We start from the raw sequence: 101,743 nt of genomic DNA on the forward strand, positions 1-101,743 counted from the left end.
CAAGATAAGAACCAGCTGATATTCGGGTCGTTGATGCTCAAGAACGTTTTTATCACAGAACGATGTGATAATCATCTCTTGTTCACGACAAGAGATGATTGATATGTTTCTGGTTTGAGTTGTTTCCGTTGCATTTGGCTTTTTTACAAGACCTGTTCTGCTTTGCAGATCCAGTAAAAGCTTCTTCTGAAGCACTGCAGCTGTTACATGCTGTGCCATGGGGGAAACTGCTCAGATAAAGATAGGGGCTCCGTGCTAAAGCAATGCAGGAATGTCTGCAAAGAGGCCACACAGAGGGTAGAGGACACTAATAACGCTTCTGTGTTATCACGGTTGGACGACTGCAATGCTCTTTTTACCAGTCTGAATAGATAATCAGTTTCACGCCTATTCCGAACCCAGTAGCAAAACTGCCTACTAAATCGTCTAGTCCTAGTGGTACCTAGTAGTTAATGTTCTCTGCTGCAGGCCATGCTTCTCATTATTCCTCTCACCAAACACTCTACAGCTCGGTGCCTTTTATCCCAATCCCTGAATCTTCTGGCCCTTTCTTGTATTTTGCTTCAACTCACAGGGACAGGGCCTTTCAGTCTGTGACCTCTAACCTGTGGAACAGTTTGCTCCTGCAGATAGCTTTGCTGACTCTCTGGACATCTTTAAAGGGCATCAATTATGCAAAATTCACTTTTTACAGGTTTTTATTCTTCCATTTGGGTTTTTACTGCCTCTAAAAACAACCCAATTGCTTTAAAAAAACAAAACACCGAGTTGTTCTTTGGCAATACATTAATGTTTTTTTGGTGTCAAAAACCTTTTGATTGTTACGTCACATTACGCACTGCAGCGTTACCTAGCAACCCAGCACATTTGGTCAGCTTGTTTTCCCACTGCATGCGGGAAAGCAAACAAAAATAACTGCTGAGGTTTTTTACGGTTTATTCATTTTGTCATTGAATGATAAACATAATGAGTCCACAGACTTCTCACTTTATTTTTATTCAGTATATTTAAGCAAGCTGCCTATTTCCTTTGCAGAGTATTTGCAACTATGAGGAAAAAATATTCCTTTTCACAGTAGTAATAAAGAAGAGAATGAAACCTAGTAGCAATGACAGATCAAAAGTGTCTTCTCTACGATGCCAGAGTTACGATTCTCAATAAATCAAGTGATCAAAGAAAAACAAATTCTGTTGAAGCCAAACTATCAATTTATTTCCCAGAAACAAGTCCCTATGCAGGTGTCAGGTTTAAACCGCTGAGCTGTTGATTTGGTTGGAAAACTTGCCAGGTTGGTTTCTGTGAATGTGACAAGCGGCGTCACATTCCATGTTTGATCAAAGCAAACATCGGCTGCCATTTTTCCATTTACAAACTTGCGCAAGTTTCCATGTTCAACTTTGTGACTGGATTACAATGCCTGCAAGGTGTGAAATTTATTAGTGGAAAAATAACTTAGTGGTTAGTAAACATGGCATCTAATAAAACAAGAAGGTTACGTTCACACTGCAGCCTGAAGTGACCCTAATCCGATTTTTTTATTAAACATATAAATACTTGTTTTGCCGTGGTCGTTCACATTTCCAAATAAATACGACTTGTATGACATCTCCAGTGTGAACTGCAAATGACCTAAAAGTGTCCCGCATGCGCAGTAGAGGGCGCACTTAGAGCGCGTGCTCAGTTTTTTGCCAACCGCCATAAAGAAGAAGAAGAAGAAGAAGTGCTCAGTGTTTGCAGAAGTAAAAACTGCAAACACATGGATGCTAACAGCGGAGCATATCTTATGATTTTAAAGTTGTTGTCCGACCGGAACCAGCACATTAATAGCTTAATCCTCGTTATTATTGTCCGCCATGGTTGTTGTTTTTCTTCCTGCTTGCGCATATCAAGACGCAGAATAGTGACGTTTGTCGAGTATCGATGACGTTCAGGTCGGATGTCATCCTACATCCTTAAGAAAATGAAAAAATATGGTGTTTTATAAGATAATTTATCTTATAAAACACCATATTTTCTTTAAGATACAGCTAGCATAGCCTGACATGAATGCTAGGCTAGTTAGCATAGCCACGAATGGCCGCGGATAAACGGTTTCTAAGTTTTTTCTCTATTAGCAAATTTAGCAGGACATACCTGAATGAGTGATTGACAGCGTTAAGCTCCGCCTCCTGGCTCTGATTGACTGTTTGTGCAGTTTGTACTGGGAGTAGGCAGAGCAGCTGGATTATTTCAGATTATGTCTCATTTTTACAGTGGCGTATTACAGAAAATAAAGGTTGAAATAATAAAAAACTTAGTAGTAAATTTCCACTCAGATTTTAAGATTAATCTTAGAAATTTTCTAAAAAAAAAATAAAAATGTTGACTTTTAAGACAAAGAAATGTAAATAAACTTCCATGAGTATTTCTGAGTTGTATCTCAAAATTTGAGGATTTTGGCAGAATTTATTTTTTAATCTATGATGGCCCTGTTACGCCTCCTACAGATTATACTGACATGACAATGAAATATGTTTAAAATATGTTACTGAGTGCTGCTTTAATTACTGGTTTGACCAATTAGCTGTTTGTCAAAAATAAAGTGAGTTTAAAGTAACATTTATTATTATATTGTCATTTCACTAAAGCAAACAGTTTTAAAGATAAGATTCTGTCTTCAATAGTACCGTGCAGGACATCTGGACTGCTCTCTTGTTCTGGCCTCTAATTCATAAGACATTTCCAGTGACACTTGCAGAGACTGAAGATGCATAAGTTCACTGAGTTTGGGCACAAAACACACAAAGGAAGAGAAGGGAAGTCTGGAGCCATGTGGTGCAGAATGATGCTACCAGAGGATTTCTCAGGTGGACACTGATGAGACACTGGTGAGTCTTGTGGCACAGGAACAAATCTGGATGGAACCAGCTCCCAAAAACCATCTAGGACAAGAGCCACAAGTGGTTGGGACTCCATCTGGCGTAGTTTTTCTCCTGATACCAGAATGTTGGGATCTGGAAGTGATCCTACAAACATCAGTGACAAAATCATAATAATCATAATAAGTTTTGACAAAGGAAACGTAGGTACAAAAAAAATAAACCAAACGTTATGCCTGTGTAAGCTCTGTAAAGTGTGGAGTGCAGGTATCTTTTCCCATAGATTTGGGCTTCCTCACCACGTCGCTGACAGGTTCAGGATGTACGGAGGTGAATGGAAAACAGCAGGTTTGGTGCTTAAGGAACACAATATTCGGCGCCACTATGAAACTCAGCATGGCGAAAAATACAAGCACTTTCACTGAGAACTGAGAAGCGAGTCTGAGGAAACAGCAATCTGTTTTCACCCGGAGTCGAGACGCCAGTGATGCTGCGGTGAAACGCAGTGATGCTGCATTTTAGTATTTAGCGAACCCGAGCCAGAGTTCTCAGTTTTTGGCTCACAGTCAGAGCTTCTGATGTCCCTGTTGATATGCAGCTTGAAATCTTGGCTTTGCAGTGTGATGTGGAATTGAAGGACAAATTTGCATCAGTTGGCTTGGACACATTTTACAAGTGTCTCCTACCAGGATGTCCTACATTGACAGCACTGGCTGCAAAAATGTCCATGTTTGGGACAACTTGCCTTTGTGAGCAAATTTTCTCACTAATGAATATAAATAAAACAAAGCTGCGCTCAAAGCTCACACATAAGCACTTTAATGAGACTCTGAAACTGGCTGCTGCTCAGGACATGATGCCTGATGTTGATGTTCTTATCCAGGCTAAAAGATGCCAAGTTTCAGGAGCAAAATCTGAGTAAAACTAAATCCTATGGAAAATTACTGACATTGCTGCACTATTAAAAAACACAGCTTTGAATATTTGCTGAATTCATTCTGTTAAAGTTAGTGCTAGTCAGTAACAGATTTACAACTCATTTACTCATTTTGTTGAGTAAAATATTTCTCATGCATGCTATATATGTTATGTATGTAAGTTTTTCTATATGTTTACATTTTATGCATCAAAAAGAAAATCTACTTAATCAATTGTCTGTTTAAAACAGCTGCCACTTAAAATTTAAATGTGTGAAGTCAAATAATTTGTTCAAATTGGTTCCCAGATGTGGAAAATTTATTTTAAATCATTTCTTATTTTGTATCTGTTTAATGTATTCTGTCAATGTTTTATGTTCCAAAAACTGTGAATAAATGTTTTGCAACATTGTGCAATCACTGTGATCAGTTCTTATGCACAATGCACTTAAATAAATGTTTAACTGAGTAAAAGTGATGTTGAAATTGCACATTCTTAAAAACTCTGAGGTTATTCATAATATAGTTTGTAAAAGTGAAATTCGTTCAATATAAAAATCAACAAGTCCACTTTTATCTTAGTTCTATTTAACCCCTGACTTAAAGCATGAGAAAACAGGTCCACATTTGATAACTGTCCAGTCTATTAATATAGGAGAAGATGCATTTTAATGTCTGAGCCTGACAATATTTGCTTCCCCTGTCTATTGTCCTGTTGATATGAAACTTATACCAGCAGCTCATAGAACAAGTGTGATTATGTAGAAAAGGTTATTTCACTCTTAACTCTTTATCTCTACAAGATAAGAGGGAGATGATTTTTTTTGGCAAAGCAAATTATTATCTTGCCGATATATACATGTCCTGTCTACTTCCCACAAATATAATCTTATTGATATAAAACTCATACCAGTAGTTTGTAGAATAGGTGTGATTATGCAGAAAGGCTTACTATTTGTCTGAGTTAGCAGGGATGCTTATTTTGGCACAGCTAATTATTAGCCTGCCGATATTTGCAAGCCCTGTTTTTCAGCTCGAAATGCATCAACACAGAAATGAAAGTCATACCAGTAACTTAGTGGTAACAGGACAGTAATCTTGTATATTTAAAGTAGTTTATTGCCTCGTGGTAAATGCACCATAATGGTGCGTTCACACCAAACACACTATTATTGACGCGTCCAACGGAAAACAGAAGCCAGAGCTGATGCGTCTGACGAGCCTCCACATAGACTTTGACTGTAAACCAGACGCGCCTGACGCTCAAAACGTGTTTGGTGTGAACGCACCTTTAGACCTTGACATTACCAGAACACAAAACTACTCCTAACCTCAGTCTAAACTTAATCTACACATTAACCCAGATACTAAATATAATGCTTCACAGCATTAGAATCAGGCTTCAGTAACATAAATAAGTGAACAATAGAGACTATATAGACACCCTTATGTCAAAACTTAATCGATGGAGTGAACTTAGTCATTTATTTATTTATCTATACTCTATATCTTCAAAACCTTCTTTTTATTTTCTTTTTGTATTTGGTTGCTTTTTTTCTTATAACTCCTACCTGAGCTCCTCCCTGCTCTGCTGCCTGATCTGCTTCACTCTTCTTGCTCTCCTGTTTTATCCTAACTTTTCTGATTGCCTTCTTCTCTCTTTTTAGCTCCTCCATCCACTTTTCTAACTCACCCATTCCTCCACTACTCATCTTTTATTGATTTGATTTTTGTTTTCTGTCATACTTCATCCTATAACTCAGTCAGTTATTTTTTTGAGTGTTTAATTGGCCCTGAAAGTTATATTTTTCTATCAATTTATTTAAATTCTTTACTGAGTTAGGGTTTTGTTTCTCCATAAACTTCCAGTCCTCACACTGGAGTTTATCTTTCGGTGTTAATTTGCTATTCCCTTTTCCCATTTTGAGCAATTTAGTCAATTTCGTTCCAGTCTTAAAAACACACAGGGTGGACTCTAAAAGACTGGATAAATTCTTAGCAGGACGGTGATCAATCCCCTGTTGTGGTAATTCTTCCCTCTTCAACCTTTTCAGGTGGGAAATTCTTGCCTACATGCATCCACAAGAGGTTCACCGTTTGCACTCCTGCCGTTTGGTATGAGGACAAATACCTAGTGGTATTTAAATTCCTCCAAGTATTCTCACACTCACACACACACTTGGTATTACGGGTTTTTCAGTTTACGCGGACTCCGCCGTCCTTCTGTTAACTATCAGTGCCTAGGATTCATGGGGTTTTACACCCCAAAGACCCTCAATCGTTCGCTCACTTTTTAATTTAAATGCTACTCACTTGTCCCCCCTTCACGGACGTCCCGTCGGCAGCTGGTTTCCAGCAGGCGGGTCGGAGACACAGTCCTGGAAAAGATGTGAGACTCCTAGGGGCCTGCCGTGGCCACGGTCTTCTGATGTCCGTCTCTCCCGCTGGAAACCGCAGGCGTATCGGACTCCGGCTTCGAAGGAGCAATTTATCCATCCATCCATCTTCTTCCGCTTATCCGGGGTCGGGTCGCGGGGGTAGCAGCTTCAGAAGGGAGGCCCAGACTTCCCTCTCCCCGGCCACTTCTTCCAGCTCTTCCGGGGGAATCCCGAGGCGTTCCCAGGCCAGCTGAGAGACATAGTCCCTCCAGCGTGTCCTGGGTCTTCCCCGGGGCCTCCTCCCGGTGGGACGTGCCCGGAGCACCTCACCAGGGAGGCGTCCAGGAGGCATCCTGACCAGATGCCCGAGCCTCAACTGGCTCCTCTGGATGTGAAGGAGCAGCGGCTCTACTCTGAGTCCCTCCCGGATGACTGAGCTTCTCACCCTGTCTCTAAGGGAGAGCCCAGCCACCCTATGGAGAAAACCCATTTCGGCCGCTTGTATCCGCGATCTCGTTCTTTCGGTCATGACCCAAAGCTCATGACCATAGATGAGGGTGGGAACGTAGATCGACCGGTAAATCGAGAGCTTCGCTTTTTGGCTCAGCTCTCTCTTCACCACGACGGACCGGTACAGCGCCCGCTTGACGGCAGACGCTGCGCCAATCCGCCTGTCGATCTCCCGCTCCTTTCTTCCCCCATTCGTGAACAAGATGCCGAGATACTAGAACTCCTCCCGGAAACGAGCCCGACTTACTGCCGGCAATGCGGACCAGACTCTGACACCGGTCATACAGGGACCTGACATCCCGTATCAAAGGGCCCGGTACCCCATACTCCCGGAGAACCCCCCACAGGGCTCCCCAAGGGACACGGTCGAACGCCTTCTCCAAGTCCACAAAACACATGTAGACTGGTTGGGCGATCTCCCGTGCACCCTCCAGGACCCTGCAGGGTGTAGAGCTGGTCCAGTGTTCCACGACCAGGAAGAAAACCACACTGCTCTTCCTGAATCTTCTCGACAATCCGACGGATAGTTTCCAGCAGGCGGGTCGGAGACACAGTCCTGGAAAAGATGTGAGACTCCTAGGGGCCTGCGGTGGTCACGTTCTTCTGATGTCCGTCCCTCCCGCTGGAAACCGCAAATTTCTGCCTCTGCTCTCAAGCTTCATCTGAATCTTACCCTGCTTTTCTGGTCGTTATTTAGACATTTTATTTCGAAATTAAAATATCCAGGGTGGCACCCAATATCTTAAAGTCCCTGATTGATACATTTTGATAAATGTTCTCCCAATTGTCTTTAATATATTTGATTTCTCTTCTTTAGGTTCTTCTTCTGGGGTCTGATTCTCTGCTTTCTCCATCTTTTGTTCATCTTGTGGCTCAGCCTTTGAATTTTCTTTCTCGCTTTTAATTCTCTCCATCTTTAATTTCAATCCAACAATTTCTTCATTCAACTCTTTGTTTGTCTTGCCAAGCCAGTCCAATTGCGCCGATGCTTCTTTCTTTGAATCCTTCAATTTTTTCTGCATTGCAGCTTTTCGCTGTTCAAGTTCCATATTATATCTTGACAGGCCATCTTTCTCCAATTGAAGTTTTGTAATAATCGCTTTAGCCTTCTGTGATTTAATATTTAAAGTCCTAATTTGCTGTTTCAAGCAATCATTTTCATTGGCCAGCACTTCATTTTCTGTTTGCCAGTTGTTGTCATTTTTTCTGGCATTAAGTTTCTCAATTTTCAGCCTCAAATTTTGAATCATTTGCTGAAGCTGCTTATTGTCTTCTGTCACCTTACAGAATTCGCTGCTCTTCTCCATAATTTCCTTGTTCTCCAGCAATAAATTCTTTCCTGCCATTGTTCCTTTCTGTTAGAGATTGAAGACTGCAAATGAATTTCTCTGTGGAATCTGGGAATACAAAGACAGGCGGCTGTGATGTCACAGACAGGATGAGTGACATCACAGCTTGACATCAAAGCCACAAGAAGTCTGTTGGGTGAGGGGGAGGGAGAGGGGGCGGATGTTGTTTTTTAAACTTTATTCGCAGACACACTGTATAACGACAGAGTTATACCTCATTTGTTCTGCCTCAAGAAAAAACAAATACAGATAAACATATTCAAGATAAAGAAAAAGCTAAGGGTTCATTTAAAGCAATACAGATTTCAATTGTTTAATAGCTATTTTCTGTCAGAGTCTCTGATAGTCTGGATATAAAACTTAACTTCATTGTAAAATGCAGCAAGGCATGGCTTCCCCTACCTGGAACAATGAATATGATATTTAGCTAGTGACAATAAAGGATTTATGAGAAACTCTGAACTGTTGAGCTTTTAGTGAGGCCAAGTAAGACATCTTCCCATAACAGCATAAATTGTGCTTCTGCGTTGTTGTGGATAAAGTCACACAGATTCTGACAAAAAGCATCAACAAAGGGACAGCGCCATCTTGGCGTGCGCCAGCATGGAGGTGGACCGTGAGGTTCTGCTGAGCCACGACGCCGGGATTCCTTCCAGCCCGATCTGAAAAATTCAAACCGACAACAAAAATCAACCCTGGGTTGTTATTCTGCTGTGTACCGAATTAATTTGATCGTTATTGGCTTTTGCTCAATTGAATTTCTTACGTATACATTGCAAATTGTATTGTTATTATAGTTGATCATATTGTTTTTCATGTCTCCTTATTTGTTTTGTTCTTCCTATAACTGATGGAGAAATAAATATATTATTTAAAATGCATAAAAGTATTGTTTACGTCATTTAATTAGCTCTACATCCTAAAGAAAATGAAAAAATGTGGTGTTTTATAAGATAATTTAGCTTTTACGCTTCCTGTAATGCCGAAAGTAATAGTAAATAATAAAAGTATTCTGATTTAGTAATGTAATTATATTAGTTGTGTTACCACCTCCACGCTACTAGAGGCAGTAGCAGGCCCGAAAAGATACGACTAAATAAATATAATATAATATAGGAAATAGCGCCCCCTTCACTTCCGGAGTGCAATGGTCCCATTTCCAAATAAGGTATGAGGCTGACAGTGGTCCGTCCCTGCCTCTTTCTGTTTGCTGCAGGAGGTCCTTCTCTTCAGATTCACGTCTCATTTGAAAATGGATTAAGTGGATATGCACCTACACCGTTAAGCAATTGCATACAGAGACTGCAGGGCAATAGCAGATCTACTAGAGCAGCTTCAGACGGAAATTGTAAGGTCCCCTTTCGAAGAACCGCTGTTGCTCAAAGTGCTCTCCTGTCCTTGAGAGGATTTGTAGTTTTAACTCACTTCCTGTTGATTTAAAGTCTGTAACCAGTTTTAGTACGTTCAAGAAACAAACAACTCTGGTTATGTCAAAAACAGAACTGTACCCATTTTTGATGTTTCACTGTTTGTGGATGTCGTCAACGTTATGCTGTGCTATTTTAAATGATTATCATTTTAACTTTTAGAAGTACTTTTTAAAAGCCCATCTAGGGACAAGTGCTGCGAATTAGCACTATGACGCAAACATGGGACTGCTGTTTTGTTCAGTTTGTCTATGTCGATGTGTGTCTGTCCCTGCCAAATAAACTAAAAATAAATAAATAAAAAGATCAGATGTTAAATTTATAACCACATTTCCTGGGTTCCTGCTCCGGGTCATATTTGAAAAAATCCGACCTGTGTTGTTCAGACTGTCATGAAAAGATCAGATTCAGGTCGAATAAAGGCAAAGAAAAAATGGAACTGAGTCACTTCAGGCTCCAATGTGAACGTAACTCAAGAGTTGTTTAATGTAATCAATTTTTCAAAATTTTATTTTATTTTTTTAGCGAAGGAGCATTTATTGGGTTTTCATACATTGTTGCTGTGGCCTTGTTCAATAAACATCGGTGATCTAAATCATTTAAAACTTGGTAAAATCTGAGCAAAACAACATTACATATGTCGTTGTAATGTAAACAATTTTATCCTGATACATTTTTCAGCCATATAATCCGGGCCTACAGCAGAATAATGAGAATGTTTCTTTTCTGTTTGGATTATTGGAATGGTGTTTCTATAGCTGTGTTTAACCCTTTCATGCATAGTGGTCACTACAGTGGACAGCTATCTAAAAGCCATTTTCTTGTGCTTCCTGTGGATTTTTATGTTATAAATGCACACAGACCACTGAAGTGGACACTAATGCATCATAAAATATACCATCAACTACTGGCCATCAGCTGCAAATGCAAGAAATTATTTTTGTTAAATCCAATATGGCCGACAGACAAAAAAGCATGAGAACTGACCCGGTCCCTCCTTCTACTGTAGACGACTCTTGCAAGTAAAAAATATATTGTGACATCAGAGAACCCCTAAGGAACAATACTACTGATGTATTTTTCAAATAACAACTTTGTATTTGGACAAAATTACAATTGATGACATAAAAAAAATATTTTTACAAAAAAAATTTCCTACCTTTTTTATGCCTTAAGAAAAAAATTTGAAAAATGGAAAAAAAATTCGGACACAAAGGATCATAATTCATGCATGAAAGGATTAAATACCTGCTAGTTTTTGTTTTACCCGTAAAAGAAAACATGGTTTTAAATTACCTTGTATGAACGGTGTAAATAAACTTGCCCTGCTTGGGAACGTAGCTGCATTATACACATTATCTCCAGAGTAAACAATTTAAGACTTATGTGTAAACACAATAATACCAGTGTAATTGCTGTGTAAAAGTGCATAACAGTGTTAGTTTGGAGTTTTTCTAATGCAAAAAGCTCCTTGTTGGAGGTAAGATAATGACTATGAACTCTACAAACCCCATATTAAGAATGTGAAACCTCCTAACTATCCCACGAAGAAATTTTCCATACGCCCTGCCAGGTTTTAGCTATTTATAAAAGACGCAGATCCATTTTTTGTGTAAACCTGAATGTGTTGTTTACCAAAAGTAAAAAATAGAAGCAATTAGTGATCCAGTCGAGCGCCTAAACAGAAGGGAGTTAATGCTCAGCTCGCCTGCAGACAAGATAAAAACTATTAGCACAATTAAATCCTCATAACCGTCTAAGTTTCCTTCTGCAGTGGGAATGTCAGACAGTCGTGTAAACAAGTTGGAGCGTTGAGCCGACAACAAAGCTGATGGAAAGAATGCAGGCTATGCTCAAACATGCAGGCGCTCATATTTAACAGCAGAAGAAGAAAAACAGTTTGTTCCCATGAGCTGACAGCTGTAGACGCCACCTGTCATCTCAGTTCTCAGAAAACAGATTATTAAAATGCTTTAGCTTAAAGCAGAACCAGTTTATGTTCCACTCACTATAGAGTAAGGGTGTTCAAAGAGCGGCCCGTGGGCCGTTTGTGGTCCCTGGGTTGATTTTGAATGGCCGTTGATCGCAATTCAAGAAGTTTGGCCCGGCGGTGGTTTTTGTAACTTCCTTAAGATGAGTACAACACAAACGTTTAACTCAATTTTACTTTTATCTCATAATACGTCATGCCACAAACATGAAGCGAGTTTTTACTCAAAATCACACTTTGGTGGGCACGCCGTGGTGGCGTAGCGGTTAGCGCGACCCGTATTTGGAGGCCTTGAGTCCTCGACGCGGCTGTCGCAAGTTCAACTCCCGGACCCGACGACATTTGCCGCATGTCTTCCCCGTTTCCTGTCAGCCTACTTTCGTAAAAGGGACACTAGCGCCCACAAAAGACCCCCTGGAGGGGTACAAAAAAAAAAAAATCACACTTTGGCACACCCATCCATGAAATTTGGCTAAAGACAGCAAAGGTTTGTAAAATAAAACTGCAAACAAAAACCTAAAAACATTTTAAAGACTCAAAAAATAGAAAATAATAAGCGCAAGGAGTTACATGATTAAACCAGGGGCGTCAAACGCATTTTTATTTTGGCCAAATCAAAAATCTGATTGTTCTCAAATGTATTGATAAAACCCATTAATCTCCTAAAATATCAATAGCTGTTTGTTTCAGCCTTCATTAAGTGTTAAATATTTTATTTGAACATCTTTTCACACTGATTGGTCCATCCAAGATTTTCACAGACTTTGTGGTGCTAATTTAGAAAAATGTGTAAAATATAAGATGTTAAATGTGACTTTTTATTAATTGCCATATTGTTCACAAACTATAGCTCATCATCGAGTTAAGGCCGAGGCAGCTTAGACCAAATGTTTTTGGCCAATTTGGAAAAAAAATTGCAGTAAAGATAAAAAATATGTTGATTTTGTGTGAGTTTTGCAGATTAGTTGTAAACCTGGATGGACTTATTGATGTTATTTTGAGTCTAGAGGGCCACATGAAAAGCTACGGTGGGCCAGATTTGGCCCCCGGGCCTTCAGTTTGACACATCTGGACTAAATGGCAAAGCAAAGCAAATATTACATTTTATTTATTGTTGTCCAGGTAAAAAAAAGAAATAATTCACCAAGATATTTCAGCGTTTTCTAATTGGAGAAAAACATACAATTTTGGCCCCTGAATCCTTTCAACTTGAGGAATATGCTCAAAGCATCACAACTTACAAATCAAATTATCTTTGAAAGTGACAAAAACTTTGATAAACAAACCAAGAAAGTCATTATTTTCACAACTTTCACAAGTTTATTGCAGTTGCAAAGCAGATAAATAACAATGTACAACATCAAAAATAAAAAAAGGAGAAAGGACAATTTTAGCTAATAAATTTTAGCTAATTTTACAAACATAAAAGTGATAATAGGCAGTTAAAATCTCTCAACATGTTTAATTAAATATGACTTTACGGCTGCAGGTTGACTCACCGTATCTGGATGTGGTTAGTTGTGTTTAACTCTGTGGTTTTACCCAAAGATCAAATCAAAATCGCCTCAGGATGTTTGTTTTACATGGCAGCAAATTGAGTGATAACAGCCAGAACACTGACTGAAAGATGTACTTCTCTTTCATGATACATGAACGGCTGAAACATAAAAGTGTCTTCAGTTAAAGGTGTTTGAAACACGTCAGCAAGCGTATTTCGTTTTCATCATGTGACAAAGACGTGTTGACAGTAAACAGCTTCTTCAAATTAGTGAAGGTGAAAGTCAGAACATTTTGAGTTAATTTTTAAGGAAAGGATTCGTTCTGTGTACAGCAAAACATCTGATTGGATTTCTGGCAAATTACTGGGCTCAAAAAACAAAATGCAACATTTGGCTGAGTTACATCTGCTGCAGATAAACTGAGCCACTAATATGTGGCTGGATGTCAAATTATTCTCCTTAAAGCTGCAGTACATACATTTTATTTTAGTAAAAGTTTTTAAAATATTTGTTAAAACTGTCAACTTGTCGTAACAGTTTGTTATGAGACAGATAAACTGTGAAAAGATCTGCTACTACTGCCGAAATTCATCGCTCCTGACCAAAAACAACCAATCAGAACCAGGAGGCGGGTCTTAGAGCTGTCAATCAACCACATGTAGTCTCTACTAAATGTTAAAGTTCCAGAAAAACTGTTCATCCGCCATCATTGGTGCTCCTGCTAACTAGCCTTAGCATTCAGAGCAGGCTATGCTAGCTGCAGCATAGTAGAGAGCAAGGTAAAGATGAGCAGCGCCACATGGAGGGTGATTGACAGCGCTAACACCCGCCTCCTAGCTCTGATTCTAGTTTGCACAGGGAAAAGGCAGAAGAGCTACATTTTTTCACAGATTTTGTCTCATTATCAAGATGTAGTGATAGCTTCAACAAATATGCAAAAAAATATTGTAAAAGTAATCATTTTTACTTTTAAGAAAGTAAAAAAAGTTGCATTTTTTATTGTTATTTTTAAAAAAATTCCAGAGAGTACCAGAACTCTCTGAAGGGGCCAAACCACAGACGTCTAATACTCACCACTCCAGCCTTTCAGAGCTGATATAAACACTAAAAAACTGACTGCATCTTTCCATAAATGTAAAAACTCCTAATCTTTCAAAGCTCTGAAGCACAAACACATTGTGGCAACACAGGAACACACATGGAAATACATACAGTAGTGCCCGCACTAAGGCGCTTTGGTCTGATCAGTCAGGACTCTGCTTGGACTCGGTCTGCCACAGACGACAGCGTGGAAAGGCACAGAGGAGACAGGCAGGAGAAAAACAAACGGCCATGCGGGGCTGGTAATGTGTCGATGTGCGCATCACTTCCTCAGAAGTTAAAGTCGTAGCTAAACGTCCCCTTTGGAGTGTTTGTCAGCCGTCAGCCTCTCTCGCTCTCGGTGCCGCTGAATGGCTCGCCAGATCCGGCACAGCACTCCACCGCTGGGCGGGAGGAAAGCAACAGTTCAAAACAGAAATACAACTAAAACTGTTTTACTTAAGGTCCCTTAAAATACTATTCTCACATTTTGTCAAGCTTCAAACTCAAACTTCTGTGTGTTTTACTGGGATTTTATGTGATAGACCATCATAAAGTTGGAAGTGGAGGGAAAGATTTTAAACTTTGTTTCCCACCTGTTTTAACCGTACAAGTGTTTCTGTTGAGAATCTGTTTTATTTAGATAAAACAAAGTATTTCTAAACTGAGAGAACTTAAAAAAACATTATCTGACCCAATCTCTAAGGTGAATGTTAGGCTTTAAAGGTGACCCGTTATACTGCCTTGAAGAAATTAGGATAGGTGTATAGGTTAAACAAAACATGTTCATTACAATTATTTTCCACAGTTATTCTTACATAATGAGATTTTAATCTGATCTTTTCAGAATGAGATGTTTTAGGGCACTTTAAATGTAAATAAGCTGCTGAACCGCAGCTCAACATTTACACTCACATGTGAAAATGTCTGCAAAAAGATGCACAATTATGCAACTGCTTTACATCTTTGAAAAGCCAAAGTGTAGCCTCCTGCACAACCAGCATCAAAGTAGCAAGTGTTTTCTGGATGGTAAGTCAACAACGAAACACTTTTCTTTTCCAGCAGCCATTGCACAGCTGTTTTTGTTTTTTTCTTAACATCCTGTATGAATGTGTGTACTATATTTTTTATATTCATTTAAAAATACTTATTTACTATTATCTATTTAATTGTTTGCACTGCCGTTGAGAGTTGCTATCTTTTTAAATTTTGTTGTGCTTTTTTGCACAGTGACAGTCAAAGAATTTTGGAGCTCAGCTTGTGTTGCTAGGTAACAGGGCTGGGCTTCGCTGCGGTTGCTAGGTAACGGTGCGGTGCCTGTAGAAAGTGACTAAACCATCAGGAGGTTTTTGAAATGGCTCTTCTTCTAAACACCAAAAAACTTTAATGCCAAAAACTGCCGGGGTGATTTTTTTTTTTTTTTTTTAAGTTGTTGGTTAAAAACCCAAATGAAAATATAAAAACGTTCTAAATGTGAATTTTGCATAATAAGTCATCTTTAACACAGAAAAAAAAAACACAAGAAATTTTTTTTAGCTTTTGCTAAACTGCTGAATGCTATTGAAGATATAAAAAAAAAATAAAAGATTTGTGAATACCGTAGACGAAGAGAGCGGAGGTCATCTTTGCTGACCTCTCTCAGAATGTCAGACAGTGTGTACTCCTCCATCACAAACTGCAACACAAGTTCACCATCAGACTCTGCAGTAACGGCGCAGGAAAAAGCCCAAATACTCCTGCTGGTCTTCTACCTTGTCGATGGTGTCTGGGTCCGCCCCCTGCTCTTTCAGCCAATCAGTGAGCTGCTTGTCCGGCTCGTGGTCTGCTGGGCCATGAAGGATGGAGGGAGGCGAAACGTCTGAAACATGAAGCACAAACAGTAAACAGAAACTTTACTTTCTTCTTAATTTATCTTTAAATCTTTAATTTCTGTTTTTTTTTTATTTGCTAAAAGCAGAGGCGTCAAACTCATTTTCATTTTGGGCCATATCAGAAACCTGAATGCTCTTAAAGGGCCAGTTGTGCCAGAATATATTGATAAAACCAATTAAACTGTTAAAATATCAATAGTTAGATCCTCTTAGCAATTAGCACTTGGGAATTTTTACGATATTTGAGCTAATATATAGCGCAAATACAGCGACATTATCGCTCGCTGTATAAATTACAGATTATACCATCAGAAGGCCGAGGCAGAAGTCACATAAACTCAATGTTTTTGACCAATTTTGAGAAAATTTGCAGTAAAAAACAGAAGATTAGTTTTTTTGTGTGAATATTGCAGATTTGTGGAAAAACTGGAAGGACTTATTGATGTAATGGAGTCTAGAGGGCCACATAAAAATCTCACATATATCTCTTAAATTGTGCAACTTGGATCAAATCCCTGCAGCGTGTCCTGATAGTTAGTTGGAGTTTTGCCCGTTTCCTCCTGACAGAACTGGTGGAACAGAAACAGGTTTACAAGCTCGACTTGCTCACACACCCTTTCAGCTCGGCCCACGTTTCCTGCAGGACTGAGCTCGACGGCCTAACCATAAACCATTTTGTAACTAATTTCTTGTCGCTCAGGGGCATTGTCTTTTTGAAAGATCAATTTGTTCCCAAACTTTAAATCAATTGGTGTTACTTAATTGTTTTAATATATTTCTGTTCTCCAAATCCTCCTGCAGGGCCCACACAACACAGTTTTAACATTTTGAATGTAACAACAAGTTACATGTTTTGTTGTTTTTTTTAAACAAGAAATGTTTAACAAAAAAATTAGAAAGATCATTTAATCCATTTCGCAAAGCTTCTTCTGATTGGTTTATTGGTCCCAGCATTTCTTCTCCAGGAAGTGCATTCTGAAGTGAATACAGAGACTAAGGGCGTTTTAGTTTGTTTGCTTAGAAAATTCGGTTCGTTTGTAGAGGTGTGAATGTGGAATCGAACTCTAATGCAGACCAAAAGAGTGAACTCTGGTCCATCTCGGTCCCAGTTCGGTTGATGTGAACTCTGGTGTGGTTTGAATGCATATGTGAACGCCAAGTGGACCAGAAACCGCTCCAAAAGCAGGAAGTGCAAGGTTTCCCACAGTGTATTATAAGCCTGGGGGGCCACCAGACTTTACTTGTGCCACCACCAGGCTTAGCCTTATTTATTTGTTTTTTTAATCATTGCCTTTTTTAGGACTTTATAGTTGGTGTTTAGGTATTAATCTTCCAGTCTTCCAATAATGCGTAACTATCAAGTGATATTTTCAAATTTCCTGTCAACTTTACACATTTTTTAACTCAAAAACATGGATGAATGACTGTCCTAGCGCCCCGATCACCCTGCTTAGCAAGTTTTCTGGGGGAAACCCTGAAGTGGACTGAAGCGCAGGGCATTCTGGGTACATACAACCAAAATAAACGTGCATATCTATTTCCAGCTGGAGAAATGGCTCATGGTCTTTTGCCAAAAACAAAAGAGAACCGCTAAAATCTGACGCTACGCCATTTTTGTTTACATTTTGGACGAAGGAAGTTGTGCTCAGTCTCTTCTTTGGAGGTTTTTCTGTTTCTTCCTTCAGTGGTTCTTGTTGCAGCGCCCCCACCAGGCGAAGACGGGAACAGCTTTTTCAAAGCGTTTAGTTTGACAGAATGCAGTCTGTAAGCTGAAAATGTAATAAATGTTGCAATTTTGGTCCCAAATCAAACCGAGGACTATCAAGTGAGGAAACCCTCTAAAACCCAAAAAACCCAACCATGTCAGAATTACTAATAAACCTTTAGATGTTCTGTTGTCTCAATATCTTTGTTAGCATAAAATGCTATGATAAGTTATGCTATGCTAAACGTGTCTATGTTTCTATAAAGGTGTACAAGATTAGATTTTTGGCAGGTGCAAAGAGGATAATTTGGTTAGGAATTTATTGTACTTTTATGTCACCACAAGGATGTGTTCAGGCCAACGGAAAGCAGCCGTTAACTCGTCATGTGCAAACACAGGATGTAAAAACAATAAATATGAAGGGAAGACCTATCCGTGCCACTAAACGTGAGTCAGTGTTTTCACCTGGAGGTCTGTGCCTGACTCGGATCAGCTCCAAGTCATGAGTCCTCTGCTGGAGCGTGGCCTTCAGGACATGCTGGTACTCCCTCTCCTTCTGCAGCAGCTCCTCCAGCAACCTGCAGCCACACCGAGCCCACGTGTCACCAGAACACCACGCGTGTAACCAGAGAGAGGCAGAGGACCCAAACATTTTAGTCAAGTTAGAGTAGAAAGAGTAGCACTACTTTAACATATAGTAAAAAGTACTGAGAAACTGATCAAATTATCATTTAATATTTAAAAATTACATCATCAGATTGACCAAAATATAAAGTTAAGTGGAGATTTTGGTATTTTAACAACTAAAATGACAATAAATCATACAAGTAACAAAAGAAAAGCAAAATCTGGCAAAAGAAAACTTTTCCAAATATATTTTTTTCAATAAAAAAAACTTAAGAAACTTTAACAAAAACTGCAGATGTGTGTCTGTGGCTGGTGAATTTTTGTTTTTCCTTCAGTAGGAAGAAAATCCAGAAATTTTACTCAAGTAGGAGAAGAGATATTTGTCTTCCTCTTTATGGAGGAAGACAAAGTTGTGCCAAGAGCTCCAACAATAATTTGAAGGAGACGATGATAAAAATGCAAACTATTCCACTTTGGGTCGCCTCCACTAAACCGAATAATAGGTGAAAAATCAGAAGTTGCCTTTGTTTTATTTATTTTCCACAAACTTTGTTCACATATCATGATGTATTAGCGATTTTGTTTTATTTTCCAGGGAATACGGGACGGAACGAACTTCTAAGTTTCCTTTTACCGAAACAAAAGACGGCTTGTGTGAAACAACTTGTCAGTACAGGTTTGTATCATCAGGAAACATTGTTACATTAAACACACCATTACATTTATCATCTTCCTTCATAAAATATTTCCTTCAAAACCAAAACAAGCCCGCTTCCTGAAAGAAAGAAAAAAAAAATCAACACCAGGTGCATTTTTATTTCATCCATGTCATGGAGTAGATTTTTAAACAACCTGAAACCAAAAACTGACACAAACATCTGAGTGAAAAAAGCAGAAATACATGTTTTACGTCAAATACATCAATATTTTTCTACTTCAGGATGCAAATGCAATCCTCTGTATCCAAAAAAGACACGACCTACAAACTGTTTTATTAAAAATGAATCACTTCTCTCAGGTTAACCACACAATGTTTTATATTTCAGCTAAGTTTTAATTTGCCTTAAAGTGTTTCCAACATGAAAACATTGCTATGAACTGTCATCCAGCAAATACAAACCATATAATTAACTCCTAACTGCTAAGATGTGGCTGTTTGGTGTTTTGCAGTCTGCGGCTGCAGTAGCAAGACAAATATTGCACAACCAAGTGAGCTTTTTCTTTCCATTCAGGCATTTATTTAAAATTTAGTTTGAATTGTTTGAATCTGAATGAAGGACATGGGAGTTTCATGCTTCAAAGAGTTAATTTTGAGACTTTGAGACGATTGTGATGGAAATTTTACATCTACATGAATGAATGGGTTAGGAAGGCCAGCTTGGTAACTCACACTTAACATTAAATATTAAATGACTTTAGATAACAAAAAAAAGTTTTATTTCTTGTTAATTCCCTAATCAGGCTACAAAAATATTTATTCTGAAGGGAAAAAATCCAAGGTATTGAATATTTTAGGCTTTAGTAATCATGAATTTCAAACAAATACAATATAAAGTCTACAGAAAAGCAGTACAAATTTAAGGCATAACTAAAATTAATTTGATACATTGAAAATACATTTAAAGTTTGGAAGACCCCAACAAACGGTTCAGTGTATCTTTCATCTTCAACTGTTTCTAAATGTCCCGAAGGGAAAAGTTTCTGCTTCTCTCCATCAGCTTCATGCCAGTCAGTACAGGACGAAGATTTTTAGTTTTTCTTTCCACCTCATGCTGCTGAAGTGTTAATTATAGCTTCTGCACATCCTGATGAAATCAAAACTGTCCTGTTTCATTACAAACAAAGTTGTCATAATGTTAAAAGATACAATCTTTGTTGCAAATGAGGATACGAGTTGTTTTTGCCCTTCTTCCAAATACCAAGACACATTGTTACACTCAATTTCAGGGTTTTAATGTCTCAAGACGTAATTGAAAACATGTCTAAAAAGTTTTTCCCATTCTCTAACATACCTAAACACTCATGAATCTTGTTTGAGAAACTGGAAAAGACCAATATTTGTGTATGTCCTGGTGCATGAAATGATGCAGTAGGAGGAGGAGGATGTGTTTTAACCAAAAATTTACTAGACACAGACGCATATCTGCACTGTAAATCATGCAAATGGAAATTATTTATCAAGCGATTAATCAATTTATCGCTTATTGTGACAGGCCTACACAAACACTGAATTTACAGTAAACAATTTAGCAAGTTTAATAACTTTTGTTTGTAAAATTTGGGAAGAAAAATGTGAAAAACATGCAATTTATCACCGCAAAGTCAAATCAAATGACGCTCTTGGGAACCCCCTCGTTGTGTCGGGTCGGTAAACAGCTGCTTAGCTCGCACATGCCTTGGGCCGGCTCTGTGCGTCACACTGCATCTCATGACTGCATCATTCGTACATTCATGAGATGCTTTTGGGCGTGTTTGTTACCTACGCTTGACATTCACATTCTGTGTTAGATAAGCATTTTTCTCATATTTCTGCTTTGAGATTATCTGTAGAAGTTTCCGTTAAAAGTTTCGACAGACGTTTTGCCATTTCCACCTCATTGCGAAACCTGGAGCTCGTGCTTTCTGTGCGTACCTGTTGGTCTCCTGCTTGAGCCGCCCCAGCTGGGCGCCGAGAGGAACATGCGAGCGCTGATGCTCCTCGGTGTGGCTGGAGTTCACCGTACTGGTGCTGCTGAGGACGGGGTCCGGCGTGGTTCCAGGCTCGTCCGAGGTTGGAGCCAAAACGGGACTGAACACGGCTTCCTCTTCATCCACCTCGTCGTCCTTCTCTGCCCCCTCACACTCCGAGGCTGGTCCAAAGTGGGTCTGCAGCTCTGGAGGCCAAAACCAGCCATTTGGAGTCAAACGTTACACCATAAAACCGACGTATTTATCCACATTTTACTGGCAACATCAATCAATCCTAGAAGAATACACAACTTGTTCGGTAGGCTGAGTAAATGTTTCAGAGTGTTTCACATTTCCATCACTCAGAAGGTTTGTTTATTTTAAAACGACTTAAGTTAATGAGAACTGCATGGTGAATTTGACGTTATCCCTCATTGCTCTATTAATCCCCAAAGAACGACAGGAATGAAAATAAGAGCAACGTTTAAATTTAAAAAGATACAACCCAACCCCACAGACATTGTGTCTGAACCCAATGTAAACTTTATATACTATTTAAATATTGTCTTTGCACTGGCTTAGTGATGTAACCTCCCTGGTTTTTAGCTTTTGTTTAACATTTTAGCTTCATGTTGTTGCTTTTTGTAACTGCCTGTTGAGTCAAGTGCAAAACTTTGGGATGTGTGATTGAGAGGAGCGAAGTCAAGTGTGAATTAGTTTTCTTTCCTTCCTTCCTTTCTTTCTATACAACCTCAGTCAACATCAAGTTTTAATCTAAGAGATTTTGGATGATAAAAAAAAATATTTTTTTCAACAGACAATTTCTGAACTGCATTGTCGGGTTTGGCTATTAGCTTGAAATGCTGCTAAACTTGGATATCAAACACATTTGCTGCTAGCATTAGTAGCTGCTAGCTTGCTATACTGCTAAAGTTGGATATTAGCCAGGTTAGCCGTTAGCCTGAGTAGCTGTCAGCTTAAGCTGTTAACATTATTGTAAATAACTAACATTTTACAATGTTTAACTGGAAAACAATTTTCTCTCTCATTGACTCTCATTCTGGATCACTGATTCTCATACTGGGGGTGAAGCTTCCTCCTGGGAAATATGAATTGTTGCATAAATCTATACGGCCAATGTGCAAAACATTCATTGCATGTAAAGTTCATGTCTGATGATGCATACCAATAAACTTAATCAGCCAAATATGACATGCTAACAATAATTTCAGTCATTTTCATTGCTAATGAAGCAATTAAAAAGTCAACTGTAAGTTGTAAAACTTTCTTGAGATCATAATTTTGGTCTTTTAAACCACTGCTGATGGGTCCCTTGGGATGTTTTGCTACTACAAGCAACAGCAGGTGTAGTTCTGGTCCCGTACTTTTCTAGTTTAAATGTTCTAACCCTACTGTTAGCTTGACTCTTCAATGACAATTTCCCTCATTACTCTCCAAACACACTGCAGGTAAAATACTCACATTTCACTTCTACAGACAAGAATATAACATGATTTAGTGCAATACTGGGGAGGAAATATCTAGATTTCATCATTAGAAAGCTGCAGGAGTTTTAACTTCTCCCACCTGGAATGAGGATGGTGATGGCGGCCTGTACGGCTCTGCGGATGATGTTATCCATGGCAAACATCCAGTGAGGTTTGATGTGATGATTTCGCAGAACCTTGTTCACCTGGGAGAATCAGACACTTTCAAAATACTGCAAAATATAAACATGTCACATGTCTGCAATCTTGAATAAACCAAGAAATTCCAGATTTAGCAAGTCTTAGCAAACATTGCATCTAGCTATCACACCCATCCCTCTTATTGCCCCTCACATGTTTTTAAAAATGCAATATTAAGCTTTTTTTTCCTATCATCTCAGGATGTTTCATGCTAATCCCAGAGATTGCGCTGGTTCTGACCGAGTCCTGAAAGCCAAAAAGCACCAGCTGGATCTGGTTGATGGAGTTAGAGTCGAAGTCCAGATCCAGTTTGAGTTTGGAGATGGTGGCCGCCATGACGCGTCTTTCCGGAGAGTGAATAAAGTCCCGCAGGATGCAGATGATCTGCTTGATGTGCTCCATAGAGAGCAGCAGCTCCTCGCTGCCCTGGAATCACAAGTTTACGTCAACAAACGAAATGCAGTAAAATACATTACTTACTGACTAACAAACATCACTGTAAAGCCTGAATTTCATGCAATTAAACGGGTTGGATGGCAGTACTCTTAAAAAAGAACTGTGGCACCCCCTAGTGGTTATTTAAGAAAGCACCATCTTTTTCCCCCCATGTTACTAAATATAAAACATGTTTTGTTTGTCAGAAAATTCTTTCTGTTGGTCAACACAGAGGTGGAATTTTTCTCAGAATTCTCAGAATTTTGACCTTTTTTTTTTTTGACATTTTTTCCCCAGAATTCTGATTTTTGTTTTTCTTTGAATTTTCACTTTCTTAACCAGAATTGATCCTCCCCCCAGAATTCAAACTATTAATCTTAGAAGTCGGAATAATTCTAGTAAATTCTGAGGAAAAAAAGTCCAAATTTGGAGGGAAAAAAATGTCTGAATTTTGAGAAAAAAATGTCCTTGTTGTGGCACTAATACTCTTCCGTTGTAAACTGCTGTCATTTGTTTGATAAAATATTATTTAAGCATACAACTGTTATTTTCCAGGTTCCTCTGGGCCACGTAAAGCTTTACGGTGGTCAGTATTTGGCCCGCGGGCCTTGCGTTGGCTTCATGTTTCATCCCCACACTGACCTGGATGTGGTTCTCCTTCAGGTTGGAGATGACCTTCTCCTGGTCGTCATTCAGGACCTTGTAGAGGATAGCTCGCCTCTCGCTGTCCTTCTTCAGGAGGAAGAGGCCGCTGTCCCTGTCCTCCGGTGAGGGCGGGACGCTGCGGTCCTCTGAGACTGAACTCTCGTCTGGGACACTGCAAGACAAGATGATTTACAACAGCCTCGGTTTCAGTTTACTTGCAGATGCAATCCTCTCCTGGCTACTGTGTGTGCCCAGGGAAGTGCAGGGAAGCATGAGTCAGCGCGGCTGGACGCAACCCCACGGCGCTGTGGACGACACACGATGTGTGTGTACACAGCCGCCAGCTGAGGATCACAAAATAATCAAGCTTCGTTATACTGACGTTGTAAAAGGCAGCAGAGCACAAAGACTCCACCTGGCCTTGAAACATGAGCACAATTATTTACTGAATGGAGGAGCTGGAGGATTCCTGTGAGGATCAGGCTTTAATTCTTTATTTTTATAAATTTAAGAAAAGTCCAGACATTGGTAGTTCTGTTGAAATATGAATTTGTAATAGCTAATCAGCTGAATGATGATGCAACAATTATTTTGACTTTCTTTTTCATTTTACTCAAATTTTAAACCTTTTTTTTTCCCCCGTTCGCGTACCGTTTTGACTCCAACTGTGTTTCTTTAAGTAAACGCAAAATATATACTGTGACGGCTGTCATTGTCAGGCCCAAAAAATGACAAAAAGCAGCCAAAGACTACAGATAATAATAATAATAATAAAACAAAAAAATAATAATAAATTAAACTTCCAAAAATTTGAACAAGTTTTGGTCACTTTTAAAGTTTACATAAAGGTCTACCTCAGGTATTCTGGTATCTAATGCATCTTTGTGATGTAACCTGAGTCTGTCCTCACCTTAGGTAGTTGGAGCTGGAGGTTTTGAGGTTTTCAGAGCCAGAGGTTCTCTTCCTCTGGAAGAAAACGTCATGTTTGGAGTCGCAGTCTGGACTCACTGAGCCGTGTTCGCTGCTGCTGCTGCCGGCAGCTTCGCCCTGCTGCTGCGCTGGAATGGAAACGCTGTGGATGTAGTCTGAAAACACAAACATGCAGGAGAGACATGTTAGCATAAAAAATAAAGGTATAGAAATGTAGCAAATGTTTCTGACGCAACTGAACTGCCCAACATTAATGTGGTTGAGGTTGCAGCTGATCGCGGTGTTTATCTGTCTCCCACCTGATGGCTTGAAGGCTATTTTGCTTTTTTTGCCCTTCGTGGTTTGCCTGAGGAAAATGTCCCTGAGCAGATCTGCAGCGATGGGTCTCTTATTAGGATCGGGCTCAAAGCAGCGCAGGATGAAGGACTTTGCTTCTAGAGATAGAGATTCAGGAATCTCTGGGTGGATTTTAAACATTCCCACCTGCAACAGAAAGTTAGTTTTTAAACATTTTCATTAACAGGGAGTGGAAGCATCTCAAAGACGGTGACTCTACACAGCTACCTTAAACATGGCTGCCTGTGGCTCTCCGAGCTCGTGAAACGGAGGTTTCCCAGTGGCCATTTCTATGATGGTGCATCCCAGAGACCAGATGTCAGCCGGGGCGCCGTAGCCTCGAGGGCCCTTATCAATGATCTCTGGAGCCATGTACTGCAGAGTACCTACAACAAACCAAACTCATTTATAAAAAAACGGCTATTTCCGTATTGTAGGAGATTGATGTTATTAGGACAGTTTAGGTTTAATTCTGGTCTAAATCTGAATTTCTTTGTTTGTGGTTAATGCAGTTGGTGAACAAACAAACACCAGATGAGATAATTAGCATAAAAAGACGGCCATTTTTCCTCCTTGATTCTTCCCTGCATCCCAAAGTTCAGAGCGCGTTTACAGGAACAGCCATAAAAAAGAGCCGCGGGAGACGAGCAGCAGAAACAGATAAGCAGACCAACAGACCTGCTAATGAAAGGTAAACACCCTTCTGCCTCTGCTTGATTAGCTAATCTAATTACACACCTCTGTGGCTGCAGGAGGAGGCCAGATGGCCAATGAATGTGTATGTCCACACACGCTCGCATGCTTGAGTGTTTCCATAGAGGCTGATAGAGGCTCTTGACATTTGGAGGGTCATTTGATATTTACTCTCATAGCATGAGACAGCAGCATTTCAATGACTCAATTTATTTATTGCAGACTGAATTGCTGTCTGTGTAGCCCAACGTATAAGTTTTTGAGTCAATTTGTTGGTTTAAATTAAGAATGTAATATATTTTCACATATTTATTTTAACAGTAAAGTAAAATTGGTTGTAGTTCTGTTATTTTTATGCTTTCTTTGTTAAAGAAAACATCTTGTATCTAAATAATATTTTTGTAACACTGCAAAAACACAAAATTTTACCAAGTATTTTTATCTAATTTCTAGCACAAATATCTTAGTACACTTGAATAAGACAAAACTAACTTACAAGTAACTTTTCACGAGAGAATTTGAATCAATAATTCCTTAATATTGAATTAAAAAGTATTAGTTCCCCTACCAGATAAAAACATGTTATAAATGAAATAATCTGCCAGTGGAACCAGTAATTTTTAAAACAATATTAAGAAATTTTTTACTTAAATATCAGGATCCTATATTTTAGTGTATTAAGATATTTGCACTATAAACTAAACCAAAAATTAAGATTTTGTGTTTTTGCAGTGCAGCTTAAACTTTCCCAGGATCTTTTTACCAGCATTGACCCAATTTATTATGTTTATAATAATAAACATTATAAACATTTTGTTTTTTATATTTTTTTAAATATAAAAAACCAGATTAAATGTAGGTTTAGGTTTTATTATTTACATATGTTAGTCTTTTTTACAGATGCTATATTTCATGTTTAAGAGTGGCGTCAGTGATGTTAGCTGTAGGAGGTTTATTATCTTAAAAAGTTAGCAGATCAACAATATTTCACCTAAAATAAATTAACTTATAATACAAACTCTTGTGTTTACTGGTTTCTAGTTTTCTATCCTCTGTCTTATTTCTGTTATAACAGGAGGAGTTGCAGGCTACCTGTAAACGTTTCTGTGCAGGGATTTACTCCAGCCAGGCGTTTCGAGGTTCCAAAGTCAGAGATCTTCAAGACGCCGCTGTAGGTATTTACCAACACGTTGTCTCCCTGTAAAAGATAAAATATAGGTTACTTACCATTTTTACTTACCTTAAAATAAATATTTTACTTACCTTAAAATAAATCAGGGAACTCTTTAATTAATTGTTCTCAAAACTTTAATATCAAATTTAAACCAGAATAACTTTAGTTATTAAATATGTAGGGTAATTCCCACATCCCTCAGACAGATAGAAGTATTTAACAAGAGCTTCTTAAAAATTTGGCAAACCTAAATCAGAAGCTACGTTTCCATTCACCATATAATTCTGCAATTTGACATTTTGAAAAAAAAATGTGCTTAATGGAAATATAACAATTAAAAAAGCTGATTTCTTCTTATTACACACAAACAAACTTATTCATGTGTGATTTTAATTGTGTTTCTCTAATGGAAACACTGCAATTATAAAATTGTGGTTTTTTTTACATTAGTGGAATACAGACAAAGTTTTGCTCAGATTTGTACTGGAAACACAGCTGGATCATTAACCTGCCACTGTATAAAATCAGTTCGTATTTCCCTTTCTCTCTGCTGATGAGCTGAAGCTAACCCATATTTATCACCGTTTTGTATTTGACTACTGGTACCTTTATATCTCTGTGGACAATCTGGTTCTCATGCAGGTACCGCAGCCCCTCCAGGATCTGTCTGGTGTAGAAAATGATCGTTGCTTCTTTCAAAGGTCCCCATTTTGACCTCAGCAAAGCAGACAAGCTTCCTGGAAAATAAAAACAAGTAATGTCCAACAAACTGAAAGCTTAAAGGGGTCGCCTTGTTTCATAAGAATCGATCTAACAGTGTTTGTCCTTCAAGGTGAGGCAACAGATTCTCTACGGTGCAGATTTGTACCTCCAGGCACCTGTTCCATGAAGATCTTGATGTATCTGTTCTCAGAAACCGAGCCCAAATACTGAACGATGTTCCTGTGCTTCAGGTACTTGTGAAGGGCAATTTCTTCATGAAGTGGCTGCGAGTATCTGAATCACAGAAAGGGAAGAAGAGAAAAAGACTAAATGCATTTTGATTTTTAATTTAATATTAAAATGTATATCCATCCATCCATTTTCTAAACCCTTGTCCCTACTGGGGCGCTAAATGTAGGAAGAAAGTCGCTGAGTTGGCAACAGTGGGGCGACTATTGTTGACTGCAAACATTCTGATGAGGGCTGTGGTTGGTCATTAGACCTTTGCAGAGGCAGATAAAATCGTCAGATAAGATCAGCTTCACATGTAAATATCAGTCGACCTCCAAAAATTAAGGAAGTCGGCGCCAGTAAATCAGTGCATTCCTAATATTTTGCATTTATTATTACGAAAGAAGATTAGAGCCACTGCAAAAAAGAAAATAAAATCTGGCTTTAATCTCAGAATACTGACTTTAATCTTCCGAGATTAAAACAACTTTTTATTATGAAGCACAAATATGAAAATTTGAGGTGATATCGATATCCGATTTTAATACTACTGTTATGGCCGATAACCGATATTTACCAACATTATATAAAGCTCTGGAAAAAATTAAGAGACTATTTAAAATGATCAGGTTCTCTGATTTTACTCTTCATAGGTTTATGTTTGAGTAAAATGAACATTGTTCTTTTATTCTGTGAATACTGACATGTCTCTGAAGTTACAAGCAAATATTTAGTATTTATTTGCAGAAATGGTCAAAATAATGAAAAATGATCAAAATAAACAAGTTCATATTTATTTAGAAACAACAATACTAATGTTTTAATTCAGGAAGAGTTCAGAAATCAATATTAGGTGGAATAACCAGGATGTTTCAATGGCGTTCGGTGCAGTGAGCTGTATATACACATTTATCTACCTTTTAGACACATTGGGAAAGAAAACAACCAGAAACAAAATACAATAACATGAAAACAAATTTTGTTTAATATTGGCCGATACCGATGTTAGTGCATCATTACTTTTTATGTCAGATTTATTTTGCATTTTTAGCTTTATTGATAATAGTTACATTTAAAAGATTCAGTTTTTAAAAATTGGGCCGGTATCCTACCTGCTGTCTCTTTCAGGGATCTCTTTAATAGCGATCCGGACCTGGTTGCTCAGGTCCCTCCCAGCATACACCACTCCATAAGTGCCCCGGCCCAGCACCACCCTGTCTCCGTTCTCGTCCGTGTCATATTCATACTGAAACACAGACATAAACACAAGCAGCTTGCACCAGCAGAACATTGTTTTATAACAGTTATGAAGCCACAGACTGACCTCCAGCGTGTCTCCATCCCCCTCTCCTTCCAGCTCCACAGCGTTTCCTGTACCATCAGAGATCATCTCTTTCACCAGGGAGCAGAACCTGATCCACCCCCACATGAACCCACATTAAAACTGTTATTTTTGGGTTTTAGACTCTAGTTTAAAATGAAAATACTGTGCAGAACACTGAAGTCATCTCTCATTCCTTTATTTTCATGCTTTCAGGCTGCCAGGTTTTCATGCAAGTCTTCATATATTTCGACTGGAAGGGCTTCAGAAGTTTGTCACTTTTATAACAATATTCACATTTCTTTTGCTGTATAAATAAGAAAAAAGAGCTAAATAAATAACAAACTGATGCTTAAAGAGATATGGGGTAAAATATTGGCATCCATCAGGTTTTTTTTTGTTTTCTCCTGGATTTTTCAAGTTTCTTTTGGGTTTCTGCAGGTTTCTCAAACTTAAATTTAAGACTTTTAAGACCAGTATAAAATGAATTTACGACCTGCATCACAACAGAAAATCGCAAATAAATAAATCGAAGTGAGCCAATGGCGAGGATGAACATCATCTGGCAAACTGCTGATAAATTTGAACTTACTCATGATGGACATAAAAAAGCTAGCTAGTTTCACCTTTTCTAGCTAGCTAGTTAGCTAGCAGCGAGCGAGCAGTAGTTGCAACTTCAGGTAGTCACAGAAGACGGTACCATAAAGCCTTGCAAAGAATAAAAATAAAACTACATAGAATATGAAATGAAATAGCACTAGCAAGCTTTATCCTTACTAGATAGCTCATTAGGTAGCAGCGAGCTAGCGGTAGCCACAATTGTCTTGAGTCACAAAAGACAGTAGAATAAGGAAAAAATAAAAACTACATAAAATGTTAGATTAAATTGTATTATCACAACTATATTTAAAACCTGGGATTCATGTATTTAAGGCCAACTTGTTGTTTTTCCAAGTAATTTAAGACATTTTAAGGCCTTAAGTTTTACATACATGAATTTAAGATTATTTTTTTAAAGATTTGCAGACACATTGTTCTTAGAGAAATTACTTTAACCGCTCTGGAGTGTTTTTGGGGCCTCAAACCTGAATTGACAAAAGATCTGAAATAAAATTTGTGCAGTGTGAAAATTGTTTTTTTTTAAACTATTGGACAAGAATACAAAAAGTCCGGCTAAGATTTTAGGTAGTGGTTTAAAAGGTTTGCAAAGCTTGCATATGCTCTGCAAGCAGAAACACCTACACAGACACATCTAGAGGTGTGTGTCCTCACCGACCGCACTGCTCCTCGGTGGAGAAATAGATCTGGAAGTCGTCAGAGTTGTCATGGACGTAAAGGAAGCAGCAGCGCTCGTCAAATTTGCTAATACTGCAAACGGAGCGAACAGAAAATGTAATTTAAGCATCAGTTGAAAAATACAAGAAAAACAAGGATAATGTGGGAAAAAAACAGATGGGGGAGGGTATTAAATTCTTAATTCATGTCAGATCAGATTTTTGTAAAACGTGCAGCAGCAAAGAGAAAGAATTCACCTGGTTAAGTTACCATTAACAATCATGAGTCACATTTTCTCTGTTACTTCACTCCGAGTTCATCTATAGGTGTGTTAGCATCATCTCAGGTTGCACTGCTTATGTAGCTGTTGTTTTAAAAATGCAGGAGGGGATTGTAAGGTGGTTAGGTCACATGGCAGGATGCCCAAACTTGTAATTAAACCTGCACTTCCAGGTGGCAAAATCAGCATTCAGTTCACACGTTGGAAATTATTCACACATTTCCAGGATGCAGGTGTCAAAACTAAGAGGCTGCTTTTCTCTTGTAAAGGGAATCTATAATAATAAATGTTATTTTTGGAGTTTCACTGTAAAATTAAAACAACCACACTCATCACGTTCATGAATTAACTCGACCTGAGCTGTTTGTACGTACCTAATGCCTTTAATGGACGTTGCAGTGAAGTTCCACTCATGGATTCCCTTCTGTGGAGTTTAAAACACATAATTTGTAATTCATGCTGAAATCCAAAATAATTGAAACTGAAATAAACACATACTGAAACCAAGGTGTATGATAATGTAGCAAAAAACAAAAATTTTTACCAAGTGATGAATCTCTAAGTAATAATTTAAAATATGTATAATTCTTACGCTTTCAACAGGAGAGACATGCCAGATGGAAACATGCTTCTCTTCAGCTTCATTGTTTATGGACACATAGGAAGGCTGGTAAACTTTAGTTGGCTCCAAAATCAAAACCTACAAAATAACAAAACACACAAAAATATTAGGATTTATTATGTTATTTTATATGACACGCTAAGAAAATTTTTACATTAAATTACAATAAAGTCAAAATACTATGAGACTAAAGTCATATTTGTACGACCATTATTGTAAAATTATAACTTTATTCCCAAAATTAGTATGACTACATACAATACAAATGTATTGTAGTATTGCAAGTATAAAGTTGAATGAGAATAAAGTTTAAAAATGTGAGAATAAAGACAAAATAATCAGAGAATACAGTCAATATTACAAAAATGAACTTGTACAAGAATAAAGTCATAATATTAAAATATTATGACTTTATTCTCTTCTAATATTGACTTTATTCTAGCAACATTATAATTTTATTCTTCTAATATTAAGACTTTATTCTTGTACAAGTTTATTCTCGTAATTTTATTTTTACATTTTTTTTCTCAGTATTGCAATAATACTTCATCGTAATTTTAAACATCTGTTGCTACACAGTTAGGTCGAGTAGGGATTACAATAATAATAATCAATTTTATTTATATATTTAGACCTTAAAATCTAAAACTTAAATATCAAAACGTGTGTATTTTAAGTTTATGTATTAGTTGTTTGTACAGGAAACCGCAGTCTCTTGGTGGTTCCCTGAGTTGCCTCCACGATGATGTCCATCCAGAAGTCAAGTCTTTCTCTTTGGGGCGAATGCTCCACCGCCTGCTTTTTAAACCTCTGGATCAGCTGCAGGTTCTGCACCACTGACCGCAAATACCTGAAAGGAAACAATTAAACAAATCAAAAATTAATGAGGCCAGTGAGCATCAGTAATCTCCTCTGAATGCATGCCATTATCCTCAAAATGTTGGTTATAGAATATCTAATGGCGAGTTACAGTAAAAGTAAAATGCAGCGTATATTGGGAATGATTTTCTTGAGTTGGACTATTCTGTTATTTCTCGATAACCAAGTGGGTTTTATCTCAGCCTCGGGAGAAAACAAACTGATTTTGTAGTTTTGGTAAAACCAAACTACTGTTACTGCAAAAAAATGCATAAATATTGTTTGGTCTTCCATTAACACAAGCGCCTTTAAGTCATATACACTTTTATTAGTAAATAATGTGAAAAATGCCGAATATAAAGACTACTTAGATTAATAATAATAATAAAGATCTCCAAATAGTGTAGAAGCTAGAAGCTCCTTTCAGTGGAAACTCCATAGCCTATACAATATGTTTTACAAAAACAAAATAATTTGATATCCTACAACTATAACAGTGTATTAGGGCCACTGTACACAGCAAAAAAAAGGGAAAAATATCTGAGCTTGAAAAGTCAAAAATTTGATTTTTTTTTTTTTTTAGATAAATCTCAGAAATTTTCTAGAAAAAAACTTGGAAATTTGTGAGTTTCAAAGGTTTATCATTTTTGACTTCTGAAAATGTTCTGTGTTTCAAAAGGGAAACATTTTCTAATTCAGAAATGTCCATGTTTTTTCTTAGAGATTTCTGAGATTAATTTTAAAGTTTCTGAGTTTCTTCTCTCAAAATTTCAACTTTTGGAGCCCAGAAATGTCCCTGTTTTTTGTTTTTTTTAAATTTCAGAGATTAATCTTAAAATGTCCATGTTTTTTGGCAGAAATCTTTTCCTGCTGTTTTTTCTATCTACAATGGCCCTAAAACACAGTCAACACTGTTTCATTTGCTACTTTCAGAATTGATTTACTACGTGCATAACAAATGTAGTAACTGCTATGCAACTGTTAAAGTTATTTAACTACACCACTTCTGAGTTTTTAGCTTTTAAAAGGCACCTTTTCCGAAGTTTGTAGAGGATCCACAAATTTTTTTTCCAAAAACTCCCTTTTTTTAGCTTAGAAAAAACTTTGATACTGTTAGCATTTTCCTAACTATTTTCCTCCTCACTAAACTTGCGATCAGAAATGTCTGTATGCAAGGAAACTCTGACTATAGAAAATGGAAACTAGATGAACTGTTTCTACTGTAATGTGAGGCTCTACCATAGCGGTGGCTTCAGTTTGAACAGCTTCTCAGCCGCTTGAGTAGCTTTGGGAATATCGCTAGCTAGCATGCTAACGGTGAAGAACTGGCCCACGTCCCAGTAGTTGTTCATTTTCTCCAGGGAACCTTTTCGCCCCAGCAGGCTGTTTAATCTCACACCTAAAAACAAAAATAAACAGTTAATAAAACCACTAATCTGCTGAGAAGAAGACACAACTTTGTGTTTGATTTAGCCCAAATTATCTCCTGCAAAATGTTTTTATGCTGACCACTTTCACCCTGACAGCTCTATTTATGAAACACAAGAAAATCAAAACAAATGACACTTCAACAAAAGAAAACATCAAGTAAGATTTCTACATTAATACATTAAGATTGAGTTATATATGAATCTCTAAAAGAGAAATTTGTGCTTCACCTAACTTTGGGTAAGCAGTTTGTTATACAATTAAAATTTATGAATTTGCCCTTATGTAGAAATGGTATAAGAAGAATATTTTTAATTATATCTTTTATTGCTTTAGAGAAAATGACAAATTCAAATACACAAATTTGAAAGCTATTAAAGCCAAACCAGTTGTAAAATATATTTATCATTTCAAATGGTAAAATAACATATTTCAATAGAAGGAACATGAATACATTTAAATTGTCCTTGTTCTTTATATTTATGACTAATTGTGGAGATAGTCCGTAAGTTATTTTTACTCTAATAATGTAATTTAATTGTAAAAACTGAAAGACAATTGTTCTGCTTATTTTATTTTTTATCTTGGTTACCTATTTGGAGCAGTTGACTACTTTAAAATATGACAGATTATGACTAAAATAACTCTGCGACTTTCTGTTGGTAAATAACATTCATGACATTTACATTCACCACATTTCTGTACAGCAAACTAAAATCAGATAATTGTAAAATTACTAAAAATCCTCTTATTGTCAAGTTAGTGACCGTCTTTTGCATCCAAAAACATAAAGAGTCTAACAAACCATTTTAAACACAGCTGAACATTCACACAAATAAAAAACTGCCATCAAAGACAAACAGCTTTCAAAATAAACTTGTATGCTTAAAATCAACAGATTCTGTGACTCTAGGAAATAAATTAAATGGATTTCATGTCACCTATTTTTCTCAGTTCAATGGAGCTCTCAAACTGCTGGCCAGCGACGATGAGGAGGACAGCCAGGTTGATGCCAGAGTAGAGAGTGGGCTGCAGTTCAAAGCCCTTTCTGTACCTGAAGACGAAGCAAAACAAAACATATAAATTGATTCTATGAAGAAATGAGAACCATTTTCAAAATGAGTCTTTTCTCACCACTGTATGGCATTATCTCTGTTTACAGTGTCTTTGCAGTCCGAGTCGAGAAAAATGTCCTTGTAGATCCGACCACAGAGGCAGAACATGTCCGGGGCGGGATGTTCGCTCGTCTGCAGCACCTGGAGCATCACTCTGAGAGCCTGCTCCCGGTCTCTAGGACTGTTCCTCCTGCAAACATTCACACTTTTAAATATAAAAGCCTGACCTGTCAGGTGAGATTCCTGAAAGTTATGGTTACTTTAAAAAAAATCTTAATGTAACATACTCCAAATTAGTCATTGGTTTGTAAGTAGAAGAATATTGTGGAAGGTTAATAGATGGATCACTTGTTGGAGTGACGTTATAAATAATGGGATTAAAAAAAAAACTATTTGAAAATCTCTAAGTTTAAAAAACAATATATCCTTTACTGGAAATTTACCAGTGTCATCAGCAAAGTGGCAAATGGAAGCAAATAGGAAGACATGACAATAACCATTAATAATAGAATAAAAATTAGTCAGAATTATGAGATTAAAGTCAAAATTCTGAGAAAATGTCAAATTCTGAGATTAAAGAAAGAATGCTAAAAACAATTTCACAATTCTGGGATTAAAGTCAGAATTCTGAGAGAAAAAAACACAATTCTGAGATTAAAGTAAAAAATTCTCATTAAAAAAAAAGTTAGCTTTTTTATGAGGCACTAGTCCTCTTCTGTATTTTTAAGAACTGCAAAATAAGTCCAAACTTCTCCAGATTTTATAGAAAGCTTGAATTTTCTGCATCTTAGTCTGGTCTTTAATGCTCCAACAAGTCACAAGAAACCAAACTAAAACAGCCGTACTGCTTACAAAGAACACTAAATTTATTTTTAGTAAAGTTTTAACTATTTCGTCACAAAGGAAAAGCATAACATGGGTATTATTTACCTATTGAGAGCAAAGGCGTAGTGGAACTGGATCATCGGTTGGGTTGCCAGATCACAAGTAGGCAGCGTCTCTAGAGTCTCCACAAGCTTAACCATAGCATCATAATCCTGTTTATCAGTTCAAGACAAACATAACCAGGTGAAAAATAAATTTTAAAAAAACTTTTAAAAAACAAATACGACACAACCATTTATTTTCATTGAGGATTAAAAATAATTTCGCGTATTGTCATTTGAGTACCTGTATGTCTCTGTAGGAAAACAGCAGGTTCATGACGATGTCCTGCGTTAGGACCTCGGTGTTGTCCATCCTGAGTTTGATTCGGGCCAGCTCCTTGGCCAGCTCCTCTCCCTGATACTTCTCCCTGGCTTTCCGGATGTCATTCAGCAAGGTGTCCTTAAAAGATGCGCTGAAAAAAATATATGAATGGGTTGAAATTGGAGCGAAAGAAAATCCTGTAAAGTTAAAAATGGCGGATAAATATCACTTCAATTGAAATGGGAAGCAAAAACTTTAACTGTTATAACAGTGGACCGTGGCCTATTCCCGGTTCAGTATTTGTGGATTTTGCTGTAGAAGGTAACTATTTGTGGAAAATCCGCCTCTTTAATTTAGTTTTCGTCGAGCATATCTAAAACATTCGAAAGAAAAAGCAGATTGGAAAGCTGACGTAACTAGCTACAATGCTACTTGACACGCTATTGGCTAGCGTTTGCAAAGCAGCCAATCCAGGAGCGCCGTCTCTTTTAGCTCGGTGCAGATTGGCTGAACTCCGAAGAGTGGCGGATAAGAAAGACGTCGATGTTAGCTTAGACTCTGCGGTAGTGCTAAGACGGTTTACACGATACATATTCACGTATATTTGGTGTTTGAACTATTAAAATGGACCGTTTTTAGAGTATGTCTAACGTATTCATGGAGTTTAGCTGCTTGTGGGCATTTCTGGCTGTTAACTCATGCGAATACAGGTGCTTTCTTGTTTGAAATAAAAATGTCTGCTCAGACAAGAACACAGACATTCCCTAAAGGCACCAGTAGGTGGCAATAAAATCAAAGTTAAACATGTAAACAAAAACACACCCATTACTACCAGAGGGAGTGATTCTCAACAATGATGATTTGTTTTGTTTACATAATCATTATCTTTTTCAGAACATTACCAAAGTTTAGCTGCAGAAAGGCCAAAAAACAGCTATTTTTCTGGTGTTTACCACATAATCAATACACAAAGTGCAAAAATGAACAAAAGTTTAAAGGCATATTTCAGATTTTTTGGGAAGTAGGATTTATTTGAAAGTTATAATGTGTTACTTTTACCTACTGTAGAAAACTGTCTTAGCACATTAGAATAACAAGGTTGTTCCCACAGGCTAAAGTACAGATGCCAAACTCGAGGCCTGTGGGCCAAATCCGGCACGCCATAACGATTTATGTGGCCCTCTGCCATACACATTGAACTTTAAGATAACAGTTGTGCACTTAAATATTATTTTACCAGTCAAATCAATTCAGTTTTCATTTGTGTAGAACCAGATTACACCAAAATGAAAAGATGTTAAATGTTATTGCTACATTTTAAGAAGTACTCATTAAAAGTAGAGAAAACGATAACATTTACCAGATTGTTTACGAGTAATTTTATCAGTAGATTCTGCCACAACCAACCTTTTCAGGACATTCATAATCTTAATGGGGCAAAAAATAAAAATGAGTTTGACACCAGTGGGCTAAAGCTAACGGCTAGTTAGCATCATTGGTTACCTTTATTGCAGCGGCACACAAAAGAAATTCATGCCGTTTAACTTTTCCTGATGCAATATCAATAAAAATGCCTAAGTTGGGCTTTTTGTGATTAAATATTGTTTTGAAAGAAACTGTTATGTGTTCTTTTAAAGTTAATTGCTTTTAGGATAATATGTGTTCAGTTTTTTGACTGAAATATTAGTTCTTCCTCGGCAAAAGAAATCAAGCTGAGTCCAACTGGTTTGAGAAGATTTGTGAACATCAATTTCAAATGCGCCACACAGTTAGTTTATAGCATCAATATTGTAAATTCTGGTCTCTGTTACCATTTTATTTGTGCAAAATCACTGTATAAATATATCTTTTGAGTGTAGTTGTTCATTATAATTGGAGGAGAGAAGTGTTTTTGTTCCTGTCTCACCATGATGTCACATGGATGTCCTTCAGGAGGCTGGTGAAGCGGTCTGTCAAGGGGACGCACAGCGGCCCCAACAAGTTGTCCCAGCTGGGCTGCATGTACTCGCTAGCCCTGCGCTGTGCATCGCTCTCACAGCACATATACTCATGGTTAGGAGTCACAATGTATGGAATGAAGTAGTAATTACCGCTGGAAGCCTGGAGGATGAGAGGGGGTGATGTTTAAAAGATAACGAGGAAATCACAGACTAAGTAGTAGCTTTCAAAAACCTGCAAATGCAGATGTAATAGAGTTACAGTGCAGGTAAACACACAGAGGGCAGGTGTGAAGGGACTCCCAGGTGGAGGAACAAAAGACGGAAAGAAGATTAGAAGGTAATTAATGACGGGATCAGAGAAACATCATGATATCATCAGCAGGTTGGCACAAGAAGGCTCTGAAAAAGCCAAACAAACCCTCATTTTAATTAGCACCACGCTAAAGCAGGGGTGTTCAAACTTTTGGACACTGAAGAATACTGAAAAATTAAGAATTTTTAGTATTCTTAATTATAATTGCAAAAACTATTTACATTTTTTATTTTTTATCTGCCAAAAAAACAACAAACTAAACAGAGTATTCCTAGTCAGTTTTCTGCAGACGAGTAAATTAGTAAATTATTTAAAACACAAAAACGTTTTTAAAATCTGCAGGTTTTGGCATATAAAGAAAAGAGATAAACCTTTCATCTTTTTCAGATTCTTTGTCTTTTTTAACAACAAGAACAGGATGTAGCTCACTCTTGCTTTATTTAAACAAATTTATATAAATTTATTCAATTAAACTAAAAGTAAAAACCTGGATGAATACTTCGTGCTGCACCTCACCTGGCACCAGTGAAAATTTCACCCCAACATTGTTTTTAAATGTGGATCTTCATCAGCTGCCTGAACTGGGAACCCAAATTTATCCTGGACATTTCTGAACGTATGTAACAGCTGATATTTAAACACACGGTCACATTGCTACATGTGAGGACATGGAGCCATAAATCATCACATGTAGCACACTATTGGCTAAGAAAAGAACAAGTTCCAACATGCTAACAACGTTCCACACAGGAACGGACAGTCGGCTGATAAAGCCCCTTTTAGATCAGAGTTCCTCAATAAACATGCAAAAGCGTTATGGGGGTTAGAACCACAAGATGCTTCACAGAAACACAAAACATCACAGGAAAAGAAAACATAAAAGGAGAATAAAACTGATTAAAAGCCACTCTGAGCAAATCGATCTTTAGATGCTTCTTAAAAGAATGAACAGAGTCACGACAGCGCCAGGATGGAGGTAACGTATCGCTCTAAAGGGTTGGTAACAGGCTTTAAAAGAAAGGACTAAAAAAATGTTAAATGGTAGCCAATGTAAAGAAATTAAAACTGGAGTGATATGATGTTTGTTTCTTACTAATTATGAACTGCATGGAGACTGTTAAGATCTTTCTTTTACGACCATAAACAGGATGTTGCAATAATCAATAAGAGAAGAAATAAAAGCAAGAATTATCATCTCTAGTTCAACTTTAGACACCAAAATTTGAAATATTTCTTAGCTGAAAGAAGCAGTTTTGAGGGAATCGCACCAAGAAATTGTTTGATCTGAGCTATTTGATCCAAAAAATTTTACCATTACCATACCATGACTGACAGTTTTTCTTGGAGGACACTTTTAGATATTCAGATATTCGTCGAGGCCTTCATTTGTTAGTACTTGCTGTTTTGAGGAACTCTCTGCATGCTTTGCTGCAGGCAGGGTACCTACTTTATTTCTCAGTCCAGAGCCTCGGTACTCTGGAGGGAGCTGAGTCCAATAAGGGAAGCCTAATGCTGGAGAACGACTGGCCTACTCCATACAAGCAGAGAAACACAGTACAATAAACACCAACGTCTGGGAAAACCTGCTGCTAACAAGCTGTCAGGACTCTGTTTGGCTGAATGTAGTGAGAAAGAGAGGCGCAGTTCCACGAAAGAAAAGCAAGTGGACATGCATTCCTGAATGCATTTCAGCACCAGAGGACTGACTGCACATGTCATGGATGCTTTTCCTGGAAACACTGTGTGCACATAAATCACACAAACATGCAGAAACTTACTGTGTTTTTCTGTGCAACCATGTCCTGCGAAGAAACACAAGAAAGAGCGAGTGTATTTCAGAGCATGGGAGGTTCTAAGGAGACCAGGCTGTGCAGCACACACAGATCTGGAAATAACTTCCTGGATCACTTTGTTCTGAGGCGGTGTGATGGAATGGCATTCATGCACTCTGGTTACACTGAGGAGCGTTCACGCGTACCTTCAGCGACTGGGCCGTGTCCGGGTCGGTGTCATGGTACAGGATGACGTTGTTGGCCATGTCGAAGCTTTCCCTCACACCCAGGTGGTAAAACAGCGATGGCTGCCGAAACACGTCGCTCATGTCAACGACGGCGATATCTGGAACGAGCCGGCAGCAGGTGATTACAAGAAGAAATCTAATTTCCTTTTAGCAACTCAACAACCTGCGACCACCATAGTTGAGTCAAAGAAAGGGTCTGAGTAAGATCCCAGATAAAATTCATAATTTGAGCATTTTTATACTTCCATTTGGGCGCTTTTTAGGACCACACTGCCTTTTTTGGCAATAAGTGAATGTTTTTTGGTGTCTGGAAAATTAGTTGTTTCAAAAACCAAAATCTGCCGGCGACGTTACCTAGCAACCCTAGCCAAGCCAAGCCCATTATCTAGCAACCCCAGCTGAGCTTACAGAACATTTGATTAGCTGGTTTTACCGCTTTATTAACTGTACACTGCAAAAACACAAAATCTTACCAAGTAGTTTTAGTCTAGTTTCTTGTGCAAATGTCTTTGTAAACTTAAAATAAGACAAAACTAACTTACAAGTAACTTTTCAGCAGGATTTAGGAGTTTATTTTAAGTCTATAATTCCTTAATATTGACGACAACATACTAGTTCCATTGGCATATTATTTTACTTTTAGGAAGAAATTTTTCCCATGTTATGAGTGAAATAATCTGCCAATGAAACAAGTAGTTTTTCATTAATATTAAGGAATTATTGAGTTCAAACAAGCACCCAAATCTTGCTGAAAAGTTACTTATAACTTAGTTCTGTATAATTTCAAGTGTACTGAGATTTTTTTTTTTTATCACCCTGCAAGGGGTCTTTTTGTGGGCTCTAGTGTCCCTTTTTCAAAGTAGGCTGACAGGAAAGGAGGAAGGAGAGGGGGGAAGACATGTGGTAAATGTCGTCGGGTCCGGGAGTCGAACCCGCGACAGCCGCGTCGAGGCTACGTTTGCCTGAATGTGGGTCGCGCTAACCCCTCTGCCACCACGGCACGCCCCCGTACTGAGATATTTTCACTGGAATTTGTACCAAAAATACTTGGCAACATGTGTCTTTTGCAGTGTACAACTGCTGCTGGAAAAGGTAAATGTTTTGCTGTTGGCTTTCCATCCAGTGAGCATCTTTGTTGGCTGTGCAGGAGGCTCCACTTCTGCCTTTCAAAGATATATGTAGAACGGCTCATTCTTTTTCTTGCTGAGCTAGCATGACATTCAACATTTAACAGGTCAGTCTGAGTGTTTTTACATTCTCTGATTGTTACATGGTCTCAGTAGAATTTGTCCTTAAAACGTCTTAAATTAATGTCTCCAAAATTAAGGCCTTAAAATGTCTTGGATTTGTTATAAAAAACCAAGTTGGACTTAAATACGTTATTCATAGATCTTAAATTTTGTAGTAGGACTATTTAACTTTGTGTATTATATGTGTTATGTTTTTATCGCAGAACTTTTCTGTCAGACATCTACGTTGACGGTTGAGACTACCGCTAACTCACTGCTAACATATTCTTGCTGTCTGGCTAGTTAACTAGCTAGCCTTTTTGCATCTATCATGGGTAAATTGATCGCCAGTTGGCTGGTAAAAGTTCTATACATCTTCTGTGGAGATACAAGTCTTAAATTTCATTCATGATGGTCTTTAACAGGTCTTAAAAAGTCTTAAATTTCAGTTGGCGTAACCTGCAGAAACCTTGTTATAACCGGAATGATTCACAGCTGTCATAAATGTTTTTCTTGAATAATATTTCTTACTGTAGAATGATTAAATTTAATTAGTTTGGAAACTCTCATATTCTATTCCTTAAAGTATTTCCTTCTTTGGCAGTGTGTTAGCTAGAAAAACTACTAAAACTCTTTTTTTTATAGAAGTAGTCATACAGGTGAAGAGCAAGAGTACCAGGCTGCTAATTTCCCACTTAAATTGTACTAAAGCACCAATGGAAACTGCTTTTTCTGGTGACTTTATCAACAGCCGTGGGAACTCTTGGTTTTCTATGTCTGTAAAAACAAGCAGCTTCTATTTTTTAGTGAAGAAATGAGCAGATTCCTTCCTGGAGCAGGTGGTTCCAGATTCCAGGAAATCATGTAAATGAATCAAAAACTATGTCAGCATGAGTGAAGAGAACAAGAACAAACATGCAGACATGCTTTCATGTACAGGCAAAATTAATAAGAACAGTCTGCCAACGACTTCCCCACTTAAAATTACGCATAAAGCTTTCATTAAAAGCATATATCATACATTATTTGTGATTTTATTAATCAATAAAAACATATTTATTGACACTGCAAGAAACAAATCTTTGTTGCAATAGCTGTCCAGCTGATATTTATATTTGGAGATTATCTCTGAGTTTTTAACGTTGCCTTTATCTTTAGCTCTCTGCACAGATTCTCTGTCTGTAATATAAATGTTGCTCCTGGATTGGCTGATTTGAAAACGCCACCCAATAGCGTGTCAACTAACATTTACTTTCCAATATTTTAGATATTTTCTATGATGAAATCTGCTCATTTTTGGCAAACAATTCCAAGAAAATTCCACAGAAAAATCTGCGAATGAACTGTGAATATGTGATGGACCACCTGAAATATTTTTAATTAAAAAAATAAGGGGGCCTTTTTAACATCCTTCCTTGTTCTGCTTCGCTCCCTTACAGTTTTCCTTCTCTTCATCAAAGAAGATACTGTATCTTTGGCTGAAGACTCATAATTAAACACTGAATTCAGCCAAGATCCACAGATTTACTGCAGGATAAACTTTTCCTGGCTTTCTGTCGCTGCTTACTAAGAAACTCAGCAGAAGCATTGTTGAGGTGGTTAATCATGTCTACGTTAACGTGCTCTGACAAGTCAGAATCTACCCTGGGGGAAGACTCATCTTTTCCCTTGCTTGTCTCCCTTAAAGGCGATCTATTATGAAAAATTCACATTTTGCACGTGTTTGTACTTCCATTTGCGACTCAGTTGCTTCTGGAAACAGCACAAAAAGTTTAAAAAATTATTTTTAACTTACTGTGAAGACTTCTTTTTTCACTACGAGTTAATGCTTTATGGTGTCTGGAAAATGAGCCGTTTCAAAAGAATCCCAATTATAAAGTCACATTTGACAGGCACTGTCCAGTTACCTAGCAACCCCAGCAAAGCTCAGCCCGTTACCTAGCAACCAAAGTTGAGCTCCAGAATGTTTGGTCAGCTGGTTTTACTGCTGTTTTTTCTGTACCTTGGCTGCTGGAAAAGACAAAATGTTTGGTTGTCGAGCCAAACAACATTCTGGTTGTTTGTGCAGAAGGCTCTACTTCTGCTTGTCAAAGAGGTAAGGTTATATAATTGTGTATCTGTTTGCAGCCATTTTAATGTGCAGATGTAAACAAAAGACTAAAATCTCACTGTCTAAGAATAATCTTTGTGCAAAAACTATATTTTGTATAAATTATAGACCAATCCTAGCCTGTTCAAGGAAGCACAATAGGTCACCTTTAAATCGCCACATGATACTGATTAATTTTTTTAGCTTATCCCATGGAGATTTATCATCTTACTATCAGTTCTAGGAGCCTGTGCAACTAAACCTTGTATCTGTGGCCATGCTGTCTGCAGCAGAGGTGTGGACAGTATCACTGGGTATAAATAGCTGCCAATTAGGAGCAGCTCTGATTTCACTGCGTAGATCTTTGAAGACAGAATGGGGAATCATGTAAATTTAAGTGAAGAGTTAATTCTGTTTACATAAGGGTTGCAGGATTAATAGCACCATTGGGAGATGAGAATATAATGCAAAGGGAACAAAGCATTGAGAGGACAGAGGTTATTTGGTGTTATAGAACCAAATAACACAAAATCTTACCAAGTATTTCTGATCTAGTTTCTAATGCAAATGTCTTATTACACTTAAAATAAGACAAAAACTTATAAACAACTTTTCAGCAAAATATGAGCTTGTTTAAGTCAATAATTCCTTAATATTTATGAAAAACTACTAGTTCCACTGTCAGATTATTCATAGCGAATGGGAGAAATGTCTTGTTATAACTGAAATAATCTGCCAGTGGAACAAGATTTTCATCAATATTGAGGAATTATTGACTTTACTTTGCATATTTTGCTACAAATGATCAAACGCTCACTATGCTTTTGTATTTTAGGCAATAAAATGTTAATTTTCTAATTTTTTTAAAAACAAAACAAATTCTATGTTTATTTACATTTTTATGTATTTTTAGCATTGTATAAAATATGTTTCAGTGGTTAAGTGAAAATCTGCAGAATTCTGCAATTTTTTATCTAATTACTGAATTAATTGTCGAATTATTAATAAAACAATTTATTACTAAGACAATGTTAGTTGCAGCCCTATGGATGGATGAATAAATGAATGGATGGCTAAGTTGCTGGATGGAGGAACTGATCGATGGACGGGTGGAAGAAAACAGAACATTTTCTCCATTCTTCTTTTTCTTCTCATGAACATAAATAAATTTCCAGAACTCCAGGGTGTGTAGAACCTAGAGTTCTGCTCATTTCTGGGGTCTTGAATAAAGTTTTCATCAGAAAGAACAAATTCTCATGAAAAAACAGAAATTTTAAGGTAAATCGTAGTTTGTTTTTTTAAGTAAAAACATGGAATTTTCTGGGCTTTAAAAGTCAAAAATGTGCTAGAAAAAACTCAAAATTCTTTTAATTCATCTCAGAAAAGTTCTAAGAAAAAGGAGAAAAACATTTTTTTAAATTAAGAAACCCTTCATTTCTGAGTTTGAACATGTGCTAGAGAAAACTAAGGAATTTTGATATTAATCTAAAAAAAATTCTAATAAAAACAAGAAAATCTCTGAGTTCCAAAAGTCCAAAACTTACTACAATATACATATATATATATATATATATATATATATATATATATATATATATATATATATATATATATATATATATTATTATTATTATTATTATTATTATTATTATTATTATTATTCTCAGAAATGTTCTACAAACATTAGGGGCATTTCTAAGCTTGGAGAGTCAAAAATTTGCCAGAAAAAAAAAGTAATTTCGAGTTTTGAAATTCAGCAATCGCCAAGTTTTTCCCCCAAAATTTCTGGTGGTTTCGCCCCCCGAAGAAAGTAAAACGTTGTTTTAAAATAGAAAAATAGACGCACTGACGGATTACACTTTCGATTTGCAGCTGTGAACCCAGATCGGTTCCGACCAGAGGAACCCACCTGCGTCGTAGAAGCTGTCCAGCACCGCCGTCTCTCCAAAATCCAGCCGTCCGAAGGTGACGGTGGTGAGCAGGGCGCTCTCCGCGTCGCAGGCTCTCTGCAGGCACTGCAGCGCCCCGGACTCCGGGCTGCTGGCCATCACCGCCTTCAGCCCGTCGTTCAGGACGTAAACAACCCGCAGGGAGCGCTGCTTGGCCGGCGGGCTGGGGCTGAACACCTCGCCGCGCTCGGACGCGCACACCCCGGCTGCGTGTTCCCCCGCCATGTCGGCGACCTGCGCGCTCTGACCCTGATCCATGGCGAAGAGAATCCGCTGTTTAGCTCCTTCCCTGTCTGCCCGTCCCGTCCTCTGCCGGCTCACCAGCGCAGCACCTGTCCTGGCCGCAGAGGAGCGTGTCTGGGGTTGTCCTCCTGCATCTCCACCTCATTAACTCACACCGATTATTTCGCACCAGGACGCCCGCTTTTCCAGCCGACTGGATCCGACCAGATGAGGAAACGCAGAAGGGGGGGAGTCTCATGAATTCATGAAGTTTAATTGTTACTCTGAGGGGTGCAGGTCTGTCTGGTTTAAAGTTTCCAGAGTGGGAGGCGGCTGACTGAGCCTGCTGGCCAACTCTGAAACGTTATCGCTGCTATGCTGTCTAAATATATAACTCCGTCCTTCTGGACTAAACACAGACAGGGGCGCTTCTTGCATGAACATGGTCCGGGGTAAGCGCATCCTTCTGCCACCAACCACACATCAACTCCTTCCAACAAGGTTATTACACAAAAATAAGAAGAGTAACTTATCTGAAAAAAGAGAACCAACCAAAGTAATAAAATAATCCTGATCCCACCTACACTGTATTTTGTGAGTTTGTCTCAACTTCACCAAAGAAAAAATAGGAACCTTATCTCATACACTGCAAAACCGAATCTTAAGTATTTTAGTCTCGTTTCTAGTATCTTATTACACTTGAATTAAAACAAACCCAATTTACAAGTAACTTTACAGTAAGATACAAGAGCTTGTTTTATGTAAATAATTCCTTAATATTGATGACAAAGTTTCAGTTCCATTGGCAGATTATTTCACTAATAACATGGGGAAATTGTATGTTATAAGTTCATTTATCTGTCAGTGGAACCATGGCTTTTTCATCAATATTATGGAATTATTTACTGAAGATTAGCTTCTATATCTTGCGGAAAAGTTATTTGTAAGTTAGTTTGATCTTATTTTAAGTGTACTAAGATTTTTGCAGTAGAAACCAGGCAAAGAATACTAGGATTTGGTGTTTTTGCAGTGTAATTATGGAATTATGAAATAAGATTCTATAATATCAAGGTCTTTTCTTGTGATTACAAGATCCGGATCGTATTATTCCGAGATCTTTTCTTGAAATTATGAGAAAAGATCTCGTTATTCTGAGATTTCTTCTCATAATTATGAGATTTCTTCTTGTATTTAGTAGATCCGGATGTACAAACCGTAACTCTGTCACAGGGTGCTTGGAAGCGCTGACTGGCCAGCTGATTAACTTCCTCATTACTGTTTGGCAAATTACTACATTTTGACCCAAGAGGGGTTTGTAAGTTTTGTAACTTTTTCTGCTAAAGATGATCACATAATACATTGCATTTTAAAATTTTTCACATTAAAAGCACAACCAGCAATGTATTTTATTTGGATTTCATGTTATATGCACTACTTTGTGGTGCTGTATGTGAAGTGGATTATTGTTCAGCTACGTAGGTGTATCTGAATAAAGGGGATTTGCACTTTTAGGTTTTTTTTAATTGTAAAAAGGAATGTAAAACATTTTGTTCTCAAATAAAAATGCAGCATAAAGTATCACAGTTGTAAAGTGGAAGCAAATGACAACATTTCGGCTTTTTTTTGTTGCTGCAATTGCAGTTGAAAATCTTCGTTAGGGATGAAATGTTCACATACGGATACAGTTTGAAGGCTAGGAATACTTTTTCTAAATATTTCAACCATTACAAATATTTTCTGGGTTACTGAATACTTGACAAATGAACTTTAATCAGCTTTTTTCCACGTAAAATAATGCTGCTGTTGCTAAAATCCAACTGTGGTTTTTAGCAACAGTTGTTACAGCAACTTCTTCTTTTGTTCACGGAAACATTTCATTACTTATTAACTCTCTGTGTTTCTCTAAGTAAACCCACACTAATTCATTACAGAAGACACACACATACAGTACATAATAGCCTCTTTATTACACTGAAATATAAAAGTAAATATATATATATTCATTTATCACCATCTTGGAGAGAAAGGACCAAGTCAAGAAAACAACTTGTAGCCTCAGTTGTAGCAGTTTTCTCTTTGTCATATGAAAAGACAGAAAAGAGAAGAAATAAAAAGACTTATAATTTGAAACAGGAAGGCCACAGTGACGGGTTGTCATAGATTTTGTACACACGTAAGGAAGGGAGGCAAAACAGCTGCACATGCTGTAATACAAAAAACCACACATAAGCACACACTTGACCTTCATGAGGACCTGGAACCTTCTAGATTCACTTAACCCTGTTAATATTCACTGAAAAGGAACGGTTTCTGTTTGTTCATGCACTTTCAGTTATTTCATGTTTACACAAAGAAATTGTTTATATTATCTTAAATGTGCTTCTAAAAGTTTTCATAAAAAATATTTCCCATATTCACATAATGTGATTATTGATAAATGATACGGTATTTTATTGGTGATTTTTGTTTTGATCCACTCCTGTTTGAACAGGAACTTACTAGTTGACCCCCTCTTTCAAACAGCTCGTTTTCCAGACACCAAAACACATCAACTTGTCACCAAAAGGTATCTAGGTAGCATTCTTAAGAGGTTTGGCTATTTTTTAGAAACAATTGAGACCCAAATGGAACAAAGATGCACAACATGTGAATTTTGCATAAAAGGTCTCCTTAACATTTCAGCTAAAATCTAAAGCTAGTTATCTGAAACCTGGATGCAGTGGATCCAACTGGTCAAGAACCACCAACACACTGGAATGGATACACACCCTAACAAAATGTATTCAAAATACATGGACTATGCTGGTTCAACAACTTCAAATAACTACCAATTCTGCCAAAAAAGAAGAAAAAAGAAAAACGGGATTCTATGTATATATTTTGACCTATTTGTATGCTTTTGACCCTGTGTGGATTAGAAGAAGAGACAACATATAACTGCTTTTTTGTTTCAAGACAAGGCTGCTTGGTCTGCTGTCTTTTCATAACCTCTAAATTTCAGGCAGTATTGCATTCAGACTGCTAACCTGATGCAGAAGAAAAATGTCCTTTTAGCATAATGAATGTCCAGGATGAATATTTGTTCTAACAATCAACCAGACTGCATAAAGGGTGATTAAACATAAAGCAAAAGTTCACAAAATATCACAGTAAGGCAAAAAGTAAACTAAAGTATTGTACGAACTGATGTCTTCTTTACTCAGTAACTTTTAGAGGAATTTAATGTGCTTTGGTGTGTGTTTTTAATTGTTATAAATCATAGCCTACTTTATAGGCTCATAAAAAAAATCTAAAACATTAATTCTGTATCCTGTTAATGTTAATAGATTTTGAATGCTTAGAAAAGGACATTGTGCTGTCATTGGTCCCTCTTTCATGCAGATTTAAACAATAAAAAGTAAACAAACTTACTTATGGCACAAAAAGTTAATCTTATGGTTTAAACTAGTTTAAGTGCTCAGAATTTTATTTTTGATTAATTGGAAATATAGGTTCTAAAAATGTCCCCATTTTGAACCTCACTACCTCAGGTCCTCACATCGTATGAAAACAAACATACAAACACACACACACATACACACAGGCACACCCGTACACACAGACAGGAGGTGAAGGCCGCAAAGTGGACGCAGAACTGCACAGAGGTCTTCTGGTCAGACCAGGCTACAGAGGTTGAAGTTTCCTTCACTCTGGGAAACTTAAAACAGTACCAGGCAGCCGCGGCTCCAGGAGCGTCCTTGTACCGGTGGCACAGCGAAGATAGCAGTAAACCAAACAGAGAAGCCTCTTTAACAGAAGGTAAAAAAGAAAGAAGTAAACGCAGGATGAGGCGGCTCAGAGGGGAGGAAATGTGGCTGAATCCGTGGTGCTGAACCGTCGGTGATGGTGGCGATCATTTGGCACAAACTTAGTTTTGGCAGAAGTGTCAAAACCAACAGTGATAAAGTTAATCTTTTCTTTTTTTTTTATGTGGCCTCAGATGCGATGAGAAAGTGATTCTTCAGTCCTCATTTGGACAGGCTCTTCTTTATGTGCTCTACTTCCACCTGTGAAATAAAGCCAGGATACTAGTTAATACTGCACATTGTTCGCAAAATTTAAAGGTTGGACACTGACGCAGTTCTTGGAAAAAGTTTCACAACTCTTTAACTTATTCCCTTGGTAAAACTACAAGCAATCCATTATTGTGAAGTAGAACGAAACCAAAAATTTCCTTCTATTGTGCACTTCATTGAAATGTCGGAAAAAGCAAAACTTCCTTTCAATTCATGAGAAAAGTAATACACATTAGAAAAATGTTTTTTTTTACAGATAAAGGAAATATTAACACTTAAAGGAAAGAACCGTTTCACATGTGTAAAACAAAACTTAAAGAGAGAAAAAGTCTTATACAACAGGATTTCCTTTATAGGGATCTATAGTTACAATTATAGACATTTTTAAAAAAACACACATTTTATTTGTAAAACCAACACAGTAAAAATACTGTAACCTTTTCAAGTTTTCATTAATGTAAATAAAATGTTATTACATGGATGTTGCCATATTGTTTACGCTACAATGCATTCTGGGAAGATGACATATGCAAGGTGCTAGTGCTAGTTATCTCCATCCAGCCAAAAAAACCCCAAAATAAACAGATACATTAAAATTTTATAAATAAATTTATAAAAATAAAATAAAACAAACTGAAGAGTTTGCTATACTTCAAATAAAAAAAATCGTACCAAGTATTTTTGGTCCAGTTTCTAGTGCAAATATCTTGGTAAGCTTAAAATAAGAGAAAATTAGCAGATTATATTTCCTTAATATTGATGAAAAAGTGTAGTTCTACTGCCAAATTATTTCAAATATAATTTGGAACTAGTACTTCTTTCATCAATAGTAAAGAATTGACCGGTATATCTTGCTTAAAAGTTACTTGTAAGTACATTTAAACTAAGACAAAACTAAGACATTTGCACCAGAAACTAGACAAAAATACTTTGTAAAAATTTGTGTTTTCGCGATGTAGAATGAGATGAGACCCAAACTGAGTCTTGTGGCCTGCAAGAAAAATGCTATAGTGGGAAGCTAACACCCTGATGGACAGATGCTGTGTTCATGTTAAAAAGGTCCAGTCAAAGTCCAAACCTAAACACAGGCCTCACTTTTCAGATCTTTATTTCTAAAAAACATTTAAATCTGTGCTTAATTAATTCTCTTCATAATTATGCTCAACTTTGTGTTGATACTTTGAAATGTGAAAAAGTTCAAAAGGTATGAACTCTGAATACATATTAGGTCAAGTTAAAAATTCTGATTCACTGTCTCACCTGTAAACTAACACGTATCTTCTTCTCCTCATCCAAAGCGTTGGCTAGCTGCTTCATTTCCTGCCTGAAACGCATCACAGTAACAGTTTGATTTGCTTCACTTCCATGACAGAAAAACAGACAAACAGAGGCCCAACAGGCAGCCTCACCTGTGCTGGTGCTTCAGCATCTCTATGGAGGCTCTCAAGTCTCTCAGTTGGTTCCTGAGTTCCTCCAGTGTCGGCGGCGTCGGCGTGAGCGGCGACTGCCGGAGCTCCGGGGACGGGGTCAGACCCGAGGAGGAGGACGGGGACATGGAGCGGTGGCAGGAGTTAGGCGGGGGCAGGATGGAGGGTTTGGGCAGCGGGGCTTTAACGTCATGTACCTGTGAAAAAAAAAGAAAAAAGATTATTTAAATATTTTAGCATCCCTTGATAGAAGAGAACTACGGTGGCCCTGAAGTAGAAACCACTTCAACAAATCACTAAACACAAATTCAAAAACACAAAAACCTTAACTAAGCACTAAGCATTAATTAAGCAAAACTACTAATTAAGAAAATACATGAACAAAGCAAAACTAGAAATTAAGAAAACATAATGGTGTTAACTAACTAAAAAACACATAATTAACATTAAACTAAGAAAACACAACAACATAACTAAGCAAAGCTGCAAATTTAGAAAATAACACAGCATTAATAAAGCACTACTAAAAATAAAGAAAACACAACATTAACTAAGCACACTGCAAAAACACAAAGTCTTACCAAGTGATTCTGGTCTAGTTTCTAGTGTAAATATCTCAGTGTACTTGAAATTACTCAAAACTAACTTCAAAGTAACTTTTCGGAAAAATATATGAGTTTATTTTAGATCAATAATTTCTTAACATTGATGAAAAATAACTAGTTTTATTAGCAGATTATAACAAGGGAAAAATGTCTTGTTACAGGTGAAATAATCTGCCAGTGGAACTAGTTATTTTTCATTAATATTAAGTAATTAATATGAATGAAAACAAGCTCCTATATCTTGCTGAGAAGTTACTTGGAAGTTAATTTATTTCTTATTTCAGGTATAGTAAGACATCTACACTAGAAACCAGACCAGAACTTACTTGGTAAGATTTTGTGTTTTTTCAGTGCACAACTACAAATTGAGGAAACACAACATTAGTTGTGTTATAATGTAGCACAACAAACATTTTTTTTAATATGCTTTTCAATTTGTAGTTGTGTTTAGTAATTTGTTGGTATTTGCACTTCAGGGCGTCTCTAGAGACTATTACTGGAGGAAAATATAAACTTTTGAAAGGAAAATTTATGGTTTGGCGCCATCTGCTGGTCAAGTGAAGAACAAAAATAAAACCAAGAGGAGGCGCAGTGGTCTTACTGGGATGACTGGGATTCCTTTTTTGACAGGGATGGACTCCTGGTCGTCTTTCCTTCTGTCCTTCCTGTCCTCCACTGTGGGAGACTCCAGCTCTATGCTGGACAGAGACGACTGCCAAAGAAAATAACAGCAGCTGAAAATCTACAGAAACAATCAATAATCCAACAAAAACACATAATCTTACCAAACCTTTTAATCCAGTCTATTTAGAATATCATGACACCTGAAATAAGACAAAATTAACTTACAGGTAACTTTTCAGCAGCCTAGAGGAGCTTATTTAAAATCAATTATTCTTTAACAATCAAAGTACTAGTTTCACTGAGATTATTTCACTTATAAAAACATTTTACCATATTACAGGTATTATGACTTTAATCACATATTATTTAGACTTTATTCTCTTATTTCAACTTTATTCTAATATTACTTTGATATACCAGTTTATACTTGTAATAATATGACTTTATTCTCATATTATTATGATTTCATTCTGATATTATTTTGACTTTATCCTCATAATATTTTGAATTTATTGTCAAACCAGTCTACTTTTGTAATATCATGACTTTATCCTTGAAGTGTAATTTATTTTATCAATTTATTTTTCTTTTTTCTGTTGCATAGTGCTACTCATGAGTCAAATTCTTTGTTTCTCTGTCACCTCTGGTCTAAACTGGAGCTGAATTCTGATTTATTGCCGATAAATGTAGTGACAGAGGTAACTGGAAATAGCTGTTGTGTGTTTTAGTTTCGGAGACGCGCTTCATGCCTGTGCAGGTTGTCTAACAGAAACCTCAGGCTGCGGTTTTATGACTGGGGCAGGAGGTTTCCTCCACACTCACAGGTGTGATGATCTGGGAACGAGGCCGGCGGTCTGTGACTCTCGGCCGCGACGCCGTCGGGTGGCTCAGCTTCTCTGTCGAGGAGACGACCGCGTCCAGGTCAAGATCTGAACACAGAAACACACATTCGGGGTCAGGGGTCAACTTAGTTCATTAGCTAGTTAGTTATCAATTTATTTCAAGTCATATAATGGAAGAAAATGATGCATACTGTAGCCCTTAGTAGGTAAAACAGGAGTAAAAAACAAAAAACATACGTATATAGGCAAATGTATGCAGTGATATACACATACAGTAAGAGAAAGATATTGTCTTAGTCAACAAATTCATGTTTTGTATAATAAAATTGTGTTTAGACATAAACAAGAATTGACTTTATTTACTCCAACTCACTTCTCATATCTATAAATTGTGTGGTAATCACTAAGTTGAGATTTAGCTAATTGAGTTTTTCATGATGCGTTTTCTTGTTAAAACTGCAGTATGTAAATTTTATTTTATTTTTTAAATATCTATTTTACACATTTGTTAAAAAAGCCATCAAATTGTGACAGTTTGTGAAAAGATTTCCTCCATCGCTCTCCTGAGCTGCTACTGACGTCTGAAGAAATTAACAAATCAGAGCCAGGAGGAGGATCTTAGCGCTGTTAATCACCCTCATGTACACGCTGCTAAATGTGCTAATGGCCGAGAAATGACTTACACTTACAGGAAAACCGTTTATACACCATCATCGGTGGCCATGCTAACTAGCATTAGCATTCAGGACAGGCTATGTTTGCTGCAGCGTAGCAGAGAATGAGGGGGGATGAGGAAAGTGATTGACTCTCCTGGCAGTGGAACTAGTATTTTGGTTCTGATTGGTTGTTTCTAATTTACACTGGGAGAAGGCAAAGAAGCTTGATTTTTTTTTTTTACAGATTATCTATCTCATAGTTTACTGTCACAACATGGTGACAGTTTTAACAAATATGTAAAAAAAATATTTGTAAAGTTACAAACTGAAGCTTTAATGCCACTTATGTCACTCATAACATCATCAAATTAATATTTTAAATTCTTATTTGATGTATATATTACACGGCTTCCCAAAGTGCATTATAAGCCTGGCGGGCCACCAGGCTTTACTTGTGCTCCCATCAGGCTTAGCATAGTTTGTTTATTTTAGTTTTTTTAAATTATTACCTTTTAATTTATAGTTATACTTTACAGTTGGTGTTTAGGTATTAATCTTCCAGTCTTCCAATAATGCATAACTATCAAGTGATATTTTTCAAATTTACTGTCAAAAACACGACGGTCCGCTGGATGAATGACCCAACCACGGGCTTAGCAAGTTTTCTGGGGAAACCCTGAATTATTTCTAATTTATGCATCATATGTGTTTGTATATTTTTTAATTATTAATAAAATTATATTTGGTAATTCTATTAAGATATTGTTGCAAAAGCTAATCATAATTAATTTGAGTTGTGTATATTTTTGCATTATTGTGCAAACTCTTGGTCAAATGTCCCGTTTTCTGCACTAAAAGACAAAATTTTGGTAAAATTCAGTTCAGGCAGAGGTGAGAGAGACGGAGTGAGTCGTCCATGGTCCAGCCAGTCAGACTCACCGGTGGCCTGTGACCTGTCAGGGGCAGAATCTGGTGTTGAAGCCCCGCCCTCAGACTTGGGGCTTTCACACCTGAGCAGGTAAACCAAACGACAGCATTAGGCTCAAGAAGGTCAGGGGTCATTTCTGGTTCTGTTGGTTCTGTGTGTGTGTACTGACGCTAATGTAGGCGGCCTCTCTGGACGCCGTGGGGGATGGGAGGAAGAGGAAGAGCTTGACTTTGGGGGGAGGGGTTTCTTGGGAAGGTGAGCTGGGAGGGAGGGCTTAACAATTTCTCCAACCTTCATCTCTTCACCTAAACACACGAGAAATTATACAGGCTAAAGATAAGCAATCGCCATCAACTGAAGAGAATGTAAATACTGGAACTTGACCTTTCAAAGTTGACCTTTGAAGGTGAATTAAAAAAAAGTGAAAAGGTAAAAAAGATGCCAGAAGCTGCAGGAGTAAAACAGCAACAGAAAACAGCTCACTGCAAAAACACAAAAAGTATTTTCAGTCAAATTTCTACTGCAAACATGTTGATACACTTGAAATAGGACAAAATTAACTGATAAGTAATTTTTCAGCCAGATATAGGAGCTTGTTTTAAGTAATTCCTTAATATTCGTGGCAGATTATTTCACTTAAAACATGGGAGAAATGTCATGTTATAAGTGAAATAATCTGAGAATGGAACAAGAACTCTTTCATCAATTTTAACTAATTATTGACTTAAAACAAGCTTTTAAATCTTGCTGAAACGTTATTTGTAAGTTAGTTTTGTCATATCAAGAGTAGAAAAATATTTGCAGTAGAAACAAGAACACAAACTAGCAGTTTGTGTTCTTGCAGTGAGGATTAAGAAAAGGGAACAAGGTGGGAGCAGCAGATGTTCTGAGATGTTATCAGTCCAAACACAAACCAAGATATCCGTTCTAATACAGCTTAGTTAGCCGATCCCAGACGTGGATCTTTAATCAGATTTCTCATACAAGTTTTTGCAGATTGCGCCAACTCAAATTAAATACTTTTAAAGACATTTTAAGACCATGTTGAATGAAATCTAATGTGTATCACAGCAGAAATGTACAAAATAAACAGATAAAATCCCTGTAGTGTCTCACTTTTTTCACATAAAAAATTTAGCATCATTATAAACCAGGAAAGACACAGAAAAGCTACCTACCCAGCTAGTTATTATGTTTTTGTTTTAGCTAGCTAGCTTTCTTTTTCTCTTTAGCAAACTTGCTTTTTTTAGCTAGCTGGGTAGCTTCCGTTTCCACTGCAGTAACCAGATTCAACTGTTCCTGCTAACATAGCTGCTAATATACTTTTGGTAGCTAGCAAGAATACATTAGCAGCTAGTTAGCAGTAGCCTTAACCGCCTTGAGTTACAGAAAAAAATGAAGAAACATTTGCCAGACAGAAAAGTTCCAGAAGAAAAAAAGACTAGGTAGAATATATGAGATTAAATAGGCCTGCCACCACAAACTCTAAGACCTACTGAAGGCCAACTTACCATTTTTAATTGAATTTAAGATATTTTAAGATCTTAATTTTAGATTCAAGAATTTAAGACTTTTTAAGGATGAGCAGACATTTTGAATTCATGGTTATAGAAAAGTAGGACCCTCCAGAGTTTCACATTTATAAAACCCAGTAGAATGAGGAAGAAAGGGTAATAATTTCCAGCATACATGAGATTATTTTATGGACTAAATTCCATTAGGATTTCCAAAATGCTAATTTCTATCCTCTATCCTATTTAAATACAGAAATTGCTAATCTGATTACCTTCTCGTTGCTGTGCTCCATGACCATCCAATCATCAAAAAGAAAAACTGACTTAATTTTCACACCTAACCCTAACCCTACTTTAGTAAATGTAACCACAGTGCTTCAAATACATTTTCCCCTGTTATGATTCTCTTTTACAGTAATTCAACCACAGTACTTCCCACTGGTGCTACATCTGACACAATCTGTGGAATGTCTTATGCTTAATTTACCTGTAGGATGTTTCTGCATCAGTTTCAGCTGTGGAGGAGGAAATACCGCAAGTTTCTGATGCATGAGGCGATGCATTTGGAAGGGATTTCTGTGCAGAACGAGGTGTACTCGGCGCTAAGAGTGAACATCTTGTTCAATAATCTAGCCTGGCACATTACTTCATCAGGCTAGTTCAGTAAGTGCTGTCAGAAGGAGTAGGAACAAATGAAATCCAATAACATCTGGATTCTTAGCCTGTTCTTTTTTAAGTGGTAAAATTTGATTATATCCACCATAAACAGCTGCTTTTATTTTATTTCCTCTCCTCCTTCCTGCCTGCTTACTAAAAACACTGCAGTTCTAACTTTGAAAACCTGAAAGCTTTATTTATCGCTGCAGATGCAGCCTGAAAAAAACCCACAACTTTCTCTAGTATCCTAGCAACCAGAGCTGCTGAACTTTGGCGCAATATGGAGATGTGTGCGCTTTTCCTCAGCTTGGAGCCTTAGTGATATACAATGATTACTATGTGAAAGTTGTGTCAGAAATAACCAAGAGTTCACTTCCATGATTTTGATTCTGCAAGACATAACATTCTTAAAAACATTTAATTCAGTTTTTGTCTTTATAAAGATATATTTTTATCATTTCTACCAGTGAGAAAGTGACTCCGAGTTGCACTGCGAAGGGAAAGCTGCTGTATTCTTGGTGTGTTTAACATCAGACTTTCTTGTTTCATTTTTAGAAGATTTATTAAAACACAATGTTAATAGTTCCCTGACAATCTTTAACGGTTTATCTTTGGACTTTGACTGCTTCCTCTTTCTGTTCAGTGCTTCTATTTGAGCACGATAGCGTAAAGTGAAGTGTTGTTTTTTTTTTTTTTTAAATAACCATACAACTGTTTTTAATCTATATTTCTATATTTATTAACTTATGGTTTTGCTTTATTTATTTTTTAATTTGTCTTGAAGATGAAAATCAAATAAAAGTGACTGCTTTGTTTTCTTTTCAAGGTCTTTTCCAAGTTTTTGTTAAATTTAACAGTTTAAAGACCTTTAAAGACCTTCAAGGCTGTTGTAAGTTATTCATAAACATTAGCTTTAATTGCTGTAATAACTTTACTTAAATAATAGCTTATGCAAGTTAAATATAAATTTGTCAGCTTAATCTGAGGTTTCCAGCTTCAAAGTGTGACACAATAACCTAACAGTCTAACTGTTAATGTTGAAACCTCCGTTTTTAAGGAAGTGTTTGTTAAATGTACACTTTGCTATGAAGAAGCAAGTAACAAATAATCTAACAAGAATATTTGAATTTTATTTGCCTAATCATACAGTTAACCAGTTTAAAAAGTAGTTTTGTTTCGCAGTTTGGCAAGAAAAGCTGAAGTTAATGATTACTTAATTTGTGGGATTTGTAGTTTTGCCAAATTACAAATCATAAAAGCAAACAAATTATTATTTCAGATTATTTCATTTACAGCAACATAAACTCTTAACAAGTATTTTTGTTTAATTTATAGAGAAAATATCTTAATAAACTTGAAATAAGACAAAAATAATCCATAAGTAACTTTTCTGCAAGCTATAAGAACTTATTTTAAGTTATAATTCCTTAATATTGAGTGAAAACATACTAGTTTCACTACTAGATTATTTAATCAATTATAACTTAAAACAAGCTCTTATATCTTGCAGAAAAGTTACTTGTGAGTTATTTTTGTTTCGTTTCAACTTTACTAAGATTTTTGCCAAAACTATTCGGTAAAATTTCTGTCTTTTGCAGTGTGAATGTAATTTAAGAAATTGTTGGTGCATTTAAGAATTTTGCAGAATTATTCTTCGTGGCAGCAACATTGTGGTGAAAAGTGGAAGCATCTGTCTTGCACCAGCAGTAATGACGGTACCAGAGTTCGACAAGCATCAAACCACAGAGCCTGCAGCTTCCTGTTGAGCGCAGACAGATGCTGATTAGTTTTCTCAATCAGAGCTCTGTCACTCTGCACCAGGATGGAGGAAACAAGCTGGAAGGGAAGTTTTATCGGGTAAATTTGTCTCAGCTTGATTTGAAAGAGGTCAGTAGGAAGTTTGAGAGAGCAGTAGGAAGCTGCAGTGAAAGCGGGCCGGCGTGGGTCAAAGCGGACCAGGTTTTACCTCGGTCCGGGTCTCTTTGAGGCAGATGCTCAGGCCGCTCAGGAGGAACCTTCTTCGCTTCTGATTTTTTCTCTACAGGTTAAAGTTTACAGTTTTGACTTCAACCAAACTATAGACAGATAAAAGCAAAACTGAGATATTAACCTGTGGCGTGTTTGGCTGATGGAGCGCTGGGCGGCGGCGGTTTCTTTGGTCTCTGCAGACACAGATTTAAAGTGGGTAAGTTTAGAGATAAGCATTTTTGCTGCTTTGTTTTTGAAATAAATGTCAGAATCACCTCTTTCTCAACTTCAAGCAGTTTGACGAAGTTATCTGGGAAAACACCTTGCCTTCCACCGATCTCTCCCATCCACCAACCTGCATCGGCACATTCCTGTAAAAGAAAATATTATTATTATTATTATTGACAACCCGGAGGGGCATTTATCGTATCGTTTACCGTGAAACTTCTTGCCATGATAAGAATTCAGATTTATCATTGTCAAGATGAATTCCAATTAACAATGTTTGAAAAATCCCAAAACTATCCTTATCGTTTTCTCCAATGTTTGTTCAATGAAAGCATTAATAAATACCAATACATTTGAAAATATGATTGAATACAGTTACTGTGTGCAGTACAATGATGCAAATCACACTTTTCAATGACACTGCACTGAAAAAACACAAAATTTTACCAAGTATTTTTGGTGTAACTTCTAGTGCAAATATCTTAGTACACTTGAAATAAGATAAAAGTAACTTACAAGTAACTTTTCAGCAAGACATAGGCTATTTTAAGTCAGTATTTTTTTTATATTGATACAAAAAAGGACTTGTTCAACTGGCAAATTGTTTCACTTATTATATGGGAAAACTGTTTTGTTATAAGTGAAATAAGCTGCCAGTGGAACTAGTATTTGTTCATCAATATTAAGGAATTGTTGACTTAAAACAAGCTCCTATATTGCTGAAAAGTTACATAGAAGTTACTTTTGTTTTATTTAAGTGTACTTTGATATTTGCAACGGAAACTACACCAAAAATACCTTGTAATATTTTCTGTTTTTGCAGTGTAGTGTCTTAAAGAAGCATATTACAATTGGGAATGTTTTTCAAGAGCAGTATTTGTGTTTGTGGGGCCATAATTGTTGTGGCACTTATATTGTAACAAAAGTCCATATCGCCCAATCCTACCTCCAACTGTGAACACAAAAGCTGCCCTCACCTTTGTGATAATATTGATGATGTCCCCGTCTTTCAGCGTCAGCTCGTCTTCATTTTGTGCTTCATATGGGAAAAGGACCTTACATTGCTCCCGCACTGGCAGCCAATGAAAACAAGCATAAATAAATCAATAGTTAGTAAATAATAAATCCTCTGGAATCATGTTAGAAAGTTGCACATCCTGAAAGATTCACTCGTCTTTTCCAGCGCCCTTTGTACTGTGGTAACACCAGAAGAGCAAATGTGCTGGAACTACACCTGGGTTGCTAGGCGATGGGCAGAGTTCCGTTGGGGTTGCTAGGTAACAGTCAGTGCCTGCTGGTTTGCAACATTGCATTCCGGATTATTCCTTACACCAAAAAACATTTACTTACTGCCAAAAAACTGATTGTTGGCTCTTGTGCTTGTGCTGTTTTAGAAGCAGCTGAGACTCAAATGGAAATACAAAATGTTCAAAATATAAATTTTGCGCACTACTTCCCCTTTAATAGTTCACTCAAATAATTTCCATGAGACATTTCTATAGCTAGATTTGATGTGACTGTATTCAGCTCCCTGGTTTCGGAAAATATTAATACTCTGTTCCTGTTTTTCTTTTCTTATACAATGCTTTGCTATCCACATTAAAAATCTAGAATGCCGGTCCTTTCCACAAGCAAAACACCAACGTTAGAAATGATGACGATAAGACACAATAGTCTATTAGAATGAAAGGAAACCTGCACTACAAATAAAGGAAGCGATAAGGAACTGTATTAAAAGTTAAAAGGATTTGATATGAGCCAAGTTTGAGAAATTTAGGAGAATAATTTCTTGTAACAGGAAGTTCTCACCTTTAGCTTTGCCGTCAGGTTCGGTCTTCATGGTTTCAGCTGCTACACTCACTCCTTTCCCTTCGTTGACCTGAGGAACAGAAAGAGTTCTGTGTTATGTCTGTTAGTTTCCAACAAACACAAACACAACAGGCTGAAGTGGTTTGAGACTTCCTGTGCTTGTTGCAGTACCCAGTCTGCAGAATGTGTTGTTAGTGTTGTGTTGCGCAAACAAGGCATCAGTGATTCGGCAAAAATAGACACATAGTCCATTTCTCCTCACCAGCAAAAGTAATTCTAAATCTGTACCTGAGTAAATAAATACATCATGAAATCATTAATTAAATGTACCAGTAGGGCTGCATTCTAACAATTATTGTGGTTGTTGATTATTCTATCAATTATTCTGATGATTAATCAGATAAGAAATTGGCACATTCTGCACATTTTTCATTTGTACCTTTATAAATAAAATAAATAATTCAACTCCTTTGTTAAATGCAACATTTTATTATATAAAATTCAAGAACATAGCATTCTTTTAGTGAACGCTTGATCATTTGTAATGAAGGATGCATCTACAGCAGAAAGAAATAATGCTAACATCAACATGTGAAAAGCATACAGTGTATGGCCAGCCTGTTGATTTGGATTACCTGATCCATAAATGGATAGAAAATTTTGTATAACTGAAGCATAACCCAATCAACAGAATATCAGTTAAATTAATCTAAATATAGAACTTTAGACTATGAGTAAAAACATTAAGGTTCATATTAGCATACAACATTTTGCAAAGTAGCACGAATTTATTTGGCTAACAAAAAGACAGTATAGTACTTATTTTCTAAGTAGCTAATTAAAAATAAATCAATTTAAAGGGATTTGCATAAAAATGACATTTCAGATTCACTAAATATTCAATAATGCCAGCGCTAATGTTAGCAGGCTAATTAATTAGCTCGAGTGTAGCTACAGGTTCTTTGAAAGACAGCAATGAAATAAGTGTAATGAGCACAAAATTATTAAATGTCAAATACAACAAATGTTTAGCAAAATCTACTTTAAGATAATTACCGTACTTTTTAAAATAACTTCATCTCAAAATATTGATACTTTTATGACTACAAAAGTATCAATATTTTATACTTGTATAAAATATATTTATACTTTTTTGCTTAATGAAAACGAAGGGTTTCGTCTTTCATTTACGAAACCCTTAGTTTGAGAGTTGAGTTCATATAGAAAGGAATTTCAGATTTTGCAAGTGATTAAGAACAACAATGCTGTCGTTAGCATGCTAAATTTAAAATTTCAAAGCTAGCAAACGGTTATCAGCAACAATGCTTATGCTAACGTTAGCTATTTAACCTCAGTTAAGACTGGAATTATTTGTACAGAAAAGGACTGAAGTAGATGTTCAACAATCAAACATCAATGTATTAAGGCAGTATATGTCAATGCTAAAAACAAAATGCTATTTTTCCAAGACAACTAAAGCTAATTAATTAGCATGCTAATGACAGATTTATTTCTATAGAATGTTTAAAAACAACAAAAGTTGACCAATGTGCTTCACAATTTACACAAATTTAACAACATTGCGCACAGAAGCACATATGTAGTGCAATATTTCACACTTAGCAAATTAAAAACAACAAAGTTGAAGTTAGCATTGACATGATGGTGAACAAATGAATGGCCATAGAGAAAAAAACGGGTATTTTTCTTCCCCGCGTTGCAGAAAAACCCATCAGATACATTTCAGTTCTGTAGATCTCCCTTCTTTCATCAAGTTCTTGGGATTTTTACAGATCAACTAATTTATTAATCAACTCATATAATGTGCATCAAACTAATATCTGATGTTTCTAATAAAGCAGAAGTTTCCAGATCCAGATGTTTGTTTTTGCTCAATCTTCCAACCAGATCCTCCACACTTCATTAAAAGATATAAATATTAAAACGTACCTAAATATATTTTGTTTCTCCCATGAACACCCTTGCATCCTATGAATAGATTCAACGCAGAAACCAAGCGGTTGACTTGCTGACGAAGAGCGTTAAAGCCGCCGTTGTTCCCCAGCTGGAGTGGATCCCTCGGTGGTGTTTGTGGAACCAGGGTGGCTCTTCCCCAGGAAAACACACACATTCACAGCACGCAGTCTGTCTGAACACACACACGCCTCTGTTCTGCCCGACCTCTCCCTTCAACACTCCCTCCCTCTCTCCCTCCTCTTCCTCATTCCCACCCTAATGAGACGCATGTGGAGGTGCGAGCTGTGAGGCGTCACTGCAGCAGAGAGGAGTCAACATCCAGCTGTCGCATACTGATAGCAGCCAAAACGCCGGCACAGGATCGATGGGGGAGACTTTTCAAGGCCAGGTGGGATGAGTGGGATGGCCCAGTTAAACATTAATTTTGTCACCAGTAAAATCTTTACACTTCTCACTGGTTCATAGGATTTTATTCTGAAAATGTTTTAAGTCTTATTAGCAAACATCTGTAGATGTTTTAGTCAGTTATTTCCTCTAAACATAAAAAGGCAAATCGTAGATAAATTAAAGTTAAGATCGAGAATAGACGACAAAGTATATGGAAAAGAGGTGTCATAAATGATGATGTAAATAAAGCTTCAAAAATAAAAAGACTTTTGGAAACTGAAGTGTTTGAACAAAGTGATGGCAAAACTTAAAACAAAGGAGATAAACGGAGATCAGGATGGATGGAAACATGGAAAACATGGAGTGAATGGATGTTGGTTGGATGGATAAAAAATGGATGGATGAACCATAGAAAAGATGGATGAACAGCTGGATGGACGGACGGATGAACTCTCAGACTACTAGGAATAAAAAAGACGTGTGGAAATAAAATCCTTTCCTCTTCATTTCCATCTGATCCTTCATTTTCTGTCAAGTTACGTCAAGAAAGCTCAAAGTGCTTTACACCAAAAGAACAATACAGTTACCAATTAAGAAACAGCAATAAACATTACATTTTCTTACAATACCATCAAAATCATCAATACACATATTGATCAATGTTCCGGTTGTTGTGTAATAATTGGGTTTTTAGCCTTGATTAACAGGAACTCAGCGTTTCTTTTGTACATATTATTGTCCGCTGGTAAAAACAGGATTATTGACAGATTCTGGACCAGACATCTGACAGTTTGATGTTTGGATTGGGTCACCTTGGCAGCGTGACAGCAGGTTGCAGCCAATCGCTTCCTCTGCAGCGTAAACGATACGCTGCAGATTGTGTTCGTCCTTGGCAGTGGCAGCAGGTAGAGGATCTGACAGCAGAGGAGTTAAAGTAGGACACGACTCTCAGCAGGTGGAACGTCTTTTACTGCTGCAGCAGGAAAGACATCCTGCATTTTGCTTTCTTAAAGCAAGAAGTTTAGAGTAAAGTGTTTGTAACTTAGTTCCCACAAAGCAGAAGTGGCTTGAGGTACAGATTCTTGAAGGTGATGGTGCAATGAGAGGCTGGTGTTTAGAAATTTGTAAACCTTTACACATCAGGAAACAGCAGTTTTGAAGCTTGCAAGCTTAAACCTTCAGTAATTTTTTAGCCATGATGTCTTCTAGCCTGGAATGAAAGGTTCTAAGACTCAAAAAGATTCCTCAAAAATGCTTATTTAACGGAGTCAGAGAAGGAACTGATCAACCTTTCAGGTTAGATTGCATTAAAGGCGATCTATTATGCTAAACAAGTTAGCATAATAGATCGTATATAGGCAATACAAAACATTTTCATTACATTTTCTTGCACAAATTTAAGCTCAGGTCTGATTTTTCAAGTTGTTTCAGGGCCTCCTGTCACTTTAAATCCAAATAAGCTGCTGCTGGCCACAACCCCAACACAAACAACAGGGCAATATGACATTTCAGATTGTTTTCCTTTCCATTTGTAGCCGCGCTGCTGCTGTAGAACAATCACGTTAGCCAAACGAAATCTGGAGATGCAAGTGTTATTAATTTAGTTTATGCATCACAGCAAATGGAAAAACAAAACAGAAACATTGTTGAACAACTCAAAACCACTTTTTTCCTCATTCTCTGTCGGCTACGCTACCCTCGGACCCGTTGCCATAGCAAATGACAACAAAGGCACTAATGTATCAGGATTCAACACCAAAAAACACGCAAACATTTCCCCCAACAAACATTCAGTCCGTTATAGTATTACATTTTTAGGCTTGATGTTTATTTTGCGATTATTAACAAGGGATCGCTGTGGTAGATTAGCTACCGTTGCTATTAGCTAAGCTAACGCAGCGGTGGTTGATTAGCTAATTTAAACACCTGCTCTACTGATGATCTGTCAGAGTTGGTGTGTAGGTCGCCTTTTTTATTTTCTTACAACTGAACTGAAACACACCGAATTCCACATCACATCTACATGATAAAGTTGTCAAAGTCAGGCTAGCTAGCATAACTGAGCTACTTCCCTCTCCCTCACTATTTTATTTCTAACTTTTTTCTGACCTTGTTATTTAGTTGTCGTAGTGTTGTACATTTAAGATTTTGCGCGTTATATTGAGAAGTCTTTTGGTGTGACGTCACGCTGCATGGGGTCCATACGACCGGACATCTAGGAAAAACAGAAGAGCTTCCAGCACAACCAACAAGAATGTAGCAACAACAAAACACTCCAGCAGCCATACAAAAGCGCATACAGTGGATAAAACCAGCTGACCAAACCTGCTGGAACTCAGCTTGGGTTGCTAGGTAACAGGGCTAGCTGGGCTGGCTGATGTTGCTAGGTAATGGGCTGGGGTTAGCTGGAGTTGCTAGCTGAGGAACAAAACTTGTCGAATGTGACTCAAAACTCAGGAAACATTGACAATGTTGCTACAATGTTGTTTTGTAGCAACAAGAAACCCAAATGGAAGTATAAAAAAAATTGAATTTGCATAACACGTCCTGGTTAAATGTCTCTTTTTCCTGCTTTTGTGTAAAATCATGCAAGTTTCCAGTCTTCCTTCAAACACATGGAAAGTACTCTTAACCTTTCCTTTATGTCTGTAGCCCACAATGTCGCCTAAGATAGACAATTGTAGTATGCAAAGTAGGTCACATTCAGAAGAATTACAATGAGAAAGCCTCTTTGCTCTGAAAATAAGATGCTGGCATAAATTAAGCTGCATTTGGATAACCTACCAGATATCTGGAAGTGATATCCATGGAGGGATGAAAACAAAATGAAGACATTTGGAGAAAATAAACACAAACACTTCATGCTATTTGTGGAGTAAAATGGTGGAGGGTTAATGTTTTGCAACAGCAGCTTTGCACCTTGCAGAGTTTGAGTCAACTTCCCTTTTGAGTCAGACGAGAGGGTCTCTGTACTTTTTCCCTTTATCAGAAACAACATTTTATATTTTATTACTTCTTATAGTAATTCAATTTAAATGTATATCCCAATATAATTTAAAATGACTACTGATTTTCTATCTGTTCCACTTTAAGACACAATAGGCGAATATCTATCAAAATAAAGCACTCTGGTGAGAAAGTGCACAAATTACATTGCATAAGTCACCATTTTTATGCAGTTTTTTTATTTAAAAGTGTAGCAAACATCGAGAAATATGAAAAAATACATGAAAGAAGAAGCGAGCGCAAAGCAGGCCAGAATGCAGCTGAGAGTTGTTGAAATGAAGCATCAATTCATAACATAATGTTCACCGAAAGACAAAATATCATAGACTCCAGCTGAAATCTGTGTTTATAAAGTGAAAATTAATCTGGTTGTCTGACGGTGGTAGATTGGAGACATGCTTGTCACGCAAAAGGTGTGATACGAAACACTGCTTGACAACATTCAGATATCGTAGCTTCTGCTCCAGTTCTGACCAGCATTGTGACTGGTGTGAACAGTCATGCATCAACACATTGCTCTAAGCAACCGTGTCGCTAGAAGAGCCTGATCATCTGAGTCATGCAGCGACTCCGCAAGTCTCCCTTTTGTCCACATGACCAGGCTATGTTTCATTTATGACTTAGTTAAACGACAGTAATGGAATCAAATCGTTATTCTGACTCAATAAGTCCGTCTACAGTCAGGATGTTTTCACAACCGACGGTCCAGTAGATTTGGTTCAGTTTGGGACCAAAACTGTGACATTTGTTACATCTCCAGCTGCTGTAGTTCAAACCAAACTCTTAGGAAAACCTGTTCCCCTCCTCGTCTTTGGGGGCACTGCACCAAGAACCACTGAAGGAAACGACATGAAACACCTCAAAAACGTCTCATGATAGATTGCCACGACATGGTGAGTTTCAACAATTAACACAAAATAAACAATTAATTGCCTCATTAGTTATTGCGATAAACGATAATATTGTTGCTTTGAGACAATTTTCAAGTAATATGATAGTAATGCAAGAACATGTACTCAAAAATCAATAAACTTTAAATTTCAATCAAAATTTAAAGCTGGAACTGAAAGACATTTTAAATATCCAAAATAAATAAACAATACAAACAAAACAACAAATATAATTTATTATAAAGTCTCTCTAAACAAAAATGTCCTTCCAAAAAAAGCTAGTTGAGACCAAAAAAACCAAACTGAACTTTATCATCCAATTTTTGGTAGAGAGAGAGAAAAAGCTAAAAACAATAAATCATGCCAGTGGAAATTATTGAACTCATTTTAATTTGCGATTAATTAATGAATTTATTGCTAATTGCAAATGGCCTAATACTGCAGCTTTAATAAATCACTTTTTAATCATGAAAACAGTCTGTGTCCTTCTGTGTCAACTGGATCCAGATGACAAATACTCACTTCCTGTTTTGTTTTGTTTTTTAAGTTTTGTTTCACATTCATCATCTGCTTTTAAAAAACAACGAAAAATGCTGATTATGATGCATTTATGGTCCATTCTAGAGCACTTAATGTTGGTGGCATTTGCCGTCTAAGGAGTGTGCAGCCTGATCTCAAACATCAGGGTCAGCTGACCTTCCAGATCTGCTCCACAGAGTGACTCAGCCGGATGGAGCCGCTCCCCGACCTCCCCGTCGCCTCATTAGGGAGCAGAAAGACTCGACTCACCGTAAAATAACACACTCAGCAGGAAAGGCGCGCAAACATCCTTCAGACACACAAACTGCTCCACAGGAACCACAGGAAGCTCTGATGACCAGCAACAGCTTTTAGGAATCATTCCTTTGAAAAGGTTTAAGAGTTTTTGCTTCGCTTCTGTTCACTTAATTGTATGAAAGTCATCTTCCTAAAAAATATTTTTGCAAAAACACAAAATCCTACCAAGTATTTTTGGTTTAGTTTCTAGTGCAAATATCTTAATGCGCTTTAAATGAGACAAAATGAGTTAAAAAAACATTTTTTAGCAATACATAGAGGCTTGTGTGAAGTGAATAATTCCTTAATATTAATGGAAAAGATCTAGTTCTAGTGGCAAATAAATTAACTTAAAAATATCTTGTTAAATGTTAAATAATCTGCCAAATGAACTAGAACTTTTTCATCAATATTAAGGAATTATTTACTCAACACAATCCTGTATATTTTCCTGAATAGTTACTTTTAAGTTAGTTTGTCTTATTTAAAGTGTAATAATATGTTTGCACTAGAAACTAGACCAAAAATATTAGATTTTGTGAGTTAGCATTGCACTTTTAGCAAGAAACGGCTATTCTTTCAGGTAGATGATGCTCCTTTCACCCAAACTGTAAATATATCAACTTTTTAATCTGTTTTATGAAGTTTGGATGAACAAACTGATAAATAAGCAGCAGATCTAATCTGGTTTGTTTTATTACTAGTGAAAAAACGAGGTCTTTGTGTTAGTTTATGTGTGAATGAGGTCAAGCGACACACACACACAAGCAAAGGATTATTTTTTAGTGCAATAAAGCTGCAAAAAACATTCAAAATCCTCATTTTAGTCCTTAATATTTTAACTTAAACCAACTATATTAACTCTATTTTTAGGTTATCGTTGTTCTATCTTGTATTTTTTGTTATTTTTCTATACAGAATGGTTGCTTATTTAGTATTTCTTGTTTTCTCGTTTTCAATCAAAAATATTTACACAACCTTCAGCGGATAAGGAATGTGATGTCACCAACTTCCAATCTCTTTGTTTTAAAACAAAGAAGGTCCAATAGAAGCATTGAGAAGTGGAGTAAATTTTAAAAAGAAAGGTGAGGAAAGAGAAGAAAGACGGAGGAGAAGAGGCAGAAAAAGCCGGAGCCTACCGTCGGTTCTGGTTCGGTTTAAGTCGGAGCTTTGCTGCATCAGCGCAGAGGCAGCAGCAGAACATGTGAGCATGTAGAGCAGACTGAAAAGCCGTATTATTTCCCCTCCGCTCTCTCTCTCCTTCGATCTAAGTGTGCGCTGCAGAGTTCTCACTTCTGCTTTGCTTGTCAAATCCCTGCAGGATGTCTGTGAGTGTGTGTGTGTGTGTGTGTGTGTGTGTGTGTATGTGTGTGTGTGTGTTAACATAAAACCACTTCCTGTGCTGTGAAACTGAAACAGAGAATTGGGAGGAGCTAAATGTAAGACTTTCTTACAAAAAAAAGAACAAAACCTGTGTTTTAAAGAGCTTATGTTGTAAAAAATGCATTTTTAATGTGTGCTAAGTATATTTATTTAATACGGATGTTCACAGTTTTAGATGATGACGTTTCAGGAAGTGAAGGTGATTCAATAGGACGTCCTGTGAGGGGAGGGAAACCCGTAACGATGCAGCTTACCTTTTCTGAATCCAGATCCACGGAGCGCGGCCGGAGCTTGATGGGCTGGTCTTTGAAGATGTTACCGAAGCCAATCCCCTGAATCTGCAAAAAAATGCAAGAAAAAATAATAAATTCTGCTCCTAAAACAGCAAAAGGTCGTTATTTTTAATGATAAGTGGCAAAATTAGGCAACTTCTGAAGGACAGTGGTCTTTAGTTACATTGCAAAACCAGAACTTCTTACCAAGTAGTTTTGCTCTAGTTTCTACTCCAAATATTTTAGTACACTTGAAATAAGACAAAACGAGCAGGATATATGAGCTTGTTATAAAACAATAATTCCTTAAAAGTACTAGTTTAACTGGCAGATTATTGAACTTTTAACTAGACATTTTCCCTATCTTATAGGTGAAATAATCTGACAGTGGAACAAATACTTTAAAAAAAAGAAATTAAGAAATTACGGACGTAAAACAAGGTCATACATCTTGCTGTAAAGTTAGTTTTGTCTTATTTCGAGTTTAGTAAGATATCTTCACAAGAAACTAGATTAAAAATAAAAATAATGAGTAAGATTTTGTGTTTTTGCAGTGTGATTTTTATTTTTACAAACAGAAAATATGAAATTGTAATAAAAAGTTGAACTAAAATAGATTATCTGGTGGAGAAACGGTTCCTTCTCACCTCCCACTGCTCAAAAGATGAGAAAAATCTTCATATTGGTTAAACACTCCAACATTATTTTTGTTCTTTTCACAGATTTCAAAGACTCTTATTGTAAATATATTTATGGAAAAGAATATTCATGTCTATATTTATATATTATATAGGTTCCTGTTTATGTTTAATAAATATATCTAAGCTTAATAATGTGAGAAAACCACAATTTTCAGTTTATACAGTCAGTATTTGATTCAGCTGACACAAAAAAATGTAAATTTACACCGTTCCAAATTATTATGCAAGTGATATTTTCTCAGATTTTCTTAAATGGTCAAAGCAAATGACGGTCAGTATAATTTTCAAGTCATGAACTATTACAGTATAAATTAAATTTTACTGAACAAAGCTCCTCATGAGAACAGTATTTTTTTCAAAAATAAAAAACTCAAAATGCACTGTTCCAAATTATTATGAACAGCAGATTTTCTTAACATTTCATGGATTATAAAGAATTGCATTCAGTCATTCTTTGAATGTGCAGCATTAAGTGGTCACATGTACTAAAATCAAAAGCTATTTCAATCAAAAACATCTTAACAGACCGAGTTCCATGTTAACATAGGACCTTCTTTGATATCACAGCACAATTCTTGCATCCATTGAACTTGTGAGTTTGTGGAAAGTTTCTTCTTGAATTTCTTTGCAGGATATCAGAATATCTTCCCAGAGCTGCTGTTTTGATATGAACTGCATTCCACCCTCAAATCTTCTGCTTGAGGAAACTCCAAAGGTTCTCAATGGGGTTGAGGTCAGAGGTCAGAGGAGGATGGTGACCACACCATGAGTTTCTCCCCTTTTATGCCCATAGCAGCCAATGACACAGTGGTATTCCTTGCAGCACGAGATGGTGCATTGTCATGCATGAAGATGATTTTTGCTACGGCAAAAAAAAAGGTACGGCTCTTCTTTCTGAACCATGAAAGAAAGTGATCAGTCAGAAAGTCCAGATACTTTGCTGAGGTCATTTTCACACCTTCAGGGTCTGAAGGGGCCGACCAGCTCTCTCTCTCTCTCTCTCTCTCTCTCCTCATGATTTCAGTCCAAAAAACGACTCCACCACCTCCTTGCGTCACAGCCGTTTTGGGATGTGGTGGCCACCCACCACCAATCCATTACTGCATCCATCTGGACCATCCAGGGTTGCACAGCAGTCATCATTGAACAAGTCTGTTTGAAAATTAATCTTCATGTACGGCTGGGCCCACTGCGACCGTTTCTGCTTGTGAGCTCTGGTTAGGGGCTGAATAGTAGCTTCATGCACCTCAAGCCTCTGGAGGATCCTCCACCTTCAGGTTCCAGAGGCACCAGCAGCTTCAAATAATTGTTTGCTGCTTTGTAAGGGCATTTTAACAGCTGCTGTCTTAATCCAATGAATTTGTCTAACAGAAACCTTCCTCATTATGCCTTCATCTGTACAAACCCACCTTTGTTCTGAATCAGCCACAAATCTCTTCACAGTACGATAACGCTTCAGTTTTCGTTAATATCTAATGTTTTCATACCTTCTCATACGGCACTACACTATCTGATGATTTTCGTCAGCAGAGATCCTTTCTCTTTCCCATATTGCTTGAAACCTGTGGCCTGCTTAATAATGTGGAACATCCTTCTTAAGTAGATTTTCTTTAATTGAGCTCAGCAGACAAACTAATCAGCCCAGCTCTCTGAAATTTATTATAGTGATTCAAAGAGCTCTAACCCACAATAATATCTAGAAATTTAATAGCACAACAAAAATTTTTTATCTTTATGACACTTAAATCAAATTTGCACAATAATTTGGAACACGGTGTAATGATGTGATTCTTGTTTTAAATTTGGCATATTAGGAAAATTTTTCTCTTTTATGTTATGGAAAGACAGTCAACCATCTTACTACAAGAAAAAACTAAAGTTTTTTAAAAAATGGAAACCGCTTTTGCGCTACTGGAGAAGCTAACATCCACAGTCTCCCTTTAGCTCGATGCTAAGGAAATATTTTCTTATTTCAAAGAAAATAAATGGTGCTTCTGGATTGGCTGCTGTGCGAATTCCAGCCAATAGCGCATCAACTAGCATTGTGGCTTGGTAGCTTAATTTCCCACGCTGCATTTTCTTTTGAATATTTTTAATACATGGTAAGAAATAATCCCAAATTAAAATAATTTTGCACAAATAAATTGGAGCTACATTCCACAGAATAATTCACTGTAGCCCGTCTGGTGTTTTCTGGGTTTATTTGTGTTTTTGACTTTAAAAAAATAATTGACTTTTTACCTTCTTAGGTTGGATTTCTGACCCTGATTCTGACCGACTGTCTCCTCCATCGCTCTCACTGCCGGGGCTGTCTTTACCTGGACACACAGAGACAAAACACAAAGTTATAAAACCGTTTAAGCTTCAAAGGCTGCTGCCTTAATGAAGGAGACTTGGAAAATGTGTTTTCTTAAGACTCACTGGTGCGGCTGTGGCGGATCTCCTCCTGTGAGTTGGGAGTTTCCAGGGAGGGAGCATCCGAATCTGCCAGGATCTCTTTGGTGAAATTGGAGGGAAACATTCCAATCTTCCCATTAAGAGTCCCTTCCCACCATCCCTCCTCCACCTAAACACCAGAGAAACCCAACAACAAAACTCGATGTGAGGTGTTCAACTCTAAACAGAAACAGATTTTAGGTTTATCAATAATAGTTAATTACAGTTTAGTATTATTTTGTTGTAACCTTTTTTTTTTCTAATTCGGTTTGTTTTAATTAATTTTTAGAGTGTGTTTGCTAGTTTTCCTTAGTGGTCATTAGTTAAATATTGTTTAGTTTGTATTAGTTGTAGTAGTTTTAGTTTTTTTCATACTTTGGTTCATTCTTAGATGTAGATTTCAAAAAGTATTGTATTGTGATCATGTCTACATCAATTGGGTAATAAATACTTGGCAAAAGATACCAAAGAAAGAAAAAATAAATAAATGTATATGTTTACTTATTTATGAACTGGTTAATTTATTTAATTAGGCCTGAAACGGCTCTAAATAACAGCACTGTCAACGGATCCGAACTGATTGAAAAATGAGCTGTTCCCCTCCTCGCCTGTGGTGGCGCTGCACCAAGAACCACTGAAAGAAACGACATGAAAACCTCTGAAGAAGACCAACGCAACTTCCTTCTTCACATAAAGTTTTTTAAAAAATGGAGTAGCGTCAGATTTTAGCGATAGCTCAGTTGAATAGTAATGAGGAAAAGAAACAAATACTGGATTTGGAGAATTTAAGGAACGGGAATGATGAGTAGTAAAATGCAGGACACGGAAGTAGTGCCATTAAAAGCTAAAGAAGAAGAAGTGGCAACAGATTTTAGAGGATTTTAAAGGATTTCTCTTTGGTAAAAAAACAAAAAAAACACAAGCCATTTTTCCCTGTAGCGCTAGATTGTGACGTTTGTTTTAGTCGTATTTACTCAGAATATCCTGCGCTGTAATCCGCTTTCTGCTTTCTCCGGTCAGCTTGGTGTTCACATATGAATTTGAAGTTTTTAGGCGGACCAGAGTTCACTTTTTGGTCTGAATCAGAGTTTGATTACGCATCCACTCCCTCCAAACGAACCGGACTTTCTAGACAAACAAACTAGAGTTTGAATAAAGCGGCTGCAGTGAATGAACCCTTAAACACACACATAATCCACCAGAGGTCGCCATATCGCCATGAAACTATCATTACATCCGCGCTGATTCTTTCTATTAGTAGAATTTTACTATTTCTTTGTACCACTGATTTACAGTGGGAGACTTCACATTAAATCAGTTCAATAACACACATCTATTGGCAATTTAGTGCAGTGGATTTTGTTTTATGCAACCCTAGTAGAAACTGAAATATATCTGTACAGTTTTATTATTGAATTAACTTCCTTGTTTAGACAGAGCCAGGATGTTGGGATTTTTTGATAATGATTTAAGCACCGTCTGCTGTTTTGATCAGAAAGTATGCCATTCTCAACTGCATTTTTATGTTTAGATTTAGGAAAAAGAATTAGTTAAAGCGAGAATTTAGTCGCCTTTCAGGAACGCAAGTAAATTGAAGGTAAAGAGGCAGCAACAGGTTGAAGAAAATCCACTAAAATGTTAATTCTGATTAGATTTACAAAATATGCCTTTGATATGGGTGCCATAAGGGTGTGGGATCCTTTTTATGTTTTTATATTTCTGAAATTTTCCATCTCTTTTGTTGTTTAAATCTTTAAAATAAACTCACCTCTGCGATGATCTCGATGACATCTCCGACTTTCAGCTCCAGTTCGTCTTCATGCTGAGGTGCGTAGCTGAAGGAAGCCTTACATCTTCGCTTACGGATTTGCTCTCCTGCATCAAACACAGTAATGAACTAATAAGAAATAAAATAAAAACCTTAATTAGACATCTGACTCTCTGACTTCTCTGTCCGAACTTAACTGACCCCATTACACTTCTTCATAGCCTCGTGGTTGTTTGCCTTTCATCCATTAGTCTCATTATTACTCGACTCATTTCACATCAGGGAGGGCATGCAAACCTGACCCTGCAGTTCCTCTACTTCACCACATGGTGTCACTATTGTTTAAGTGAAAAGCATCAGCAGTTATGCACAATATGAGCAGAATGTTTATCACCAAAGATTTAAAAGGAATTGTTTTTATTGATTTTAATCAGCGTACAGTTTAATGTTTAAACTATATAACGACAATTGCTATTTAATGACAGAGTAAACCTACCAGTGCAGTTAATTGTCCTTTATTTATATTCATAATTGTCTTCTTTTACTTATTGTCACTATGTGTGAGACTTTGCCGCCATAATGCAGCATTTAAAAATTGTTTATACACCTATTTATAGTCGTTGTGCCTGTGGATGGATGGATGGATGAACAGGTAGATGGTCGGACGGATGGAGAAAGGGTGGATGGACGGATGAACACATGGATGGATGAGTGATACAGGCTCAAAGACGAATGTATGGATGAATAAATGGGTAGATAGATAGATGGATGGATGACGGACAGACGGAAGGATGGATAAACGGATGGATGGACGGATGGATCGATGACTAAACGGATGGATGGATATATTGATGAATAAATGGATGGATAGATGAATAAATGGATGGATATAACTCCATATCATTTTGTTTGACGCAATCAAACAAAATGTGTTTTGTTAATCCCAATCAGCTTGTATGTTGGGTTCATCCGCATTGTGAAGTAACTGGACACGTCGTCTTTCGTTGTATTTTCCAACCCCTCTTTGCTTCCTGCAGTATCTGTGTTCTTGTCAGCAGCAGAGCGGTGAGCAACCCTTGACCCAAATCCTTCGTTACACTAATAGGATCAAAGTGTGAGCCGGCAGACGTCAGGCTACCTAATGATGGCTGCGCACCTTTCTTTCCAGGTCGCACGCTGGTGTCCGACACCGGGCTGGCCCTGCCGTTGGAGAGTTCAGACTTAATCATCCCCGCCTGTCCTCCATCTCTCTTCCCATCCTTCTTTAACTCCTGTGAAGGAAAACAGAGGAGGAAACTTATTGAGTGCAGCAGGTCTTGACGCTCAATTCAGATTTTTTTGCTCAAGTCAGGTTTTTTTTGGTCATTCATTCTACTAATTAAACCCGACCGTAATGAGACTTCTGTGTGAACGGTTTATGACCCACATGCGCAGAAGAAGAGCATAAACGTCACACAAAAGGTAAATATGATTACAGGAGTAATAATGGATGGAACCATTCAAAATTCGATTTTAAAGTTCATTCACAAATTGGAGCTGACAGTATTGTCACAAGATCATGAAATCATGAAGGAAGCTAATCTGTTCAGCCATTGTTTGCGTCCTGATTTACCGCAACGCACGTCATAATTCTGAATGTACGTGAATGTAACGTCACAAATCAATGACATAAAAGCCAGATAAAATGATACATGAGCTTTCACGATAGCCATTTTGCTGGACGATAAATTCTCCCAATAATCAATAATGTGTTTTCGAGATAAAAATTGTTTTTTGGCAATAAGTTAATATTTTTTGGCGTCTTGAAAACAAGCCGTTTCAAAAATGTCCAGAATGTAACGTCACAAATCAGCAGGCACTGACCCTTCACCTAGTAACTAACCCCAGTGAAGTCCAGTCCGTTGCCTAGCAGCGGCAGCCAAGCCCAGCCCGTCACCTAGCAACCTAAGTGGAGCTCTAACCGGTTTTTTAGACCAGTAGGTCTGTCCTTTTAGGATATTTAGTACCAAATAAGGATTGAATATATATATATTTTTTTCGGGATGAAAGATCGGAATTTGGCCGTTTAAACTGCGGTGAAAAATCCAGACAGAAGTCGCATTTGGGGGAAAAAAGCGGATGTGTGTCGCACACGCCTGCTGTGCGAACATAGCCCAAGAGTTGGAGCTTGAAAAACGAAGTGTTTATCTAAAAAGCGGCTTATTAATTCAGGGAAGCTATCATCAAAACTGCAGTTCTTTCCTCTCTGTGTTGCAAGGAATCACAAGACGGCATGAGAAACTGATTAAAGCCCAGAGGAAGGCAAGCGGCCTAAAACAGCGCGACAGAAGACGAGACATCAAACAGGGGAGACACAGAAACCTTCAAACACATGGTTGAAGGAAAAACAGACATGATGGTTCACATCTTCCCACCACATTCATCATGACACTGTTTCGTAAGCTCTGGCCTGTGGCGAGCGCGGCTCAGTGAAGCAGACGGGAGCGGGTTGACTGACTCACCGAATGCACACGTCGGGTTGTGAATCTCATGGTGTGGCATTAAAGCCCTAATGAGCTCCTCAGATCCAAAAATATTAACGTGACAACATGCTTCTTCAATAACACACACAGGAGTCGTCGAGGCTGACAGGCATTTGGAAAATGATGACGACGTTGGGGTTTGTTTTGTAGAAAATTCGCTCTTTTTGTTGAAACTACAAACAAAATAATTTGCAGTCTGTGGAGAAGAAACTCCAGCTTCCCACAGTGAAGACGGCAATTAAAATCTGACATATGGCTGACGTGCTCCTCTTCCAGCAGGAAGTGGAAGATTAAAAAGTAAGGAGAAGAAGAAATATCTTGGACAAATCGACAGACTTCTTTCTAAACAAATCCACACCTACATACAATAATTTCTAAAGATCCCATTAGATATTTATGAAAATTAATAAGAAATAAGGCTGTTAGCTAGTGGTAAATATGCTAGCCAGCTTATAAACTTCTGATTTTGAAAAAAGCTCTTGTTACAACCAAAGGGCGATAGACTTGTTTCAATTGGAGGCCCGGATTTAAACATTCGTTACATTTTTAGCTGGTGCGGTTTGCTTTCACACTGCACTGTGCAAAACCTACCATCTTGTTTGTCTCAGATTTCTGTTTGTCAGTATGGTCATGGGCCTCAGTACGTATGATACAGGAACTACAAATAGTTCAAAATAAAGCAGCTCGGTTTGCACTTGGGTGTGATTTCAGTAGTAATGCCAGCATATTAGATTACCCTGGTCAAAGGTTGAATTTATTTTTTAAATATTACTCATAAGAAACATAACTTTAAAACAACCAAAGTTTATACACTCTAAATTATTTCTTAGCAGTAAATGTACATGATTATCAAAATAGACATGCAGTCAAAGTTACATGTATGAAGAGTTTATACAAATTCTTTGAAGATGCCGGCGTTACTGTATATGGAACAACATTCTGGAAGCTACTAACTCACTCACTGTATGGTTACCTAGCAACTCACTCTTTGGTTACCTAGCAACAACTTGAGTAACTTGCGCAGCAGCAGTTTTAGGTTTCATCACTGTGCCTCATAGCTGCTTAAAAAAACAACTTTGTGGAGTAAAAACTGTTGATGAAACAGAACAGGTAAAGCCACTAGTTTGGCAGCATTTCTGTTAGTTAAGTAAAATTAATCTGTAGTTATCAATATTGACAATTATGGTTATCAACTGACATGAAAAGCTTATGTAGTAAAATGTTTTCAGCTACACTGTCCACCCTTATTGGAGATACAGAGCTTTAAGAAGGTATTTACAGCAAAAACAACTACACTGAATGATTTTTCTTAATCTTATATTATATTATGTTATACTGATTGTAAATGTTTTCTGTAAATGTGTTCCTTGATATAATTAAATGTCCTTTCTTCATTATAGTATAATTAATTTTTGCTCTACAGCCTCTATTTCGCATCTGTTTATTATGTAGTTACTTTAATTTTAAACTTGTTTTATGCTGTTTTTGTTGTTGAACCCCAGAAAGATGGAAGGAACAAAAGCTAATGGGATCCAAATAAAAAGGAAGAAAGAAAGTAAACTAGATTGTATTTAGGATTTGCTTTCATCCATAGTGACCTCAAACTGAGGAACATGAGGTTCAGTAGTTGATGACTCAGTTCAGCGAACGTCCAACAGAAGGAAGACCGCACTGCCTCAACATTTACCGTGACCGCATCCACTCTGGGAAGGTTAGTTTTTTTCTTCTTCTTCTTTCTAGTTGTGCAGTAACAAAGATCTGAGACAAGACTGCAAAATGTCATGAAGTAATCTTTTGACCACAGAGGTCAAATTAAAATGGCAGCCTTGAATCTCATTACAGCTTGTTAAGCAGGCTAATACAGCACAGAATCAATGTACAGTTCTGCCAGCAGCCATTGCAACAACAGGCTCAGATTAATTCAGAAACTTACAGTCACAGACAGACAGCTGAAAATAACTCCCTCCTGAGATGGAGAAACACCGGGCAGCCCACGCAAACAACAGCAGCCATTTGTTAGTCTACAGCTTCCTCTGTTTTATGAGCGGATATGAGCGAGGCAGTGTTTACTTGGCGTTTTCTTCTTAAGAAGAGATTAAATATGAATACAGAATAAAATCAAAGAGCTCGTTGGTGTGTGAATAACTCATTTTTTTTAGCTGATTCCACCTCTGTTCGAAGCCTTTGTGGCAGATTCCTCCATAGCTGCCATTCCTGCTGCAGGGATGTGGAGGTAGCCGTGGGTTAAAGGAAACCCAGCAGAAAAAAGGGGAGGAAGAGAATGTGATTCACCGTATCTGAACAGGAAACACCTGCATTATGTACACTGTTGTGTTAGGGTCAGTGTGTGTGTTTGTATCTTTGAAAGCCTAATAGAAATCATGCCCTCTGAATGGTCAGCATTGCTTTGTGTTTCCCTTACAACCGGACCTTGTGTCTGTACTGCAAAACAGGACACAGAAACATTAAACTTTCCAGGATTTAAATACTAGTCACCATACATCAACAAAAAAAACAAGATCCGGGAAACGTATAGTTAGAAAATACTTGCCCTGTTACTGATTTCCTTCAGGACATCAAGATAATTTAACATCAGACAAAAAAAGCAGCTTTTAAATATTATTTTATTCATTAAGGGAGTTTTAACACCTGATAGCTGGTAGACTCAGTTTGATTGGTGACCAAAATTGAAGCATTTGCTACATTTTCAGCTTTCATAGTGCGCTGTGTCAAACAAACCAAACAATTTGAAAAACCTTTTCCCCTCCTCGCCTGTGGTGGCGCTGCTCCAAGAACCACTGAAGGAATTGACATAAAAACCTCTGAAGAAGAATTGAGGGCAACTTTCTTCATGAAATGTAAACAAAAATGGAGTGGCACCAGATTTAAACCGTTGTAGGATTACTCTTTTTTTCTCTGGTAAAAGACCAAAAAGACATTTCTCCTGCTAGCACTAGAATCTTATGTTTGTTTTAGTTGAATTTACCCAGAATGCCTTGTGTTGTCTTTCAATTCCTGCTTTTGGAGCGGTATCTGGTTTGCGTGGCATTCACATATGAATTCAAACCGCATCAGAGTTCACTACTACCAAACCAAAACTTAGTGTTTTTAGGCAGATCAGATTTTTTGGTCTGCATCAAAATTAAATTGCGCATTCTCACCTCCCAAGACAAATCAGACTTTCTAGACAAACAAGCTCGAGTTTGATTAAAGTGGACTAAATAGGGCTGGAAAAAAAGAACATCCAAATCAAACTGGTCCTGTGTGAACATATATTCCCCATGTTTTTCTGTTATAAGCTGATGCCCTTTCCTTTTTTGGTTCTCACTTAGTTCTGCATTTGAATTACTTTGGGTTATTTATTGTTGTCACAAAGGGAATTCCGTACCACTTCACTGTTGTGTGTTGAGATTCTCAGTTCCTTCTTCATTTCTGTTCTTTATTTATTGGTTTAATTCATCTAAGTGTTTATTAATCCCAACTTATCAATCCTCTCAGTTGTTAAAAGCCCATTATTTCCATCAGATTCTCTGTCTTCTGGCTTGTTCCGTTTTCTCCAACATGTTCTAGCTATGTTTATGTTCTATGTTTTAATTTTGGATTTTCGTTTTGTGTTGTCAGTGTATAGTTTTAGAATGTAAAATACGCATCTTGCACATTTTTGTACTTCCATTTGAGTTTCTACTACTTCTAAAAACAGCCAAAGCGCTTAGTGTCTGGAAAATGAGCCGTTTCAACAACTCTGTTACCTAGCAACCCCAGCCGAGCCCAGCCCGTTACCTAGCAACCCAAGCAAAGCTCAATAATGTTTGGTCAGCTGGTTTTACCACTGTAACAATTCTACTTAATTATCTGCCTAACAGGAAAAATACAAATATTTTTCATATTATTATAAATAAACACATTTAGTTCAAGTTACACTAACATTCTTGTCCATCAATGCAATTTTAATAATAATCTATTTTTAAGTATTTGTTGAGCAATCAGGACTCTTCCTCATATTTTGTCAATTTAACAGTTTCTAAATACATTTTAAAACATTCAACAATGTAAGTATGAGTGGAGCCACTTTGGCGCTGCTTCTGTTTAACCTTTAGAGCTGCATGACATGCAAGTTTCAAAATGTTCTAATTTGGAGAAGTTCTGAGATGAAATATTAGACACCAACAGGTTTGCACACACACTCACTCTTTATTTAAAGTTATTGAAAATTTGTTTGAGAAACCCTCAAAAAGAACCAGACTGAGATAAAAAAAAAAAAAAAATCAACAGGAAGATCAGATCAAAAAAAAAATCTGATTTCTATTTCAGGCTGCAAATGGAAAGCAGATAAGGTTGTGGGTTGTTGTTTTTTTTAGCTGAAACCACCAACAGCACATTCAGGTGGATTAACTTAAAGTCAGAAGACATTAAAAAACTAACAACACTCTCTGCAACTAGAAGCGCCTCTGCTGAGAACGAGAAGAAAGGCCAGAAAGAAAAATCTAACTATGGATATTTAGTGAATTCACACCGGACGTCCAGCAACTTTAATCCGGAGACTTTAAACTTTAAGGCCTACCCTGCCCTAATTTTGAAGTCTCATTAATTATTTTTATAATACATTTTTTTAAATTAACTTGATTACATTCCAATTTATAAAAAAGCACCTGATTTTTCAAAGCTATCTGCAATCAAAAAATCACTTCCAAAGTGTTTTGGAAAAGAAAAGAAAGTCACCCCAATCTGAGCTGCTTGTTCTCTTAAAAGCACATGAGCTGCTCTAACAACTACGCAGTAAAAAATAATATTAGCAACAAGAAATATTTGGCAGAAGTGTGCATACACTTCTTTGTGGTTTTAAGATAAGGCTTGTAGTTTCTGTAAAAAAAAAAAGAAAAGAAACATCAGTTTTTGGCATGTCAAAACAGAAGATTGTGGTCTCAGAAAATCTAAAGCTATTTCTGTGCTAAATGAATTAGCTGAGAGTCCACAGTCAGATGATCTCCGTCTCTTCCGTATTTAGAAGCAAACACCGTTATCTATCAGCGTTAACGCTGTTCAGTTTTATGCCTCTGCTGTTTGTGTGACAGTGGCGGATTTGCATACTCTTACTTTGTGCCTCTTCTCTGACCTGTGTGTTCATGTGCAGATCCAGCAGAAACACACATTCAGCGGCCGCACGGCGAAGCTGACTGCCGCTGATTGGCGCTAACTGGAGTCTCATGACAGTCCGGTCTGGTGTTGCTGCATTACTCAGTGCCTCGCTCTTCCTTTCTCTCACTCACACGTACAAACACAAACTCAAATTCTTCATACAGGCTTCGTCAGCCATTGTCTGGCGACGTACAGTCAGCACAAATGCAGCAAACACCCTGACCAAAGCGGGGATCTGTACAGAGGTGTCTGGTGCATTCGGCTTGTGGTATTTTTCAACTTCTCCTCTTAAGACAGTTTTCTGTTGGTTTGTATCACTACAAACCAACTAACAAACCTTCGTACTTAACAAATCCACATTTCTTTTAAGAAGGAAACAACTATCTCTAAGTGATAAATTTCCAAGGTGACCTATTACGCTTCCTTGACCCGGTTCGGACTATGGGTTATACAAAGCATATTTATTAAATTTTTTGCACATAATCATTCTGAGAAATTGAGAATTTAGTCTGATCAGTTCTGCTTAGTTTGAGTTCCTTTCAGAATGTGACTTAAACTGGAGGTTTTTGAAATGGCTAATTTTCCAGACACCTAAGAACATTAACTTATTGCCAAAAAACATCTCAGTTGGTGTTTTTAGCACTTGGGCTGTTTTTAGAAGCAGTAGAAACCAGAAAGGAAGTACAAAAACAAGCAAAATGTTAATTCTGAGTAATAGGTTTCCCATAAAATACCTCCCTAGTGGAGAATTACAAATATCTGTGGATGTAAACTAAACTGCCACATGTTGCTTCTTAAGCTGAAGAAACTGTGTACATTAACATATAAACAGTTTCTTCACTCACCATAGAGATTCTGCTTAAAGTCTCTAAACAAGTTAAGAAGAAAAACAGGAGGCAAAACCTCTGCAGCTCCTTTTTCTCTGCTTAAGCCTGACAGCTGAAAGCTGCAGTAATCTGAACTCACATGGATCTGCTACTGAAGTTTTGAGCGTCATATGGGCGACATAAGAGTGGATTAAAAAAATAATAATTCAGTTTCTGCTGCATCAAATTTACCTTTAAAAAGTTCCCAATATGAGGCCTTGAAGGTTATACGAATGTTTAAATCTGCTTTTCTGTTTTTGGTTGAAGTGGTGAACCATTTCAGCTACAGCTACCTGTTTGGAAAATGTTCTTGTCTAAGAAAAAAGGAAAAGTTGTGAAAATAATAAAATATACATTTAAAGTAACTAGTTTAGGTGCTTAAACTACAACAATGTCTGCAAAGTGAAAGTGGAAATCAACGTTTTAGGATCCCAGAGGAGGCCTGACATCATAATGGACGGACATTCCCTAAGTTCGTGCTTTATCCTTCCCCCAGCACAGCAGCAGTTTGCATTTTAGACACCAACTTATGAACAAAGGAATCATCACCAAACTACAGAGATGGAAGTGAAAAGGTCACAGTGAAAGTTGGTAAACTAAATAACTAAAATTACTTCAATGCATTACACAAACTGAGTCAGTTAGTTTACTGGATGAACCCAACACTGCAAAAAAAAAAATATATACATAAATAAAATTGTCTACTTTCTAGTGCAAATGTCTTATTACACTTGAAATGAGACAAATTAACTTACAAGTAACTTTTTAGTAAGATATAAGGGCTTGTTTTGAGTTAATAATTCCTCAATATTGATGAAAATCTACTAGTCCTATTGTAAGTTAAATTAACTTATAACATGGGAAAATGCCCTGTTATAAGTTAAATAATCTGCCAATATGACTAGTACATTTTCATCAATATTGAGGAATTACTAACTCAAAACAAGCCCTTATATCTTACTAAGAAGTTACTTGTAAGTTAATTTGTCTCATTTCAAGTGTAATAAGATATTTGCACTAGAAACTAAACCCAAAATACTTGGTAAGATTTTGTGTTTTTGCAGTGAAGGAAAGAAACCTAAAAATGGATGATGTGCAGAAATATATTCATGTTTCTCAAAGGTTGAAAAGTACAAAGAAGTTGTTATTGATCTAACCTTACACTGCAAAAACGCAAAATTTTACCAAGTATTTATTTCTAGTGGAAATATCTTATTACACTTGAAATAAGAAAAAACTAACGTATAAGTAACTTTTTGGCAAGATATGGAAGCTTATTTTAAGTCAACAACTCATTAATATTGATTAAAAACCATAAGTTCCAAAGGCAGATTATTTCACTTATAGTTATAATTGGAACTAGCACTTTGTTTTTTATTAATATTAAGGAATTATTGACTAAAACAAGCTCCTACATCTTTCAAAGAAGATACTTGTATGTTAGATTTGTCTTATTTCAAGAGTTCTAAAATATTTTCATCAGAAAATAGACCAAACAAAACTTGGAAAGATTTTGTGTTTTTGCAGTGTATTACTAGGAACGGTCAGAGTGATCTTTGTTAAAATAAAAGTGATGTTATCCGATTAAAAATCAAACTAAAAATTACTTGTTTGATGACCAGAAATGAAGAAATGTTACTGAAAATTAACACTAGTTTCACCATATTTGGTCATTCTCACGCCATGTTCCTTTAGTATTTCATAAACTGCATTTCTAAATCTCATTTTGTTCGTAGTGACTTTACGTAAAAGCCTTTAGCTGATGATTCTGACTCATTCTAATGCATCACGTTTTGAAATATTTGTTTTTCCTCTTTTAAGTCATTCCCACGGTTCTAAAGCTCGTATTTGGCATCCAGGCTTGTTGGTGACCAGAAACAGGACTTTATGAAGCAATAAAGTGTTTTTAAACAGATTACATTTAGGTTGAAAAAATGATGACGAAGGCTATAACTGGTTCAAAAATAAACTATGTGGGGGAAAAAAAAACTCCAGAAGAACAAAGAACTGTTCCAAAACGCCAGCTATTCAGGAGAAGCAATGGCTTGGTTTGTGGCTTTTCCCACTTCCTAATTCTCCAAACTGATATTCTGAAGACGTCAGAGAAATTTGTAAAGGGTAAAAATATCTGTTTGATTTTAACTAACTTTAGAATGTGTAATAAATGCAGCTGCTTCCATAATAAGATTCAAATAAGTCCTGAAATTATGTATTCTCTGCCAGCAGGATATGAACACTGTGGCTAACCGTTTTTACTGGGTTTTCCACTTATCACCGCTTATTTGCATGAATCATTTAGCTAGAAAACTGTGCGTCACCCAAAGGAGAAGAGAGAAAACAAACATTGGGTTGCAAAAGCATTTGATTTTTTTTATAAACTTACACATATTTAAGTACAATTAAACCTGAAGTGTATGGAAAATGAAGAATGAAAAATCTGAAAAGTTTTACCAGATAATACAGCGTAGAATATCAGGGTTTGCACATCGAATGTGTGACAAAACCATTCTTTTTCGCAAAAGTCCTCAAGTTTGGTCATTTAAGACAGAGAGCATGTATGAATAAAGAAAATTAAAGTCTTGCCAAAGATTCTCATTTGGATTTGCTTCCTTCAGCAGGTTATGGTTGGTCTATGGGTTATACAAAACATGTTCATTACATCTTTTATGCATAAAATCATTCTTAATTAATGAGATTTCATTCTGGTCAGTTTGGAATATTTTAATTTTCTTTCAGAATGAGCTGTTTTAGGGCATCTTGTGACTTTAAATCCAGATAAGCTGCTGCTGGCCAGCACCACATTTAAATGGCTGCAATATATGCAATAATTCAACCGTACATCTTTGAAAAGCATTAGCAAAGCCAACCCTTGTTTTTCCAGCAGCCATTGTAGCTTACCAAAAGTGCTGGAATTCTGCTTGGGTTGCTAGGTAACAAGGCTGGGGGTTGCTAGGCACCGCAGTAGAACCTGTGAAATGCGACTTCACAGTCCAGAGGTTTTTGAAACGGCTCATTTTCCAGACACCAAAAAACATGAACTTATTGCTAAAAAAAAAACAGCTGGGTGGTTTTTGTAGGCGGTTGGACTGTTTTTAGAAACCGATGAGACCCAAATGGAAGTACAAAAACATGCAAAATGAGAATTTTCAACAAGAGGACCCCTTTAATATTTTTCTATGCTAATCTTTCAAATGCATCTCAATTTATACATTAAGACCTAAGAGTTGTGAAAAGGGCATTCCACTACACTGAGACACCAATAGACACACAAACAAACACCAAACTGTACATTTGATCTGCAGCTGGTGGTGACAAGAGTTAGCATTAGCACACTGAAGAAGAAGGGTGAGAAAAGAAAAGACACACACCGTAGTTGAGGAAGTGCGGGTTTCCTTTGTGATTACTCACCCTGACAAAGTTATCGGGGAAGAACCCCCTGCGTCCGCCCAGCTCGCCCTCCCACCAGCCGCCATCGTCCCGCCGTATGTTCTTGATGATGTCGCCCACCGTCAGGGTCAACTCATCGTCCTGCTGAGCTTCATAGTCGAACTCCACCACGGCCTCCACTGCGCACACAGAAAGTCGCAGGTGGAAAAGGATCAAAAGACGCAGATAAAAGCACGTTTTTACAGCACCACAGGAGTTAACATGTCATTACAGAGGCTTTATTTAATATTTCAACTGGAAATGAAAGAGGAACACGCTCAAATCACGTGAATAAAATTATATTTACAGTTAGCTTTAGCAACCCAAAGAAGCAGAGATGATTAATGTAAATAAAGTGCTCAACATTTCAAAACCAGAATCATTTATCCATAGATGGCGTGTTTGATTTCTTCTTCTCTTTATCTTTCAACGCTTTGTTTCTCTCAACACAAACCACTCGCTGAGTGCACCTGTGTTTGTCACAAATGCATATAACAAAGTTCACTAAGTGGTGAACACATTTAACACCGTCTGTGTGGCATTAGCTGTTGAAGACAGAGATAAGAAGCTCAATTTCTTTATCTTCCCTTGGTAAATGCTAACTTTAAAGCTGCACATAAGAAGACGTGGTGATAAAACTGGGAAGATAAGCAACTAATATGATACTGAAATGTTTAAAGAGGTTATTATTAACTTAAATAAAAAAGTTACAGATACATTAGCCACACTGAGCAGCTATTGTTTCACTTGTTACATCCAGATAACAATAGCAAGTTTGTTTGTGAACTGCAACCAAAACATTGCTTAAAATACGAGTTAAGTGACATTAAGTTATACCATACAAATCTTCATTTGCCTTGGGAAAGTATTAACATCCTTGAGCTTTTAAATATTTTGTCACATTCCATCTAAAAACTCTTTACTTCAACCACAAACTATTTTATTTGGACTTAAATCAGCTTAAAACACATTTAAATGAATTCAAAAAGCTGCTAGTTGAAGCTTGTTGATGATTATCTTAAAGCACAAGAAAATGTTTACAATTTTAAAAATTAATTTCGTGTTAAGTTTTGATGCAGTAAGAAAATAAAAAAACACCAATTTTCCAAATGTAGCTGCAAACTGCCCATTTTAAACTTCCACCAAAAAAGGTTATTACTGAAATATCTGTCCATGACACATTTTTTGTTGAAGTTTGCTCAAGTTGCAAAAAAATTAAACATGTAAAGTAGCCACAAGTAGTTGCTAACTGATGCTAGCTGCTGCTAGCATAACGTTAAAACTCACCATTATTTAGCAGCACACAGATAAAGTTTGATTCTTAATATTTGTGTCATATATAAATTCTTTGTCGAATTTTGCTTTAGTTTTATATTTAAAAAAAACCCATATAAATTAGCTATGTAGCCACAAACCGATGCTAGCTTCTTCTCTGTTATAGTGGGTGCTAATTGCTGCTAGCATCTACCTCTGGGGTGAATCTGGTGTCTGAATTATCTCCTCAGTTTGCAGTCAAGGTCTCCAGAGTACTGTTGATGAATATTTGACTCAGGTGTGTTGAAGCAGAGCCCTTCAGATCTGGATTTCAGGATCCCTGATCTAGCTAAACATAGCTAATTTAATTTCAACAGTGTTACAGACTTCTCCGCCAAGAAAAATAAAATAAAATTAGCCAACTGCGAGATCATTTTATGAACTTTTATGTAAGATTTATTTGATAATTTGTCATTAGCAAGAGGTGAAAATAAGATATAGGAAGAAAAAAGGAGAGACTTTCATGTAAATAGTCATCCTAGAAATGTTTTTTCAACTCTGCAAGTTCAACAGGAAGAGAAAACCAGAAGATCACCAAGCTTTTCATGTGCTAAGCAGCTGTTGCTACAATCCTAAATCAGAAACAAAACAATACAAATAGGCCTAATTTATCTAAGTAAAACAAGGCCAAGAGAGAAATATACTTTTTTACAGCTATCCTACAAAATTCTGAATAAAATCCTTGAAAATGGTTGAATTTGAATGAGGTTTGGAAAGTGTTTTAAATCCAAACAGCACAGTTTTGTAATAAGGTGCAATCTAATGTTCAATTAAAAGCCGCAATTGCAAAGTGTTATTTTCAGTTGAAACCAGAGATTTTTATACACCTAATAAAAAGGCATGCACATTTTCTTAGATTTAAATCAGACCAAACTCTTATTTTAGGTCAGTAATGTTTACCAAAATGATTTTATATAAGTTTTTGGTTTAATTTTAATTTACTCAATCACTGCTTATTAATATCAGTAATAAATATTGTCATATATTGTTTTTATCTCCAAAGTGGTGCTGGAAATAAATGAAAACTTATCTTGAAAATGCTTGAAGTTTGCCAAATACAAACTTTTTATTTTATTTTTTGTTTTGGTTAGGATTTCAACATTATATTTTAATCACTGATTATCTTTTCCTTTGTTTGAGTTGCTTGTGTCAAATATCTGCATGTTGGTTTCATTGTTTTTACTTCATAATCTTAACATTTACAACAAAACAAAACCCAGTGTTGAATTAAACTAAATCTGATTTGATATATTTGTGTTACCTTCAGAAACTCAAGACTTTCTAAATATAAGTATGTAGTAGCATTTTAAAACAAATATCCGTCTGTACCGTCATGTATCTGCGCCTGGCACCTCTAACCACAAAAACAGACGTACAAAAGTCACCTTCCATTTTCACCACAGATGTTTAATGCAATAAGCGAAGTCGCTCTGTTCAATGCAGCTTTTGTTTTCAAGAACCAGAAATATATTTAATTTGACATGAACAGCATTCATCCAAGAATCTCCTGGGATTTAACACTTAATGTTTTGAATTATGTCGCTTCATGGAGCATTTTTTGAATCTTTGTGAGATTCACAAGACAACGATTACGCTAAGCTTCGAGTTCAAGCATTAGGTGGGTTAGATTATTGAATCATTTATCATTTAGAGTGATGAATTTCTTATCTTGATAAGAATTTGTCACCATAAATTGCAGTTAATTATGTTTAAAACACCCCAAAACTGTCTTTATTGTCATGACTGATAGTTTTACTATTTTCTCCACTGTTTGTCAATAAATACCAATAAATGTGAAAATAATGGATGTACAACTGTAAAATCTAAAACCCGATAACTGATACCGATATTATTTTCCTATACCATCTTACTGAAACTATATGGCTTTCTCTACTGTGGAATTAAAATACTGCATTATCTTTGTCAATTTAGTTTGTTACAGAATGAAAATGGTAAGGAGGCTGAAAATGATGCAACTCTTTTAACTTATTGTGTTTAATGTCAAATGTAATCATGACATCTGCTCTCTTTGAGACAATAACACTCAAACGGTGCAAATTTGTAAATATTCACCAAACTAAACTCAACTTTTTCACAAGTAACAAGTGAAAAGCACATCAGTCGTGCATCAATACATCAATTTACCACTCGTATCGGTGAGTTTTTTGACAGAATGGCCGATGTCTGATATTAAATTTTACAGCTATTATCAGCCAATACCAAGCCGATAATATCATGCATCCCGAGTGAAACTACAGTTACACGATTTAGCTGTGACAAAGACAAGCCAACAGGCCTTTGTGAACACGTCACTATCTGCGTTTTATTACAAACGTGAGAAAAACTTTGTCTTTCACATTAGATTACAATAAAATATATTCATGTTTTTGGTTGTAATGTGACAAAATATGAAATCTTTTGCAGAATAACCTCTCTCTGCAGCTGCGTTTACAATAAAAAACATGGAGGAAATGTTTCTTTATAACGAGGTTTGAGCCCTGTTTAAACATCAGCCATAATGGGAGGGGCATTCTGGAGTTGGGTAACCATGGTAACAACAAAGGGCTAGCTAACACAGTAGCTTCCTCCACCTAAATGTCTTCACACTGTGTCAAAGCCACTGAATGACGACAGAAAGCATAAGTAACCACACGATGTGAAAGCAGCTTGGAGGTCAGGGCATTCCTGAGAGGGTACATCACAGGCAGGGGGGAGGAAGACGAGGAGGAGGAAGGCTTTCACTAGATACCAGTATCAGACACACAAAGGAGTCAGTCGTGCTGGTCAGATGGGAAGGATCTGATTCTGGCTGCAGATAACTACGGGGATTAGTCGCAGATGTGATAGTGGAGTGGCTCAGAAACCATTTTCTGTCACTGCTGGTAGTTTGTGTGTGAAAGAGAGAGGAAGTGGCAACAAGCCTGTGAGTGGAAGTAGAAGGAGAAGTGTGAATTTATAGCTTGTGACAGTTCTCTTGCAGACTGTATTACGGTACAGTTAAAGCAGCACAGCAGGAGAGAACCGAACCAACGCGTCTGTTAGCATCAAATACACCAGAAAGGAGATGACGGCGTCTGAGGGGGTTCTGCTCGTCACTGAGGGCAAAAAGTGACAGGAACACAAAGTTAATGAAGCCATGCAGAGGTGGATGAGTTCAGCAGAGCAAACAACCAGTCAGAAGCTGCGTTTCCATTACAAACATCTGCAAGATGTTATTGATGTTCCACTAATGTTGAAAAAACACAATTTTGCAACTGTGGTGTTTCCACTTAATAAGAAATTCAATTAACATCCAGAGATGAGCAAAGTACTCAAAATTTGTACTCAAGTAAGAGTACTTCAACATATTTTTATTCAAGTAAAAGTAAAAGGTATTTGGTAAAAAGTCTAATCAAGTACTTATCAAATTAGCAGTCATTTAATATTTAAAAATTACATAATCAGATGGGCCGAAATATAAAGTTAAATGGAAATGTCTGTATTTTAAGGACGGAAATGACAATAATTCAAATAAGTAACAAAAAAATAACAAAATCAGGAAAAAGAAAATTTTTCCAAATCAGTTTCTTTCAATAAAAAACTTATGAAACTTGAACAAAAACTGGAGGTGTGTGTCTGTGCCTAGTGAATTTGGGGTTAAGACATGTTTGTTTTTCATTCAGTGGGTAGAAATTTTACTCAAGTAAGAGTGTAAATACTTCATAATAAAAAGTGAAGAGCACAAAATAGTAAAATTACTCCTAAAAGTAAATTTTGTCAAAGAAGTTACTCAACTAATTGTGTAATTGTAAGTAGTTACAACCCAACTCTGTTAAAATCACACATGAATAAAAGTGCTCACGTGATAAATTATTCAAAACCAACTACTTCCTGTTTTCTTCTTTGTGGTTTCCGCCAGTGGCAACATCCTGTTGTTGTTCACATGACTCGTGTCATGCGTAAAAAAATTTTCCATTACAAATTTTGCAAATTAAACCAATTTCAATACGGCCAAAACGCTACTTCATCGTAGCACCAAAATCTTTTTGTGTTTTCAAAATTGCCGTGTTTCCATTAAGCAAATTTATCTTCGAAATGTCCGATTGTATATAGTATATATTTATATAGTAAATGTTAAAGCAGCTGTTGACACACAACAATAGTAACATTTTTTGGCAGAAATTCACACCAGCATCACAAGCTGTGTCTCCATTACAAATGTGCTCAAATCTTTGTCGATATTCTTCTGGGGTAACAAAAAACAAAACACCATTTTGCAATTGCAGTGCTTCCATTCAATAGAAAATTAAATTAAAATTATGTGAGAATAAGCTTGTTGACACAATAAGTCATTTAAAATCATGGCAGCGACAGATGTAAACAGTTACATGACATATATTCATATTATTATTTTTGGGAGCAGCTACTTATGTGGCATTTTGGGGAAATTGTAGTTGGCAATTTTCAAGAAGAGCAATGGATTGAACATGTTGGAATTACACTAAAAGTTTTGTGAACTGCTTGATGCTGCACATTATCAAAAAAACCCACCTAGAAACATCATCTTCTCACTACTTCCTGTTGTCTTTTTCTGCATTTCTGCCAGTAGTATCATCTGGCTGTTGATTATGTGACTTGTGTGATGTGAAAAACAAGCATTTCCATTGCAGTTTTACTAAATATATCCAGTTCAATACAGCTGAAAAACCACCTCATCCCAGAGCAAAAATGTTTCATCGAAAAATATGAGATTTCTTTCCATTATGCAAATTCATTTTCATTATTTGGATTTGCCCAATTTTATGGCTAATGGAAACGAAACTAATGCAACCAAATCTAAATATTTTGAGTTATTTGGCACCATTTTATGGAAGTCATGATGGGTGTACCTGATTAAATAAATCAGTGAAATACTGGGAAGTCCAACCATGATGGGATTTAAAAGGGAACCACTAAAACTGGAGGACATTTAAAATATTCAAAAGAACAAACTGAAATAAAAACCACACACAAGCAAAATCATATATATAATGGATTATGAAGTCTCTGTGAACAAAATTGCTCTTCAAGAACTATTAATCATCAGAAAGTTAACTATCAAGCTCATTTTAAAACACATGGAGAAGCTTTGTCCTCCTGAAATGGCAACAAGATGGAAACAAACATCGGATATTAATATCAGCCCAGTTTGCTTTTTGATTGTCTGATTCTTGTCTTTATTTAGGCTTAAAAATTTTGTTTATCCTGTCCAAAGACATCATAGTCAGATTTGGCTAAACATTTAATACACAGGGAAAATAATAGACATGTGTCTGTGAGTGCACTTACACCTCTTACACTTCAACCACAATTTCATAGAGCTTAGACGAAAGGAAATGTCCTCATTTCTAAGTATAATCAACAAGTTGTCTAAGTGTATTTGACCAAATGTCAAATACGCTCAGACAAACAACAAGTCCTATCTGAATTATCGGAAGGGTGATGACTTGTTGCCACCACAGAATATGGGCCTTCATCAGCAGGATAAAAATTACAAACCCAGCTGCAAATATGCAATGTAACAACAGAAAAACAAAAGAATAAAAGTGTTACGATTGTCTAGTTCATTAGCATTCAACTCAAGTTCTCAAGAGACGGTTTTATGCAACTTTTTGATCTGAATCAAAGCCTTTCCAAACATCAGTGAACAACAGCAATGTTTAAAGAAAAGTGGGTCAAAGTAAAAACTGTGAACTATTTCCCACACCTGTATTGACAAACATGAAAAATGTTTTTTTTTTTTTTTACTTAGGTTGTTTTAACACTTGATATTCCAATAGACTCGGTACGATCGGCGACCAAGATTACAACATTTGTTACATTTTCAGCTGCTGCGGTTTATTTTCACAATTATTTTCTCAAACAAACCAAACTGTTTAAAAACATGTTCCCCTCCTCTCCTATGGGGGCGCTGCACTAAGAAAAACAGAAAACAACAACACAAAGAAGACATCAGGGCAACTTCCTTTTTTATGAAATGCGAACAAAAATGGAGTGATGTAAGAAGAGAAGTTTGTTTTGGTTGTATTTACCCAGAGTGCCCTGTGTTGTAGTCTACTTCCTGCTTTTGGAGCAGTTTCTGGTACGCTTAGCGTTCACATATGCATTCGAACTGCACCAGAGTTCACTTCAACCAAACCAAAACTTTTTTAGGTGCAACAGAGTATGCCTTTTCACATCTCCCAAAACAAACTGGACGTTCCGGACAAACAAACTGGATTGATTGATTTTTTTGTTACTTTCAGACTTATAAAGGACGATAAGTCTGATGTTATTTCGATTTTGCCTTCGGATTAAAACACCAGAGTTGGCCTTGTCAGGAAACTGAGTCTAGATGGATTTAAGACACAAACACTGTCAGATCAAGATTGTTTTGTTGCTTCATTGTTAGACCAAAGCAAAATCTATTTCAATATCAAATTATGATGTAAATTAGACCAAGCTGTTAAAATGTAAACAGTTCAAACTCATTTTGGTGGTAGCATTTACTTCTGCAAGAGTTAAAAAGACCCGAGGCCTTGAGAAGACTGGAGACTGAATATCTGCGAGTCTGCAGACAAAACATAACTCCCACTCAAGTGGTCAAGAAAGAGATTTAGAGAGGAATCTGCAATGAAGCCTGCAGCGTCTTCTGAACAGCTGCAGCTAGTTTAGATAATGGGGAAACGATTCACAGAGAGATAGAGAGATCTATGCCGAGCAGTGATGACATTTCAGTGGTTTACAGAGAACCTGTGTTTAGTTCTTGGTGAGTTTCAGCGCCTCTGTCATTGGTGATGTCAAGAGCAGCTGTGTGTTTGTGTCTGTAAAACATTCACTCTGGACAAGAGCCCACTGGGAGCCAAAGCCACCCACTCCAGCTCCAACTGTGGATTGGATCACAATGCTTTGGCAAAAAGGGAAAATTCCAACCATTCTCCGCTCACCATTCTGCTGTTCAGTGAATCCTGCGGCTGAGTCTGTTACAGCTCGCATTGTCTGTCTGTAATATCGTACTGCTATTAGTGGGAAGTCCTGGTGTCAGCCGCTCAAAGAAAGAATAACTTTGAAGAGTAGGCGGTGAGAGCAATACTGGCAGGGAGTGTTTTTCAGCTTCACACGAGGAAAGGAAAACATAATTCAACCAGATATAAGAATAAAAACCAACAGAGAGACTCGATTCAGGGTATAAATGGGAAGAGTTTGCCAAAAAAATAAAACATGAAGGTTTGCACGAACCAAACGGAGAGTATTTTGTCTTTTCTTGCACCTTGTTTGTGAAAGATGCCACAATAAACCTATAAACTCTCCAAGTGCATCAATACTATCCAACTTGCATCCTCTTAAAATTTATTAAAAGCAAGAGAAATAATAGTTTTCTTTCTGTATTTTACTCAATGACTGCCTAAAACACAGCTTTGTCCTTTTTAATAAAAACATGAAGGAAAACAAGCGGTCGAGTTTTGGTTTACCAACGCTTCAGTGCGTCTTATTTTCCAAACCAGTTTGCCCACATGTTAAGTTAAAAAATAAATTGCACCATCACTACTATTCTCAACACCAAAGCAGTTTTTAATGCAACTAGATGAGACGTTATGAATGCATTTTTTAGAAAACCCACCCATATTTATGTATTTCTGCTAAAATGCAGTCAAAGCCAAATATGTGAGATTCACAAAGATTATTGTTTGTTATGTGGAGATTGCCAAAAATGTACGCTGATTATTTTTTCAGAAAACAACCAAAGGATGTCCTAGAAAATCATAATTCATCCTTTTTGCTCACGGAGATGGAGCACACACGCCATTTTAGTGTTTCATTTTCACATTCATTAAAGCAACAAAGACAGCAAAACGACATAAAAATTATGTTGCGCCTTTTGCAACTAGAGCAATTTGAATGTGAATCCAGCCCGAAAATATAGCAGATCCTCAAATAATGTGTAAATGGAGCAACTTAATTACTTATTCCTTTAGTTCTTTTGTTCACTTTGCTGCTAAAAACACAGAGAATAGAGATAAATGTGAACATACGTTTGCTACAACAGGAAATTTCAAAATGTGACACAACATGAAACTGACAAATTCAATTTTGAGTTTAATTCAAAAACTAACTATCAAAGGAGACTTCTGAAGAACAACAAAAGACTTACTTTTTTTAATTAAGTGATTACGAACCGAAAATTGCACCAAACCCAAATCTGATACATGGATTTGAACCAGCTATACAACTCAAACTGGATCCAGTTTGCATAAACATAAAATCAACATCATTGCTTCCCCAGAAAGTAGGAACTGTTCGATTCATTAGTTCTACATTTTAAAATCCATGTCAAGGGTGTTTTATAAATGTTTCAAACTTCTGGGACTCAATCAAACAAGTTCTTTATGATGCCTGAATCGATTTAATTTTAATTTTAACTGCCAGTTTTGGAGGAGGATGTTTTATTTTAATCTAGGTGAGAGATTTAATGGACTCTTTAGGTAATTAAGGTGGATTTTTTTGATGTGCAGCGACTGTTGGGTTGAGTCGTTTTCACTGTGGCGTTAAGAGCAAAAGATCTGAACTGGGGAAGTCAAAAAGATACCGGATGTGTCACAACAGAGTGAAGACTTTTCACATCTACGACATCCAACAATAAAATTTAAAACATCAATCCTACTGTACAGACTATTCAAGAAATCCCAGACATCATGTCTTGGAATGGAAACAAACCCATGGATGTATTTTAAAACAATATCTCAAGCACACCATTTCTTCGGAAATGTAAAATCAGTAAAGATATCGGGAAAAGAGTTGTGAATAGCTTTGGTTCATATTTGAGTTCCATCTGAAATGCCTGAATTCGCCCCATTGACCAGTTAAATATCAACATTGTGCGGCTCGGGAAGGAAATGGACCAGAACCAATGGAAAAGACCTCCTGAACACACTTTGGTAAAAGAGAATAATTATCCAGTTCAGTCCGAATGTGGACTGAAATGCCATTCGGTGAGGAAGAAGCCATCAGTCCCATACACAATCCAGAAGCCAGATTACACCATCTATAATTCACTGAGGGACAAAAACTTTTGTTTGTTTGACTAATGTGACCATTGGTACATTAGGAGGAAAGAACAGGAAGCCAGAGAACAACACCCACATTTTGGTGTACGGTGGTGGCAGCATTGTGGTTTGGGAAAGGGGTTACATCATGAGGAAAGAACACTATGAGGAAATACTAAAGTTTGGGTTTTCCCAATTAACAGCAACAAAGCCAATGTTCTGGAGCGGATATGAGAAAGGACGTGCCAATGGGTCAAAGTTCAACCAACTACTGAGACACCAATGGAGCAATACCCAAAATGTTTGACTCAGTTTGAACAATTTAAAAGACAATTCTACCTAACTGTAACGCTAAAGTAACTTTATAATATAAAAATCTGACATTCAGTGAAGATAACCCATTTTGCTACTCCTAACCGAGTACGTTCAGTTTGATTTGAAAGAGAAATTGTTGAGTTTTTATATCATATTTTTTATAAATATCTTGTTTCAGCTGTACATATTAGACATTTATGTATCCTATTAAAGTTGCACCCAATCAGAGGAAGATGTTATTGTAAGAAAACAACATAATTAGTGCATAATGTAGTCACATTTGGGTCGGTACGACTGCAAACTTTCATTGGTTGCATGGTTTTCTGTTGGCATCATTGTAAGCAAGATAATATTTTAGGTGTCACATATTCAAACTTTGCTTTCCAGTTATATATTTTGCCACTTCAATGCACTTTCAATGCCTTTTATGTCCAAATCTGATGTAGATCTTTGTAACCAAGAAGCTAAACACCAAGGAGAGCAGTGGCTCCTCAAAGTGACAGAAAATAAGAACATTTATTATTTTCATCACCATCACAATACTCAACAGTGTTATTACTCTCATTGTTTCCATTTATTGAGTTTTCCTATTTCTCTGTTTAATTTCAGATTAAATATACATATTATTATCTGAATTAAACAACTTCTGGTGGGAGAGATTGTTAAAATATACAAGACATAAGTACAAAGTGGAGTCCTTAATTATAGTAAAATAATTAATCACATTTTATGGAGCTGTACAGTGAATGACAGCTATTAACAGTCTGCCTGAATATTAATAGAAATCTCAATCATTTTAATTCTTCATCGCCTTGGCAGAAAACCAGCAGACAGCATATCATTTACTGACAGAAACATTTACTATGATGCCATTAATCCTCAATAATATGTGTAATATATTTAATAAAATCAATGTAAAAACGACTTAATCCACTGTCAAATTGATCCCCATTGATTAAAAAGAAACAATAAACAGGTCAACTAACAGCATAGTGACTTCCCATGAGTTGCTACTCTCTTAACTTCTTGCATTAGCTAGTTGTACTACAGCACAATATTTGGCTGTAACAAAAACAGAAAATAGAGATTCAGTGTGAGATGTATTTTTATTTGTAGCCTAAACTCCTCTACTCAATCCACAGATAAAAACATTTCACAAATCAAAGTATTACTGTCAAGGTAACGACTCATGAAAGTTTTAAACTGCTAATCATCCAGCAGGAGCTAACTGTGCGTCAGTGCTAATGTTAGCATGTATATAAATGAGAACAGAAAGGGGAGATTCGGTTTCAGGTATAGTTTATTCCTGCTTTAATCAATAAGAAGATCAATGCAATTACTCGGTGTCTTTCATTATAGATTCTAGCTAATGGGGTGGGGGGATAAACGGCCATTTTTCTAGCTTCCTCTAGTAGCTAGCTTTACAGCAGTGAAATATTGTAGTGTCCATAAAAAAAAAAGAACAAGTGAAGGTTTAGTTCCAGGTATGTTATTTACATTGTTATGCTCTTCTGATTAATAAATGGATAATAAACATCCATATAGGTTAATGTCTTACATTTGAGGTGATGAGACAGTATAGTGAAATAGGCATATAGCAGCTAACTGTGCAGCATTACTAACACTAGCTTATGAACAAAAACAACATGAAATGTTGCATTTCAGCTGAGTCATCTATATTTTTATATACCTAATGAACAGAAAATAAGCATAAGCAATGTCTTACTTTTGAGGAAATTATCATTAGATTTTAAAACATACCTCTCTTCATGTCTCAGTTAGCTCCACTGCTATGCTAACCCTAGCTTGTATGTGAAATTTAATTTTTAGTGTTATTTATATTCCTGTAATTGCATCATCAGTTACAGAATGATAAACATTTCATAAGTCAATGTTTTACTTTTGAGGATATGCTTCTGATGTGTTTACTATGCTAACACTAGCTAGCATATGAGGTTCGGTTATAGCCATATGATTATTTTTATCCTCTTCTAATCATTACATTGATGATAAACATTCCCACATTTCAAGTCTTATTTACATGTGAGTGGCTCCTGGACGTACTAAACTATAAAACATGTTTCTAACGTCTGGTAGCTTTTAGCTTTGCAGCTATGCTAACACTAGCTAGTATGTAAGGTTTGGTGCAGCCATATTGTTATTTTTATACTCTTATAATCAATAACTGATAATAAACATTCCACAATTTCAAGTTGTACTTTCATAGGAGAGATGAATAAATGTACTAAACTACACAACAATTTTCTAGCTTCCGGTAGCTGCTAGCTGTGCAGCTATACTTACACTAGCTAGTATGTGAGGTTTGGTTATAGCCATATAGTTTTTTTATACTCTTCTAATAAATAAATGTAAAACAAACATGCTAATATCTCTTCTTAAGGCAGTGGTTCATGGACATAGTACTTTTCTAACTTTTAGTAGCATTTAGGTTTGCAGCTATGCGAACTCCAGCTTGTATTTGAGGTTTGGTGCAGCCATATTGCTATTTTTATACACTTATAATCAATAACTGACAATAAACATTCCGAGATGTCAAGTCTTACTTTCACTGGAGAGGTGCATAAATATACTAAACTACACAACACTTTTCTAGCTTTTGGTAGCTGCGAGCTGTGCTGCTATGCTGACCCTAGCAAGTATGTGAGGTTTGGTTATAGCCAGGCTGGATTTTATACTCTTCTAGTCAATAAATGTAAAACAAACATGTTTATATCTTTTTTTAAGGCAGTGGTTCATGGATGCTCTACTTTTCTAACTTCTAACAGCTGCCAGCAAGGCTACTATGCTAATGCTAACCAGTACATCAGTAGCCACAATTTCCTGTCTGTTTGTAGCTACAAAATTACTACTATACCAATATTTCTACTGAAAACATATCCATAGCACATCTACATATGAAAAAGGCGAAACTCTACAACAGTGTTAGTTTTTACAGCGTCAAGATTCTGTTGAGTTATAATCTACAGAGCTAATAAAAGTCTCTTTAATGTTCCTTATTAAGTAAATAAAGTAATGGTAATTTCAGCAGTTTAGTACCTATTTAATGAATTCCTAATTAACCATGAAACGGGCACTTTGGGGATTTAGATTGATGGGTGGTTGGCAGCTTTCACAGTTATACTTGGCACATAAGTAACTCAAAAATAAGTTTGAGCCTGAGGTGCATTGTTCAAGGCATCAACAGGAACAATGCCCTTAAAATGGTTTGTTAGTGTTTCTTGGAGATCATTTGGATTTTCAAAATATGCTAACAAAAGGAGACGTCAGACCAGACAATGAGCCGTTATTGATTTCTCGGCCACCTTATCTGCAGCCAGTTACAGTCATGCTCCGTTAACATCAGCGCGATGCCCGTGGGAAAAAACGCTGGCGTGGATGAAAACAGCAAAGGCCTTTTACGTGCACACAGGCACTGAGCTGGACCGTGAAACACTGTGACACACAATAGGCTCACGGACAGAGTGGATGTAAACGTGTCAACATCTGCAACTCATCAGAGGGATTTCCTTTCCTCTAAAAAAAGAAGACGCATACTCTCCCACGCGTGGCTTTCTAATCATGCATGAAAAAAGCGTCAGTAGTGAATAAGAAATAATAAAATAAATAAATGTGCATGCATGGAAAAGACGGAACCCTGCGCGCATCTGGAGCGGGCGTTGAGTCCTGTCCCATCCAGATGCGCAGAGGAGGCAGGACGCTCGTAAAAAACAGAAGCAACTAAAATAATAATAATTATTATTATTATAAAATGTAAAAATGCGCCGCGGCTCACCCATTTATGAGTCGCGGTGTGCTGGCTGCTTTCCTGCAGGACTGTGGGCGATAGTCTCAGGTGTTGGAGGCGGCTGTTCCCCGGACCGACAGCCTCCTGTCCGTGTTTGCAGAGATCCGCTACTAAACGGGAGGAGCGTCGCACCAAACCATATTCCTTCCTCTTTTTTTTTCAGTCCAGTGACACGGCAGAAGGAGGAGGAACAACGAGCCGACAGAAAACGGAAAAGGCGCTGATGAGCAAACCCCCTTTCTCTCCCTCGCTTGTTCCTATTTGTTGCCTTCAATGACGCCTCGTAAAGTGCAGCTCCCGTGTGTGAAATTTTCATTTTCATAAATGCGGTGTGAAGCAGGGAGGGAGGCGTGACGCAGCGCTGTGCGTCATCCGCCCCGAACAGATGGCGGTGACACAAACCGTGTTGAGCAGCAGGAAATCCCTGAAGTGTTCACCGGACAGCGGAGTACCCAAGAATTTACTCCAGTAAGAGTAAAAATGTATTTAGTAAAAAAGCTGAGTGACTGTCATTTGATATTTTAAAGTTACATCATCAAATGGAACAAAAGGTAAAGTTATGTGAACATCGTTGGTACTTTAAAGCTCATAATGAAAATAATTCATATAAACCTCACTATAAAGTAATAAAATCAGACAAAAACATTTTTATAAATCACTTGATTCCAATATAAAACTTTAATAAAAAAGTGGAGTTACGTATCTGTTGAAGTTTTGTTTACTTCAAAATAAATAACATAAAAGTTACTCAAGTAAAAAGTACAGCGCAGAAAAAATACTCAAGCAAGTTACTCAAGTAATGTAACTG

At 36.9% G+C, this 101,743-nt stretch overlaps 2 protein-coding genes across 4 annotated transcripts; both read right to left on the reverse strand.

Annotated features, from left to right (window-relative positions):
• Window positions 1-12,735: 12,735 nt before the first annotated feature.
• Window positions 12,736-46,088, reverse strand: map3k15 (mitogen-activated protein kinase kinase kinase 15). 2 transcript variants are annotated; one of them, XM_014473908.2, is made up of 30 exons: window positions 45,300-45,597; window positions 40,031-40,170; window positions 39,831-39,854; window positions 39,500-39,580; window positions 37,706-37,899; window positions 35,782-35,950; window positions 35,542-35,648; window positions 34,631-34,801; window positions 34,438-34,550; window positions 33,308-33,467; window positions 31,910-32,060; window positions 31,181-31,288; window positions 30,963-31,012; window positions 30,306-30,401; window positions 29,037-29,124; window positions 28,825-28,958; window positions 27,648-27,775; window positions 27,386-27,516; window positions 26,698-26,803; window positions 25,141-25,298; window positions 24,876-25,059; window positions 24,557-24,731; window positions 23,644-23,818; window positions 22,807-22,992; window positions 22,466-22,571; window positions 20,844-21,084; window positions 18,050-18,162; window positions 15,760-15,866; window positions 15,607-15,683; window positions 12,736-14,412 (listed from the first exon to the last, which is right to left on the reverse strand). In XM_014473908.2, exons 1-30 carry the CDS (start codon window positions 45,595-45,597, stop codon window positions 14,319-14,321), a joined length of 4,065 nt encoding a protein of 1,354 aa, XP_014329394.1. In that variant the 3' UTR covers window positions 12,736-14,318. The 2 variants fall into 2 exon arrangements, with proteins under 2 accessions (XP_014329394.1, XP_023182444.1); XM_023326676.1 differs by lacking the exon at window positions 39,500-39,580 and having other exon boundaries at window positions 45,300-46,088.
• A 1,418-nt stretch (window positions 46,089-47,506) lies between these two features.
• On the reverse strand, window positions 47,507-101,146 carry sh3kbp1 (SH3 domain containing kinase binding protein 1). Of its 2 annotated transcripts, XM_014473907.2 has the most exons (19): window positions 100,924-101,144; window positions 86,443-86,600; window positions 75,667-75,781; window positions 74,511-74,617; window positions 72,728-72,872; window positions 72,548-72,624; window positions 69,588-69,671; window positions 60,875-60,944; window positions 60,043-60,137; window positions 59,113-59,208; window positions 58,980-59,031; window positions 58,836-58,907; window positions 54,868-55,003; window positions 54,710-54,780; window positions 53,095-53,201; window positions 52,250-52,360; window positions 51,026-51,240; window positions 50,877-50,940; window positions 47,507-49,607 (listed from the first exon to the last, which is right to left on the reverse strand). In XM_014473907.2, exons 1-19 carry the CDS (start codon window positions 100,925-100,927, stop codon window positions 49,569-49,571), a joined length of 1,818 nt encoding a protein of 605 aa, XP_014329393.1. In that variant the 5' UTR covers window positions 100,928-101,144; the 3' UTR covers window positions 47,507-49,568. The 2 variants fall into 2 exon arrangements, with proteins under 2 accessions (XP_014329393.1, XP_023181875.1); XM_023326107.1 differs by lacking the exon at window positions 58,836-58,907 and having other exon boundaries at window positions 100,924-101,146.
• Window positions 101,147-101,743: the final 597 nt, after the last annotated feature.

The sequence above is a fragment of the Xiphophorus maculatus genome, chromosome 21 (genome assembly GCF_002775205.1).
Source record: "Xiphophorus maculatus strain JP 163 A chromosome 21, X_maculatus-5.0-male, whole genome shotgun sequence".
NCBI classification, from domain to species: domain Eukaryota; kingdom Metazoa; phylum Chordata; class Actinopteri; order Cyprinodontiformes; family Poeciliidae; genus Xiphophorus; species Xiphophorus maculatus.

Bases quoted from the DNA above. Each gene is read 5' to 3' on its own strand.
- map3k15 (XM_014473908.2), bottom strand. From the start codon at position 45,597: ATGGATCAGGGTCAGAGCGCGCAGGTCGCCGACATGGCGGGGGAACAC. The intron at 23,819-24,556 runs GTGAGGACAGAC...CTTGTCTTGCAG, and splicing joins TCCAGCTCCAACTACCTAAG to TGTCCCAGACGAGAGTTCAG. The intron at 15,867-18,049 runs GTGAAAACACTG...TTCATGTTTCAG, and splicing joins AGTCAGGCACAGACCTCCAG to ACGTTTCGCCTCCCTCCATC.
- sh3kbp1 (XM_014473907.2), bottom strand. The intron at 60,138-60,874 runs GTGAGAACTTCC...ATTGGCTGCCAG, and splicing joins ACCTGACGGCAAAGCTAAAG to TGCGGGAGCAATGTAAGGTC. The intron at 59,209-60,042 runs GTGAGGGCAGCT...TTTCTTTTACAG, and splicing joins TCATCAATATTATCACAAAG to GAATGTGCCGATGCAGGTTG.